At 33.0% G+C, this 144,179-nt stretch overlaps 10 protein-coding genes, 3 long non-coding RNA genes and 5 pseudogenes across 27 annotated transcripts in view; 4 read left to right on the top strand and 14 right to left on the bottom strand.

Annotated features, from left to right (window-relative positions):
- The window catches only part of APS2 (Pseudouridine synthase/archaeosine transglycosylase-like family protein), a 4,758-nt gene extending 2,994 nt beyond the window's left edge, over nt 1-1,764 (bottom strand). Inside the window, exon 1 of the mRNA XM_085716165.1 lies at nt 1,056-1,764. Coding sequence (XP_085572291.1) covers nt 1,056-1,621 — 566 coding nt within the window. The 5' untranslated portion in view covers nt 1,622-1,764. The remainder of the gene's footprint in view (nt 1-1,055) is intronic.
- A 1,994-nt stretch (nt 1,765-3,758) lies between these two features.
- On the bottom strand, nt 3,759-7,154 carry LOC146912828 (uncharacterized). 2 transcript variants are annotated; one of them, XR_015013149.1, is made up of 5 exons: nt 6,846-7,154; nt 6,599-6,702; nt 6,215-6,386; nt 4,406-4,616; nt 3,759-4,161 (listed from the first exon to the last, which is right to left on the bottom strand). It is a non-coding gene; the product is annotated as an uncharacterized LOC146912828 (long non-coding RNA). The 2 variants fall into 2 exon arrangements; XR_015013150.1 differs by lacking the exon at nt 6,215-6,386.
- Nucleotides 7,155-32,186: 25,032 nt separating this feature from the next.
- Nucleotides 32,187-35,798, bottom strand: LOC146912827 (uncharacterized). The gene is made up of 4 exons (XM_085716161.1): nt 35,729-35,798; nt 35,605-35,643; nt 33,664-34,050; nt 32,187-32,971 (listed from the first exon to the last, which is right to left on the bottom strand). Exons 3-4 carry the CDS (start codon nt 34,042-34,044, stop codon nt 32,546-32,548), a joined length of 807 nt encoding a protein of 268 aa, XP_085572287.1. The 5' UTR covers nt 34,045-34,050; nt 35,605-35,643; nt 35,729-35,798; the 3' UTR covers nt 32,187-32,545.
- Nucleotides 35,799-53,019: 17,221 nt separating this feature from the next.
- On the bottom strand, nt 53,020-54,362 carry LOC146912826 (uncharacterized). Its single transcript, XR_015013145.1, has 2 exons — nt 53,756-54,362; nt 53,020-53,553 (listed from the first exon to the last, which is right to left on the bottom strand). It is a non-coding gene; the product is annotated as an uncharacterized LOC146912826 (long non-coding RNA).
- A 2,556-nt stretch (nt 54,363-56,918) lies between these two features.
- Nucleotides 56,919-60,615, bottom strand: LOC146912825 (F-box/kelch-repeat protein At3g23880-like). 3 transcript variants are annotated; one of them, XM_085716154.1, is made up of 3 exons: nt 60,457-60,615; nt 58,083-59,373; nt 56,919-57,383 (listed from the first exon to the last, which is right to left on the bottom strand). In XM_085716154.1, the coding sequence occupies exons 2-3, from the start codon at nt 59,342-59,344 to the stop codon at nt 57,314-57,316; spliced, it is 1,332 nt and encodes a 443-aa protein (XP_085572280.1). In that variant the 5' UTR covers nt 59,345-59,373; nt 60,457-60,615; the 3' UTR covers nt 56,919-57,313. The 3 variants fall into 3 exon arrangements, with proteins under 3 accessions (XP_085572280.1, XP_085572281.1, XP_085572282.1); XM_085716155.1 differs by lacking the exon at nt 56,919-57,383 and adding an exon at nt 57,441-57,812; XM_085716156.1 differs by lacking the exon at nt 56,919-57,383 and adding an exon at nt 57,441-57,795.
- A 1,564-nt stretch (nt 60,616-62,179) lies between these two features.
- LOC146912818 (amino acid transporter AVT6A-like) lies at nt 62,180-99,622 on the bottom strand (annotated as a pseudogene). Its single transcript, XR_015013143.1, has 6 exons — nt 99,214-99,622; nt 98,969-99,142; nt 64,119-64,322; nt 63,391-63,853; nt 63,063-63,094; nt 62,180-62,727 (listed from the first exon to the last, which is right to left on the bottom strand). The product of XR_015013143.1 is annotated as an amino acid transporter AVT6A-like (transcript).
- LOC146912824 (F-box protein CPR1-like) lies at nt 66,256-68,721 on the bottom strand (annotated as a pseudogene). The gene is made up of 3 exons (XR_015014559.1): nt 68,651-68,721; nt 67,411-68,419; nt 66,256-66,604 (listed from the first exon to the last, which is right to left on the bottom strand). The product of XR_015014559.1 is annotated as an F-box protein CPR1-like (transcript).
- On the top strand, nt 68,513-71,983 carry LOC146912822 (uncharacterized). 2 transcript variants are annotated; one of them, XR_015013144.1, is made up of 3 exons: nt 68,513-68,870; nt 71,290-71,503; nt 71,585-71,983. XR_015013144.1 is itself a non-coding variant. In XM_085716159.1 (3 exons), exons 1-2 carry the CDS (start codon nt 70,527-70,529, stop codon nt 71,499-71,501), a joined length of 912 nt encoding a protein of 303 aa, XP_085572285.1. In that variant the 5' UTR covers nt 70,469-70,526; the 3' UTR covers nt 71,502-71,503; nt 71,585-71,977. The 2 variants fall into 2 exon arrangements, 1 of the variants encoding a protein (XP_085572285.1); XM_085716159.1 differs by lacking the exon at nt 68,513-68,870 and adding an exon at nt 70,469-71,226 and having other exon boundaries at nt 71,585-71,977.
- LOC146912823 (uncharacterized) lies at nt 68,877-70,366 on the top strand. Its single transcript, XM_085717748.1, has 2 exons — nt 68,877-70,267; nt 70,363-70,366. Exons 1-2 carry the CDS (start codon nt 68,901-68,903, stop codon nt 70,364-70,366), a joined length of 1,371 nt encoding a protein of 456 aa, XP_085573874.1. The 5' UTR covers nt 68,877-68,900.
- Nucleotides 72,248-74,931, top strand: LOC146912821 (uncharacterized; annotated as a pseudogene).
- Nucleotides 76,197-79,772, bottom strand: LOC146912820 (uncharacterized). 2 transcript variants are annotated; one of them, XM_085716158.1, is made up of 4 exons: nt 79,655-79,772; nt 79,543-79,569; nt 77,342-77,692; nt 76,197-76,895 (listed from the first exon to the last, which is right to left on the bottom strand). In XM_085716158.1, exons 3-4 carry the CDS (start codon nt 77,681-77,683, stop codon nt 76,446-76,448), a joined length of 792 nt encoding a protein of 263 aa, XP_085572284.1. In that variant the 5' UTR covers nt 77,684-77,692; nt 79,543-79,569; nt 79,655-79,772; the 3' UTR covers nt 76,197-76,445. The 2 variants fall into 2 exon arrangements, with proteins under 2 accessions (XP_085572284.1, XP_085572283.1); XM_085716157.1 differs by having other exon boundaries at nt 77,342-77,689.
- On the bottom strand, nt 97,023-98,026 carry LOC146912819 (uncharacterized). The gene is made up of 2 exons (XR_015013146.1): nt 97,759-98,026; nt 97,023-97,556 (listed from the first exon to the last, which is right to left on the bottom strand). It is a non-coding gene; the product is annotated as an uncharacterized LOC146912819 (long non-coding RNA).
- A 3,261-nt stretch (nt 99,623-102,883) lies between the features above and the next one.
- LOC146912816 (F-box/kelch-repeat protein At3g23880-like) lies at nt 102,884-118,321 on the bottom strand. 5 transcript variants are annotated; one of them, XM_085716151.1, is made up of 3 exons: nt 118,191-118,321; nt 103,981-105,271; nt 102,884-103,281 (listed from the first exon to the last, which is right to left on the bottom strand). In XM_085716151.1, exons 2-3 carry the CDS (start codon nt 105,240-105,242, stop codon nt 103,209-103,211), a joined length of 1,335 nt encoding a protein of 444 aa, XP_085572277.1. In that variant the 5' UTR covers nt 105,243-105,271; nt 118,191-118,321; the 3' UTR covers nt 102,884-103,208. The 5 variants fall into 5 exon arrangements, with proteins under 5 accessions (XP_085572277.1, XP_085572274.1, XP_085572279.1 ...); XM_085716148.1 differs by lacking the exon at nt 118,191-118,321 and adding an exon at nt 106,355-106,513; XM_085716153.1 differs by lacking the exon at nt 118,191-118,321 and adding an exon at nt 106,355-106,510 and having other exon boundaries at nt 102,884-103,710; nt 103,981-105,263.
- Nucleotides 108,528-109,922, bottom strand: LOC146912817 (amino acid transporter AVT6A pseudogene; annotated as a pseudogene).
- On the bottom strand, nt 111,819-118,327 carry LOC146912815 (F-box/kelch-repeat protein At3g23880-like). Of its 2 annotated transcripts, XM_085716147.1 has the most exons (4): nt 118,191-118,321; nt 115,697-115,800; nt 112,974-114,256; nt 111,819-112,167 (listed from the first exon to the last, which is right to left on the bottom strand). In XM_085716147.1, the coding sequence occupies exons 3-4, from the start codon at nt 114,233-114,235 to the stop codon at nt 112,062-112,064; spliced, it is 1,368 nt and encodes a 455-aa protein (XP_085572273.1). In that variant the 5' UTR covers nt 114,236-114,256; nt 115,697-115,800; nt 118,191-118,321; the 3' UTR covers nt 111,819-112,061. The 2 variants fall into 2 exon arrangements, with proteins under 2 accessions (XP_085572273.1, XP_085572272.1); XM_085716146.1 differs by lacking the exon at nt 115,697-115,800 and having other exon boundaries at nt 118,191-118,327.
- A 972-nt stretch (nt 118,328-119,299) lies between these two features.
- LOC146912814 (amino acid transporter AVT6A-like) lies at nt 119,300-122,272 on the bottom strand. Its single transcript, XM_085716145.1, has 5 exons — nt 121,808-122,272; nt 121,550-121,702; nt 120,960-121,163; nt 120,019-120,487; nt 119,300-119,919 (listed from the first exon to the last, which is right to left on the bottom strand). Exons 1-5 carry the CDS (start codon nt 122,232-122,234, stop codon nt 119,790-119,792), a joined length of 1,383 nt encoding a protein of 460 aa, XP_085572271.1. The 5' UTR covers nt 122,235-122,272; the 3' UTR covers nt 119,300-119,789.
- A 1,218-nt stretch (nt 122,273-123,490) lies between these two features.
- On the bottom strand, nt 123,491-130,952 carry LOC146912813 (amino acid transporter AVT6B-like; annotated as a pseudogene). Its single transcript, XR_015013142.1, has 7 exons — nt 130,775-130,952; nt 129,659-129,961; nt 128,367-128,877; nt 128,084-128,236; nt 126,972-127,175; nt 126,094-126,562; nt 123,491-124,338 (listed from the first exon to the last, which is right to left on the bottom strand). The product of XR_015013142.1 is annotated as an amino acid transporter AVT6B-like (transcript).
- A 2,902-nt stretch (nt 130,953-133,854) lies between these two features.
- On the top strand, nt 133,855-137,284 carry LOC146912812 (putative serine/threonine-protein kinase WNK4). Of its 2 annotated transcripts, XR_015013141.1 has the most exons (8): nt 133,855-134,010; nt 134,653-134,918; nt 135,005-135,228; nt 135,360-135,517; nt 135,604-135,907; nt 136,032-136,340; nt 136,433-137,029; nt 137,103-137,208. XR_015013141.1 is itself a non-coding variant. In XM_085716144.1 (7 exons), exons 1-7 carry the CDS (start codon nt 133,921-133,923, stop codon nt 136,912-136,914), a joined length of 1,833 nt encoding a protein of 610 aa, XP_085572270.1. In that variant the 5' UTR covers nt 133,855-133,920; the 3' UTR covers nt 136,915-137,284. The 2 variants fall into 2 exon arrangements, 1 of the variants encoding a protein (XP_085572270.1); XM_085716144.1 differs by having other exon boundaries at nt 136,433-137,284.
- The last annotated feature ends 6,895 nt before the right edge of the window (nt 137,285-144,179 follow it).

Here is a 144,179-nt window from a genome sequence, read left to right as displayed (position 1 = left end):
AAAACACAATGATTTCATGAGTTCAAGTTAAAGCAACATATAAAGATTGAATATCGTAGGCATGTAAACAAACATGTGAGATGTGTGAAAAAATAAATCGTGTGATATATGATGAGCCATTATAGTTCATCGAAATGCTTACATTCTCTCCAATTCAGTGTATGTTTGGATTGACCATAAGTTAGGCAAAATCATGGTGTTCCATCCTGATTTTGGCAAAAGCTATACTTTAGGCTTCAACAAAATCACGATATCACCATGGCTTCATCAAACTTACTGCCAATCTAAACATGCACTCAGCCTTTTATCACCTTCCAATTGAGGTTCTTGGACCTATGAATTCGTTGACAAAGTCTTTGTACAGTTCAAACAGACAAATGATAATGCTTTTGTTCAATTTGTATGTTAACAAAGCAGCATGCATTCGAAATTCTTTACATAGCAAATTGGGCATTTTGAATCTACATGTTCAATTTGTCTTCTAATCCCTTATTCCATTATCTTCTAACTCTTTCACAAACATACCCAACATAAGGTAATAGACAGTCATTTTGTTCGCGAACATGTTCAATTTCGCTCAGCATCTATTGTTCTTTACACTTGTAAATAAACTATACAGGGCTATAAAAATTGTCGTGAACTCAATTTGAGCCTCGACATCAAGGTTTTTAATGTCTCCATGACTGCAATTGATGTCATATAATTTGTATTTGACTGCAGTTGTGCACATTACCAAATATCGTGATCTATACAGCACCGACACCTCAGATTGAAGTCATGTACGAGTATCTTAGACACTCGTACAGCAGACACGCGTAGTTTACACTCAATTAACTTACATTTTCTCAATCTATTATGAGAGTATGTGTGTTAGAAAACATCAATTAACCACAAAATGTTAAACCATGATAATAACATTGGAAAAATTAACCAACTAGGAAATACCAATTACCCATAAAATTAATCTAAAATTATGATAATAACAATTGAACAATTAATCAATCAGAAAACACCAATTAACCACAAAATTAATGCCATAAGAACACTATACTAACCTTCTAAGAATCCCAACACAATCACCATCAGGTCCAATCAACCCAACATTAGAAGAAGATCCAATTTTCTCTTTAGTCTCATCATCAATAGACAAAACAATAGGAAGTGACATATTAACAAAAGAACCATCCTTCAACCTAAGTGAATTAAAATGCAAACTTTGAAGATATTCATTTTCCCTCATGAAACCTTTCAAAGGACTAGCCCAACCTTCACCAATCACATGCACCCATTCATAATCAACTTTTGTTAGTTTCACATTAGGAAGTGACTTAGCTTCAAGTACCTTAGATTCTCTTTCATTTTCAGGCACCATAAGATCTACTAATACACCCCCATCTGGTTCTATCAAAGAGCTTTTGATCATGAAATTTCCTTGCATTCTTCTCTTAACTTTATTATTATACCTTTTAGTAACAGTTAATGAATTGTTACCAAAAGTGGGTTTTGGAAGAAACTTTAAAGTGTTACCAAAAGTGTTGTTTTTGTTTTTGATTAATTTGTTTGCATGGTTTTTGTTGATGTTAAGATGAGAAACTAATTGTAACTTAATGGTTAGAGACATTATGGGAAATTGATGGTTATGGTGTTGGAGAGAGAGAAAGATAAGAACGTGGGGGAACAGAACACAATAGTATTAATGTTGTTGAATTGTTTCAATGTGACATAATAATAATAATAACAACCACCTATGACTATGGCGAACATGTTGGATTGGATTCACAAGAAGTGGTTTTCTATGATTATGTTTTTTTGATTGTGTGGATGAGAAAAGTGTGGTAGTGCATGCATGCTTTAAAAGATGCAATAGCAATTTGTATTGGTGGGACCATAATTGGTGCCAAAAAGATGCATCAAAATATGAATTGGGACTGAAAGTGGAGCAGGGTGAGAATATTGGACTGAAAAGGAGGAAAAAATAAAATTTGATTCTTAAAAGGAAAAAATAAAAATAAAAAATAAAAATTACGTACTTTTGATTTTGAAAATTAAGTACTTTTGAAAATGAATCTTTTGATTGCTTTGGAAAATGAACCTTGAGAATATATAAAAATAAAAATTGCTAAAAAATGTCATTAAAGTATAGGGAAAATTACACTAACCTCCCCTGAAGTTTATGTAAATATACTTTACCTCCCCTCTATTTTCTCACAAAGCAGTAACATCCTCTGCCGTCACACCCCATCCACCTTCCGTTAAAATAATAAAAAAAAAAAAACATGAGAATGCTTCTTCTCTTTTTGACTTACACGTTCATATATACACATGAGAGACGACCTCATAAAGTTCAATAATCATAAAACCAACAACTCAAAATACAAACCAATTGGGAAGAAAAAAGACCAAAAGAAAAGAATTCACATATCTTGACTCTTTAATATATTAATTAACAACCTATCTTCTTTACGATGTCTTAAAATTACCACCCATATAGAGAGGTGGCACTTTGGTGACATAATGTCACCGTGACATTAAATCTGGGTCACACAACACACACCTTTGTGTGGCTCAGATTTAATGTCACCATACAACACATCTGAGCCACACAACACAAACCTTTGTGTGACCCAGATTTAATGTCACCGTGACATTATGTCACTGAAGTATATCCGCATATAGAGTCTATGAATAAAAGGAGAGGTACATCACTAACATCAGAAGATAATAGAAAGAAAGGAAAAAAAAAACCATGTAAAGAGAGAGATTTTGCTGATTGTAGAGTCAGTCACCACTTACTTTTCTACTCGTGATAGGTGTGGAGATGGAACATGATGATTTTTTTTCTCTATAAAGTGGTACAAGATGTGGAATTATTACAAACTAGATCCCCTACCCGTACTACCGCACGGGTCATATATATTGGATAATAAAAGAAAGCAGAATATGACATATAATATTTGTAAATGTCATAAACCCTTGCGGTAGCACCTCAAACGTGTTTTTTTTTTTTTGTTTTTTTTTTTTTACAAATTTGTGGAAGCCATACGTATTTTCATTTTCAAGATGGTGATGTGAAACAAATTATTGACATGTGTGTAAGTTATCTGAACCTATGATTGCTGAAAGAAATATTTCAACAGTTATGTATTACATAATTACATAAAAATGAATACATATTAAGGTTTTCTGCAATTGTGGGGAAAAATAACGAAAAAGTTTCAAGGAAAATATTCCGGTCCAAATCTAAAAATAAAACATTATAACCACTGAACCACACTCCAAAAGCTGTTTAATGCTCTGTTTCCATGGTGAGTAATGTTTCTTGTAGACTGTTTTCACCTCTTCCTGTTCTCGCAAAAAAATGATGAAATTAGAAGCCAAGGAAGTATGTATGTTAATCTGTATGGTAATAGAACTTCGCATATATAGCTTTAATAGGGCAGGTGAAGAGAGCCTCATTAATAACATCATAGAACACCAAATTTGCATTAATAAAGATTGAAAAGCCTTACTTTTGGAGAACAAAGTATTAATCTTAATAAGTTGTAAACTTCTCATCTCACAATTAATAGCGAAGAACTCTACTTGGACAAATTTGTAGATAACTAATAGCATACACCAAGTAAGGTAAACTTTATTATGATGCTTAATTTTATGGTATCATGTCTTGTACACTTATGGTAACCATTATTTAATTTTCAAATGCTACATGGTGTATTTAATCAAGTATTATAAAATGCAAAAGTTGAATGACAGATATATAATGGCAAAAGATCCGAACACATTTCATTGATGTCCAAAATAGATAGCATTGGTTCAGGACCATTACACATAACTTGCTGAAACATAAAAGGAACATAACAAAAAAAAATCCTAAGATAGAAACTTCATTCATTAAAACATAACACCAAAACAGGACATAAACTTCGACAGAACCCCGTCAACACATAGACTTCCAGCTTTTGGTGCACCAACAATGACACGTAAGCCCTGACAAAACCTTCTAGCCACCACCACCATCCTCTTCCAACCTCCACCAAGCTTAAAGTTGTTATCTTCATACACCAGTGTGCAAAACCAAAGATTACCATAGTCATCAATCATCTTGATATGTTTTGTATTCTTGTTCAATGCAATTTGACAAAATCCTAAGTTAGCCGGCAGCTGCACACAATGGAAAAATTTAGACGAAAGTATATTTTAACAACCTTTGTGTTTTACTCTATATTAAAAATATAGTAAAAATATCACGGACATCTCTCTTCAATGTGTTTTACTCTATATTGAACAACATTGAACACATGGAATGGCAGAACTTGCTTTTCAACCTCAAATTTCACAGCAGGGGTAAACTTGGGGGAGGGCATTGTTCTACCAAACCTATCTTTAAGGGTTATGGCAAATTTACCATTGCCAACAAACACGATAGTAACCCACGCACCAAGAACAACCCCATAAAAGTCACGCATAGCATGCCAACCCTTAGTTAAGAAGATTGCACCATTGTTTCTCTCAACCATCACCTCAAACTCGTTGTTCTTTGAATCAACCAGCATGGCATACCGGTCTATTTGCTCTCCAAAACCATGTCCAAACATGGTTGGAAGAACAACAGCACCCTACGGTAAAATCAAAAAGTACATATGATTAGTGAAGTAGGAATTTTGATACAACAATATAGGTGATAACAGTTTGCAACAAAATAACATGCTCAACATCAAATTCCACGACGTATGTTCGATATTTGATACACAGCTCATTCACAATTTTGTCCATCTATGTAATGGGGTTGGGATCCAATGGCGCTAATTCATGGAGAGCAAAAAAAATTAAATAAAGAAAAACAGTCAGTGTAAGGCCATGAAAGACTATGGTAGAACAAAAGTTCTTGCACATTGGCGTTGGCCATGATAAAATACCTTAAGTAATATATGTTGGTATGAGAAAAGGCGTGGAAGATTGGGTGTATATATAGATGCAGCAGATTCAGGCAATACTTGTGGTCACACTTAGTTGGGAATACTTGCTAAAAATTTCAAATATAGATGCAGATTCAGGCAATACTTGCGGTCACACTTAGTTGGGAATACTTGCTAAAAATTTCAATACAGATCATGCAATGCAGCTGATCTAAGATTCAAACCGTCTCGTTAAAATGAAATAGAGCTATCTATTGATGCAAGTTATTAATAATGAATACATCCAAATAACTTATTCGGATCAAATCGGATGAATTGATGATGACTCATAATCCTGGAATCATGTAATGAGCAGGTCTTATTCAGTTCTTCCTACTGAAAAATAAAATCTTAACACGGAAAAATCAATTATAAAGGTTATTATCAGAACACATGTCCATGTGTTTGAAACTTAGATCAACTGCATTCATTTCTAAACTCTAAAAAGACACCATTTTTCTATCTAAACTCTTAAAGAACTCTAAAAAGACACCATTTTTCAATCGAAACTCTTAAAGAAGAAAAACACATGATTAGAGACACTTTAAAATAGTGATTGAAACATTGGCCTATAAAAAAGTCTATAACTTCAATTTAAAATTAGAAACTATTTTAGCCAATTTCGATTAACTCTTTGTGATAGCTTATAAAAAAGTCTATAACTTCAATTTAAAATTAGAACAATTTGACCATATTTTCTTTTCAAATATAGAAATAAGTCACATATAAGCTCTTAATTTAACTGTATATCTAAAGTGAAGTGACTCTCATGTGAGCCAATATTCCTCTACCAACCACCAAGAGGCTTACATATGAAAGATGAATAGAACAGTGTAAAGCAAAGGAAATTTTTAAAATGGGAATTCAAAATAGAACAATAGAGATGTAACCACAAACTTATTCATTATTGTATATTTTAGAACAACAATATGAAAGTTGAAGTCACAATGAAATCTTTGTCGTATAGTATAGTGTAAATGGATTCCAATCAAAGCTGCAAATCAACCACCAATGTGAAATGGAAAATTACATTCTCAAGAACAATGAAACAAAGCAACAATTAGAATTTCAATCAAATTTTCATAATATATGATATGTCAATCAAATTAAGCTAATATTTTAAAATAACCAAATCAAATTCCAGCAACCTTTGAAAACTAATTGTCATATTTAAATTCTGAACAATCAAATTTTCATGATATATTGATTTTTTCAAAAACTTAAAAGGTATAAATAGTAAAAAAAAAATTGATTCCTACCATTTTACCAAAGAGATAACGTATCGGTGTCGGGTTGGCTTTATGGTCAAATATTGAAACAGCATCAACACAGACATGAATGAATCTCCTGCACCCATACAATTTTTGAAAAAAGCCCTAGCAATCAAATGCCCCTAATTTGCTTCTTAATCAACTTGTTGTGTTGCAGTAGCTTCATTAAAAAAAAAAGAAAAAGGATTAAATATAAATAAGAACAAAGACTTATTACCTCTTCCATGTCTTAATTGAATAAATAAGAATGAGACCTGTCACGACTAAGTTCTAGTGATCCTTTTATCAAACAGTTAGAATGTAAAGTACCAAATAAGCATAGAATCAAATGAATAAAGATTATTACATCACCAACAATTAAACATAACTCACCATGATGTTCACAATTCAATATTCTACTATGTAACTTAGAACACGGAGAAGCACCAGTTGAAAACATATTTCGATTACAAAGAACACTGACACAAAATTAAAACCTGCAACCCCAAAACATACAAATTAAGATGAATGGGTATACAAAATAAGATCAAAATCAAATTTTTCCTAAACTATCGATGAATCATGACTATCTCCTCAAAAATCCTATAGACAAAATCAAAAAATTAAATTCGAGCTATACCGTGTAGCGTGCGCTCGCGGCGATAATGCAAATCGAAAAATGAAGCAGATGAGAGCGGTGGAGAGAGATGAACGACCGACGGAGTTTGGGTTTGAGAAATAGAGAGTCGATTCAAAAAAAACTGACCACTGTAAATCTCTTCTGTCTCCTTCTTCGATTGTGTGGATATGGGGTTGGAGTTGTGGGGAGGAATCAGAAGGGACATGTCGTTGATGATTTTCGAATCAAAGTGGACGAAGGTGATAATTGGAGAAGAAAGAATGGCAGTAACAGATGATAAGAGGAAGAAGAAGAAAACGCGTATGTTGTGTTTTGTTTCCCTATGCGTGTATCAATTTTCAAGGAGTGAGATTTGATCAAACGGCTGAAGTGCTAACCTCCCCTAATTACAATGATCTAACGGTCTGGATAGATTGGAGCCAAAAAAGTAGGTTTAGGGTTTGGAAATTAGGGTAAACATGTTTGCTAGGATTAGATATAAAGGATGGATAGAAACCCAATTTTTTTTCATGTAAAGATCGAGAGGCTTAATACTGATTGTAGAGGCATGTAATGTTGAAACAAAGACGTTCCCAAATGAAAACAACTTATTATAGTCGTTCTTTCCGATTGACTCGCTATTGTTGACTTGTATTAATAAATTACACTTTCTAATGATGTTATGCTATTGTATCTTTGTAACTCTAAAGCCAAATTCCACATGACAAACCATGGAAGATGTTCTTCGACAAAAAGAAGATGTTTCTAGTTTTAACAGAGAAAACTAACGATGTTAAGTTGTAAGGGATGTGAGTATCTATTTTAAGAGACTGAAGGGAGATTAGTGTCTAATATAAAATTAGAGGGGGTGTTTATGTTATTTAAAAAGACCTCAGGCGAAGTCAATGTAATTTTCCCTAAAGTATATTTAACGTGGAGTCATTTATCTGATATGAATTTCAACCTGAGATATTTTTTTCAATAGGTTGAAATTCATATCAGATAAATAACTCCACATTAAATATTAAATACATAAAATAAAAAACATATTTTACAATAAAAATAAGAATAAATGATAATTCCGCGATCATCTATACAATGATAATTGGAGGCATTTGCCCCACTTACTCTTTTACTCCCTCCAGTCTTAAATATAAAAAAAGATTTTTTTAAGGTTCATTGAATAAATGATGTATTTAGTTTATATTATAGTCTATATACATGAATTATTTAATGAACCTAAAAAAAATTCTTCTCTTATATTTAGGACCGGGGGTTTTAAATTGTTTGAGTAATTGTATGTTTTTATACATGAATTATTTAATGAACCTAAAAAAAATTCTTCTCTTATATTTAGGACCGGAGGTTTTAAGTTGTTTGAGTAATTGTATGTTTTTACCATTAAAAATAAGTTTTATGTCTACAAAATATTGCTAAATAATTCTATTTTTGAAGAAAAAAATACGCAACAGTATAAGAGTTAAATTGTTGAGTAATTGTTTGTACACGTACAAGAAATATATATTCAATAATGTTGAAAATGAAAAAATAAATCATAATTTCAAAACATAAGATCAATGAAGAAATATATTTCATAGATATTTTTGTGTTTTTAATTTTTTTTAGATATAAAATAACATAATTTTCGTAGTCTTTGATTTTTCAATAATAAATATTTTTTATGTAAATATTTATAGTAAATGATTTTACCCGAAAAATTATAGTATGTATATAGCCCCCACTAATCAATATTTTTAGATCCGTCCTTATATGCGTGCGTTGCCTTGTACCAAAGGGTGTGGGGAGGCACTGAACTTGTTGTCTACAAATACATGCTCTAATATAGGCATTATTTACAGACGCGGGTATGACGATAATCATTATAGTACCATATTTAGAGGGCGTCCATTGTCATCCCTAATTGTATTTAAAAAGTACATTTAATATATAATTGGAGTGTTTAAATTTGAGGGTGCTAGTTGCTAGCAAATATTTTCATTATCAGATTCAGACGTTGCAAAAGTTTTAGCTATGCGGAAGGGTTTGGAATTTACGAAAGACATGTCTTTTCTGAATCAGATGCTTCTAAGGTGGTCTTAACGGTGAATGCTTATCAACAATCTCTCATCTATGTCGGCTCTATTATTAGAGATTGTATTAGTTTCAAAATTTGTTTTCATAGTTTAAATTTTTTGCATGTTAGGCATGAAGCCAACGAGGCTGCCCATTATTTATCTAAACATGCTCTTCATAATTTAGATCAAATATGGATCGAAGAAACTCCACCTTATATTTCTGTAGTCTTGACTTTTGATTTATTGTCAGACTTTCGTTAATGAATTTTCTTTAACGTTAAGAAAAAGAATGTTTAAATTTGAGAAAAGAGAATGAGGTTATCATGTGTCCGTAAAAAAAATGAGGTTATTCAGAGTATCGTTTGACGGAGGAGGATTTGAATTGGGCATCACGTGGTTTGATTGGTACGGTGATAGACGGTGCAGCTATACCGCTTATTCAGAGTAGGGTGGAAGATGCGGGCTTTACGGACGTTGATATTATACCACTTGGTGCCGACAAGGTTTTTATTCACTCGTTGTCTGGGGCTGACATTGTTCAAGTTGTTAATAAGGCTAGACAATTCTTCAATTTAATATTTTCCAATTTAGTTTGCTGGAAGAAAATGTTGTTACCTTTTCAAAGGGGAGCATGGATTCGTTTGTATGGCATACCACTTCATGCATGGAATGAAATTTTTTTCAAATTATGTGTAATTGAACGTGGTCGTTACTTACGTTCAGACAATTGTTCCTTAAACAGAGAAAGGTTCGACTATGCTAGAGTGATGATTGCCACTTCGTCGTTGGAAGTGGTGCAAGCGACGGAGAAACTTCTTGTTGATGGTACGATGGTGGAGATAAAATTAATAGAAGAATGGGGTTTTAACTTGGGTGATGATGTTTGTTTATATGACGAAGAGGACAAATCAGTTGCCGATTCGCAGGTTCATGTAGACAACCATGATGTTTTTGACCTTAATAATAATGTGGATACTGTGGCGGACAAAATTATCCAAGATTTGGTGGATGCGGAGGGTGTGAACAGTGACTATATGGCTGCCAAAAAGAAGGAAAATATGGTCATTACTAACTCAAATGAGACACATGCAGTCAAAGCATTCTCAAGCAACTGTACGGACAGCCCTATGGGTGATTTACTACCAGCTGTTGAGGCTGATCAGTCCGGGCAGAACAACAGTTCAGGCGGTTCAGACTTGGGCCAGAAAGGTGCAGTTCCGTTTGCTACATCCAAGAAGGAAACAGATGCGTTAATGGGGCAGCATCAGATTGTGGCAGACCCTATTCATTCAAATGCAGCAGTGGTTAAAAATAAAGAAAGAAGAATTAAAGCATCTATGAGTTTGAAGGGAACAGCAGATGGTGTGTGTTTATATGATGAAGATGATAACTCAGTTGCCGATTCACAGGTTCATGCAGACAACCTTAATGTTTTTGATCTAAATAATAATATGAATATTGTGGCGGACAAAATTATCCAAGATTTGGTGGATGCGGAGGATGTGAACAGCGACGATATGGTTTCCAAAAAGAAGGAAAATACGGTCATTACTAACTCAAATGAGACACATGCAGACAAAGCATTCTCAAGTAACTATACAGACAGCCCTATGGGTGATTTACCACCGGGTGTTGAGGCTGATCAGTCTGGGGAGAACAGTAGTTCAGGCGGTTCAGACTTGGGCCAGAAAGATGCAGTACCGATTGCTACATCCAGGAAGGAAATAGATGCGTTAATGGGGCAACAACATATTGTGGCAGACCCTATACATTCAAATGCAGCAGTGGATAAAATTAAAAAAAGAAGAATTAAAGCATCTATGAGTTCGAAGGGAACAACAGATTCTTTCAATTCAGGTCCTTGGAGTGTGGATTGGCTAGAAAATATGCAACAAGGTGACATAGGGCTCATTTCTTCCAAAAAGAAGCGTCTAAGGAAAGTGGGGAAAGAAATGAATGAAGATGGTGGGAGATTAACGAGAGGTGTTACTAAAATAAAGGCGGGTGGCGTTCTTCGTCATCCGGTGCTCACATTAAAAAAGGTGGCAAGATTACCAAGTAAAGATAGACAAGAGGTCATGAAGGTACTGCATAATTCCAAAATTTTGAAAGTCTTGAAAAAGAATATTCGGAACCGTAAACGTTTAAGGGAGAAAGTGACTAGGTCGTTGGAAGCAACAGATAAAAGTTCTCATAACGAATCATCATCATCAGCTTCGGTGAACAATGATTGGAAGCACTGGGCTGTTTTAAATGGTAGTGAAGAGACAAAGGCGGATGATGTTCAAGATTTTGGAAAAAGTATAGGTGTCTCTTTTAAAAGGAGCTGTCATAACAAATTCGGTGTTCTCTCTCGAATGAAAAAAGTTGAGTTGGGGCCTGTGTTGACGCCTGTGATAGATGGAGGAGCAGAGGATGGTGGGAGATAGTAGGAGAGGTAGAGTGGTGTGGGGAGGTGAGCGTGGTCGGTGTGAATGATGAAATTGGTTTCGTGGAATGTGCGGGGGCTCGGTGGGTTGGAGAAGAGAAAAGAAGTAAGGAAATTGGTGGAGGAAAAAAAACCTTTTATTTTATGCTTACAAGAAACTAAATTATCGGTGTGTGATGACTTTTTATGTATTTCGATGTGGGGTGATACAAATCATGATTTTTCTTTTCGTCCGTCAACGGGGGCTTCCGGAGGACTGTTAACTATGTGGGATTCGAAGGAAGTGGAAGTTTGGTCTTCGTTTAGTCGTGATCACGTGCTTTTAATACATGGCAGATTTATTCGAAATAATGAGGAATTCTATGTGTTTAATATTTATGCTCCTTGTGATCCTCGAGCAAAACATGATTTATGGGTTTCTTTGTTAGATCGTTTGCAGTTGTTAGGGGGTGAAAAGGTGTGTGTCTGTGGGGATTTCAATGCTGTCCGTAATGTGGAGGAAAGAAGGTCGGTTAGGGGTCACGGTTCAGTCCAGGAGTTTCAGCACTTTAATCTTTTTATCGATGAGAATAGGTTAATAGATTTGCCGCTATGTGGTAGACGGTTCACTTGGTATAAGGGGGATGGCACTTCCATGAGCAAGATAGATCGTTTTCTACTTTCAGAGGAATGGTGTCTTCAATGGCCGAATTGTATGCAGATAGCCCTTTTAAGGGGACTCTCTGATCATTGCCCATTGCAGTTGTCTGTGGATGAGGAAAATTGGGGACCCCGGCCGTTTAGAATGTTGAAATGCTGGCAAGAGATGCCGGGTTATAAGCAGTTTGTTCAAGACAAATGGCAATCTTTTCAAGTTGAAGGATGGGGTGGCTATGTTATTCGAGAAAAACTAAAATTGATTAAGCACGCATTGAAGGAGTGGCATATGGTCCATGTTAAAAATATTCCAAGTAAAATTGATGCCTTAAAATCTCGTATTTCTGAGTTAGACATTAAAGGGGAGGATGACGGCTTGTTGGTGGATGAAATTGATGAATTGAGAGGTTTAACGCATGACATTCACTCTTTGTCACGTGTTAGCACGAGTATTAGTTGGCAACAGTCACAGATGCTTTGGTTGAAGGAGGGAGATGCTAATTCCAAGTATTTCCATTCTATTATGACTAGTCGTCGGAGAAGAAATGCTATTGTTTCTCTGATGGTCAATGGAGAGCTTGTGGAAGGTGTGCAGCCAATTCGAAGTACAGTATATGATCATTTTAAGAATCATTTTGCGGATCAGCATGTCATAAGGCCCGAGGTTGGAAATTTGCGGTTTAGAAGCTTGTCTCATGTGGAAGGTAGCGGCCTAATAAAGCCTTTTTCCAAAGAAGAAGTTAAAGTGGCGGTGTGGGATTGCGATAGTTATAAAAGTCCAGGTCCAGATGGTGTGAATTTTGGTTTCATCAAAGAATTTTGGGAGGTGATGAAAGGAGATGTGATGCGCTTCATAACAGATTTTCACCGAAATGGCAAGCTGACTAGAGGTATCAATTCTACTTTCATAGCTCTAATACCAAAAGTTGATAGTCCACAGAGAGTACAGGATTTTCGGCCCATTGCTTTGGTGGGATGTTTGTATAAAATTTTATCGAAAGTGTTGGCAAACAGGTTGAGAATGATTATTGGTCAGGTTGTATCTCAGACTCAGACAGCTTTTGTAAAAGATAGACAGATTTTAGACGGAATCCTAATTGCAAATGAAGTGGTTGATGAGGCAAAAAAGAATAAAAAAGAGTTGATGCTTTTTAAAGTAGATTTCGAAAAAGCTTATGACTCAGTTGATTGGGGGTATCTGGACGCGGTAATGCAAAAGATGGCCTTTCCGGTGTTATGGAGGAAATGGATAAAAGAGTGTGTTACAACCGCAACAGCTTCTATCTTAGTTAACGGAAGTCCAACTAATGAGTTTTCACTGCATAGGGGCTTGCGTCAGGGGGATCCCCTTTCTCCTTTTCTATTTTTATTAGCAGCTGAGGGCCTGAATGTGATGATGCAATCGTTGGTGGAAAATAATTTGTACACGGGCTATGGAGTGGGAACATCAAGGTCGGTTGTGGTATCTCATTTGCAATTTGCTGATGATACACTACTTCTTGGAGAAAAGAGCTGGGCCAATGTCCGAGCATTACGGGCGGTCTTGAATTTATTTGTGGAAATGTCTGGCCTTAAGGTGAACTTTCATAAAAGCTTATTGGTTGGTGTTAATATTGGGGATTCTTGGTTGACAGAAGCAGCATCTATTTTAAATTGCAAGGTGGGCAAAATTCCGTTTGTGTATCTTGGCTTGTCAATTGGAGGTGATCCTCACAGATTAGTTTTTTGGGAACCTGTGCTGTCTAATATTAAGTCTAGACTTTCGGGGTGGCACAGTCGATTCCTGTCTTTTGGGGGCCGATTAGTTCTTCTTAAATCTGTCCTGACCGCGCTTCCTGTCTATGCTCTTTCCTTCTTCAAAGCTCCGTCAGGTATCATTTCTCTCATTAATTCTATTTTTACAAAAAAAATTTGGGGAGGGAGTGAGGATAACAGGAAAATTTCCTGGATTGCTTGGAATTCTATTTGTACAAAAAAAGAGTATGGAGGGTTGGGGGTGAGGCAGTTGGGGGAGTTTAATTTAGCCTTATTAGGCAAATGGTGTTGGAGAATGTTGGTGGATAGAGACGGGTTTTGGTATAGGGTTTTGGTGGCGAGATATGGTGAGGAGGCAGGGAGGTTGGAGGTTGGGGGCCGGAGTGTTTCACCGTGGTGGAAGGAGGTAGCGAAGATTAGGGATGGTATAGGCGAGGCGCATGGGGGCTGGTTTGCTGGGAGGGTCTCGAAGGTGATAGGGGATGGAACGAATACATTTTTTTGGGTGGATAGATGGTTAGGAGATGTTCCTTTGTGTCTGAGATATCCGCGTTTATTTGATCTTGCGACAAATAAGTATTGTACGGTAGCAAATATGTGTTTGCTAGGTTTGGAGGAAGAGGGAGAGGCGTGGAGTTGGAGGAGAAGACTTTGGGCTTGGGAGGAACACTTGTTAGGGGAGTGTAGGGCTTTACTTGATAATGTTGTTGTGCAGTCTAATGTTTTTGACAGGTGGCAATGGGACCCAAATCCCCACGAAGGCTATACAGTGAGAGGTGCATATCAGGTGTTGACATCTATGGAAGTACCCATTGTAGAAGGAGGAGAAGACCTCATATGGCACAAACAGGTTCCGTTGAAGGTTTCCATCCTTGCTTGGCGTTTGTTGAAGGACAGGTTACCAACCAGAAACAATCTTCAAAGGCGCGGCATCCTTGCGGCGTCAGACATCACGTGTTTATCAGGCTGCGGTATGGAGGAAACCGCCTCCCATATCTTTCTCCATTGTGAAGTTTTTGGTTCTCTATGGCAACACATCAGGTCGTGGATTGGCATTTCTGGAGTTCATCCTCAAAATATTAGTGAGCATTTCTTTCAATTTACTCATTCTCTCGGACACTCGAAGGCGCGACGATCTTTTTTACAATTAATATGGCTACTTTGCATTTGGTTGATTTGGAATGAACGTAACAACAGGTTGTTCAAGAATATAGAGACACCAATCATTCAACTATTAGAAAAAGCAAAATATCATTCGTTATGGTGGTTAAAAACAAAAAACACCAATTTTGTGTACGGTTCTCAGAGATGGTGGTCGGACCCTTTACTTTGCTTGGGTATCGACTGAATTTTTACTGTAATTATGTTGTAAACATTTCTTTTCCGGGGTGAGTTCTCTAGTACATCTTGTACTGAGAATTTCCATCGCCGCTGTTAATATATTCCATTTTGATTTCTTCAAAAAAAAAAAAAATGAGGTTATTAAATAAACTTATAAAACAATATGATATCCCGACTCAAAAAAAAAAGAAGATATATTTTTATTAGATGTCGTCGGTGGTGTTGTCAAGATAAATTTAAAAAATTACATTATACTTAGAAAAATTACATACATCCTTCTAACGACATCGCGGTTGTCATTGACCCTGTTTTTCCTCCATCTGACGAAGAGATGGCATTGAGATTCCACACTATTGATACAAACATATGCACAAAATTGACACTATATACAAATATCTTATTTCTTTGTAAATTATATTTGACACATTTATTCCAAAAAAAATTTGTTTTGACACATATACACTTGCCACGTCATCTTCAAATAAAAATTAAGGAAAAAAATATGGATTCCGTATTTATCTCACGATTTCATCTGTACAGTGAACGTACAACAACTTATTTCTTTTTTACTCTTGGACTCTAGGACATAACATGAAGAGAAATCATCTATGTCAATTTTACATTTTTTCCTTTGAAAGATCAAAAATAGTCTACCGAAATTGATATTGAGAAAAATTGAATCTGAGACTTTGAAAGAAACACATTCGTAAGACTTAAATCAATACCAATAAACCAATTCAATGGATTCAATTTTACATCTCTTAATGGTTTGTCATAGGATAAATGTTTTAATAAACTAACCATCAGATTGAAATTTCTGATATAATAATTATCTATATAAATTTTTAAGAAAAAACCAATATCATTGGATATGTCATTGAGTTGCATTAAAACTAACATTTAAGCGTTTTTATTGCATTAAAACTAATATCTAAACGCTTTTATTGAAAGGAAAAAAAAAATAATTTTTTTTGGTCAGGTAGCTAGATTCACCTTATAAGGCGAATAAGTGGGGTGTCCGGGGTTCGAACCCCGACCCCTGCATATAAGAATGCATTGTCCTACCAACTGAAGTCAAATGATTTTAGATTTTATTTAAAATTGACAAAGATATAAAATTTCGATATAACAATGAATTTAGTAAAATATGTGTCTTATACAAAATTATAAAAAAAAAAGTATATAAAAAGAGAGGTTACTTTAAAATACAAAATTATAAAAAAAAAAGTATATAAAAAGAGAGGTTACTTTAAAGATCCAAAATAGTCTACCGAAATTGATATTGAGAAAAATTGAATATGAGACTTTGAAAGAAACACACTCGTAAGACTTAAATCAATACCAATAAACCAATTCAATGGATTCAATTTTACATCTCTTAATGGTTTGTCATAGGATAAATGTTTTAATAAACTAACCATCAGATTGAAATTTCTGATATAATAATTATCTATATAAATTTTTAAGAAAAAACCAATATCATTGGATATGTCATTGAGTTGCATTAAAACTAACATTTAAGCGTTTTTATTGCATTAAAACTAATATCTAAACGCTTTTATTGAAAGGAATTTTTTTTTTTTTGTCAGGTAGCCTAGTGGGCTAGAATTCACCTTATAAGGCGAATAAGTGGGGTGTCCGGGGTTCGAACCCCGACCCCTGCATATAAGAATGCATTGTCCTACCAACTGAAGTCAAATGATTTTAGATTTTCTTTAAAATTGACAAAGATATAAAATTTCGATATAACAATGAATTTAGTAAAATATGTGTCTTATACAAAATTATAAAAAAAAGTATATAAAAAGAGAGGTTACTTTAAAGTATCTCATTGTTGAATCATATACTTTTCACTTCGGGTGCCGAGGATCGAACCTGCAACAACTAATTCTTAGATGACTAGTGTTGCAGTATGATGATGGCGATATTTTTGTGTGAACTATATCTTATAAAGGAACTGAACGATGCCACGTAATCACAAACATTTAAATAAAATATAAATTCATAATAAATGCATTTCATCATAAAAGATATTCTTGTACCAAATTTTTTATAAGAGAATACCAAAAGACTTCATGTTATCTTAATGAGTAAATTACGGTACTTCGATTCTTATTATTAATAATAGAGTAAATTACACTCCCCTATCTTCATAGATGCTTGAATTACACTCCCCTCCACTCTTATGTTAAACACTAATGATAATTTTTTTTTTTTGAAGAATCAAAAATGGAATATATTACCAAGGATAGTGGATCCTCCTTAGCACAAGGTGTACTAAAGAGACCACCCCAAAAAATAACATGTCAGTCATATATACAAGTTCTGATGGTCAAAACCCAAACATAACAACGGGTCCGACCACCATCTCTGAGAGCCATATACAAAAGAGGCATTATTTGCCTTCAACCACCAAAATGAATTATGCTTCACTTTTTCTAAAAGGGCTATAATGGGAGTTTGGATATTTTTGAACAACCTGTTATTGCGCTCATTCCAAACTAACCAAATACACAGAAGCCACAGAAGTTGAAGAAAAGATCGCCTCGCTTTCGAAACACCAAGGTAGTGAGTAAACTGATAAATATGATCGTGAATGTTATGAGGTTCTGCTCCTAAAACGCCAAGCCAAAGCCTGACATGCTGCCACAACGATCCGAAAGTATCACAATGAATAAACAAGTGCTCTGCAGACTCGACATTGCCACATCCAGACATGCACAAGCTCGCCTCAGCCTGAATAATACCGCGATGTAAAAGATTTTCTTTTCTTTTGTTAGCAACCTATTCCGCAGCAACCGCCAAGCCAAACTAGAGACCTTCAATGGGACCAGCTTGTGCCAAATGAGTTCTTCTGTCACGTCAACATTATGTGTAACCTGCGAAGTAAGGAGTTGATACGCTTCACGCACCGTATAACCCCCCACGATGTCAGGTTTCCAAATCCACCTGTCAGAAACATTAGGCTGCAAAACAATATTGTTAAGTAAAAGCCTACACTCCGCTAACAACTCTTCTTTCCACACCCACAGTCGCCGCCTTCAACTCCACGCCTCACCCCCTTCCTCCCAGCCCGGAGCTAACATTGAAGCCACCGTACTAGACTTCTCAACAGCAAGCTCAAACAACCGACTAAACCTCCTACATAACGGAACATCACCTAACCGACTAAAACAGTAATGATAAATAAACACAGTTTTTGTGACAAGAATACGACACCGCCGTATAATATATGGTAATATCCGTTCTTTTTCTCATTCTTTTTCCCTTTCCTCTTCCGCTCCCTCTCCCCTCTTCTGCAACTGCCTCTCTCTTAGTCTTGAATCTCTCTCGGACGGCAGAAGAACCAAACAGATCTAAGACGACATGATCGGATCTCCGTCAGCGTGAAAGAGAAGAGGATGTCGCCGACGTGGCGTAAGATCTAGGTTTGACCGGGTTAATGATGGTGAGGACGATGGTGGTGGTCACCATTGACGACAGTGGTTCTGAGGACGAAGGTGAGGATGACGGTGGTGGGAGGAGGATGGTGGTAGAACAGAGAGAAGTGTTTTATCTTGGTTTTTCGGGTGTCAAACATTGATTACATTTGAACCTTTTTAACCGTTGATATCTCATTTTTTCTTGGGAAGGGAAAAAATAAGCAAAACCCTTGAGAATCGAGGTCCGGGAGTTGTTTTCGCTACGGGAAAGTGTTAGGCACCCATAACGACTATAGTATCCTATAGGAACCGTCTTTACTTTCTACGCGCGTGCTTTATTTTTAAATGCTATTTAAGAAATGATATTTACACCTAAGAGTTTACAAAGTGAAGAATTGGAGAGAGAAGAATGTTTGAATTTTTATTTTATTTGAATTGAAGGAATATTGTTTCCTTGCCTACGTACCATTTTAAGGGATCAAATCCACCGTAGTTCTCTTCCAAAAATGTTTCTTGTTTTCGTTGGTTGATTTTAAATTTGAAAATGGGATTTTGAAGAATAGAAAGAGGCCTCAAGGGCATGAGATTGTGAAAAGAGTGAGGTGGAATTAGTTATTTTGCAAAAAGGTCTAAGTATGGTTTAGGATTCATTAAAGTTTTTGTTTAAGAAAATAAAAGGAAAATCAATGGGATTTTGATCCCAAAGTTTATTTAGAAAACAATTTGAGTGATATTGTTCATATTTTTTGGAAAAAGGATTTTTGCCTAAGTTTCAAAGTTCCTAGACATACATCTAAACATGCATTCCCTAAGCATACATCTAAAGTAACCATGTGATGTGTGTGCATGTGTCGGTGCTCGTGTCGGTGTACATCATTAGAGTCCATTGTCCTTTACATTATTGGCCTAAATACATGCTATGGTCTTGCAAGAATTTAAATTGCATAAAAGAAATTACAAGATTCCTAGATTATACATGCTAAGCCTTGATATGAAAATTAAAGTGCAAGAAATAAAACTAAAACTAAGGGGTGAAAGATGTTTATGGAATGCATGAAAGCATGAAATGAGAGGGTTAGTAGCATAATGCATAATAGAGTAGGAATTGTAAGCAAGAAGAAACACTAAAAAGCTTTGACAAAAGGAAACAAACTTAACATAAAAGTAGCAAAAATATGCCCAAAATTTGCCATAACACTTAAACAAGCATGTGACCTATAATCCCCATGTCATGACAATCTTTAAAGGTTTTTTATTTCAGCCATGACATGAGAATCACAAAGAAGTATCAAGCCAAGAGTTATGACATATTCATAGACATATTCTTACCCTTTATTTCCACAAGCAAAATATTTTTCATGACTTGTAGGACAAGAAGCTAACACCATTCATCACAAACAGCACCAAATACCCTAAACTAAGGGCAAACACATCTCAAAGTTTATTCATCAAGCAATCAATCATTATGGGACAAAGTATTGGAATTAAATCATGCAAAAAACTTCACAAACATTGGCAAAAGACACCCAAATCAACACAAGGAAAGTCACCTATGCTCTTACTCACTCTTGACCATGTAAAACCATCACAAAATGTCACACATACATCAAGGAACACATGGGAATTATTTTTGGCAATTTTCACAAAGTTTTTAATGAAAAATAGAACATATTGTACTAACAAAAGGCCAAAAATATTTCCACCTATTTCTCAAGTCAACATTGACATATAAAAAACATCAAAAACAACTAGAAAAATCAAGAAATACACTGGTAATTTTTTTTTGGATTTTTTTTTGCATAAAAATTAAAAACATAAGGGTCCAGATAGCAAATATATGGGTGCATATAGCAAAAAACACAGGAAGAACGAAGGAAAGAACCCAAGCCCAAAGGAAAATGGATCCTGGATCATCCAAACGTACCAGGGACGTTGGATTGATCCAGTTCCTAAAACCCTAGATCAGACGATGCAAACACAAGGTCCAGGAGTGAACCAGACTGGTTCAGGTGAACCGGTCTGGTTCACACTCCTTTAAATACCTAAGAGGCCGGTCCAAGGCCATTTCCCACTTCTCTTTCTCTCTCTTCTCTCAAACCTAGTGAGAGAAGCTCTCACTTCTCTCTAAGATTCCGTCGTCTTCTCCGACGAGCACAACGGTGCAGGTACGGTGGCCCGCCGGTGGCGCCGCCGCACCTGAGTGTTTTTTCTGAAAATTTTAACACCGTTATGTTCATCTTTGCCTCCTCTTTATGGTTCTAAAACTGATTTTTTTGAAACGAGGTTTTGATAGGAGCAGATCTACGCTTGAATCCTTCGGTTTTAACGTTTTCAAATCTCTTCGAAACTTCTTGAAATGAAACCCTAATCTACACTATTTTCTTCACTGATGATGATTATGAGCCTGGATTTACGAAATAAACGGTGAACCTTTGAAGATTTACCCTTTTAGGGTTTCGTTTCAAAGTTTTTCGAATCTTTTCAAAGTTCTTCTTCGATTCACCGTTTATTTGTGTTTGTGGATCTTCGTTGAGCTTTTGCAATGAAAAACGAAGGAGTTTTGAGGAATACCTGGTTTTAATTCGGAGATTCGAACAAAAGATCCTTGCGAATGCTTCTGGTGAGTTCTTGAACTGAAAATAAATCATTCTTCTTCACTGATGTGATTCTGCTTCGATCTCTCTTCTTCTCACCTCTCTGAACTGTGATCGCACAATTCTTTTGAATTTGTGCTTGGATTGCAGTTCCTCCAGTTCAGTGATGAAGATTCGAACTCGAATCTCTGAGAACTACAACGAATTTGCTTCAATTCGATCCAATTCCTTGTTCTGGAAATTTAGGGTTTGATGAATTGGGGATGAATTTCTGGGTTTCTTTTGTTTTTGATCGCAACTGCCAAGAGAGAGAATGTGTGATTCTGTTTCTGTGATTGTAATGAGTTGGCATTCAATTAATGGTGACTGTGATGATTGGATCCTTTTATAGCTTGACATGTGTATTTGATAGCCAATGGAATGGTGACATGTGTCCTGGACCTTAACTGATTCGGCCTTGACTGATTTTTGGACTTGAGGGCTTTTCTGCAAAAAAATAGAAGTTGTGGACTAAACTGCAAATAATAAAAAGGACTTAAAATTGAAAATAAAAAAGAATTGAGGACGGGACTGAAAATAAAATGGAAAATGGACTATTCTGTAATTTTTAGAAAAAGGACTAAAAAACAAGTTTTAAACAATAAGGACCTGAATGCAATTTTCAAAACTTCGAAGGACTAATAGGCAAAAAGGACTAAAAAGTAAAATTAAAAATGAATTAAAATTGGTAATTGAAAAAAAACTTAAAGTGAAACTAAAATGAACCAACTACTTAAATGAGGTACTTCAAAGTAACCTCTCTCTGTCGAAATTTTGTGTGAAATGACTAAAATGCCCCTAGGGACTAAAATGACTCAGAATGACTCAAATGCAATTTTAAAATGGTTTTTAACAGGGAATTAAAGCAAGAGTTTATACAAACTAAATGAAAAGACTCAGAGACAAGTTTTAGGGATTAAACAGAATTTTAACACAGGAAATGACTAAAATGCCCCTAGGGGCTAAACTGACTCAAAATGACTTCAAATGTAATTTTTGGAATGGGTTTTGACATTGAATTAAAACAAGGACTTATACAAATCAAATGAAAAGACACAAACAATTTTTCAAGGACTAAAATGCGTTTGGATGCAAGAAATGACTAAAATACCCTTTTTCATGAATTTTGCAAGTAATATTGAAATAAGATGCAGAGGAAGGTGCAATTGATCAGAGACAATTCAAATGACTTGAAATGCAAGAAAAGAAGAATTGAGCTAGTATTTTTAGGTCCAAAATTAGGGTATAACAAGAAGCATACACAAAAAGTGAGGAAGAGAATATACGCAGAGAGTGAGGAAGAAGAGAAGTGTGGTGTATTTACAAAAATACCCCTGTTTTAAGGTTGAAAAAGTCCAAATTGCCCATGGTGCGTATTGTGTCAAAAAAATATGTGTTTAGTTATCATTGCTCTATGGTAAAATATACACATCCCTCCCCTCTTATTCAAAATATATTAGAAAATATTTCACGTTCATCCCTTGAGAGAAGCTTGAATTACATTCCTCTCCCCTCTTATGATAAAATCTACGTTTTACTCCCTCAAAAATTATTTTATTTCTAATAATCTAGCAAAAAAAATTAATCTAACACACTTCGAAGAAAAATAATATTGTGAGTCCACTTTAATACAATCAAATTTTGAATACATATTTTTCGCTATTTTTATTCACAACTTCATTAACATATAGTTTTAAACCCTATAATAAAATATGAAACAATCCATAATAAAATTAAAATATGTGAAAAATTACTAAAGTCGATTAAGTATGGTTATTTAAAAGTGAATTTTATACTCCAAATTATATAATCAATAAAAAAAATATTTAAATTTAATTATCATTGACGTTTTTTTGGTGGTGGTTGAATTATCATTGACATTTTTTTGGTGGTGGTTGGGGTTTGAACCCCGGACCTTGCATATTTTATGCATTGTACTTACCAATTGATCTAAGCTCACGATCTCATAAAGGAGGGGAGTATAAATTTTACTTTTCAAGGGATGTATAATGTATGTATATTTTAACATAAGAGAATAGGGGAGTGTAATTCAAGGGGAGTGTAATTTACTCTTAATAATATTAATAATAAGTGCATATATACTTGCCACTTCATCTTCAAATAATAATTAAGAAAAAAAAATACTGACTCTATATTTATTTGACGATTTCATCTATGCAGTGGACGTAAAATTCATTTCTTTTTTACTCTTGGACTTTGGGACATAACATAAAGAAAAACCATCTATGTCAATTTTACATTTTTCTCTTTGAGAAAATGAAACGAGCTACCGAAATTGAGATCAGAGAGAATCAAATATGAGACTTTGAAAGAAACACATTTCAAAGATCCAAATCAATACCAACATGTCAACCTAATGAGTTCAACTTTACATCTCTTAATAACTTCTTATAGGATACATGTTTTAATAAACTCACCATTGGATTGAAATTTGAGATATAATAAATCATCTATATAAATTTTTAAGGAAAAACCAACATCATTAGACATGTCATTGAGTTGCATTAAAACTAACATCTAAGCCACTTTTATTAAAAGAAAACTAATTTTTATAATTCTCAATGTCGTCAAATGATTTTAGATTTTCTTTAAAATTGACACAAGAATTTTAAGAAAACGTTATTCAACCATAAGACTCGTGTGAATGTTTTTAGCTCATTGACTAAAATTGACTATTTTTTCGGAGCCTGATAATGTTTTTAGCCATAAGAGTGTTAGAAAGATAGTGTTTATAACATTTCTCTTTGGTAAATATCCAATATCGTTTGATGCGCCGGTCATCACTAGTCAAGTCAATCCTTTTAATAAGGAGAGTTCTGATGACACTCTGGTGGTGATGTCCAATGACTTGTAAAGTAGCTTGTGTAGACAGCTTGTAAAGTAGTTTTAGGCGTCAATTCTTGATCTATTTTTGTACTCTTACTGAATTGGCAATATAACCACTCATGGAATCATTGTAAGTCCAATGAAGCGCGGATATAGACACAGGTATTGGACACAACACAAATATTGACACATCGACACGGATAATAATTTGAGAAAATCAAGTAATTCAACGTAATTGTGTCCAATACCGAGACACGCCTAATCCAAAAAGAATCCATGCTTCATATTTGTAACTCATATTGAACTGAATGAATTAAGTTTCTTCAGCTGCTTCTAATTACTCATTAAATAGATCAAAAATAGCTTAAAAAATTACTCATTACAGTTGCTTATATAGCTTCAAACATTACTCATTACAGTCGTAGATATAATTAATATAATTAAGGCTCACGGTAACCATATTACATAGAACTCATGCATTACACACAATATCAAATGGTCAAAGAAAACAATAATAACATAAGCACACCAATTCATATGATTGTTCTCGCATGTACAAATCATATTGCCAATCACAAAATACTACAAATTTAAACATCCATGCTAACTTATTCATATGATTGTTCTCGCATGTACAAATCATATTGCCAATCACAAAATACTACAAATTTAAACATCCATGCTAACTTTAACTAGAATATAGGATCAATTAACATTTTGCATGTTTTGCAGCTTAGCCATTACCAAGATTCTTTCTTCAAGTCAACATTACAGGAAAAAGGTTATCCTACTAGATATTAAGGAACCTATAACAAGGACATAAGCATCATCACTACATGAATGAAAACAATGTTAAGTCATCCCACAGTACCCTTTGAATTCTGGAACGACATAACAATGAACGCAAAGACCAGCAATGCCAATGCCAATGTTAAAACATATTTTTGACACATATACACTTGCCACGTTATCTTCAAATAAAAATTAAGGAAAAAAATATTGATTCCATATTTATTTCACGATTTCATCTGTAAAGTGGACCTACAACCAGTGGCGTTGCCAGGACCCAGGGTCAGAGGGTTCAAACTTTTAAATTTTTAATTAATTAATAATTATAATATATATATATATATATATATATATATATATATAATATTCTTATGCCAAAACTAACACCTATAACAGACACAATGCTAAATTCTTAAACAAAAACAAAAAAAACAGACACAATGCTAAATGTTTGCGGCCAAAATCTAAGGTCGATCCTAAGATTTTTTGTGTCCTGATCAATCAATAAAATTGTGTCCTTTTTAATTATTCGAATGTCTTTTTTCTTATTTTTTTTTGTTGCAAAATATTCATTCATGTAATTAATACAATTAAAAAATATATCTATATAATACTAATTACTAAGTAAAAATAATAATTTTGATGTCTTTAAAAAATGGTATCTTAAGTTGCCGCTCTCCCAACCATACTTAGGGAGACCCTGCCAAAACCATATAATATACTTGATGCGGACTACTCACTTGTACTTCATCTTTACATGTGAATTTAGTCGTGAATATATTGATTCTTTTGTTGTAAAAAAAAACTCTATTAACATTATAAATGTTCACATCTAGTTGATAAATTAAATGTTCACTTTCTTTTGTCAAGCTTTTCAACTTTGATTACTAATAAAAATTACACACACTACACACATATATTCTTATAATTATGAATTATTAAATGACATATATTCTACCCATAAAAATGATATATAATTTGCATATGTGAGAGAGAAGTGAACCATTTATCACTTAATATGTACAGTTTGCAAAAAAGTGAAACAAGAACTGCCAAAAAGGTACAAACTCTAGTGAGAGAATGTGTTACAAACTGCTACGATAAGAAAGAAAGAAAGAAGCAATGCAACTGAGTTGTGAGAGTTGGTCAGGAGGTGCAAAGTAAAAAAGTCAGGAGGTGCAGAGTGGAAAAAAAATTAAAATTTTAGGAGTAATTTATAAAAGTCAGGGGATGCAAGTGCATCCTCTCAATGATACGTGGCTCCGCCACTGCCTACAACAACTCATTTCTTTTTGGGAGTTACTTTTCCCACCCTATGGCTTTCCTCGCGCGCCCTATTTTTTTTTTCCAATTTTACCCCTAGTCCGGATTTCGTAATCCGGAACGTATTGTTAGTAATTTTCAGATGTCTCCGGATTATAAAATCCGGATAAGTATTTTAGTAGAACGTTTGCAATTTTAAGCTCTACAATTCGTAAAAGAAAATGCAAATAAACTAAAAAACATAAATAAAAAGACACAAACATAAAAACAATTCATTTTATTAATATATGAACAATACATTACAATAATTTTCAAGCTTTCAAGTTTTTTAAGCTTATTACATAATATCCTAAATCTATTTCTAATCCTATCCTATTACATAAGCTATACCAGTGGCTCCAGCTCTAACTCCAGCCACTGATGAAGAGGAAAGAGGGTGGGAGGAAAGAAGATGGCGGGGAAGAAGAAAATCTGTTGGTGGGGAGACAGAGGGGGCACAGGGGCCTCTAGGGAACAAGAGACCATGATGGTCAACATGACACCCAGACAAACCCACCTCAGATTCAGACTCACCCCTACCCTATTGACCGATCATATGACCCCTGATGGATTTCCAAAGAGGCCTCTTTCTATAAAAGGCCAACGATGGAAACACATCGTTGTAGAAGAGGAGAAGAGAAGAGTGGAGAAGGTGTGAAATTTTTTGAGAAAATGAACCATATTTATAGGGGAGGGGGTTAAAAAACGTGTGGGAGGCCATCAATGCCGGTCAAAAAACGTGTTTTTACACTTGACCACCGCCCAAAACGTTTTTCAAACGTTTTCTTTGTGGTGCAGACCACCGGCCTAAACTTCTGGTGCAGTCCGGAAGATATAATCCGGAATTCACATGCAATCCGGATTACGTATTCCGGAAAAAGACGATAATGGGGTGTCCCAAAGTGAAACTTGGGACGTTGTGTATGGTGAGGGTTGGTTCGGATTGTATAATCCGGATTGCTTCAGCATTGGATTCTTATGTGTGGCCAGCATTGTACCGACAATTTTTGTGGTCCACAACGCCCAAATACCTCTATAAATAGGGGTCCCTGTTTTCATTACAAGTAAACTACACCAAAAAAAAATCATGGAATTCCCTATCCGGGCTGAAAGATGAGCTGGATCAAATCAACCGTCAACTCAACCGCAGAGACACGAGGAGGGTGGTCGGTAGTTGCGTGTTAGTTATGTGTTGTTGAATTAAGTCGTTGCTTTATGTTTTAATTGCGTCTTTGATTGCGTGTTAGTTATGTTTTTATGGTTTTAATTTCATTTAATCGACAAAATAACCAAACATATTTTGTTCGGACTACGTAATCCGGAAAAACATAGGGCGTAAGTGTATTCCGGAAAACGTAATCCGGAATGATTCACCATAGGATTCTTTTGTATGGACCACATTGCACTATGATTTTATGTGGTCCAAAACATCTAAGGACCTCTATAAATACACCCTCTCCGGTTTTGATCTTCAATACCAGCAAAACACACAAACACACCAAACCAAACCATGCAAATTTTTGTCATCAAGCTAAGGATCTTTCTAATGCTGTCGCGAATGGATGAGTTAGCTCTCTATTTGACTGCATTATGAAGATCCTCAACATGGTGTCAAAAATATATAGATAGTCCTTGATGTGTCTTTGATAGATAGATAACTCAAAAATATCAAGAGGTTTCTATGAGTTAGATCTTGCTGCCTGCCAGATAATATGTCATTTGGCAAGGCAGCAGGACCTAACTCAAAGAAATCCTCTTGAAAACACCTTGCCGTTCTTCATTGTGTTGCAGATCTAACTCCAAAGAAGAGGTTCTTATGAACTCGATAATGTCGGCCTGCCGATCGTAACATGTCAGTTGGCAGGCCGACAAGATCGAGTTCAAAAGCTCCTCTTTGAACACCTTCCCAAAAGATTCATCATTTATGTTATTATGGTTTTTTTTAACTGTTTATTTGTCTTATGTTGCTTTTATTTATGTTATGTATCTTTGATCTATTTTTTTCCGTAGCATTCACAACGAAAACGATCCAAATAAAGGGTCTGCTACTGTTCGGACTTTACACTCCAGACAAACTGCATACGTTCCGGATTGTGTAATCCGGAAGCACTCAGTAACATTTAGGCCGGTGACGTTTCACCAAAGGTTGGGCCGGTTAGTGGAGTTTGAATGCATTTTTTTACGGTTTTGAATGTGAAACACGTTTTATTTGACTGTAATTAAGACCTATGACTTATATAAGGCTATAAAAAGGCTTGGATCTTCAAAATTTTCCTTCATTCTTCTTCACCTCCTTTCTTACATTTTCTTCAAAAAATTTAAGATTTTTAGGTAGCTTTTAGGAGTGTTTGTGGTGTCATGGTCATTGTTGACCGCTCATACGACCCTGCAATTGCATTGCAGCTTATGTGGGGGTCGTATAACGGTCAACAGAGACCCTTGACATCAAAGAAAGACACAAATTATACAGATCGTATTTGGCCGGATTTTATATTCCGGAAGTTACTAACAATCTGGTCCGGAAAACATAATCCGGACCAGGGGTATTTTTGGAATTTTTGCAGGGCGCGCGAGAAGGCCATAGGGTGAGAAAAGTAACACTCTTTCTTTTTTACTCTTGGACTCTGGGATATAACATGAAGAGAAATCATCTATCTCAATTTTACATTTTTTTCTTTGAAAGATCCAAAATAGTCTGCCAAAATTGATATTGAAGAAAATTGAATCTGAGACTTTGAGAGAAACAAACTCAAAAGGTTTAAATCAATACCAACAAGTCAATCCAATGGATTCAATTTTAAATCTCTTAATAGTTTCTCATAGGATATATGTTTTAATAAACTAACCATCAAATTGAAATTACTGATATAATAAATTATCTATATAAATTTTTAAGAAAAAACCAATATCATTGGATATGACATTGTGTAATCGATTCGAGGTGGGCATTCTGATGTTTTGACTCTCTGATCATTATCCAGATCTGTTGAGAACTGCAGATGTCAAGGTTAAGGTTTGCCTCCTCTGAACAGCCGCCACCTTAATATCCGTATTGATTTTCATGATTGATTTCAGACTGTTTTAAAATCCTCATCATTTTATCTATATGATGTTGGACTCATGGATTCGAAAGAGTCGTGTAGAACTTGTTGTTGTTTTTGCAGGGAGCTGATGAATTTTGAATTGTTTATGTGTTGGCAGTCGATTCATACGCCAGCTTAAGAACTACCATTCACTTTGTTTGATTGGATTGTGAGGCTCGAATGGGTCGTTTAGCTTGTTGCCATTGTTGTAGGGAGTTGATGGTACATGAATCGCCTCCGTGTTGACCGAAGTTTAATAACAACATCGAAGATCTTTAGTTAGTTTTAGGATTAGAGGTTGATACACTCGTGTTGTTTTTATTTCTGTATCACCCATTTGTGGTCGATTTACACTCTTGTGTGGTTTTTTTTTTTTTTGACAAGTCTCTTGTGTGGTTTTACTGGGTTAGGTTTATGTCCCCCCAATTTTATGCATTTTTTTTTCTCCTTTTTTTAATAAATTTTTTGAGCATTTGACAAAAATTAGAGTAGGATACCAACTTAGTTGGAAGCCTCTCAGTCTCATGTCATTTTGATTTGGGCATATATAAAAAAACTAACATTTAATTGTTTTTATTGCATTAAAACTAATATCTAAACGCTTTTGTTGAAAGGCAAAAAAAAACTAATTTTTATACTTCTCAATGAAGTCTAATGATTTTAGATTTTCTTTAAAATTGACAAGGATATAAAATTTCATTCTAACAATGAATTCAGTAAAATATGTGTGATACAAAGTCATAAAAGGTATATAAAAAGAGAGGTTACTTTAAAGTACCTCATTATTGGATCACATACCTTTTCATTTCAGGTGCCGAGTATCGAACCTGCAACAACTAATTCTTAGATGATTAGTGTTGAGGTAGGATGATGGCGATATTTTTGTCTGAACTATATCTTATAAATGAATTGAACGATGCCATTTTTTTTTACAAGGAATTGAACGACGTCATGTGATCACAAACATTTAAATGAAATATAAATTCAAAATAAATGCATTTCATCATAAAAGATATTCACAATATAATACATTATACAATTGTACCAAAAAAGTTATAAGAGAATACCAAAAGACTTCATGTCATCTTAATGAATAAATTACGGTACTTCGATTCATACTCCATCCGTCTCAAAATGAATGTCGTTTAAGGTTTTTACACACATATTAAGAAATGTATTAATAAAAAAAAAAGATGTTATTTTACTAAATTATCCTAATCAACTATTGTTTGTTTTTCATTAAAGAAAAAATAATACTTTGGAAAAAGTGTATATAGTATTAATTGAAGGGTACAATTGAAAAAAAAAATTATTATTGCATTGGCAACTGAAAGTGAAATTCATTTTGAAGTAATTTTTTATTTTTTACTAAAACGACACTTATTTTAAAACAGATGGAGTATTATTAATAATAATAAGTGCATATATACTTGGCACTTCATCTTCAAATAAAAATTTAGAAGAAAAAAAATATACCGACTCTATATTTATTTAACGATTTCATCTGTGCAGTGGAGGTACAACTCATTTCTTTTTTACTCTTGGACTTTGGGACATAACAAAGAAAAACCATCTATGTCAATTTTACATTTTTTTCTTTGAAAAAAATCAAACGAAGTATCAAAATTGATATCGGAGAGAATCAAATCAGAGACTTTGAAAGAAACATGTTTCAAAAGTCCAAACAATACCAACATGTCAACCCAATGAGTTCAACTTTACATCTCTTAATAACTTCTTATAAGATACATGTTTTAATAAACTCACCATTAGATTGAAATTTGAGATATAATAAATCATCTATGTAAATTTTTAAGAAAAAAACCATTTTTAAGAAAAAACCAACATTATTAGACATGTCATTGAGTTGCATTAAAACTAACATGTAAGCCGCTTTTATTAAAAGAAAACTAATTTCTATAATTCTCAATGTCGTCAAATGATTTTAGATTTTCTTTAAAATTGACACGAGAATTTTAAGAAAAGATAATTCAGCCATAAGACTCGTGTGCTATGTTTTTAGCTCATTAATTAAAATTGACTATTTTTTCGGAGCATGATAATGTTTTTAGCCATAAGACTGTTAGAAAGATAATGTTTATAGCATTTCTCTTTGGTAAATATCCAATATTGTTTGATGCGCCGGTCATCACTAGTCAATCCTTTTAATAAGGGAGAGTTCTAATGTCACTCTCGTGGTGATCTCCAATGACACTCTTATACTTGACATAATATTTCAAGATGAGTTAGTAGTTATATACGGTATATATTCAACACAAAGAATAATAAAATTAGTATTTTATTTAAATTTTATTTAAATGATGTTATATTATTGACAAGCAAAAGGGCCATAATAAAAAGTATTCAAAACATAGTAATTGGTCGAGACCCTTGAAATTGTTGTTGATATTACTACATTGAAATTTCCAATTTTTCATGCACTTACAAATTCCCTTATTAATTATAGCTTGCTTAATTCTCTTGGCAGAATCAGACTGAGAGAAAGAGATTGCCCAATGTATCAGCTCAAAATTGGAATGTGTAGGAGCATATTGCAGAATTTGTTATGAGAACCAGTGTACAGAATTTCAAGCTTATTCAATGTGTTTAGTTTTTTCTAGGACTTGTAAAGTAGCTTGTGTAGACAGCTTATAAAGTAGCTTTAGGCGTTAATACTTGATATATTTTTGCACTCTCTAAATTGGCATGAGAACCACTCATGGAATCATTGTAAGTACTATGAAGCACGGATATAGACACAGGTATTGGACACAACACCGATATTGACATGCCAACACCGATAATAATTTGAGAAAATAACGTAATTCAATGTAATTATGTGTCGGTGTGTGATACCAATGTGTGTCCGACACCAAGACACGCCTAATCCAAAGAGTTCGTGCTTCATATTTGTAACTCATATTGAACTGAATGAATTAAGTTTCTTCAGCTGCTTCTAATTACTCATTTAATAGATCAAAAATAGCTTAAAAAATTACTCATTACAGTTGCTTATATAGCTTCAAACATTACTCATTACAGTCGTAGATATAATTAAGGCTCAGTGGCTCACAGTAACCATATTACATAGAACTCATGCATTACACACAATATCAAATGGTCAAAGAAAACTCTATAATAATACAAATTCACTTAACTTGAATCCTACTCTAAGATTGGAACAAAACATTCAAAACACATAGGCACACCAATTCATACGACTGTTTTAACATGTACAAATCATATTGCCAGTCACAAAATACTACAGATTTAAACATCCATGCTAACTTAAACCATTACTAGGATTCTTTCTTCAAGTCAATATTACAGGCAAAAGGTTATCATACTAGATATTAAGGAACCTATAACAAGAACATAAGCATCATCACTACATGAATAACAATGGTATCTCATCCCACGGTGCCCTTTGAATTCTGGAATGACATAACAATGAACGCAAAGACCAGCAATGCCAATGTCAATAGATAGCTCGTAACATGGCCGCATCTCATATGCAACTTCCTCAAGGTACCTTTTGTGATACCCAATGCAATGATCACAGTAAAAATCAAAACAGATGTGAACGATGTGATGCATGCGAGCACAAGGGTCACCATAAGGAAAGAAGGAGCTTGTTTACGCATACTGAAAGCGAGATAAAATGCGATGCACATAAACATAGTTGCCACCTCCAAATCTGCAAATATCATCCTTCTTTCAAACTCCCAATCTTCCTTCAAAAGCTTCTCATGGTTGTTAGTCAATAACTCATGATGCTTCACATCACACAAGTTTCCAGCTTTGTTGCGCATTGAAGGAAAAATTCTCTCTACCTCCTGTGACAGCGAGTGAACATCAGTTATCAATGATATTAGATTCTAAAGATCATACTCTTAAGCAAGATGACATGAAACAACAGACAAAAAGAATTCACATTCACTCATTATTTTTCATTATCTGTCTGAACTCTGAATAATTCTCAACTCGTACCATCCCACACAAAAGCTTATAGAACTTTATTCCAACAATGCCAAATTGTGTTCCAGAGATATTACAATATCCTATCACCAATCGTACAACTTGGAAACCATAAGAGCACATTTCTATTCTTCAATAACAATTGAACAAAACTGACCAGAGCATTCTTGGAATTGTTGCAAGGAAGCCAAACACAATTCCAAAACATACAAGATTACACAAAAAAATCTACAATATTCTCTAATATACAACTCAATATGCTTTTAACTTCCAATTTTAACATTACAACAATTAGCAAGAGAAGAACAGAACAGTCTTTAAAATTTATTTTGGAATTTGAATGAATGATTATATCAATTTAGGTTTTAGGTTTCAGAAAGCTTACGTTGCAAAACTAAGCCTAAATAAACCCTCACAGATTCTAAATCAAACCCTTAGAAGACCAGAAACAACAAATAAAGTAAAGTCAGATTTTGAAGTGTGTGTATCGATAAACAAATGTTGGATGAATGAGTGAAAAAGAAAGCTAGTGAGACTAATGAGAACTTACAAGGATCTGAAACAGCATAACACTAAGGGGGACCATCCACAAGAAAAGATTTCTCTTCAGTGGTTCCAATGTACTCGTTCGGTTCTGGAACAACATAACACCAAGGGCAACCATTGACAAGAAAAGGCAGAGAATACCAAATTTCCATGATAACCACCTCTTGAAATCTTTGTTGTACTCATAGGGTGATGATACACCAAGGACCTTAAGGGGTGATACAATGATGCCAATAAAGATCAATGCGGCTGACACAGATGTCATGAATGCAATGTAAATTGCGACAGTGTGGCCATTACTGATAGCTGTATCTTGTGCGGTGAACATGATGATGAAGGCAACAAATGAGAGTAAGTTTAAAATCTTGGTGTGTGAACCTGCCATTATAACCTGCTAAAAACATCAAATCCAAATATGAAAAAAAATCAATACAATATAGTGTGGTTAATTTATTTTAATGTGATGGCTAAAGTATGTGGTTTAGCACTAGGAGTTCCATATACAAGTACTTTCCAATGATAGATTCAATGAAAACAATTTTGAAGGTAATAGAATTTTTCTCTTCACTCCCAACAATACTATCTTCAGCAACCATTACAACTTACAAGCATGATATATAAATTTCTTCAGAATTTTAACTACACCCAAATTCTAGTAAAGGGTAAATCTCATTTCATATGTCAAAGTAAGTGAGTAGTTATTTCATATAATTAAACATATAAAGCATGTCAGCCTATATCAATCCAGTTATCAACATTGAAATCAGAATGTTATCAACATTGAATACTATAACTTAATTGTGAGATGAATAAATGCAATAGGCAAATCCGCCTATACATCAGAAACCACTGATAAAGCAATGCAAGCCCAACAATGTTGAGATTGATGTTGCACATGGATTTCTGTCTCTGCTCTCGATTCCTGTCGACTTTGGAAGTCCTAAATATCTCACTCCTCAAACCTTTTAAAGGGTAATGTCTACTTTGGAAGTCTATTTTGGAACTCCTACATTGCTCTCAACTTGTAAGGTTGAAGATAAAATAAAACATATAACCACTATTTAGACCATATTACTATCCAATGTGTGACTCTCTACATCATGTATACTTATAATTTTATAAAATTAGTTCATGTGACTACTGTTCCCTACATAAAAAATGAAATTGTAATCCCACTTCCTAGAAGTAACCACAAAATGCATATTTGAATCAATACAAACAGTTTGAAGAAACATTTCAACAAACAGTTCAAATGTCAAATTCTTTGAATAAAACCTGTTACTAGATTCCAATGGGTTATCAATGGTGAGTGAAAAAACTCCCAAAAACAATGACAACACAGACACACACAAGTTAGCAAGCAATTTCTCACTTACTAAAAGAAGAAATGAAAGGAAAGAAAATCACCAAAGCTTCTAAGGTACTTGCAAAATGTATGAACTAACACCAATGAAGCATGAACACAGACTTGGACACCGAACACAACACGGCCACTGACACATTGACAACGATAATTTGAAAAAAATGACACGGTTCAAAGTAGTCACATGTGTCCGTGCTGTGTTGGTGTTGGATACTGGCATCTGGACACACCTTCAATCAGAAGTGTCGGTGGTTCAGAGACCACCACACTAAAATTCCAAACGATGACAACACAAATACATGCACACATTAGCAAGCAATTTCTCAAAAGAACAAAATAAACTCCCAAAAACAGCGACATCACACATTACACATACACAATGTTAGAACTTGTATTGCAAATAAATGAAGTAAAAGAACACAACAGCTTCAAATACTAAATAACACTTCATAAAAGTTGATTTAAACACATAAAAATCAAAACTTTAAGTTCAACAAAGAACCCATTTTTCATTCAATAAATAAAAAAACAGAGTGAAAAAGAAAAACACTAAAATGAAATAGCTTAACAAAGGTTACTCACTCTTTGAACAAAGAAAATCAGCAAAGGTTGACAAGTTACCTGCAAAATGCATGGAAAAACTATGAAATGAGATTTTGAAGTGATAAATAAGAAATGTTAAAGAAAGGTAGTGATGAGAACTTACTTGATCTGTGAAGAAAATGGAAATGTGAAGAAAGATTAGAGTTTCTTCTTCTTCTTCACGCAGTGTGTGTGTGTGTTGAAGGTATTTATAGAGTGAGGAAGAAAAGAGTGTATGCAACAATTTTTATGATGTGTACGGAAAAAGAGAATAAAGAAAGAAGACAAAATTAAATTTATTTGGACTGGATTATGTATGTTCAAATTAGAAACAACGGTGGTCCTATAAGGGTTTTTTTCGTAATTTTACTCTACATTAATTTATTAAATTAAAATAAATAAATAAATAAATAATGATAAAATTGGATATCTATGATAACTGTTCTAGACCGGCCAAAAGGACCTTTAGCCCATTTACTTAGGCCCAATACAATCCAAAGCCCAAGCACCATGTTTGGCAACGTTACTTGCGACACACCCCCTCCCCGCGAGGGAGGTGCACGGAGCGAGCGAGACCGGTTCAAACAAGTCACAATGTCTCTCTGCACGTTCCCGCAATAAACTCTCTGGCGGTTACACTTCCCACGATTTTGTAACCGCCAGAGCCAGGTGTGCCATTACAACGGCTCTGCAGCCTTCCACCTTTATAAATAGGGGACTCACTGCAGTCCCCAGGTAGAATCTATCTCTCCTTCTAAACCCTCACTCTCTGATCTCTACTGACTTGAGCGTCGGAGTGCCTGCAAGTACAGACCCCCCATTCCCTCCAAGAAGCATTCTGACGTATTCCACCACCGTCTAAACCACCGCATTCAAAGCACCGACAGTCACCTTCTGATCAGGTACGATCAATAACCATTTAATCCTTGGAGAGCTCATTCTCGTTTTTTGTTTGTTACATGAGAAAAAAAGACAAAAAAGAAGAAATAAAGGTGAAAACAAAGACTAAGCATGAGAGTATGAAACTCCCATGACATTCGAAAGAAGGGACAACAGAAGCTCAATTGAAAGATTGTTGATAATCATGAAGTTACTAAAAATTAGCACATGAATTGTAAATGAGAGCATCTACAATGTGGAGTTTTTTACTTAATAAGATTCATATTTGAGGAAGAAAAACATGAATATCTGTTAATTGTCGTATAACTATATAAAAATTCTCTCTCTTTGTTAGTAGTGTCAGTATCAGGGTCCAACACGAAATTTTAAGACTAAAATGTTTTTTTTCCTAGTGGTGCTATTTTATTTTTATATTAACATACAAAAATATTCTCAATAACTCACTTTTTTTTTACTTAATTTACTGATATATATTGTGGTTTAAAACACGTTCAAGTGTGTGTATTATTATGTATCACCCAACAATTAGCGACATAAAATCAACATTTATAGCAATTTAGGTCAAAATAAATGTATATCTAAGCAAAAAATAAAATATAAAAAGGGAGGTTACTTTAAATACCTCATTATTTGATGATTTAAATGGACTAGTGACTTGGGGTGTCGGGAATCGAATTTGCAACAACTAATTCTTACATGATCGGTGTTGAGGTGTGATGATGGTGATTTATTTTTTATGAAGTATATATTTTAAAGAAATCGAACGATACCATATGATCACAAGCATTTATATTTAAATAAAATATAAATTCACAATAAGTCTACATCAAGCTCACCTCTTTCCTTGATGAACTCAACATTATCTATTAATTTAAATTTCCATGTTTTCATTTATGTTTCGTTTTATCTCCATCTTTGTGGTTAAGCTCATCATGAGCTAAACCCTTTCTTGTGGTTTAGACTTGATGAGGTTATGATATTCTTCACTTAATATTTTTAAAGCTATAGCTTTGTGCTTCTTTCAAACAAATTGTTTTAACGTTAAATCTTTAGAAGTAAAACTTGATCACTTTTATTTTTATTGCCAAGTTCCCTAATACTTAATTGAGATGGGAATGTAAAATGTTTGTTTGATAAAATTTACGTCCCTAAGTACCGGTTAAGGTGACAGTAACAAAAGAGACTGTTTAAATGCCAATTAGATCTTGGAGGAGCCGTGAGAAGCATTGAGATATAACTAGGACTCTTGTCATAGGTTAAGGCTCAGCCTCTTTCAAGTTGGAGAGCTATTGATGACCAACCTAGTAATGTTGCATGTTAAGTATTGTGATTGTACCCCGGTGAAGGTGTGTCTTCACATGCTTAACATGATGGCTGAGTCGAAAGACCCCAAAGAGCATCCATGAGGAATTTTATATTGGTTCATCCCACAACACAGGAGTAGTCAAGTCTCCTTGCATTTTCAAGGGATTTCACTATAATCAGTATTGATTACAATTGCTCAAGGACTCTTCCAAGAGACTTCTCAATGATCAAACGCCCTTGCAAGAAACTTCTTTGCCCAAGGTCACTACCAAGGGACTTCCACTTCTCAAGGAAAACTCCAAGAGACTTCTAATGCTCAATCACACAGACAAGAGACTTTTTTTGCTCAAAGGGCTCCCCAAAGAGATTTCTATTGCTCTAGGTTTCACTAAGAGACTTATGATGCTCAAGCTTCGCAAGCAAGAGACTTATATATGTTTACATCAAATATAAACAAACTTGTTCTTACACCGGATTCAACAATTTTTGTGTAAATGGATAAAGGTGAACATACTCTTTACAACTTCTATGATTTCTAAGATTACAACAATAAAAAAAACTAAGTGTTTATGCTCTATTTAATTTGGCAGAGTAATGCTACAGTAAAATTAGCAGAGTCTTGTTAGTCTTCTTCATGGTCTTCAGCTCCTTATATGGACAGGGATTTGAGAGATGTTGGAAAAGAGTGCCAGCGCATAAAGAGTAGTTGAGAAACTTCAAATCAAGGATGTTCAACCATTGCCGGATATGGATGATTCCAATGAATAGTCATTCAAAAATCTTTTGCTCAAATAGAAAGTATATGTTCATTCTTCTTGCCTATGAAGTCACTTGTCTGTTTCTACACGTGGTCGGAATAAGACAAAACTGTGCTCAGATCCTTTGATGTGGACAACTACAAAAGACGACAAATCTGACGTGGAGTCTGGGTCCCTCAGGAGCTTTTGAAGTCTGAAGGTCTTCCAAGTTTGAAGGGGTCTTCTGTGTCCGGATAGGTCTTATGAGTCTGGTGATCTCCACATAGTCTGATGATCTCTTCAGCTTTTGAGAGGCGTCCTTTTTTCTTCTTTTTCTGATCTAGTGTGTTGACTTCTGGTTGACCTTTCTTCAGATCCTCTGCTAAAGTCTTTTGAGCTTCTCTTGTGCTTCTAATACTTTCATACTTGTTCAATACTTGATGGATATATTTTATGATCCTGCACACTTGAACAAATATTAAAATGTCTGTTTGATCTTCAATACTTTGTTATCATCAAAACCTTAGAGGAATTGTACAAGACCCTTCTTGTTCCAATAAATCCATGTGGGACCGATATCTTTATATACTATAACTTGCCCAATGTATATTTGCACTCAGTCATTCTACCCTTAATTATTCATAATGCTTTGGGAGACACCAACACTCCTTTCCTTTTCACAGTTATTACAATTTTATTTATTTACTCTCATGTATTGATTTAAAGTTATTTGATTTTCATTTTAAAGTACGAAAATATTCTCAATAACTCACATCTTTAATATCTCACACACACACACACACACACACACACACACACACACACACACACACACATATATATATATATATATATATATATATATATATATATATATATATATACTCAATTTACTAACATGTATTGATTTAAAAAATGTTTAAATGTTGGTATTTTTATGTATCACACAAATTTTAGTGACATAAAATAAACATTTTAGGTCAAAATAAATGTTTTTTGTTGGAAAAAACATATAAAAGGAGAGGTTACTTTAAAGTACCTTATTAATTTTCTTGGTTACAGTTCAGGGTGCCGAGGATCGAACCTCCAACAACTAGTTCTTACATGACCAGTGCGGAGGTGTGACCGATGGCGATATTTTTGTGTGAGTTATATATTATAAGGAATCGAAGGATGTCATGCAATCACAAGTATTTATAATAAAATATTAACAAATAATAAATGCATTTTATAAATATATTTACAATAAAATACAATATATATATTTCTATCAAAGAAATTATACAAGATTCACCACATAAAAAAATATACGAGAATACTAAAAAACTTCATGTTGTCTGAATGAATAAATTAAAATACTTTTTTTTTATCTAAGAGAATCTCAAATTATGCTCTCTTTTCATATTTTGTTTAAAAATACACTCTCTTGAATCTTGATAAGTAAATACACACTTCGTCACATAATAATTGTCACTTAAGAAATTCACTGAAGTAGTTGAAAATTTCAAGATCTCAGGTTTATAAGATGACGCTTTCAAGCTCAGGTTGTTCCCTTATTCTCTCACTAGAAGGGTCAAATCATTGTTGAACTCTTTGGAGCCTAACTTTGTCAACGCATGGAGAAAACTTGTTGAGAAGTTCTTGGTAATATATATACTTTCCCCGTGTCCTTAATGCAAGAAAGAGGAATGATATTACCTCCTTTAAAGCAGACTAATGAAGAAACTCTTTCTGAAGCTTAGAAAAGGTTGAAGGAGTTATTGAGAAGGTGTGCCCACCTAGGGATACATGTGTGCATATAAATGGAAACTTTTTACAACGGGCTTGTTCCTTCAGCAAGATTGATGTTAGATGCCTCATCTGGAGGTGCAATCTTGAACAAGTCCTACCAAGAATGTTATGATTTGGTAGAGTCTATCGCTGCTAATAGCTACCAGTGGCCAACTGAACACATGCAAGTGCAGGGAAAATCTACAACCAGTTTTCAGTGTGTCTAAAGCAACAACTTTTACTGCTCAAATAGCTCAACTGACACATTATGTCAAGAAACTGTCACCTAAAGATGCAGCGTCATATAACAAAGGTAAAACATAAGAGTCTATCACAGTTGTGCCTATAATAGTCAATGTTATAAATTGTGTGTATTGTAAGGAAGGGCATGTGTACGAAGAATGCCATGAGAACCTAGTTTTTGTTAACTATGCTGATATCGGTTAATAACACGAATATTAACCAAATATGAGGGGATTCGAAGAATATGAGGAGGATATTCGTGAATATTAACTTCACAAAACTCTAAACCTTTATCTCTTATTTTATTTTCTCATATATTGATTTAAAGATACAATGATGAAGATATATGGTTTTGATTTTAAAGAACCAAGATATTCTCAATAACTCACATCTTTAGTCACATATATTTGTTTGACTCAATTTATTGACGTGTATTGATTTAAAAAATGTTTAAATGTTGGTATTTTTATGTATTACACAACAATTTAGTGATATAAAAATAAACATTTTAGGTCAAAATAAATATTTTTAATGGGAAAAAATATATAAAAAGAGAGGTTACTTTGAAGTACCTCATTAATTTGCTTGGTGTTTGTGCTCAGGGGTGCTGAGATCGAACCTCCAACAACTAGTTCTTACATGACCATTGCGGAGGTGTGAAGATGGCGATATTTTTGTGTGAGTTGTAAATTATAAAGGAATCGAAGGATTTCTTGCGATCGCAAGTATTTATAATAAAATATTAACACATAATAAATGCATTTTATAAATTTATTTACAATAAAAATTCATTATATAATTGTATCAAAGAAATTATACAAGATTCACCACCAAAACAAATACAAGAATAACAAAAAACTTCAGTAGCAAACCATCCATTATTGTTATCACGTCAGAAATTTATCAGTTGTTGAAGTTCTCATTATGATTCAAAATTTTTAGAGATTTACATTAGTTGACCAAATGATATTTAGACCTTTATCCTTCTTGCAATTTAAAGAGAAATAATTTGCATGAGCACCACAAACAATTTTTATCATGAAACATAGGATCAAACCTATATAACTTGGTTTTCATTAAAAAAGCAATATCTTGACAATTTTCACGAGGAGCCTTATTATGGCTATGCACAAGGGGTCCTTAACCCTCTACAGTTCCAGGAAAGGACCTTCATGATCCTTAGTTGTCCTTCTTAACAACTTACTTGCTCTGTGTTGAGAAAATGGGAATGTGAAAAAAGATTAGGGTTTCTTCTTCTTCTTCACACAATGTGTGTGTTGAATGTATTTATAGAGGAAGAGAAGAGTATGCAATAATTTTTATGATGTGTACGGAAAAAGCAAATGAGAGAATAAAGAAATCCAACGATGACATACGATAACAAGCATTTAAATAAAATATAATTTTATAATAAATACATTTCATAAAGATATATATTTAGAATACATTATACAATTGTACCAACAAAATTATACAGGAATACCAAAAGAATTCATGTTATCTTAATGAGTACATTTCACGTCTCTTCATGTTATTCATAAGAAGTGCATTTTAATATATTTTATTTTGTTTTAAAAGATTACACTTCCCTTCACTATGAGAAGATTAAATTACGCTCTAAAAAGGATACTTCAGCAAAATCAACCAAACCAAACCACATGCTTTCTTCTTCTTTTTATGATCCCCTACAAAGAAACTCAAGTTACTTTGCAGATACTTCAGTTAATGCTAACAGGAGTTGTAAAGATAAAGAAGGAGATGACTACTTAAGTGAGGAATTAGATAGCTCATATTCAGATGTCTCTGACCATGAGAAATGACATGAATATGAAAAGTCCAGAAATGACTTAAATAATTAAATATTGATTAAACTTGAAGAAATGTTAACATAAAAATACACTCGTTCTCCTTCACACAATTATTTAAATTTTATTTACTTATTTTTATATATTGATTTAAAGATACAATGATGAAGATATATGGTTTTGATTTTAAAGAACCAAAATATTCTTAATAACTCACATCTATAGTCACATATATTTGTTTGACTCAATTTACTGACGTGTATTGATTTAAAAAATGTTTGAATGTTGGTATTTTTATGTATTACACAACAATTTAGTGATATAAAGTAAACATTTTAGGTCAAAATAAATGTTTTTAGTGGGAAAAAATATATAAAAAGAGAGGTTACTTTAAATTACCTCATTAATTTGCTTGGTGTTTAGATTCAGGGTGCCGAGGATCGAACCTCCAACAAATAGTTCTTACATAACCATTGCGGAGGTACGACGATGGCAATATTTTTGTGTGAGTTGTAAATTATAAAGGAATCTAAGGATGTCATGCGATCACGAGTATTTATAAAAAAATATTAACTCATAGTAAATGCATTTTATAAATATATTCACAATAAAATTCATTATATAATTGTATCAAAGAAATTATACAAGATTCACCACAAAAATAAATAAATACAAGAATACCAAAAAAACTTCATGTTGTTTTAATGAATAAATTAAAATACAATTTCTTTTTCACTAAGAGAAGCTCTTTTTTTTTTTTGGATAAGGCCAAGAGAAAGGTTGAGCATCCGGGAGAATCTGAAGCTTCCCAACTAGGTTGGCACCCAACAAAAGTTCCCATCCTATACGGCCTTTCTAATGCGTAAGAGAAGCTCAAATTACGCTCTCTTCTTGTAATGATTATCACTTCAGATCAGAGAGGTTTGGATAACTCAACTAGTTTAAGTTAAGAGACTAAAAGTTGTTGAGGTGTTAAAGGTTTAGAGTTCAATTCATGACAAGGAGAAAAATGCTAACATACAGGGACAGAGCCTTAAAAAATTGTTTGTGGGGGGGGGGGGGGGGGCAATTACCGGTGTACTACTTGTAGAGTCATTTAGTTAATGTCATATAAACTATATTCTTAAAAAACAGAAAACATCATATAAAGTATAAACTTGCATTATTTTTTTAACTTTAAGATTACTTGTAGAGTCGTTTAGGCAATTACCGGTGTACTACTTGTAGAGTCATTTAGTTAATATCATATAAACTATATTCTTAAAAAAAAGAAAACATCATATAAAGTATAAACTTGCATTATTTTTTTTGACTTTAAGATTTAGGGGAAGAGAATTGGTAATCTAGGAATCGGATGGTATGGGTACGAAAAAGTTTGAGTAAATATTTTTTAATCGAACACAGTTACTTCTGATTAATTCGATATTAACTAAAATTCATAGTTATGTGATAATAGTGTGTGTGTGTGTTGACTTCAAGAATAAATCTAGGATGAATTACTATATTTAAGAACTCATTATCAAAAAGACTCCACAATCATGTAAAACGACATGATTAAATCCACAATCCAGAAATTGATTTAAAAAAAACACAGAAATTGATCCACAGCTCCTAATACAAATTAATCCACAATCATGTCAAACAACATGATTAAAAACAAAAGTCGATGAAAAATTGATACAAGATCCTTCAATTATTGTGAAACTCCTTTCAACGGAGAATGCTTCTATAATTCAAGACTTGACCATGGGATGAGCAAAACCACAAATCATTGAATGAAAGATTAGCAAGAGGATCCCTTAGTTGCTCGTTGATTGTCCATGATGGAACACGAACCTTACATCCCAATTTAATAATTTAGGGTTCTTTGCATTCTTCAAATTGTTTGCATTAGATCGTATAAAAAAAACCATTAAGTGGAAACAGGTGAGTGGGCGAGAAATTATAATGTAAGGTGTAGTTTGAAAACTTAAACTCCATTAGAATCATTGATTTAAATCCAAGGACTAATATTTACTCCTCTAATCTCTTCCAATAACTGGTGCTCTCACTTGATATGTCTTAAATAGAATGACAGTTTTGTAACTAGCTTAAGAACATAATTGTTTTTCCTAGTTTTTCAGCGGAATTTCGGTTAGAGTTAGATTAGTTCCGATTAACTTCAATGCATGTTAGGAAGAAAAAGAGAAACATTTAACTTCAATGCATTTGCAAACGTAAAACTTCACATCATTATTTTTTAGGGAAAAACTTCATATCATTAACTAGTAAAAAAAATATATAGTTCATAATTAATGTCCAAAAACTTCAGTTTATTCTTCTAAAAAAAAACCTTCAGTTTATAATTATTAATTAACATAAGGTTCGTAAAAAAGAAACAGAAGTAACTTTTCTTTTATTCAACTAATGTTTTGAATTTCTCTAAAAAAAAATAATGATTTAACTAAAAAGACACGAGAGAAAATTGATTTTTCATAAAATAAAAAAAAAACGTTGTTGCGTTTATTTAGCTTTTATTTCATGTTTACAATTGTTTAATTTTTGAAACATAAAACTAGGTGTAAACAATATGATAAAACTTATAAAAACGAGTGCAAATTCAAGTGGGGTGCTAAAAAATTCATAAAAAAAATTAAAAAGAGAAATTAAAAGTCAGACTCAGAACCCTAATATCTATAATAAGTGTAACAGCCTCCCACTCTCTCAGAGCCTCTCGCCTCTCTCACCTCTCTGCCGCCTCCTCATTTTGTTACTAGCAAGATGTGTTCTTCTCTTTGGTGTTCTGAGTATGTAAGTTTTAAACGACTTTACTTCATTTCCCTTTTATTTCATGTGAAATTTTTTGCATCTTTTGTTTTTCTTGAGAACTGTTTTGTGGGATGGAGGGATTTGAGGTGTTGGGTTTTAGGGCTTTCGATTTTGAAGAGAAATCCCAAATTATTTTATATATAGTTTCTTGCCATGGCTATGTTCTACTTAGTAATGTTGATGATTTTGTGTGGGGTTGTATGTTTAGGGTTAATCCTTTGAAGGTGTTCTGACTTTTAGTTTCTTTCGTTTCTTTTTTAGGGTTTTAGCTTTGACCACATGATTTATCACCATAAATTATATGTAAGTTTGTCATTTTATTGACTTGTTGCAACAGTAATATGTAAGTTTGTTATTTTAGGGTTGATCTTTTGAAGGTGTCATTTTATTGACTAGCAAGATTTGTTTTTCCATTCCATGTCCTGAATATGTAAGTTTTCCTCTTTTCTACTTCATTTCCCTTTTATTTCATGTGAAAAACTTAGCATCTTTTAATTTTCTGGAGATAATCAATTGTTTTGTGGGATGGAGTGATTTGAGGTGTTGGGTTTAGGGTTCAGTTTCTTAGTAATGTTGATGATTTTGATGGGGTTGTTTGTGTACGGTTGATCGTTTTAAGGTGTTGTGATTTTTAGTTTTTTTTTTTAATTAGCATAATATTATTGAAACAATCCCCGACACAAGAAGGAAAATATTATATAGACACCCCTTATTCTCATACAACCTTGTACACCTCATGCATTAGGAAGAGAGAAGAGGAGATGAAAGAGAAAATGTGTTTATGTAGGGTTCACACATGTCAGATTTTTGTGTGGGTGTCAAAGGGTGTATTGTCACCTAATGATGTCTATGTATCATTACTCAAGAAGGAGTGCTAAACCGGAACGTGGCTGGTACATTGGTGCAAGCTGAAAGCAGCAAATCAAAACTGAAAAAAAAAAAAAAAAAAACAATGTAAACCTAACACTAATCAGAAAAAGAAAAAAAAACTCAAAAGCTGATTTTTAATTTCTTTTGTTTCTTTTTTAGGGTCATTTTATTGACTTTTAGCAAGAGTACAGTTCATATTTTCCATCCGTAAGAAGTAAGATATAAACAAGGGTCCCTCAAATTTAGTTGTTACAATCAAAATAACACAGTTTAGCTTTATAGAGCTTGCAATTAGCCATCTTCTTGTTTGTGTTTCCTTGTAGCTTTAATTTTTTTATTTGCAATTTCTTTTCTTATTCTTAGTTCCTTTTTAGTATTTTCAGTATTCATATTTTTTCTTCTTAGATCTCTTTAGTTTCTTTTATTTGGCTAATTTTCTAATGAAATTTTTGTGTAGTTTTTGTCTAAAAATGAATGGTGAAGAAACTCTAACCATTCAAAATGAGATAAATATGCAAAATAAAGATCCGGATGGAAGGCCATGTACAATATTGTGATAAGAAACTTAGTGGTGACATAATATCAGGTACTTAGCATTTACATGACCATCTTAACATATGTATAGTTTACTATAAACGGTTCCAAAACAAGCCTTGTGTTAGAAGTGTCGGAAAATTAAAGGATTGTTTGTCATTGTAAATTACAATTTTAGTCAAATAATTCTAAGAATAAATTTGCAAAGATGATTATACTGCATGGATATATCTCATTTATTGATAGCATTGGATATCATCTAATTCTATTATCTTTTACATCTTTTTATTTTTGTTTATTTATGTGTATTAGTATGTGTCCATATAACGAAACACGAAAAATAAGGGTTAAACAACATCATCAAAACATAATCGACAATCTATGCAGTACATTGTTGCTTAGTAACGTAATCTAATCAAAACATCACTAACAACAATTGTTATATCCTGCATGCTCTTACATATTTAATTTGAAGATGATGATGATCCTTGCAATGCCTTAAATATGGAGGACTCCTTAACTAACTGAAAACGCTCCAGACTCTTCCTTATAAACAACAACAGACTCTAGCTCCTCCTTCTTAGCAGCATTTTCGTTCTTTTCTTCATTGTCTTGTCCCCAAATCATGTGAGAAACGTCAAATATTTTATTCTCAAGAGCAGTATAGAAGATCTTGGAGGAAATTTTTGGGTTTTATTTTTCTTCATGTTCTCAAATTTTTGCTTTAACTTCCAGATTCTGTCTAAGTTGATTTTGTGTGGGTTTAAAGCTAAGAAAATATTTAACGGAGTTATAAAAAGGAGTGTAATCTGTCATTGTATTTTGACCCGTTTCAGATTTGAAATCTAAGAAGCGATTGAGAATAAGGATTTCGTCATTGAGAGTGAAAATTTTCTTACGTGAGTTATATGTTTGCTTTTTTGAGGAAGAAAAGGTTTTCTCATGTTGTTGTTTTGGATTTCTCATTGAGAGTGAAGATCCTCTTCTTCCTCAAAGAAGCAAACATCAAACTCACGTAAGAGAATCTTCACTCTCAATGATGACATCCTTATTCTCAATCGCTTCTTAGATTTCAAATCCGAAACGGGTCAACATAAAATGACAGATTACACTTCTTTTTATAACTTCATTAAGGATTTGTTTAGTTTCGAACCCACACAAAAGCAACTTAGACAATGTATATGGGAGTTAAAGCACAAATCTGAGAACATGAAGAAAGATGAAAACAAAAAATTTCCTCCTAAATCCACTACTAATTTTGAGAATAAAATATTTGACATTTCTCACATGATTTGGGGACAAGACAATGAAGAAAATAAGGAAAATGCTCCTAAGAAGGAGGAGCTAGAGTACGCTGTTGATAAGTGATAAGGGAGAGTTTGTTGGAGCGTTTTCAGTTAGTTAAGCAGTCTGCTGACTCCATATTTAAAACATTGCAAGGATCTTCGTCGTCGTCATCTTAGATATGTAAGAGCATGCATGACATAACAATTGTTGTTAGTGATGATTTGATAAGATTATGTTACTAAGCAAAAATGCACTGCATTGCATAGATTGTGGATTTTTTTTTTTTATAATGTTGTTTAATCCTTATTTACCTGGTTTCCTTATATGCAAGTAATGTTGGAATTGTTATTTTATTTCTTAACTTGGAAATGGATGCTTGCATGTTTAATGCAAAGTTTCTTTTTAAATCTTTATTGATAGGTTGAGTTTAGATGCATGTTTAGTTTAACATCATATTGTGCTATCACGACATGCATATCCTTTCATGGATCAGTTTAAGAATCACTTTGATAGGAATATCTAAGAATCACTTTGATAGGAATATCTAATATTGATAGGAATATTTCCAAGACTTATGAAGTAACAATGGACTAATTAATCAGAATTTTGTTGTGATCTTATTGTACAATTGTTTTAGCGGAACTTGTACTATTAAACTGTTGGGTAGCTATAGCAGAGAAACTGAGTATTTGAATACCACTGAATCTGGCCATATTTTCTCTAGTCCTCTTCGGAAGAAACTATTTGATTTTTCTCACAAGTTTTGGGGTCAAGACAATGAAAATGAAGTAACTACATAATTTTTTTGTAGCAACTACATAATTTGATTGTGTATGGTTTCTTAATCCTTAATTATTGTGTTTCGGAGAAGAAAAAACTAAATTGACATATCAATCTAAATCCTCATTTCCTCAAGTAATACTTACTTGAGTACAAACCCAAATAAAAAAAAATTGGCCACATAAATAAAAAGATTTAAAAGAGAATATAATTAAATGATATGAGTTTGAATGATGAATGCATCGCTAATAATGCACAAAGGTTTGATTCTAATGTAGATTTAATGTTATTGGTTGTGTAGCTATATTTCTGTTGATAGCCACTATGCCCTTCATCTTATTTTAGTTGTTGTTTTTGTATTTTGTGCAATTTTTAGAAAATGACTAGTTGTGTTAATTTCAAAGATAAATTAGTACTCATTTTTATTGTCTCTTTAACATTTTTTTTCTTTATCTTAAAATAATTATCACTTTAGAATATCAATTCAACATTTATTATTATTTTTACTAATATACCCTTATTTATTGAATTTTACTCCACTTCATTACTCCACTAAATATGGAAAGAAATTTAGGAAAAGAGATAGTGGAATTTGGGAAGAAGAAGAACCCATGAATTTTAGTCCACTTAATTACTCCACTTAACCATAATTTCATTAAATTCTACCCTATTTTGCAAAGTGGCCAAATACCCTATTTTGAGTAGAGATATCCAGGGTTAATGGTGTGCCAATGGCACCGGAAATTTCAAACAAGTTCTCTCCTATCAATATTCTTGAGGCAATTCCATTAATCAAATCCAAACCTGCGCATGTGTATGATGTTGTGTATGAATTTTGCTATCCACTCTGCAACCATTCCGAAAATACCTCTGCGCTAGTTAACTAGCGCAGGTGTAAAAAAACGGGACTTAAATTTTACACTTGCGTGACTTAAGTCACGCTGCATGAGTTAACTCACGCAGAAATTAACACTTACGTGAGTTAACTCACGCAGAAATTAATACTTATGTGAGTTAACTCACGCTGTATTGTTTTTCATAACTCACGCAGCATTTCACTGTGATAAGAAAGAATAGTTTCTTTCTGTTTATCTTCAATATCCCTATTCTTTCTGTTAAAAAAGGCAGATTCGAAGTACAAAGCAAAAGAAATCTCAGGATGAAACACATGAATCTTATGATTTAAAACTGAATGTATGAATTTATAAAGCACATTTAAGTAAAAACCTTAAGTAAAAACCAAATTAGGATAAAGGGACATGAATAGAGTACGTAAATATCTCCCTTTGGTTAGTTTAATTTGTAAAACTAAAGCAATCTAACCAATGAATTTTGAGTTGCTGCTGCGATGAAATAAGGAAAATAAGAAATAACAATAATCTGGGTCGTGTTGTTGTTGTGTTGTTTTTTAATGAATTTCTAAGATCTTTTAATATAAAAAATTCTGAGTTTGGGATGAATACAATGTACAAATTGATTAACAAGATGATGAATTTGTGTTGTGTTGTTGTTTTTATGGTGTGTTGTACTTGAGGAATAGAGAAGAGGAATAGAGAAGAAGACGATTCTAATTTTTATGAAAAACAATACAGCGTGAGTTAACTCACGTAAGTATTAATTTCTGTGTGAGTTAACTCACGTGAGTGTTAATTTCTGCGGGAGTTAACTCATGCAGCGTGACTTAAATCACGTAAGTGTAAAATTTAAGTCCCGTTTTTTTACACTTGCGCTAGTTAACTAGCGCATGGGTATTTTCGGAATGGTTGCAGGGCGCGAGCGAAAAGTGCAGGGTGGAGAGCAAAATTCGTTGTGTATATGGATTAAAGTCTTTTGTCCACTTAAAGATACGGAGGACTCCAGGCTTTAGAATGATCGATCATGCTGACCCGATAACTCTCAAATCTTCAGCATTGCTAAATTGAAATTCAAAAAAATATTCATCAACACACCTCCTTCTTTTTCACACAATTGTTACAATTTTATTTACTTATTATTTAAAGATACAATGATGGAGATATTTGATTTTAATTTTAAAGTACGAAAATATTTTAAATATTCACATTTTTTTTTATTTTGTCAAGTAGACTAGTGGCTAGATTTCACCTTTTTGAAGGTGTACGGTGGGGTGTCCGGTGTTCAAACTCCGACCTCTGCATATTACAATGCATGTCCCTGCCAACTGAGCTGTGCTCACGAGGACAATAACTCACACCTTTACTCATATCTTTTTTTACTCAATTTATTGACATAAAATAAACATTACACAACAACTTAGTGACAAAATAAACATTTACGACAATTTAGGTAAAAATAAATGTATTTCGTAGAAGAAAAAAAATCATAAAAAGAGAGGTTACTTTAAAGTACCTCATTAGTTATGATGATTTTGAGTCGGTTTGGATTTGTGATGCCGAGGATCGAACCTGCAACAACTAGTTTTAACATGACCAGTGTTGAGGTGCGATGGTGGCGATATTTTTAGTGGGAAAAAATATATAAAAAGAGTTTTAGTGGGAAAAAATATATAAAAAGAGAGGTTACTTTAAAGTACCTCATTAATTTGATTTGCTTGGAGTTTGCGTTCAGGGTGTCGAGGATCGAACCTGCAACAACTAGTTCTTACATGACCAGCTGTTGAGGTACAATGGTGGCGATATTTTTGTGCGAATTGTAATTTATAAAGGAATCAAATAATGCCATACGATCACAAGCATTTATAATAAAATATTCATAATAAATGCATTTTATAAATATATTCACAGTTGTGTCAAAAAAATAAATATATTCACAGTAAAATACATTATACTATTGTATCAAAGAATTCATGCAACACTCACCAAAAAAGGTTATACAAGAATACAAAAAAAAAAAAAACTTCTTGTCTTAATGAAATGAAATAAAATACAATTTTTTTACTAAGAGAAGCTTAAATTAATCTCTCCTTTGATCATGTTTAAATTTACGCTCTTTTATTTTTGACAAAAGTATACGTTATTTTTTTTTTGGACTAAAAGTATATGATATTCATTCATTAAAATGGATATTGAATCGATCCAATATAAATTCACTACAAACAAAAATAATGAATTTACGAACAAACTCGTGACATCCATGTTAATAGCATAAATTGACAAAGTACATAAGCCTATAAATTTAACTATATTCAAGTCTCCGGAATAGTCAGGCATCCATATCTGCAACATTGGGGGACTCCAAAGTCGTTGATTGGATGTGCTCTGGATTAAAGTTAGTCCGACAATTTGAACCGAACAAACAGCTGAACAAGACAAGAAAGACAAACAACATCGCACAAAGACAACAAACAAAACAACGTCGTAGTACGATAAACAAAATATATGCTCTCTTTTTTTGAAAGAAAATATATGCTCTCTTGATAGGTAAATACTCCCTCCGTAGCATAATAATTGTCACTTATTTTTTATTTTTTTTCCTTCTCTCAACATAACTTCACTTCAGAATGGGGATTAATTTGATGTCAATGATAATTAAATTTAGATATATGATATTTACATTATTATTTTAGAATATAAAATTCAATTTTGAATAACCTTATGTATCAACTTTAATAAATTTTTCCAATACATTTATTTTTGGATGTATAGCTTCATAATTTATAGTAGAGTTTAAAATATTCGTCAATAATATTGTGAATAAGAAATAGATAAAAATAAAATGTATTAGAAGTTTAAACTATATACTTCTTTTTTACTAAAGTTTAAACTATACTTTAATGACTAATGAGTTTTTTTGGATAAAAAAAATCAGAGAAATACACATTGTTCACTGTTTTCAAGTTTAGTATATATTATTTAGTATGTTATTCGTATTTTGTTTGATAAACTTGCAATGCTTCTTGTGATGCATCATGAGTTTGAGGGTAGGCGTTAGATAATAAAGTAATGAGCTATGCTATTTGTATTCAATGAAACCATAGACGTCTTTGTTAATATCTTCGTTTTTGGTATTCAATGAAACCCTAGCCGTCTTTGTTAATCCTTTGTTTTTCTATATGATTATCTATATTGTTAACAAGAATAACCACACAAGTAAGTTTTGACATCATATCTTCACAAAATCCTCAAGATATTAAGTATATGGGTCCCTTAACTTATATTGCTCAATATCTACTTCTTCATCTACTCTAATGTATGACTTCTAATTCACACTTATCACTAGTGACATGCGAACAAGTTATCCAAGCTATGAAATCCTCTGGAAAAATGGAAGATGATCACTATAGGAAATGGCTATTATCACTTTGGTTTTGGTCACCAGATTTTTATCGGTCCTGTAGCAAGTAATAATGCATACAAATGGCAACAAATACCTCCCTTATAATTATGAAGGATATGAAGTCTGGGAAATGGAGGCACATTCAATAAGAATCTTCAGATTTACCACATCTAAAAGAATATTACAATAGAATTAAATATTGGCAACAAATATGTTGTCGGACACCGTATAAATATACAATTTCGTGTTTTTATTTATTTTTTCCTCTTTCAATCATGTCGACAGTTGAGCATGTTTTTATACCACATCAATATGACGACGGATTTGTTATGTTTAAATAACAATACTCTATTACAAACAAGGTTGAACATGTTGCAGGCCTTCACATACTTTTCAAGAACATTTGTACAGATGGTTGCTTTGTTTATATGATAATCAAACCGTCGGACCCTAGAAATTATGCTCCTATCATCTGAAACTATGGAAATACCTGTAATCTGAGCTATCAAATCGAGAAATAACTCACATTAAGTTCAATTCTTGTTGATCAAAGCATAAACATACTGTATATAGCCACAACATTTGAGAAGACTGCCAACACTATCATAAGGACAGACAAAATCATGTCGGTTTTAGTTGCTATGTTGTATCGATCCCTGACGGAAAAGAAAATGCTTAATAGTTATTTTTTCGTTAATTAATCATCAGCAAAAGCATGAACATAAAACCTTTTATAAAACTACTTAAGGGAAAGATAAGTATATTAGAACTCTGATACCATTACAAACAATAAAAGTAAAACCATACTATAAAGAAAAATTCATTACAGAACTAAATGAATTTTGTGACCAAACTCACCTCAGAGTGATTGCAGCTGGAAATACGAATGCTACAGAAACAGCCCCTGTTGCTCCAGTGAACTGGAAAATAACCCAAATGATTGGTATGAAATTTGCTCCGAGGAAGATAGTGCCAACAAGAGCAATACTAATTGATGCAAATCTGAAGTTATCTCCACCGACACTTTTCCGTATTTCCCAAAGGCATCCCCCATAAGATTTCCATAGGAAGAAAGATTCCCTGCCCTCGAAAACCTGATCACGAACTCAATTGACTTCTCTGTTAGTAATGCTGTTAGGATTATGGCAAGAAGACCAGGCACCATCCCCAACTTTTTGACACAAGCAGGCAAGCCCATGATCCCGACACCAATGACTGTGATTGACAAATTGAAAACAGCTTCCATTAAATTCATGAAAATCATCAACATTTCTTTCTTGTGCATTAGGTAACAAAGGTGCATTTCCATCAAAAACTTCCTTCTTCTTCCTTGTTTTCCTATTCTCTACAAGAGTTTCAATTGTCATTTTTAGCCTTCAAGTTTTTTTTTCTCTCTCTTCCTTCAAAAGAAAGTCTTCTCTCTCTCTAAATTTCAAATTAGCCTTTTGACATTCTTTCAAAAACTTTATTGGATCATAATTCAAGAAATCTTACAAAAATGCAACCGAAAAACAAAACAAAGGCATGATAATTTGAAGCAAGAGAAAGATGGAGACAAATATGTTTCAATAATCATTTATTAAAGTGATATTATAATATTACTAAATTCCTTATGTTGAGTCAATTATCTATGATTGTGTTTAATATCAACCCTACTTTTATTGCAACCTTATTCTCATTCTTCTATGCATTCTTGTTAGCATAACCCTAACTGCAGAAAAAGGTGCATATAGTCCCCGAAGAATTTAATGACATTCACATTTTCAATGTCTACTCCCTCTACATATATACTTTAATTTTGAAATTTGATAACCGTCCTCCACTTCTATCCGTTCAAGAGATGAGATATTTATACATGTTGAGATATATGTAGAGATTACGGGTATAGCACTTGGGTGACATTGTGGTTGGTGACATTGGCCAACCACATTGTCACCCAAGTGCCGGTTACCACGTATAAATAGAAAACTTCTAGACAGTTTTCACAAACACAACACCCACTTTTGAAATCCAAAACACACACACAAGTAACCGAAACTTCAAAAAACAAAAACCTTTGTGTCAGTCAAAAAATGTCTGAATTGGTTTTGAAAGCAAAACTCAAAGAACTTGAATCAATTCTCACTGAAGGAATACTACGAGATCCACATTCACAAGAAGAAATAGAACAAAAATTTGCATTCATGTCAAACCTTATACATGCTGAATTTGAATCATCTGACCCATCATCAAATCCACATTTGAACCAATGTTACCAAAGGTTCAAATCATTGAAGAATTCTTTTAATGTTAGAGACAAGGATTCTATTTCACATTTCACAACATTTTCGAATCCGGAATTCGACAAAGATTCTATATCCAATTCTAATTCTACATCTTCTTTCAATGAGTTTAGTTTGAATGATGAGACACTTGATGAGAATGGTATGATTGTTTTAAATAAACCGGATAAGCTTTTCCCTGAATTTGTTGGTGAGAAGGCTATTGAGAAATTATTTAGAGGAAATGGGGTGGGGAAAATTGGTGAAAAGAGCAATGTTGGTGGTGGGAAAAATGGAACATTTTATTTTCAAGATGCTGAGGATTCTTTTGAAGATTTTGGTATGGAAAAGGAAGTTGTGGAAATTGAACCTTGTTTAAAAGAAAAGGAAAATAAGTATAGGATATTGAAAAGAGAAGGAAGAGGAAAAAGTGGATTTGGGAAGAATTGTTGTGCATTGGTTAGTGGAGTTTGCATTGGCATGATTTTTAAGAATAATAGAATGAACTGATCTAAACCCAAATTACAAATCAAATCATATAACTACAACAAGAAATGCAAAAATCATAGAAGTAAATAAAAACTATACAAATGATATTGAAATGCAAAGTTAACCAATACTTTCCTCCTATGTTGGAATAAGAAAACTTGTTTGTTCCCCATATTCAAAACAACCAGAAAGATTCATCATAATAAGGTGAGAGGTTACATTTGGGTGACTTTCCTAATTCCTAACTAAAAATTTCTCCCATCGTCATTTATGACACTCTCATCTAAAAACATATTAAATCACCAAATCTCTCAAAGTCACTGATTATTTTCCTTAAGTAAAGGGATGGCTCGAGATGGTAGTGTTGTGGCTCTAGATGGTAGCGTTGTGAAGAAGAAGACACAGTCTATTATACAGTGAATTCTCACCAAAATGTAACGAAAAACACAATTTTATTCACCATCACCAATCAACAAATTCACATATTGAAAGAAAAGCTAATTAACCTCATCAGCAGTGATAATCGCCTTGATATGCTGAAATACAAAATCATAACAACAAAATAAGAAACACAAACAAAACCTAAAAAAAAAAATCATTATGAATTAGGTTTTGTTTGTGTTTCTTATTTTGTTGTTATGATTTTGTATTTCAGCATATCAAGGTGATTATCACCGCTGATGAGGTTAGTTAGCTTTTCTTTCAATGTGTGAATTTGTTGATTGGTGATGGTGAATAAAATTGTGTTTTTCTTGACATTTTGGTGAGAATTCAGTGTATAATAGACTGTGTCTTCTTCTTCACAACGCTACCATCTAGAGCCACAACACTACCATCTCGAGCCATCCCTTTACTTACGGAAAATAATCAGTGACTTTGAGAGATTTGGTGATTTAATATGTTTTTAGATGAGAGTGTCATAAATGACGATGGGAGAAATTTTTAGTTAGGAATTAGTAAAGTCACCCAAATGTAACCTCTCACCTTATTATGGTGAATCTTTCTGGTTGTTTTGAATATGGGGAACAAACAAGTTTTCTTATTCCAACATAGGAGGAAAGTATTGGTTAACTTTGCATTTCAATATCTATTGTATAGTTTTTATTTACTTCTATGATTTTTGCATTTCTTGTTGTAGTTATATGATTTGATTTGTAATTTGGGTTTAGATCAGTTCATTCTATTATTTGAATTTAAAATTAAAGTATATGTATAAATAATGTGTGAAAATTGAAAGTCCATACATATTCAAGATTCAAGAATGGTTCAACTGGAAGAACAAAAGCTGAGTTGCATACCATAGGAAAATTATTAAAACTGCGAAGCAACTGTGAGTTCAGCTTACAGAAACAATTCATTGGATTCACTAAATACATCTTCGAAACAAAAATATTAGCATTTTTGAGTCAAACAAGTGAACAACAATTTGTATAAGCTAATATGTAACTAGAGATCCAAGTCATATATCAAAATGAAAACACAAGTGCGCCGGCTTTACAAAGTTCATGTTTTCAAACCCTAAAAAAAACCCAGATGACAATGAAGATTACTATTTCATACTTCATTCCTATTATCTTTTTTTATCGTAGTACATAATCATAATCTAGTACATATCATCCACTCCATCAACCCAAAGAGTAATGTCACTTGGTTGATCCTCGTCCTTTCATAATGAATGCCCTTCCTCCTCCTCCTCCTCCTCCTCTTCATCTTCCTCTTCCTCTATATCTCCTGACCTATAATTTAAAAATATCAATTAGACTAGAAGTGAACCAACAATACACAACATAAAATAAAAACACAAACGGAAAAAATGAATGCATAATGATAATGGAAAGTCCATCCATATTCGTAAGTAAACAAAGAAAGAAATTAGCTTCAACCATGAAGCCACAAATCAAAGCCTGTACCAATGGGCACAACTATATGGCTTAAAAGACACAGATAGTTGAGCCCTAAACATCGTTTTAGGATCACTTCATCTACTCAACTTAAATGATTTTTCTTGTTCTGATCTATCTACTGAACAACATGTGCAATGAACCTGTATAAGTCTCCGACTTGCTCATCAACCTCTTTCTAGGATCCCACCTTCAACTTTGTTTTATGATAAAGGATTTTTTAAGTCTAAATCAATGTGAGTTTCACCTGTGTTCAACTTTTTTCTGTAAAATGCAGACAAGAGTTTTGAATAAATTCGTTTTTGAGAATCATCTTCTAGCCTATATTTATTATAGAATCAAAATAAATTCATTTAATCAAGTAGATTTCCAAACCGATAACAATGATCAATAAATAATCATTCTCCAGTATAATCAACCCAAGCTATCATATGAAATATTTACACATGTTATTATAACATGCCAAAGATTTTAAAATAACATACAAGAATTACCATAGATTCATACAATTGAAAATGATAGAAGAGAACTTACTTAAAATGAGTCGAAACCAAGCTTTCAATGTAATCAATGGCGGAGAACCAACTTATTTTGTTGGAAATTCCAATTCTCTCTACTCTCTTATCTCTCCGATTATAGATAATTACTCTTTTGTCTTTATCATTTGTCAATATCAATGTATCTCCATTCTTCGAAAGGTACAAAGGTAACAATGGAGTAACACATGTCATGTATCCAAGTAAATCCCAGTCGTCTTTGATCGGAATGTTATGCATTTGAAGATTAACATATTCAAATCTAAATAACTGAGTCCAAGACTCTTGGACTCCAAACTCCTTCATCTGCCATACAACAAATTCGGTTCTCTTGAAATCATGCGAAAAGCAAAGACAATCTATTAGAACCCGAAGAGATGGCTCAACGCATGGCACCTCATTAAAATCCTTTGGAAGCAAAAGCCGGCTGTATGTCTCCGTTGAAAGATCAAGAGAAGCAATCACAAATTGCTCAACGTGAGGAATTGAAGCTTGAACTATATCTCCATCAGAAAGTCCAACATAGTCACCATGAATAGCTAGCCAGTTAACCGTTCCACTCAAATGCACACCATCATTCCCGATAAGAGGAACCAAAGGAAAACTTTGAATCTCTCTCCAACAAAAATCACCCAAACTGAAAACCCTCACCTTGCTTCTCCATAAACCTTCGGTCTCGGTCTCTTTCTCTTCATTACTTTCTGTATTAAGTGCCACTACCTTGTATGTTCCAGTTAAATAATCACAACCGAAACTGAACTTGAAAGGGCCCAATAAAGACTTATAGTCCCAAAACAAACCTAATTCGTTAGACATTGTCCTCGTTGCAGGATTCCATAAACAGAACCAGTACTTTGTGTGTATGCCAAAGATAGAATCGAAAAGCAAACAGAGCAATCCGTTGCAGGAGCCAACGACCTGCCAACTTTCTTCTTTCGAATTGTGGCAAGTGTCACCGGCAATAGTGACTGACACATTCTCGAGTAAACGATGCACAGGTAAGGATACGACATGCTTTACAGGGTGATTCCGAGTTGATGTGAGTATGAAGTGAGGGTTTTGTGACGACTTCTTAAGGTGCATTTCAGTGAAAGTTGGATTGGAGATGAGAGTGTTCCATGACTTGTTCACGCACTTGAATCGTGCGATGGTTTTCACGCTAAGGAACAATAGGATTTCGACGATGAGTTCGTCAGGAATCAACACCGGCGTGAATGGCAGGTTGGACTGACATTGATTCTTAATCGGACGGATATCCATCGGAGCAATGATGTTGAAAACCTGAAACCCTAACACCAAGAGAGAATCTAAAATGAGGGTAAAGTTGAAGTTATGCAAATAAATTGTGTGGTTAATAATGACAGTGAAGAATTGTGCTATTAAACCACTAGCATGAATCAGGGCATCAAAATTGAAGAAAAAAAATAAAGTAATTGAAACAAAACAGTTGGTAGAAAAATGGTTGATACTTGTTAAGATAGTGATTTTGATATACATATCAATCAAATATGGGGAGTGAAAAACACTTGGGCAAATCACATAAACATCACTTCAAAATTAAAATTTATGCTCAAACAAAACAATATCATGATCAATAGTGATGGGGAAGACCCTAAACAAATACAAACAGTTCAATAGTATAAAGCATGAATTGGCATAAAGGATGCAATGTAAAATTGTAATTGAAAACAAAATTAGTTGTTTGTTAACATCGCATAAGAAAACCGCTGGTTAATGATGTCCATTACCAGTTACCACAATTTGCGCCGCGACATCAGAGTTTATGATGTCTATTACCATTTACGACAATTGAGGCTCAATCATAATAGAAACCTAAAAGAACAGATTCATAACAGAAAATAAGAGAAAGAGAGACCGATTCTCATATTCTTGTATTTATACCTAGAGTAATATAACTGATTTTGGAATCAGTTAGCGACTGCACAACAGATTAAGTTAGTCACTATGTGTTCGACACCAAAAATGACACTTGTAATTACATTGAATCATGTCATTTTCTTAAAATTTGATCAGTGTCGATGTGTCCGTGCATGTGCTTCATAGATTACTGCTATATTAATAAATGAGTCACATTTAACCACCATTTTCTGGAGTATAAACAATAGTGAAGTTAACGTAATTTATGGCCTGTTTAGATTGACTTATTTGAGCTTATCTTCCAGTAAAAGCATCTGTGACATTGTTTGAGAGCACAAATAAAAACAAGGCCTCTCACTCTCAGTATCACGTTTTTTAAATTAAGCTGTAAATAAAGGTGATTATCCAAACAAGGCCTTAAAAATATTTGCGAAAGTTGAAAGTAGATTTGATAAGCACTAATGTAACAAATAAATAAGAAAAACAAAACTCACAATGATTCAATCCACGAAATCTGCAAGGAGAAGGAGAATGAAGCGAATCTGAACATCAATCTGAGGAGAAGAAATCTCGTCGCGGCGTTTTCAATGTATCGTCACTTTATTAAAGTTCAAAACCCATTTCGTGAATACCCCAAAACCCATCTCTTTGAGTTTATGTTTATAGTTATTTTATCTTTGTTTGATTAAAAAATTTGTTTAAAATTCTACCAAAAAATAAATAAATATCATGATCAAATAAAAATTTGCCTTATAATGTTTCTAGGTTAAATATCTTTATAAATATATCAACTTTTCGTTTTAATCTCTCTAAAATTTTCCTTCAATTTTTAGTTTTCTATAAAATTTTCAATTCTCACTTTCGGTCTCCATTTTTAAGACAAATCACGTGTAGTCATTGTATTTTTCAATAAAAGTGTGTAGAAATGTGTATAATATTGTAAAAATATTTCTAAAAAAATTAGAATTTTTTAACCAAAAATTAATTAAATATGAATATTTAAGCGCAAAAAATATAAAAATTCATATTTAATTCAAGTTTTTGTAAAAAAATCAAATTTTTGGAGAGATTCTTATAATATTATAAAAAAATTGTAAATTTTTATTCAAAAATATGAATTTTACATATGAGTATACTTAAAGGAGGTAAAATATGAATTTTACATGAGTTTACTTAAAGGAGGGACCAAAAGTGAAGATGAATTTTTTTGGGGACTAAGAGGTGAAGAAATTTTTAAGAGGGACTAAAACAAAAAATTGGTATATTTATAATCTTATAATATTATAAAAAAATTGTAAATTTTTATTCAAAAATATGAATTTTACATATGAGTATACTTAAAGGAGGTAAAATATGAATTTTACATGAGTTTACTTAAAGGAGGGACCAAAAGTGAAGATGAATTTTTTTGGGGACTAAGAGGTGAAGAAATTTTTAAGAGGGACTAAAACAAAAAATTGGTATATTTATAAGGATGAAAAACATATTTAACTCATTTTCTATCGTAATAGAGTTTCTAACCTTCATGTGATTAAATTAAATTAAATTAAGTGGCATTCTGATGTAAATGGACGATGCTAGAGTTTCAAACTGAATCCTTGTGCAAGTGGACGATGGGATTGAACGACTTGAATTAGTCGGCCCATAGGTTAGATATCGAGCTTTAATATATATGATACATCAAGACATTTGTTCAAGTAACATTTCTCTTTGGTGTATGGGTCCTTTAACTTGTATGCTGCTCAATATTTGCATTTTAATCCAATGTAAGACTTCAAATTCACACTCACATCAGCGAATGCAATAATCCAATGTAAGACTTCAAATTCACACTCACATCAGCGATTGCAATCAAGATTTTTGAAGAAGAATAGGTATTAAAGTATTAAAAAATAAGAAAACTCATGCCATATTGATCTCCAAAGGAGATTTAACTATAAAAAATAGTGACTTGCGAGATAAGTTATCCAAACTATGAAATCCTCTGGAACAATGGAAGATGATCACTATAGGAAATGGCTATTATGAATTTAGTCTTGTATCTATAGAGGATTTGAGGCGTGTCTGGGCTGGGTTGTTGATTTGTTGAAAAAGTAAACTTGTGCATTCTTTGGCTGTCACTTTGGTTTTGGTCAACAGATTTTATCCCTAACAAACCATTAACAAGTCATACATTTTCAAATCCATTATTCAATTTCTTTTTGTGAAACATAAAAATTCATGAACTTAACCATTCTTTCAGTCCTTTAGCAAGTAATAATGCTTACAAATGCCAACAAATACCTCCCTTACAGTTATAAAGGATAAGAAGGAGGCACATTCAATAAGAACCTCCACATGTACAACATCAAAGATCATATTACAAGAGAATTAAATATTGACAACAAATATGTTGTCGGACACTGTACAAATATACAATTTGGTATTTTTATTTCTTTCGCTCAGTCATGTCGGCAGTTGAGTTGAGCGTGTTTATATACCACATCCATATACGGCGTCAGACTTGCGATGTCCATATAACCCTACTCTATTATAAACAAGGTTGAACATGTTGCAGGCCTTCGCACACTTTTGAAGAATATTTGTACACATGGTAGCTATGTTCCTTTAATCTGAAAGTTTGGAAATATATGTACCGTAAGCTATCAAATCAAGAAATCACTCACATTATGATTTCTTCTCGTTGATCAAAGCATAAGCATCACTGTATATCGCCACGGCATTTGACAAAACTGCCAGCACTATCATAAGGACAGCCAGAATCCAGGGCCGTCTTAACAAATTCATAGGCCCGGTTTTAATTTTATAAGGGATGCAAAAAAAATTAAATTCCGGGCCCCAAAAAAAATAAATAAGCCATTTTAAAAAAAAATTATAAATCACACTTTGGTGGGTCTTGAACACATGACCTCACACTCAACAAAAAGTGGCCACACCACTAAAGCAAGCTGTACAAACTGAAATAATTTGCTTTTAATATATATATAACCATTATTTTTGTGTCTTACATATTAAAAAATATATTTTGGGCCCCAAAAAATTGGAGGCCCGGTGTCGTCGCCCAGCCTCGACGGGCTATGGGCCGGCCCTGCCAGAATCATATCTATTTTAGTTGCTATGTTGTAACGATCCCTGTAGGAAAAGAAAATGATTAATGATAACTGCTGAGTTGATTAATCATATGCAAAAGCATCATTCGTTATATAAGATTCCCGTCCTTTATGACAGGAATGAGAAAGGGGGAAATATGAACAAAAGCAATTCCTAGGAATCCATCATTCGCGGAAATATTTATCAGCAGTATCTTAGGATACAGGCAAGTCGTGTTTTGATTTGATACGAAAATAGATCCAATCAACACGAATCTTTATTGTATATCTATATTGGACATGAATCTCAGAACTAAATGAATTCATGACCAAACTCACCTCAAAGTGATTGCAGCTGGAAATATGAATGCTATACAAACAGCACCTGTTGCTCCAGTGAACTGGAAAATAACCCAAATGTTCGGTATGAAATTTGCTCCGAGGAAGATAATGACAACATGCCCAATAGTAACTGATGCAAATCTGAAGTTATCAACAACCAAAGGCCTTATTGATGAGGAAAATATCAGACCATCTACGTTGAGTCTCAATGCGTAGAAAATTACAGGAAATACAAGCACAAGATGCGCAGCATAGCTCAAACGAACAGCATCATTGAGCACAGAACCGAAAGGAATTCCAAGATCAGTATCAAAATTGGCAAGCACGTCATCAAGAGTTCCTTCACCAAATAGAAGGAACCCAAAGAAGCTTGTCAGTAAGTACACCGAAGAGCATAGAGTAGGGGAAGTACGCACGACCCCAAGTATCCGTGAGGAATCCTCAAGCAACCAAGTGTAAACTACAAAATGTATATTATTATTCATCATGTTGTTGTATATTATTGGATTTTGGATTAAAAAAATGTAGCACCGACACTTCTAATTGAAGGCATTTCCGGTGTCCAATATGCATGTCATTACATTTAATTTTGTTATTTCTAAAATTATTACCAGCGTGTCAGTGTTGTGTCTAGTGTCTGTCTCAATGCTTTATAGATCATGACTAATAAAAACATTAAAACAGCGCAACCAGGTTCGAAGGAAACATTTCAAAGATTTTCTTACCATTGAAGTGACAGATGTAGGCAGTCATCAGCACAGGAGCTACAGTGAATAGATCAAAAACAGAATCTACATCAGTAATGATTGGGAAGAGTCTGGGAATCCCAATGCCCCCGCTAATAATCTTGATAATTGAGATCCCCACAGCTATGATAAGGAAAACAACTGCTAATCCAACTGACAATGCAGATGTGAATCTCAATGAATCTGCAACAACCACAGAGAATGCAGCTAAATTTGTCATAGAAATGTTGCATGGACACAGTCGAGCACCGGTACAAAAACATAAACAGTCGGTTTAAAATCAACAACAGAAACCAAGCCTTATCCCACTGGATGGGGTCGGCTACGTGGATAGAATTACACTATAATGTTCTATCGTAAACCATATTTCGATCTAATTCATTAATATAAAAAAATTTCTAACCCGGTGGAGTTAAAATGAGAAAAGGGGTGAAGTAGCAAGCACTCTATTTCATTTAGTAACAAACCAAACAACTTAGCTACAAAAACTTTTCCATAGATAGACCAATTTGTTCAATTTACAAACAATGAAATGGAAACTTTTATCCATACCATTACCATCAAGCGTTTGAGTCATCTTCCTAACATTGACGTCAAATCTTTGGCCGTTTCAGTAATATTTTTAAAAAAAAGGTGACTCCTATCTACATGTTTCGATTTTCAACCAATTAATCCAAGAAAAGCAAAATTACTAAAAGTATGGATTGAAATGGAAACTTTCATCCATACCATTACCATCAAGCAGAGTGCATTATGGATTGAAATTGAAAGTCATGAAGAATAAAAAAAATTGGGTGGTATAGTCTAATATTCACCAAAGATTTGCGTGAATAATAATATAATATCCATCACGTTTCAAGTTTAATTATTAAAAGGGTTAATTATGTTTTTAGTCCCTACAAAATTGCGACCTTGTAAGTTTAGTCCTTACTTAATTTTAATAGCATTTTTAATCCCTTCAAAAAAAAATTTACTTATAATTTTAGTCCCTGCTAAAATAAATTTTGTTTAATTATCCTTAAACTCTTAAATTTTTTAACGATTCTTTTTATACAAGTTTAGAACACTATGAAAGGTTCATTTACTAAAATATATAATTTTTTAACATGAAATAAATTAAATATGAATTTTTTAAAACTACAAAAGTTTAAGATATAAGTAACAAAAATATGGACGTAGAAATCAAATTTTTGCGATATTTTTTTCGGAGGAACTTTTAATAACGTTCTTAACACGCCTGTAAAAAATTGTTGAAAAACTTAAGAGTTTAAGCATAAATTAAACAAATTTGGATTGAGTAAGGACTAATATTGAGTGTAGAAATTTTTTGTAGGGATTAAAAATGCTATTAAAATTAAGTAAGGACTAAACTTACAAGGTCGCAATTTTGTAGGGACCAAAAACATAATTAACCCTTATTAAAATGTAAGTCATTTCAAGGATTTGATTGCAAAGTCAACAAGATGCAACTATAATTAAAAATTAAAAATGTTGAAGAATAGAAGCATTTTAATAAATACTCCCTCTTCCCCTTTTTATAAGAGTGTTTTACAATAATCACGTATTAAAAACAATTGTTGGAACAATAAATTTGTTTGAAATGTGTCTGACTATTACTAAATTACTCATGTTGAGTCGATGTACCTATGATTGTTTAATATCAACCCTACTTTTATTGCAACCGTATTATGATTCTTCTATGCAAACTTGTTAGCATAACCCTACTTGCAGAAAAAGGTGCATATAGTCCCTGAAGAATTTAACGACATTCACATTTTCCATCTCCAATCAGGCAGATAAGAGTTCATGAAGACCACTTGGCTTCAGTCATCGATAAATAATATGTGAAAATTAAGAGTCCATACATATTCAAGAATGGTTCAACTGGAAGAACAAAAGCTGAATTGCATACCATAGGAAAATTATTAAAACTGCGAAGCAACTGAGAGTTCAGCTTACAAAAACAATTCATTGGATTCACTACATACATCTTCGAAACAAAAATATTAGCATTCTTGAGTCAAACAAGTGAACAATAATTTGTCCTTCAAAAAAAAAAAAGTGAACAATAATTTGTATAAGCTAGATATGAAAGTGATAAAAAAAAAAAAAACAATTCGATTAAGCAAATATATATAACTAGAGATCCAAGTCATATATCGAAATGAAAATGCAAAAGTACGCTGGCTGTTCAAAGTTCATGTTTTCAAACCCAAAAAAAACCAAGATGACAGTAAAGATTACTATTTCCTACTTCATTCCTATTTTATTTTTGTCATAATACATAATCATAATCTAAGCACAAATCATCCACTCCATCAACCCCAAGATTAATGTCACTTGGTTGATCGTCGTCCTTTCATAATAAATGCCCTTCCTCCTCCTCCTCCTCCTCCTCCTCCTCCTCCTCTACATCTTCCTCTTCATTCCCCTCTTCATCTTCCTCTTCATCCATATCTCCTGACCTATAATTTAAAAAAATATCCATTAGCTTAGAAGTGAACCAACAATACACAAAACATAAAATAAAAACACAAACAGAAATGAATGCATAATTATAATAGAAAGTCCATCCATATTCATTACAAAGAAAGAAATTAGCTTCAACCATGATGCCATGAATCAAAGCATGTATCACAAGCTTTACCGAGGTTGCGTAATTATTACAATATCAATTATAACTAGGTATATAGATAAAATAATTCTCACATATAAATTAGCATGGGTGTGCATTGGGGGGGAAATGAAATTAGATCAAGAAGAATATAGCTTAAAAGACATAGATAGTTGAGCCCGAAACATTGTTTTAGGATTACTTTGTCTATTCAACTTAAATGGTTTTTCTTGTTCTGATCTATCTACTGAACAACAGGTGCAATGAACCTGTATAAGTCTCCCACTTGCTCACCAACCTCTTTCTAGGATCCTACCTTCAACTTTGTTTTAATAAGGGTTTTTTAACTCCAAATCAGTGGGAGTTTCACCTGTGTTAACTTTTTTCTGTAAAATGCAGGCAAGAGTTTTGAACAAATTCTTTCGTGAGAATCATCTTCTAGCTTATATTTAATATAAAATCAAAACAAATTCATTTAATCCAGTAGATTTCCAAACCGATAACAATGATCAATAAATAATCATTCTCCAGTATAATCAACCCAAGCTATCATATGAAATATTTACACATGTTCTTATAACATGCCAAAGATTTTAAAATAACATACATGAATTAACCATAGATTCAAACAATTGTAAATGGTAGAAGAGAACTTACTTCCAATGAGTCGAAACCAAGCTTTCAACATAATCAATGGCGGAGAACCAATTTATTTTGTTGGAAATTCCAATTCTCTCTACTCTCTTATCTCTCCGATTATAGATAATTACTCTTTTGTCTTCATCATTTGTCAATATCAATGTATCTCCATTCTTCGAAAGGTACAAAGGTAACAATGGAGTATCACATGTCATGTATCCAAGTAAATCCCAGTCGTCATAGATCGGAAGATTATGCATTTGAAGATTAACATATTCAAATCTAAATAACTGAGTCCAAGACTCTTGGATTCCAAACTCCTTCATCTGCCATATAACGAATTCGGTTCTCTTGAAATCGTGCGAAAAGCAAAGGCAATCCATCAAAACCCGAAGAGATGGCTCAACGCATGGTACCTCATTAAAACCCTTTGGAAGCAAAAGCCGGTTGTATGTCTCTGTTGAAAGATCAAGAGAAGCAATCACAAATTGCTCAACATGAGGAATTGAGGCTTGAACTATTTCTCCATCAGAAATTGCATCATAGTCACCGTGAATAGCTAGCCAGTTAACCGTTCCACTCAAATGCACACCATCATTCCAGATAAGAGGAACCAAAGGAAAACTTTGAATCTTTCTCCAACAAACATCACCCAAACTGAAAACCTTCACCTTGCTTCTCCATAAACCTTCGTTCTCGATCTCTTTCTCTTTATTTCTTTCTGTATAAAGTGCCACTACCTTGTATGTTCCAGTTAAATAATCACAACCAAAACTGAACTTGAAATGGCCCACTAAAGACCTATAGTCCCAAAAAACCCCCTATTTCGTCAGACATTGTCCTTGTTGTGGGATTCCATAAACAGAACCGGTACCTTGTGTGTTCTCTTAAGAAAGAATTGAAAAGCAAACAGAGCAATCCGTTGCAGGAGCCAACGACCTGCCAACTTTCCTTTTTCAAATTGTGGCAAGTATCACCGGCAACAATGACTGACTCATTCTCGAGTAAACGATCACCAGGGGCGTCCCTGAGGGGGTGCAAACAGCTCAAACGAGCTGGGCCACCCCCAAGGATGGGCCTCAAAAAAATTTTTTTTACCTAGTACTATACTATCCCCCAATAAAAAAAAAAATTAAAAGGGTTGTTCAACGCGTTTTACAAATCAAAGTCACAGACCAATTCCTCAAACTCTTTCACGAATCAAAATCACAAATCACCTATTCCTCAAACTCTTTCACGAATCAAAATCACAAATCACCGATTCCTCAAATTCTCGCTGCTCTGCTCATCAGTCATCACCGATTCACAAATCAAAGTCACTGATTCCATCGCTGCTCATCAGTCATCACGTCACCGATTCCATCATCATCAGTCATCGCTGCTCATCACCAATTCCATCATCAGTCATCACCGATTCCATCGCTGCTCATCACCGATTCCATCACTGATCAAAATCATCAACTGATCAAAATCTTCAGGTTCTTTATTTTTTTAATCTTCCTCTATCTATGCCTCCTAAATTGGCTCCTCCTAGATTGCCGCCTAGGATTAGAAAGTTTGAGTCTGGCGCTGAGAAGCGTAGGAAAAAGAAAAAAATTGCTGAGTTAATTGAATCCCAAACAGGAGCTCTTGATAAATTTATTGTAAAAGAAACACAAATTCCTATTGATGATAGTCCTGTTGATACCATTCCTGTTGATGCTATTCCTGTTGATGCTATTCCCGTTGATGTTGATAATGTTGATGCTATGCCTATTCCTATTGATGACATTCCTGTCGATGATAATGTTGCTGTGGATGTTGATGTTGAAAATCTTAATGATAATGAAGATGATAATCAAAATGTTGATAATGTTAATGACATTCACATTAGTGTAGATATATTTGATCCAAGAAATTGGGATTCTCTCGAGTCTAAAATGATTGAGTTGTTAGCTACAAAAGGCCCTATAAGAGATTTAAGTATTGTGAAGGGTCCTAGAGATAAATCTCGTAGACGCTTTACGGCTAATTTGTATACTAGAACTTTATCAAATGGAGAGAAGTGTGATAGAGATTGGCTTGTTTATTCAAAAGAGCTTGATAGATTATTTTGTTTTTGCTGTAAAGTTTTTAAAAGAGGGAATGGTAGAGGTCAATTAGCAAATGAGGGTTTTAGTGATTGGTCACATGTTTTTGTTAGACTTAAAGAGCATGAGGCAAGCTTGGAACACATTAAGAGCATGACTAATTGGTATGAGTTGCGTCAAAGGATGAATAGTTTTCAAACTATTGATAAAACAACTCAAAAATTGATTGAGAAAGAAAAGGATCATTGGAAAAGTGTTTTAAAAAGAATCATTGCAATAGTGAAATTCCTTGCTAAACGTAATTTGGCCTTCCGTGGTTCTGTAGACAAATTGGATGAAGATGGGAATGGGAACTTTTTGGGCTTAATTGAAATGTTAAATGAATTTGATCCATGTGTCCAAGAACATGTTAGACGTGTTACTGTTGATAATCTTCATGTTCACTATCTTGGGCCTAGAATCCAAAATGAGTTAATACTTTTGCTTGCTTCTAAAATTAAAAATCTAATCATTGAAAAAATAAAGCAAGCAAAGTATTTCTCAGTGATACTTGATTGTACTCCTGATATTAGTCACCAAGAACAAATGTCTTTGATAATACGATATGTAGATGTTTCTTCAAATTCTGTTAGCATTGAGGAGTCTTTTTTAGGATTTTTGAATGTGAATGATACAACTGGGCAAGGGCTTTTTGATGTTTTACAAGATGAATTGAAAAATCTTGATCTTGACATCTTTGATGTGCGAGGACAAGGTTATGATAATGGGTCAAATATGAAAGGAAAACATCGAGGTGTACAAAAGAGGTTTTCAGATATAAATCCAAGAGCCTTTTATACTCCTTGTAGTTGCCATAGTCTTAACTTGACATTGTGTGATATGGCTAACTCATGTGGTAAAGCTAAAGATTTTTTTGGAGTTGTTCAACTCATTTATACTATTTTTGCCAACTCTACTAAGAGATGGACAATTTTGAAAGATAATTTAAAAGGGTTGACTCCAAAATCATTGTCATCCACTCGTTGGGAGAGTCATGTAGAAAGTGTCAAAGCTATAAGAACGGGAATGTCCGATTTTATTGAAGCTTTACTTGAAGTGTCAGATAAGGATGATGATTCTAAAATAAGAAGTGAAGCTAAATCTTTAGCAACACATGAACTTGGTGATTTTGAGTTTATAGTATCTATAATTATATGGTTTGACATATTATCTGCAATTAATTTGGTTAGCAAACTCTTACAGTCAGATGATATGCTTATTGATGTTGCTATGTCAAAAATAGAAGAGTTACTTTCTTTTTTTAAGGAATATAGAGAAACTGGTTTTAAGAAGGCCTTGGATGATGCTACAGAAGTTGCCATTGAATTGAATATTGACCCGGTATTTCCTCAAAGGCGCATAATTCGAAGAAAAAGGCAGTTTGATGAGGATTTGAATACCCCGTCAGTCGCGCAATCTGAAGAAGAATCTTTTAGAGTTAATTACTTTCTTTGCCTTGTTGATCAAGCTATTGTATCTCTTAATAAGAGATTTGAACAATTCCAACAATATGAAGCTGTTTTTGGTTTTTTATTTACTTCTGACAAGTTAAAATCATTGGATAATGCGACTTTGGAGTCTTGTTGTGGTAAATTTGAACAAGCATTGAAACATAATGAGGAATCTGATATTGATGGGAGAGAACTATATGTGGAGTTAAGGTCACTAAAAGATATCTTGCCTGAAGGAAAAATGGGACCTATTGAGATTTTAAGATTTTTGAAAGGCATGAGTTATTTTTCTAATACAATTGTTGCATATAGAATTTTATTGACTATTCCCGTGACAGTTGCCTCCGCAGAAAGAAGTTTTTCAAAGTTGAAGTTGTTGAAGTCTTACATGCGGTCTACCATGCTACAAGAAAGACTTAATGGCTTAGCAATGATAGCAATTGAGAATCCTATGTTGCGAAATATACAATACGAAGAGTTGATTGATGAATTTGCTGCAGTAAATGTGCGTAGGAAGTCTCGTTTTGGTGTGAATGAAGACTCGTTTTGAAGGTATTTGCCTAAACTTGTTTTATATTATTTATTATATTATTTATTTCTTATGTTTACGGACTTCATTTTTAATTTAAACAGGGCTGCGATTTTTTTGCTGTTGCTGTGACTGCTTGGCTTCTGTGCTGCCAGCTTTGTGGGTTTTTTGTTGTTGTTGTGACTGCTTGGTTGTTGTGCTGCCAGCTTTGTGCGCTTTTGGCTTTTGGTGATTTTGTGCAGGTTTCATTTTCTGTCCTCTTGTTTTAGCCTTTTAGGCCTATTAGAATTAGTTCCTCTTGCTTTTGGTGTTAGGTGGGGGTTCCTCATGTATACGGTAGTCTTTTCCACCTATGGGTGTACCGCATATATACGGCACCTTGTATTTATCTTTTAAAATATATAAATAGAACATTGCTCTTTTAAAAAAAATACGTTTTGATTTTATCAGTGGCCTCTTTTCATTCCCTGAGCCGAGCCTCCGAATTCTCAGGGACGGCCCTGAAAATCACAAATCACCGATTCCTCAAATTCTCGCTGCTCTGCTCATCAGTCATCACCGATTCACAAATCAAAGTCACTGATTCCATCGCTGTCATCAGTCATCACGTCACCGATTCCATCATCATCAGTCATCGCTGCTCATCACCAATTCCATCATCAGTCATCACCGATTCCATCGCTGCTCATCACCGATTCCATCACTGATCAAAATCATCAACTGATCAAAATCTTCAGGTTCTTTATTTTTTTAATCTTCCTCTATCTATGCCTCCTAAATTGGCTCCTCCTAGATTGCCGCCTAGGATTAGAAAGTTTGAGTCTGGCGCTGAGAAGCGTAGGAAAAAGAAAAAAATTGCTGAGTTAATTGAATCCCAAACAGGAGCTCTTGATAAATTTATTGTAAAAGAAACACAAATTCCTATTGATGATAGTCCTGTTGATACCATTCCTGTTGATGCTATTCCTGTTGATGCTATTCCCGTTGATGTTGATAATGTTGATGTTATGCCTATTCCTATTGATGACATTCCTGTCGATGATAATGTTGCTGTGGATGTTGATGTTGAAAATCTTAATGATAATGAAGATGATAATCAAAATGTTGATAATGTTAATGACATTCACATTAGTGTAGATATATTTTATCCAAGAAATTGGGATTCTCTCGAGTCTAAAATGATTGAGTTGTTAGCTACAAAAGGCCCTATAAGAGATTTAAGTATTGTGAAGGGTCCTAGAGATAAATCTCGTAGACGCTTTACGGCTAATTTGTATACTAGAACTTTATCAAATGGAGAGAAGTGTGATAGAGATTGGCTTGTTTATTCAAAAGAGCTTGATAGATTATTTTGTTTTTACTGTAAAGTTTTTAAAAGAGGGAATGGTAGAGGTCAATTAGCAAATGAGGGTTTTAGTGATTGGTCACATGTTTTTGTTAGACTTAAAGAGCATGAGGCAAGCTTGGAACACATTAAGAGCATGACTAATTGGTATGAGTTGCGTCAAAGGATGAATAGTTTTCAAACTATTGATAAAACAACTCAAAAATTGATTGAGAAAGAAAAGGATCATTGGAAAAGTGTTTTAAAAAGAATCATTGCAATAGTGAAATTCCTTGCTAAACGTAATTTGGCCTTCCGTGGTTCTGTAGACAAATTGGATGAAGATGGGAATGGGAACTTTTTGGGCTTAATTGAAATGTTAAATGAATTTGATCCATGTGTCCAAGAACATGTTAGACGTGTTACTGTTGATAATCTTCATGTTCACTATCTTGGGCCTAGAATCCAAAATGAGTTAATACTTTTGCTTGCTTCTAAAATTAAAAATCTAATCATTGAAAAAATCAAGCAAGCAAAGTATTTCTCAGTGATACTTGATTGTACTCCTGATATTAGTCACCAAGAACAAATGTCTTTGATAATACGATATGTAGATGTTTCTTCAAATTCTGTTAGCATTGAGGAGTCTTTTTTAGGATTTTTGAATTTGAATGATACAACTGGGCAAGGGCTTTTTGATGTTTTACAAGATGAATTGAAAAATCTTGATCTTGACATCTTTGATGTGCGAGGACAAGGTTATGATAATGGGTCAAATATGAAAGGAAAACATCGAGGTGTACAAAAGAGGTTTTTAGATATAAATCCAAGAGCCTTTTATACTCCTTGTAGTTGCCATAGTCTTAACTTGACATTGTGTGATATGGCTAACTCATGTGGTAAAGCTAAAGATTTTTTTGGAGTTGTTCAACGCATTTATACTATTTTTGCCAACTCTACTAAGAGATGGACAATTTTGAAAGATAATTTAAAAGGGTTGACTCCAAAATCATTGTCATCCACTCGTTGGGAGAGTCATGTAGAAAGTGTCAAAGCTATAAGAACGGGAATGTCCGATTTTATTGAAGCTTTACTTGAAGTGTCAGATAAGGATGATGATTCTAAAATAAGAAGTGAAGCTAAATCTTTAGCAACACATGAACTTGGTGATTTTGAGTTTATAGTATCTATAATTATATGGTTGACATATTATCTGCAATTAATTTGGTTAGCAAACTCTTACAGTCAGATGATATGCTTATTGATGTTGCTATGTCAAAAATAGAAGAGTTACTTTCTTTTTTTAAGGAATATAGAGAAACTGGTTTTAAGAAGGCCTTGGATGATGCTACAGAAGTTGCCATTGAATTGAATATTGACCCGGTATTTCCTCAAAGGCGCATAATTCGAAGAAAAAGGCAGTTTGATGAGGATTTGAATACCCCGTCAGTCGCGCAATCTGAAGAAGAATCTTTTAGAGTTAATTACTTTCTTTGCCTTGTTGATCAAGCTATTGTATCTCTTAATAAGAGATTTGAACAATTCCAACAATATGAAGCTGTTTTTGGTTTTTTGTTTACTTCTGACAAGTTAAAATCATTGGATAATGCGACTTTGGAGTCTTGTTGTGGTAAATTTGAACAAGCATTGAAACATAATGAGGAATCTGATATTGATGGGAGAGAACTATATGTGGAGTTAAGGTCACTAAAAGATATCTTGCCTGAAGGAAAAATGGGACCTATTGAGATTTTAAGATTTTTGAAAGGCATGAGCTATTTTTCTAATACAATTGTTGCATATAGAATTTTATTGACTATTCCCGTGACAGTTGCCTCCGCAGAAAGAAGTTTTTCAAAGTTGAAGTTGTTGAAGTCTTACATGCGGTCTACCATGCTACAAGAAAGACTTAATGGCTTAGCAATGATAGCAATTGAGAATCCTATGTTGCGAAATATACAATACGAAGAGTTGATTGATGAATTTGCTGCAGTAAATGTGCGTAGGAAGTCTCGTTTTGGTGTGAATGAAGACTCGTTTTGAAGGTATTTGCCTAAACTTGTTTTATATTATTTATTATATTATTTATTTCTTATGTTTACGGACTTCATTTTTAATTTAAACAGGGCTGCGATTTCTTTGCTGTTGCTGTGACTGCTTGGCTTCTGTGCTGCCAGCTTTGTGGGTTTTTTGTTGTTGTTGTGACTGCTTGGTTGTTGTGCTGCCAGCTTTGTGCGCTTTTGGCTTTTGGTGATTTTGTGCAGGTTTCATTTTCTGTCCTCTTGTTTTAGCCTTTTAGGCCTATTAGAATTAGTTCCTCTTGCTTTTGGTGTTAGGTGGGGGTTCCTCATGTATACGGTAGTCTTTTCCACCTATGGGTGTACCGCATATATACGGCACCTTGTATTTATCTTTTAAAATATATAAATAGAACATTGCTCTTTTAAAAAAAATACGTTTTGATTTTATCAGTGGCCTCTTTTCATTCCCTGAGCCGAGCCTCCGAATTCTCAGGGACGGCCCTGGTTAGTAGTATATTATATACGGTGTATATATTCTGAAAGAAGAATACAAGTTGTATTATTGACAAGCAAAAGGACCATAATAAAAAGTATTCAAAACTTAATCATCTTTTCAATCTCCTTCAAGTTGAATGGAGCTTAACCGTGATCTCCAATCCCCTCAAAACATAGTAATTGGTCGAGACCCTTGAAATTGCTGTTGATATTACTACATTGAAATTTCCAATTTTTCATGCACTTATAATAAGCCCTTGTTAATCACAGCTTGCTTAATTCTCTTGGAAAATATTACAAGGAATGTGTAGGAGCATATTGCATAATTTGTCATGTTATGACAACCAGTGTACATAATTTCAAGCTAGTTCTATGTGTTTGGTTTTTTCTAGGACTTGTAAAGTAGCTTGTGTAGACAGCTTGTAAAGTAGTTTTAGGCATCAATACTTCATATATTTTTGTACTCTTACTGAATTGGCATGAGAACCACTCATGAAATCATTTATAAGTCGTAGTATGTATAGATTCGGACACATACACTATAACGCTGACACCAAAAATAATTTGAGAAAATCACATAATCTTAATATAATTATATATGTCAGTGTCTGACACCAATGTGTGTCCAAAACCGGAACACGCCTAATTAAATGAGTGATTGTGCTTCATATTTGTAACTCATAGTGAACTAAATGAATTGTGTTTCTTTCATTCATTACATCTACTTCTAATTACTCACTAAATAGATCAAAAATAGCTTAAAAAATTACTTATTGCATTTGCTTATATAGCTTCAAACATTACTCATTACAGTTGTAGATATAGTTAAGGCTCACAGTAACCATATTACATAGAACTCATGCATTACACACAATATCAAATGGTCAAAGAAAACTCAATAATAACATAGGCACACCAATTCATATTGCCAGTCACAAAATACTACAAATTTAAACATCCATGCTAACTTTAACTAGAATATAGGATCAATTTACATTTTGCAAGTTTTGAAGCTTAGCCATTACCCATTACCAAGATTCTTTCTTCAAGTCAATATTATATTACAGGCAAAAGGTTATCGAACTATATATTAAGGAACCTATATCAAGAACATAAGCATCATCACTACATGAATAAAAACGATGGTATGTCCCACAGTGCCCTTCCAATTCTGGAACGACGCAACGCAACAATGTTCGCAAAGCTCAGCAATGCCAATGTCACAAAGATCATAACATGGCCACATCTCATCGGCAACTTCCTGAAGGTACCTTTCGTGACACCCAATGCAATGATCACACTAAAAATCAAAACAGATGTAAACGAGGTGATGAATGCGAGCACAAGGGTCCCCATCAGTAAAGAAGGTGCTTCTTTACGCATCCTGAAAGTGAGATAAAATGCGAGGCTCATAAACATAGTGGCCACCTCCAAATCTGTAAATATCATCCTTCTTTCAAACTCACAATCTTCCTTCAAAAGCTTCTCATGGTTGTTGGTCAATAACTCATGATGCTTCACAGCACGCGAGTTTCCAGCTTTGTTTCGCATTTGTGGAAAAATATTCTCTGCCTCCTGTGGCAGCAAGTGATGTCAGTTATGGGTTATATTAGAATATAAAGTGCATCTTTCATCAAACAGACATGCATACTCTTTATATCAAGATGACATGAAGAAACAACATACAAAATTAATTCAGATTCATTCATCATTTTTCATTATCTTTCTGAATAATTCTCAACTCATACCATCCCACCCAAAAGCAATTAAGAACTCTCGTTGTTCTTTTAACAAATTTCAAATTCTCATTCACTGTAGTTTTGAAGTCCTAACTAAATAAACTCACACACACACATGTTAGCAAGCAATATCTTAAACACAATCAGTTTGTTACAAATACACAAACTAGCACACTCAAATCAAACAAAGTAAAGTGGGATTTTGAAGTGCATCTATCGATAAACAACAAATGTTGGATGAATGAGTGATAAAGAAAGCTAGTGAGACAAATGAGAACTTACCAGTATCTGGAACAACATAACACTAAGGGGGGCCATAAACAAGAAAAGACTTTTCTTCAGTGGGTCCAATGTGCCCATTTGGTTCTGGAACACCGTAACACTAAGGGCAACCATCGACGAGAAAAGACAGAGAATACTAAATTTCCATGACAACCACCTCTTGTTGTCATAGGGTGATAAAATGATGCCCAAAAAGGTCAAAGCAGCTGTCGAAGATGTCATGACTGTTATGTTATTTGTTGCGGTGTGGCCGTTACTGATAGCTATATCTTGGGCAGTGAACATGATCATTAAGGCAACAGTTTGTACTAAGATTAAAATCTTGGTGGGTGAGGCTGCCATTATAACCTGCTAAAAACAAAAAATCCAAAAAGGAAAAAGGAATCAATACAATATACCAATATTATTATGATTTCATTGAACATATGAGACAACCCAACTCTTATCTATACTCTTTTTAAAAAGAAAATGAAGAGAAAAAAAATCTTTTTTAAAAAGAAAATGATTTCATTGAACATATGAGACAACCCAACTCAAGATTTTAACTCCTAAATCAAAGAGTTTTAATGTCTCTATGGCTTTCTTGCTTAACATAGATTCAATTCAATGAAAACAATATTGAAAGTAATAGAATTTTAGGAAAAGATTGAGATCACAAATTTGGTTCAACTTAGGCACCTTAAACAAGTATAACATATATTTAAACACTAATCCCCTTTTACGTTTGAAATCTTTTTTAAGTGTCTTTGTGTCACAAAGTTGTTAATTAAAACTCAAGTGTCTTGAAGAGCAAAAGATCGTAAAAAGAACACGAAGTAGCAATCAAACATATATAAAATAACAGGTCATAATATAGTGAAAGAGTTGAAATTCCAACTTTGAAAAATACAAGATGAATCAAAACAAAGCAAACCAATAACTCTAGTTATTCTTTTAAGAAATTTGAAATTCTTATTCACCGTTGTTTTGAAGTCCTAACTAATTAAACTCACAAGATACAACATCCACAGAGTAAGGTTACAAAAGAAAATCCAAATCAACAAGGCAACAACAAAACTACAGTTTCTATGACCACAAAAAGAAAACCAAAATAAAATCAGCAAAACTTCTCAGTTACTTGCAAATGCATGAAAAAACACACTCAAAACAACAACAACTAAACTAAACCACACTTTCTATTATTACATGCAGTTTCCTTTTCCTATTCAATGTTGGTATTGGACTCATTCTAAATTAAATCATCATGAAAAAAAAAATACATAGTAAAAACTCATAATATATGGTTAAAAGCCAGAAAGAGTGAATATCTCAAATTTAATACAAGTTGATTAGGAATAGTTTATGTCAAAACCAAAATGTATACATAACAAAGAAAAGAAAAGAAAATTAATGAAAACAAAGTACCAAAATAGGATTAATAATAACCAAAAATGGTCAGAATCAATGGTTGGGTAGCCATGGTTCTCTACCAAAATAGTTTATGCCAAAATCAAAATGTATACATAGCACAAACTCATAATGGCATAATACACACACGCACAATGTAATCACACACACACGACACAGACGCTGACACATCGACATCGATAATAAAAAAAGGGCAACCCGGTGCACTAGAGCTCCCGCATATGCAGGGTCCGGGAAGGGGTCCTACCATTTGGTGTATTGTACGCAGTCTTACCCTGTTTTACACAAGAGGCTGTTTCCAGGACTTGAACCCGTGACCTTTCAGTCACATGACAACAACTTTACCAGTTGCGCCAAGGTTACCCCTCGACATCGATAATAATTTGAAGAAAAAAAAAATTACATAACTCAATGTAATCAAATGTGTCGGTGCTGTGTCGATGTCAGACACTAACACAGGTCATAACGCGTGTCACACACTAGACACTCCTTCAATCAGAAACACAGGTACACAAACACATGTTAGCAAGCAATTTCTCAAAAGTTCAAAAAAAATTCCCAACAACAACGACACCACACATACACAATGTTAGAAGAACTTGCATATACATGAAGTACAAGAACATAACAATATCAAATACTAAATAATACTTCATAAAAGTTGATTTAAACACATAAAAATCAAAACTATAAGTTCAACAAAGATACCCATTTTTCATTCTATAAAAAAAAAAAAGAAAAACAGAGTGAAAAAGAAAAACAGTAAAATGAAAGAACTTAACAAAGGTACTCACTTTTTGAACAACGAAAATCAGCGTTACCTGCAAAATGCATGAAAAAACAATGAAATGAGATTTTGAAGTGATAAATAAGAAATGTTGAAGAAAGGTAGTGATGAGCACTTACTTGATCAGTGAAGAAGATGGGAATGTGAAGAAAGATTAGGGTTTCTTCTTCTTCACACAATGTGGTGTTGAAGATATTTATAGAGGAAGAAAAGAGGGTATGCAACAATTTTTATGATGTGTACGGAAAAAGAGAATAAAGAAAGAAGACAAAATTAAATTTATATGGATTTGGATTTGGATTATGTATGTTCACATTAGAAACAACGGTGGCGGGTGGTCCTATAAGGGTTATTTTCGTAATTTTACTCTACCTTAATTTATTAAATAAAATAAATAATAAATAATGATAAAATTGGATATCTATGATAACCATTTAATCCTTGGAGAGCTCATTCTCGATTTTTGTTTCTCTCGAAGTCCTAGCTTAACTGGTGAATGTCGAAATTGCAAGGCCGGACGTTGTGACCTGGATTCAAACTCAGGACCTCACAGTTGTGTGTGACTTGAATTTCAGTGGATTACCACTTCATCTAAGACAAACAAAAAAAAAAGACAAAAAAGAAGAAAGAAAGGTGAAAAGAAAGACTAAGCATGAGAGTATGAAACTCCCATGGCATTCGCAAGAAGGGATAACAGAAGCTCAATTGAAAGATTGTTGATAATCATCAAGTTACTAAATTTTAAGCCTAAAATGTTGTTTTCTAGTGGTGCTATTTCGTTTTTGAGAAATGATATTTGTACAACAATTTTATGACAACTTTTAGACAACTTTCTCTCTCATATTCACATTATATTTCTGAGAAATGATATTTTGACAACCACTTTTGACAACTTTTGGACAACTTTCTCTCTCATACTCACATGATGTTGTTATCCTCTCTCTTCCTTTTTCTCTCTCCATTGTTTTTGACCAATAAGAAGTGAGAAAAACAAGGTTGTCAACAAAGTTGTCATCAAATGGATGTCAAAATATCATTACTCTATATTTTTACCCTCTCTTCCTTTTTAGCTCTCAATTGTTTTTGACCAATGAAAAGAGAGAAAAGGAAGGTTGTCCCAAATGGCTGTTCAAATATCATTGCTCTTCATTTTTATATTAACATACGAAAATATTCTCAATAACTCACTTTTTTTTTTTACTTAATTTACTAATATATATTGTGGTTTACTTAATTTACTGATATATATTGTGGTTTAAAACACGTTCAAGTGTTTGTATTATTATGTATTACCCAATAATTAGCGACATAAAATCAACATTTATAGCAATTTAGGTCAAAATAAATGTATATCTAAGCAGAAAATAAAATATAAAAAGAGAGGTTACTTTAAATACCTCATTATTTGATGATTTAAATGGGCTAGTGACTTGGGGTGTCGGGAATCGAACTTGCAACAACTAATTCTTACATGATCGGTGTTGAGGTGTGATGATGGTGATATTTGTTTGTGAAGTATATATTTTAAAGAAATAGAACGATACCATGTGATCACAAGCATTTATATTTAAATAAAATATAAATTCACAATAAGTCTACATCAAGCTCACCTCTTTTCATGTTTTCATTTATGTTTCGTTTTATCTCCATCTTTGTGGTTAAGCTCATCATGAACTAAACCCCTTCTTGTGGTTTAGACTTGATGAGGTTATGATATTCTTCACTTAATATTTTTAAAGCTATAGTTTCGTGCTTCTTTCAAACAAATTGTTTTAACGTTAAATCTTTAGAAGTATATCTTGGGAATGTAAAATGTTTGTTTGATAAAATTTACGTCCCTAAGTACCGGTTAAGGTGACAGTAACAAAAGAGACTGTTTAAATGACAATTAGATCTTGGAGGAGCCGTGAGAAGCATTGAGATATAACTAGGACTCTTGTCATAGGTTAAGGCTCAGCCTCTTTCAAGTTGGAGAGCTATTGATGACCAACCTAGTAATGTTGCATGTTAAGTATTGTGATTGTACCCCAGTGAAGGTGTGTCTTCACATGCTTAACATGATGGCTGAGTCGAAAGACCCCAAAGGCCACCACGTTGTCTAGAAGCCATAGAAAGCAGTAGCTCTATAGATTATAGTTAAGTTATGGCATAATTGATTCTTTGTTTAAACCACACTTTCATTGTTGAAAACTTTTATGTCTTCTTACCTGTTTTCCCAACCTTTTATCTTTATTTTATTGTTGTGAAAAAAATGAATTATTGTCGTGACAAAAACTTTTATGTCTTCTTAACTTAACTACTGAATTGTGTTGGCTTTTTCTGGTCTCTTTTTCTGAGTGTTTGGTATTGGCCATATTCTAACGGTTCAGAGTTTGACTCAAAATCTGAGTGCAGCGGATTAAAAACAGAAACACAAAGATAAAGGAGAGATAGAGATAAAGGGCATACATGAGGAATTTTATATTGGTTCCTCCCACAACACAGGAGTAGTCAAGTCCCCTTGCACTTTCAAGGGATTTCACTATAATCAGTACTGATTACCATTGCTTAAGGACTCTTCCAAGAGACTTCTCATTGATCAAACACCCTTGCAAGAAACTTCTTTGCCCAAGGTCACTACCAAGGGACTTCCACTGCTCAAAGACAACTCCAAGAGACTTCTAATGCTCAAGCACACAGGCAAGAGACTTCTTTTGTTCAAAGGGCTCCCTAAATAGATTTATATTGCTCTAGGTTTCACTAAGAGACTTATGATGCTCAAGCTTCGCAAGCAAGAGACTTATATCTATTTACATCAAATATAAACAAACTTGTTCTTACACCGGATTCAACAATTTTGGTGTAAACGGAACAAGGTGAACATACTCTTTACAACTTCTACGATTTATAAGATTACAACAATAAAAAAAATCCTAAGTGTTTATGCTCTATTTAATTTGGCAGAGTAATGATACAGTAAAAATAGCAGAGTCTTGTTAGTCTTCTTCATGGTCTTCAGCTCCTTATATGGACAGAGATTTGAGAGACGTTGGAGAAGAGTGCCAGCACATAAAGAGTAATTGAGAAGATTCAAAGCAAGGATGTTCAACCATTGCCGGATATGGATGATTCCATTAAATAGTCATTCGAAAATCGTTTGCTCAAATAGAAAGTATATGTTCATTCTTCTTGCCTATGGAGAGTCATTTGTCTGTTTCTACACATGGTCGGAATAAGACAAAGCTGTGCTCAGATCCTTTGATGTGGACAACTACAAAAGACGACAAATCTGGCGTGGAGTCTGGGTCCCTCAGGTGCTTTTGAAGTCTGAAGGTCTTCCAAGTTTGAAGGGGTCTTCTGTGTCCGGATAGGTCTTATGAGTCTGGTGATCTCCACATAGTCTGATGATCTCTTCAGATTTTGAGAGGCGTCCTTTTTTCTGATCTAGTGTGTTGACTTCTGGTTGACCTTTCTTCTGATCATACTTGTTCAATACTTGATGGATATATTTTATGATCCTACACACTTGAACAAATATTAAAATGTTTGTTTGTTCTTCAATACTTTGTTATCATCAAAACCTTATAGGAATTGTACAAGACCCTTCTTGTTCCAACAAATCCATGTGGGACCGATATCTTTATATACTATAACTTGCACAATGTATATTTGCACTCGGTCATTCCACCCTTAATTACTCATAATGCTTTGGGAGACACCAACACTCCTTTCCTTTTCACAATTATTACAATTTTATTTATTTACTCTCATATATTGATTTAAAGATATAATGATGAAGATATTTGATTTTCATTTTAAAGTACGAAAATATTCTCAATAACTCACATCTTTAATCACATATATATATTTTTACTCAATTTACTGACATGTATTGATTTAAACAATGTTTAAATGTTGGCATTTTTCTCTATTGCACAAATTTTAGTGACATAAAATAAACATTTTAGGTCAAAATAAATGTTTTTAGTGGGAAAAACATATAAAAGGAGAGGTTACTTTAAAGTACCTCATTACTTTGCTTGGTTCAGGGTGCCGAGGATCAAACATCCAACAACTAGTTCTTACATGACCAGTGCAGAGGTGTGACCGATGACAATATTTTTGTGAGTTATAAATTATAAAGGAATCGAAGGATGTCATGCGATCAGAAGTATTTACAATAAAATATTAACACATAATAAATGCATTTTATAAATATATTTACAATAAAATACAATATATTTTTTTTTGAGGGATAAAATACAATATATATATATATATATATATATATATATATATATATATATTTCTATCAAAGAAATTATACAAGATTCACCACACAAAAAAATATACAAGAATACTAAAAAACTTCATGTTGTCTGAATGAATAAATTAAAATACTTTTTTTTCTTCTCTAAGAGAATCTCAAATTATGCTCTCTTTTCATATTTTGTTTAAAAATACACTCTCTTGATAAGTAAATACACACTTCGTCACATAATAATTGTCACTTAAGAAATTCACAGAGGTAGTTGAAAATTTCAAGATCTCAGGTGTATAAGATGACGCTTTCAAGCTCAGGTTGTTCCCTTATTCTCTCACAAGAAGGGTTAAATCATTGTTGAACTCTTTGGAGCCTAACTTTGTCAACGCATGGAGAGAATTGGTTGAGAAGTTCTTGGTAATACATATACTTTCCCCGTGTCCTTAATGCAAGAAAGAGGAATGATATTACCTCCTTTAAAGCAGACTAATGAAGAAACTCTTTTTGAAGCTTAGAAAAGGTTGAAGGAGTTATTGAGAAGGTGTGCCCACCTAGGGATACATGTGAGCATATAAATGGAAACTTTTTACAACGGGCTTGTTCCTTCAACAAGATTGATGTTAGATGCCTCATCTGGAGGTGCAATCTTGAACAAGTCCTACTAAGAATGTTATGATCTGGTAGAGTCTATAGCTGCTAATAGCTATGAGTGGCCAACTGAACACATGCAAGTGCAGGGAAAATCTACAACCAGTTTTCAGTGTGTCTAAAGCAACAACTTTTACTGCTCAAATTGCTCAACAGACACACTATGTCAAGAAACTGTCAACTAAAGATGCAGCGTCATATAACAAAGGTAAAACATAAGAGTCTATCACAGTTGTGCCTATAATAGTCAATGTTATAAATTGTGTGTATTGTAAGGGAGGGCATGTGTACGAAGAATGCCATGAGAACCCAGTTTTTGTTAACTATGTTGATATCGGTTAATAACACGAATATTAACCAAATATGAGGGGATTCGAAGAATATGAGGAGGATATTCGTGATATTAACTTCACAAAACTCTAAACCCTTATCTCTTAATTTATTTTCTCATATATTGATTTAAAGATACAATGATGAAGATATATGGTTTTGATTTTAAAGAACCAAGATATTCTCAATAACTCACATCTTTAGTCACATATATTTGTTTGACTCGATTTATTGACGTGTATTGATTTAAAAAATGTTTAAATGTTGGTATTTTTATGTATTACACAACAATTTAGTGATATAAAAATAAACATTTTAGGTCAAAATAAATATTTTTAATGGGAAAAAATATATAAAAAGAGAGGTTACTTTGAAGTACCTCATTAATTTGCTTGGTGTTTGTGCTCAGGGGTCCTGAGATCGAACCTCCAACAACTAGTTCTTACATGACCATTGCGGAGGTGTGAAGATGGCGATATTTTTGTGTGAGTTGTAAATTATAAAGGAATTGAAGGATTTCTTGCGATCGCAAGTATTTATAATAAAATATTAACACATAATAAATGCATTTTATAAATTTATTTACAATAAAAATTCATTATATAATTGTATCAAAGAAATTATACAAGATTCACCACCAAAACAAATACAAGAATACCAAAAAACTTCAGTAGCAAACCATCCATTATTGTTATCACGTCAGAAATTTATCAGTTGTTGAAGTTCTCATTATGATTCAAAATTTTTAGAGATTTACATTAGTTGACCAAATGATATTTAGACCTTTATCCTTCTTGCAATTTAAAGAGAAATAATTTGCATGAGCACCACAAACAATTTTTATCATGAAACATAGGATCAAACCTATATAACTTGGTTTTCATTAAAAAAGCAATATCTTGACAATTTTCACGAGGAGCCTTATTATGGCTATGCACAAGGGGTCCTTAACCTTCTACAGTTCCAGGAAAGGACCTTCATGATCCTTAGTTGTCCTTCTTAACAACTTACTTGCTCTGTGTTGAGAAAATGGGAATGTGAAAAAAGATTAGGGTTTCTTCTTCTTCTTCACACAATGTGTGTGTTGAATGTATTTATAGAGGAAGAGAAGAGTATGCAATAATTTTTATGATGTGTACGGAAAAAGCAAATGAGAGAATAAAGAAATCCAACGATGACATACGATAACAAGCATTTAAATAAAATATAATTTCATAATAAATACATTTCATAAAGATATATATTTAGAATACATTATACAATTGTACCAACAAAATTATACAGGAATACCAAAAGAATTCATGTTATCTTAATGAGTACATTTCACGTCTCTTCATGTTATTCATAAGAAGTGCATTTTAATATATTTTATTTTGTTTTAAAAGATTACACTTCCCTTCACTATGAGAAGATTAAATTACGCTCTAAAAAGGATACTTCAGCAAAATCAACCAAACCAAACCACATGCTTTCTTCTTCTTTTTATGATCCCCTACAAAGAAACTCAAGTTACTTTGCAGATACTTCAGTTAATGCTAACAGGAGTTGTAAAGATAAAGAAGGAGATGACTACTTAAGTGAGGAATTAGATAGCTCATATTCAGATGTCTCTGACCATGAGAAATGACATGAATATGAAAAGTCCAGAAATGACTTAAATAATTAAATATTGATTAAACTTGAAGAAATGTTAACATAAAAATACACTCGTTCTCCTTCACACAATTATTTAAATTTTATTTACTTATTTTTATATATTGATTTAAAGATACAATGATGAAGATATATGGTTTTGATTTTAAAGAACCAAAATATTCTTAATAACTCACATCTATAGTCACATATATTTGTTTGACTCAATTTACTGACGTGTATTGATTTAAAAAATGTTTGAATGTTGGTATTTTTATGTATTACACAACAATTTAGTGATATAAAGTAAACATTTTAGGTCAAAATAAATGTTTTTAGTGGGAAAAAATATATAAAAAGAGAGGTTACTTTAAAGTACCTCATTAATTTGCTTGATGTTTAGATTCAGGGTGCCGAGGATCGAACCTCCAACAAATAGTTCTTACATAACCATTGCGGAGGTACGACGATGGCGATATTTTTGTGTGAGTTGTAAATTATAAAGGAATCTAAGGATGTCATGCGATCACGAGTATTTATAAAAAAATATTAACTCATAGTAAATGCATTTTATAAATATATTCACAATAAAATTCATTATATAATTGTATCAAAGAAATTATACAAGATTCACCACAAAAATAAATAAATTCAAGAATACCAAAAAAACTTCATGTTGTTTTAATGAATAAATTAAAATACAATTTCTTTTTCACTAAGAGAAGCTCTTTTTTTTTTTTGGATAAGGCCAAGAGAAAGGTTGAGCATCCGGGAGAATCTGAAGCTTCCCAACTAGGTTGGCACCCAACAAAAGTTCCCATCCTATACGGCCTTTCTAATACGTAAGAGAAGCTCAAATTACACTCTCTTCTTGTAATGATTATCACTTCAGATCAGAGAGGTTTGGATAACTCAACTAGTTTAAGTTAAGAGACTAAAATTAGTTGAGGTGTTAAAGGTTTAGAGTTCAATTCATGACAAGGAGAAAAATGCTAACATACAGGGACGGAGCCTTAAAAAATTGTTTTGGGGGGGGGGGAGGCAATTACCGGTGTACTACTTGTAGAGTCATTTAGTTAATATCATATAAACTATATTCTTAAAAAACAGAAAACATCATATAAAGTATAAACTTGCATTATTTTTTTAACTTTAAGATTACTTGTAGAGTCATTTAGGCAATTACCGGTGTACTACTTGTAGAGTCATTTAGTTAATATCATATAAACCATATTCTTAAAAAAAAGAAAACATCATATAAAGTATAAACTTGCATTATTTTTTTTAACTTTAAGATTTAGGGGAAGAGAATTGGTAATCTAGGAATCGGATGGTATGGGTACGAAAAAGTTTGAGTAAATATTTTTTAATCGAACACAGTTACTTCTGATTAATTCGATATTAACTAAAATTCATAGTTATGTGATAATAGTGTGTGTGTGTTGACTTCAAGAATAAATCTAGGATGAATTACTATATTTAAGAACTCATTATCAAAAAGACTCCACAATCATGTAAAACGACATGATTAAATCCACAATCCAGAAATTGATTTAAAAAAACATAGAAATTGATCCACAGCTCCTAATACAAATTAATCCACAATCATGTCAAACAACATGATTAAAAACAAAAGTCGATGAAAAATTGATACAAGATCCTTCAATTATTGTGAAACTCCTTTCAACGGAGAATGCTTCTATAATTCAAGACTTGACCAAGGGATGAGCAAAACCACAAATCATTGAATGAAAGATTAGCAAGAGGATCCCTTAGTTGCTCGTTGATTGTCCATGATGGAACACGAACCTTACATCCCAATTTAATAATTTAGGGTTCTTTGCATTCTTCAAATTGTTTGCATTAGATCGTATAAAAAAAACCATTAAGTGGAAACAGGTGAGTGGGCGAGAAATTATAATGTAAGGTGTAGTTTGAAAACTTAAACTCCATTAGAATCATTGATTTAAATCCAAGGACTAATATTTACTCCTCTAATCTCTTCCAATAACTGGTGCTCTCACTTGATATGTCTTAAATAGAATGACAATTTTGTAACTAGCTTAAGAACATAATTGTTTTTCCTAGTTTTTCAGCGGAATTTCGGTCAGAGTTCGATTAGTTCCGATTAACTTCAATGCATGTTAGGAAGAAAAAGAGAAACATTTAACTTCAATGCATTTGCAAACGTAAAACTTCACATCATTATTTTTTAAGGAAAAACTTCATACCATTAACTAGTAAAAAAAAATATATAGTTCATAATTAATGTCCAAAAACTTCAGTTTATTCTTCTAAAAAAAAACCTTCGGTTTATAATTATTAATTAACATAAGGTTCGTAAAAAAGAAACAGAAGTAACTTTTCTTTTATTCAACTAATGTTTTGAATTTCTCTAAAAAAAAATAATGATTTAACTAAAAAGACACGAGAGAAAATTGATTTTTCATAAAATAAAATAAAAACGTTGTTGCGTTTATTTAGCTTTTATTTCATGTTTACAATTGTTTAATTTTTGAAACATAAAAGTAGGTGTAAACAATATGATAAAACTTATAAAAACGAGTGCAAATTCAAGTGGGATGTAAGTTGCTAGTTTACACCTCAATGATTTTAGGTGGATGTAACTTGCTAATTTACATTTCACTGGATGTAAATTAACAGCCCTATATAATTTTATAGTGTTTTCCTTTTGTCTTTACATATATTTAAAAAAATAAACTAAAAAATTCATAAAAAAAATTAAAAAGAGAAATTAAAAGTCAGACTCAGAACCTAATATCTATAATAAGTGTAACAGCCTCCCACTCTCTCAGAGCCTCTCGCCTCTCTCACCTCTCTGCCGCCTCCTCATTTTGTTACTAGCAAGATGTGTTCTTCTCTTTGGTGTTCTGAGTATGTAAGTTTTAAACGACTTTACTTCATTTCCCTTTTATTTCATGTGAAATTTTTTGCATCTTTTGTTTTTCTTGAGAACTGTTTTGTGGGATGGAGGGATTTGAGGTGTTGGGTTTTAGGGCTTTCGATTTTGAAGAGAAATCCCAAATTATTTTATATATAGTTTCTTGCCATGGCTATGTTCTACTTAGTAATGTTGATGATTTTGTGTGGGGTTGTATGTTTAGGGTTAATCCTTTGAAGGTGTTCTGACTTTTAGTTTCTTTCGTTTCTTTTTTAGGGTTTTAGCTTTGACCACATGATTTATCACCATAAATTATATGTAAGTTTGTCATTTTATTGACTTGTTGCAACAGTAATATGTAAGTTTGTTATTTTAGGGTTGATCTTTTGAAGGTGTCATTTTATTGACTAGCAAGATTTGTTTTTCCATTCCATGTCCTGAATATGTAAGTTTTCCTCTTTTCTACTTCATTTCCCTTTTATTTCATGTGAAAAACTTAGCATCTTTTAATTTTCTGGAGATAATCAATTGTTTTGTGGGATGGAGTGATTTGAGGTGTTGGGTTTAGGGTTCAGTTTCTTAGTAATGTTGATGATTTTGATGGGGTTGTTTGTGTACGGTTGATCGTTTTAAGGTGTTGTGATTTTTAGTTTTTTTTTTTTAATTAGCATAATATTATTGAAACAATCCCCGACACAAGAAGGAAAATATTATATAGACACCCCTTATTCTCATACAACCTTGTACACCTCATGCATTAGGAAGAGAGAAGAGGAGATGAAAGAGAAAATGTGTTTATGTAGGGTTCACACATGTCAGATTTTTGTGTGGGCGTCAAAGGGTGTATTGCCACCTAATGATGTCTATGTATCATTACTCAAGAAGGAGTGCTAAACCGGAACGTGGCTGGTACATTGGTGCAAGCTGAAAGCAGCAAATCAAAACTGAAAAGAAAAAAAAAACAATGTAAACCCTAACACTAATCAGAAAAAGAAAAAAAAAACTCAAAAGCTGATTTTTAATTTCTTTTGTTTCTTTTTTAGGGTCATTTTATTGACTTTTAGCAAGAGTACAGTTCATATTTTCCATCCGTAAGAAGTAAGATATAAACAAGGGTCCCTCAAATTTAGTTGTTACAATCAAAATAACACAGTTTAGCTTTATAGAGCTTGCAATTAGCCATCTTCTTGTTTGTGTTTCCTTGTAGCTTTAATTTTTTTATTTGCAATTTCTTTTCTTATTCTTAGTTCCTTTTTAGTATTTTCAGTATTCATATTTTTTCTTCTTAGATCTCTTTAGTTTCTTTTATTTGGCTAATTTTCTAATGAAATTTTTGTGTAGTTTTTGTCTAAAAATGAATGGTGAAGAAACTCTAACCATTCAAAATGAGATAAATATGCAAAATAAAGATCCGGATGGAAGGCCATGTACAAATATTGTGATAAGAAACTTGGTGGTGACATAATATCAGGTACTTAGCATTTACATGACCATCTTAACATATGTATAGTTTACTATAAACGGTTCCAAAACAAGCCTTGTGTTAGAAGTGTCGGAAAATTAAAGGATTGTTTGTCATTGTAAATTACAATTTTAGTCAAATAATTCTAAGAATAAATTTGCAAAGATGATTATACTGCATGGATATATCTCATTTATTGATAGCATTGGATATCATCTAATTCTATTATCTTTTACATCTTTTTATTTTTGTTTATTTATGTGTATTAGTATGTGTCCATATAACGAAACACGAAAAATAAGGGTTAAACAACATCATCAAAACATAATCGACAATCTATGCAGTACATTGTTGCTTAGTAACGTAATCTAATCAAAACATCACTAACAACAATTGTTATATCCTGCATGCTCTTACATATTTAATTTGAAGATGATGATGATCCTTGCAATGCCTTAAATATGGAGGACTCCTTAACTAACTGAAAACGCTCCAGACTCTTCCTTATAAACAACAACAGACTCTAGCTCCTCCTTCTTAGCAGCATTTTCGTTCTTTTCTTCATTGTCTTGTCCCCAAATCATGTGAGAAACGTCAAATATTTTATTCTCAAGAGCAGTATAGAAGATCTTGGAGGAAATTTTTGGGTTTTATTTTTCTTCATGTTCTCAAATTTTTGCTTTAACTTCCAGATTCTTTGTCTAAGTTGATTTTGTGTGGGTTTAAAGCTAAGAAAATATTTAACGGAGTTATAAAAAGGAGTGTAATCTGTCATTGTATTTTGACCCGTTTCAGATTTGAAATCTAAGAAGCGATTGAGAATAAGGATTTCGTCATTGAGAGTGAAAATTTTCTTACGTGAGTTATATGTTTGCTTTTTTGAGGAAGAAAAGGTTTTCTCATGTTGTTGTTTTGGATTTCTCATTGAGAGTGAAAATCCTCTTCTTCCTCAAAGAAGCAAACATCAAACTCACGTAAGAGAATCTTCACTCTCAATGATGACATCCTTATTCTCAATCTCTTATTAGATTTCATATCCGAAACAGGTCAACATAAAATGACAGATTACACTTCTTTTTATAACTTCATTAAGGATTTGTTTAGTTTCGAACCCACACAAAAGCAACTTAGACAATGTATATGGGAGTTAAAGCACAAATCTGAGAACATGAAGAAAGATGAAAACAAAAAATTTCCTCCTAAATCCACTACTAATTTTGAGAATAAAATATTTGACATTTCTCACATGATTTGGGGACAAGACAATGAAGAAAATAAGGAAAATGCTCCTAAGAAGGAGGAGCTAGAGTACGCTGTTGATAAGTGATAAGGGAGAGTTTGTTGGAGCGTTTTCAGTTAGTTAAGCAGTCTGTTGACTCCATATTTAAAACATTGCATAGATTGTGGATTTTTTTTTTATAATGTTGTTTAATCCTTATTTACCTGGTTTCCTTATATGCAAGCAATGTTGGAATTGTTATTTTATTTCTTAACTTGGAAATGGATGCTTGCATGTTTAATGCAAAGTTTCTTTTTAAATCTTTATTGATAGGTTGAGTTTAGATGCATGTTTAGTTTAACATCATATTGTGCTATCACGACATGCATATCCTTTCATGGATCAGTTTAAGAATCACTTTGATAGGAATATCTAATATTGATAGGAATATTTCCAAGACTTATGAAGTAACAATGGACTAATTAATCAGAATTTTGTTGTGATCTTATTGTACAATTGTTTTAGAGGAACTTGTACTATTGAACTGTTGGGTAGCTATAGCAGAGAAACTGAGTATTTGAATACCACTGAATCTGGCCATATTTTCTCTAGTCCTCTTCGGAAGAAACTATTTGATTTTTCTCACAAGTTTTGGGGTCAAGACAATGAAAATGAAGTAACTACATAATTTTTTTGTAGCAACTACATAATTTGATTGTGTATGGTTTCTTAATCCTTAATTATTGTGTTTCGGAGAAGAAAAAACTAAATTGACATATCAATCTAAATCCTCATTTCCTCAAGTAATACTTACTTGAGTACAAACCCAAATAAAAAAAAATTGGCCACATAAATAAAAAGATTTAAAAGAGAATATAATTAAATGATATGAGTTGATATGACTAAATTATCTTTGTTTATTTATTTATTTTATTTTACACACAGTGCCCAAATATTTTGGAATTGTGGTTGTGGCCATAGGGATTTGCTACATTTCTTTGCTTTGCAACTATGTTTTTTTAAAAATAAAGTTTGAATGATGAATGCATCGCTAATAATGCACAAAGGTTTGATTCTAATGTAGATTTAATGTTATTGGTTGTGGAGCTATATTTCTGTTGATAGCCACTATGCCCTTCATCTTATTTTAGTTGTTGTTTTTGTATTTTGTGCAATTTTTAGAAAATGATTAGTTGTGTTAATTTCAAAGATAAATTAGTACTCATTTTTATTGTCTCTTTAACATTTTTTTTCTTTATCTTAAAATAACTATCACTTTAGAATATCAATTCAACATTTATTATTATTTTTACTAATATACCCTTATTTATTGAATTTTACTCCACTTCATTACTCCACTAAATATGGAAAGAAATTTAGGAAAAGAGATAGTGGAATTTGGGAAGAAGAAGAACCCATGAATTTTAGTCCACTCAATTACTCCACTTAACCATAATTTCATTAAATTCTACCCTATTTTGCAAAGTGGCCAAATACCCTATTTTGAGTAGAGATATCCAGGGTTAATGGTGTGCCAATGGCACCGGAAATTTCAAACAAGTTCTCTCCTATCAATATTCTTGAGGCAATTCCATTAATCAAATCCAAACCTGCGCATGTGTATGATGTTGTGTATGAATTTTGCTATCCACCCTGCACTTTTCCACCCTGCAACCATTCCGAAAATACCCCTGCGCTAGTTAACTAGCGCAGGTGTAAAAAAACGGGACTTAAATTTTACACTTGTGTGACTTAAGTCACGCTGCATGAGTTAACTCACGCAGAAATTAACACTTACGTGAGTTAACTCACGCAGAAATTAATACTTATGTGAGTTAACTCACGCTGTATTGTTTTTCATAACTCACGCAGCCTTTCACTGTGATGAGAAAGAATAGTTTCTTTCTGTTTATCTTCAATATCCCTATTCTTTCTGTTAAAAAAGGCAGACTCGAAGTACAAAGCAAAAGAAATCTCAGGATGAAACACATGAATCTTATGATTTAAAACTTAATGTATGAATTTATAAAGCACATTTAAGTAAAAACCAAATTAGGATAAAGGGAGATGAAGAGAGTACGTAAATATCTCCCTTTGGTTAGTTTAATACGTAAATATCTAACCAATGAATTTTGAGTTGCTGCTGCGATGAAATAAGGAAAATAAGAAATAACAATAATCTGGGTCGTGTTGTTGTTGTGTTGTTTTTTAATGAATTTCTAAGATCTTTTAATATAAAAAATTCTGAGTTTGGGATGAATACAATGTACAAATTGATTAACAAGATGATGAATTTGTGTTGTGTTGTTGTTTTTATGGTGTGTTGTACTTGAGGAACAGAGAAGAGGAATAGAGAAGAAGGCGATTCTAATTTTTATGAAAAACAATACAGCGTGAGTTAACTCACGTAAGTGTTAATTTTTGTTTGAGTTAACTCATGCAGCGTGACTTAAGTCACGCAAGTGTAAAATTTAAGTCCCGTTTTTTTACACTTGCGCTAGTTAACTAGCGCAGAAGTATTTTCGGAATGCTAAATTGAAATTCAAAAAAATATTCATCAACACACCTCCTTCTTTTTCACACAATTGTTACAATTTTATTTACTTATTATTTAAAGATACAATGATGGAGATATTTGATTTTAATTTTAAAGTACGAAAATATTTTAAATATTCACATCTTTTTTTTTATTTTGTCAAGTAAACTAGTGGCTAGATTTCACCTTTTTGAAGGTGTACGGTGGGGTGTCCGGGGTTCAAACTCCGACCTCTGCATATTACAATGCATGTCCCTGCCAACTGAGCTGTGCTCACGAGGACAATAACTCACATCTTTACTCATATCTTTTTTACTCAATTTATTGACATAAAATAAACATTTATAACAATTTAGATCAAAATTGATTTTAAAAAATGTTCAAATGTTGGTATTCTTATCCATTACACAACAACTTAGTGACAAAATAAACATTTACGACAATTTAGGTAAAAATAAATGTATTTCGTAGAAGAAAAAAAATCATAAAAAGAGAGGTTACTTTAAAGTACCTCATTAGTTATGATGATTTTGAGTCGGTTTGGATTTGTGATGCCGAGGATCAAACCTGCAACAACTAGTTTTAACATGACCAGTGTTGAGGTGCGATGGTGGCAATATTTTTAGTGGGAAAAAATATATAAAAAGAGTTTTAGTGGGAAAAAATATATAAAAAGAGAGGTTACTTTAAAGTACCTCATAATTAATTTGCTTGGAGTTTGCGCTCAGGGTGCCGAGGATCGAACCTGCAACAACTAGTTCTTACATGACCAGCTGTTGAGGTACAATGGTGGCGATATTTTCGTGCGAATTGTAATTTATAAAGGAATCAAACAATGCCATACGATCACAAGCATTTATAATAAAATATTCATAATAAATGCATTTTATAAATATATTCACGGTTGTGTCAAAAAAATAAATATATTCACAGTAAAATACATTATACTATTGTATCAAAGAATTCATGCAACACTCACCAAAAAAGGTTATACAAGAATACACAAAAAAAAACTTCTTGTCTTAATGAAATGAAATAAAATACAATTTTTTTACTAAGAGAAGCTTAAATTAATCTCTCCTTTGATCATGTTTAAATTTACGCTCTTTTATTTTTGACAAAAGTATACGTTATTTTTTTTTTGGACTAAAAGTATATGATATTCATTCATTAAAATGGATATTGAATCGATCCGATATAAATTCACTACAAACAAAAATGATGAATTTACGAACAAACTCGTGACATCCATGTTAATAGCATAAAATGACAAAGTACATAAGCCTATAAATTTAACTATATTCAAGTCTCCGGAATAGTCAGGCATCCAGATCTGCAACATTGGGGGACTCCAAAGTCGTTGATTGGATGTGCTCTGGATTAAAGTTAGTCCGACAATTTGAACCGAACAAACAGCTAAACAAGACAAGAAAGACAAACAACATCGCACAAAGACAACAAACAAAACAACGTCGTACTACGATAAACAAATATCTGCTCTCTTTTTTTGAAAGAAAATATATGCTCTCTTGATAGGTAAATACTCCCTCCGTAGCATAATAATTGTCACTTATTATTTTATTTCTTTTCCTTCTCTCAACATAACTTCACTTCAGAATGGGGATTAATTTGATGTCAATGATAATTAAATTTAGATATATGATATTTACATTATTATTTTAGAATATAAAATTCAATTTTGAATAACCTTATGTATCAACTTTAATAAATTTTTCCAATACATTTATTTTTGGATATATAGCTTCATAATTTATAGTAGAGTTTAAAATATTCGTCAATAATATTGTGAATAAGAAATAGATAAAAATAAAATGTATTAGAAGTTTAAACTATATACTTCTTTTTTACTAAAGTTTAAACTATACTTTAATGACTAATGAGTTTTTTTGGATAAAAAAAATCAGAGAAATACACATTGTTCACTGTTTTCAAGTTTAGTATATATTATTTAGTATGTTATTCGTATTTTGTTTGATAAACTTGCAATGCTTCTTGTGATGCATCATGAGTTTGAGGGTAGGCGTTAGATAATAAAGTAATGAGCTATGCTATTTGTATTCAATGAAACCATAGACGTCTTTGTTAATATCTTCGTTTTTGGTATTCAATGAAACCCTAGCCGTCTTTGTTAATCCTTTGTTTTTCTATATGATTATCTATATTGTTAACAAGAATAACCACACAAGTAAGTTTTGACATCATATCTTCACAAAATCCTCAAGATATTAAGTATATGGGTCCCTTAACTTATATTGCTCAATATCTACTTCTTCATCTACTCTAATGTATGACTTCTAATTCACACTTATCACTAGTGACATGCGAACAAGTTATCCAAGCTATGAAATCCTCTGGAAAAATGGAAGATGATCACTATAGGAAATGGCTATTATCACTTTGGTTTTGGTCACCAGATTTTTATCGGTCCTGTAGCAAGTAATAATGCATACAAATGGCAACAAATACCTCCCTTATAATTATGAAGGATATGAAGTCTGGGAAATGGAGGCACATTCAATAAGAATCTTCAGATTTACCACATCTAAAAGAATATTACAATAGAATTAAATATTGGCAACAAATATGTTGTCGGACACCGTATAAATATACAATTTCGTGTTTTTATTTATTTTTTCCTCTTTCAATCATGTCGACAGTTGAGCATGTTTTTATACCACATCAATATGACGACGGATTTGTTATGTTTAAATAACAATACTCTATTACAAACAAGGTTGAACATGTTGCAGGCCTTCACATACTTTTCAAGAACATTTGTACAGATGGTTGCTTTGTTTATATGATAATCAAACCGTCGGACCCTAGAAATTATGCTCCTATCATCTGAAACTATGGAAATACCTGTAATCTGAGCTATCAAATCGAGAAATAACTCACATTAAGTTCAATTCTTGTTGATCAAAGCATAAACATACTGTATATAGCCACAACATTTGAGAAGACTGCCAACACTATCATAAGGACAGACAAAATCATGTCGGTTTTAGTTGCTATGTTGTATCGATCCCTGACGGAAAAGAAAATGCTTAATAGTTATTTTTTCGTTAATTAATCATCAGCAAAAGCATGAACATAAAACCTTTTATAAAACTACTTAAGGGAAAGATAAGTATATTAGAACTCTGATACCATTACAAACAATAAAAGTAAAACCATACTATAAAGAAAAATTCATTACAGAACTAAATGAATTTTGTGACCAAACTCACCTCAGAGTGATTGCAGCTGGAAATACGAATGCTACAGAAACAGCCCCTGTTGCTCCAGTGAACTGGAAAAATAACCCAAATGCTAGGTATGAAATTTGCTCCGAGGAAGATAATGACAACAAGGGCAATAGTAATTGATGCAAATCGGAAGTTATCAACAACCAAAGGCCTTCTTGATGAGGAAAATATCAGACCATCTACGTTGAGCCTCAACGCATAGAAAATTACAGGAAATACAAGCACAAGATGTACAGCATAGCTCAAACGAACAGCATCATTGAGCGCAGAACCAAAGGGAATTCCAAGATCAGTAACCAAAATATTCTGGATTTCAATTTCTTTAGCTCATCGAAAATTGAGACTCATGGTTTATTTTCAAATAAGTTGGACTTGGAATATGGCTATGCTTATGGACTAAGTAGTCAAAAGACCTTAACCTTTTTCATGCAAATACATAACCAACTTATAATTACACAGGTCTATTATGAACTTTTTAGCACCGACACTTCTAATTAAAGGCGTTTCCGATGTCCGATATGCATGTGATTACATTAATTTTGTTATTTCTAATATTATAACCGGCGTGTCAGTGTTGTATCCGGTGTCTGTCTCAATGCTTCATAGATCACGAGTAATAAAAACATTAAAGCAGCGCAACCAGGTTCTAAGGAAAGGTTTCAAAGATTTTCTTACCATTGAAATGACAGATGTAAGTAGTCATCAGCACAGGAGCTACAGTGAATAGATCAAAAACAGAATCTACATCAGTAATGATTGGGAAGAGTCTGGGAATTTCAACGCCTCCAGAGCAATTATAAGGAAAACTACCGCTAATCCAACTGACAGTGCAGATGTGAATCTCAGTAAATCTGCAACAACCAGAGAATGCAGCTAAATTTGTCGAAGAAGAGTTGCATGGACACAGTTGAGCACCGGTACAAAAACATAAACAGTCGGTTTAAAATCAACAACAACAGAAACCAAGCCTTATCCCACTGAGTGGGGTCGGCTACGTGGATCAAATTAGACTAATGTTCTTTCATCAACCATGTTTCGATATCATTACCGTCCAGCGTCTGAGTCATCTTCCTAACATTGTTGTCAATTCTATGGCCGTTTCAGTAATAATTTGTTAAATAAGTGACTCCTAACTATATGTTTCGATTTTCAACCGACAACCAATTAATACAAGAAAAGCAAAATTACTTACCAATCCGCTTAAAGCTCACCAAAGGTGCAAACACAGCAAGTGTTGCAAAAACAAGAACAAATGTACGTCCGGTCCACCAATGGACACCAAACCATCCTTCAAGTATACCAGGATGGTGAATTCCACTTATAGTTGTTCCTGAAATCACATCACCTACAACATTGAACAAAACAAAACAGAATAAGACAAAACCAAACCGGATGATAACAGTAAAAGTCCATCCATATAATTTTAAAACGCTAGAATCAGCATACCAGTGTTACCGATTACAATACATATCTCCACCGACACTTTTCCGTATTTCCCAAAGGCATCCCCCATAAGACTTCCATAGGAAGAAAGATTCCCTGCCCTCGAAAACCTGATCACGAACTCAATTGACTTCTCTGTTAGTAATTCTGCGAGGATTATATATGGCAAGAAGACCAGACACCATCCCCAACTTTTTGATACAAGCAGGCAAGCCCATGATCCCTGCACCAATGACTGTGGTTGACAAATTGAAAACAGCTCCAGAAAATGAAGCTCCATTAAATTCATGAAAATCAACATTTGTTTCTTGTGCCTTAGGTAACAAAGGTGCATTTCCATTCCATCAACAACTTCCTTATTCTTCCTTGTTTTGCTATTATCTACAAGAGTTTCAATTGTCATTTTCAGTTTTCAAGTTTCTCCTTCTCTCTCTTCCTTCAAAAAAAAAGACTTCTCCCTCTCTAAATTTCAGATTAGCATTTTGACATTCTGTCAAAGACTATATTGAATCATAATTCAAGAAATCTTACAAAAATGCAACCGAAAAACAAAACAAAGGCATGAAAATTTGAAGCAAGAGAAAGATGGAGACAAATATGTTTCAATAATCATTTATTAATGATCATTTTAAAAAAATCTTTCATCGGTTATAAGGTCAAACTCTTACCATTACCACTGAGTTGACACCTCATGGACGACAAATACTAATCACAAATATTATTGCAATTCTCTTCTTTTTGATGGTTCGTACGACCTATCTAAATTTGAAATGCCGATGTTGTTAAGTTGGACACCTTCATTCGAGTTCTACTTTAAAACCTTACAGTTGTGTGCGAGTTTGTTTGCCATTTCATCTATTTAAAAAAGCAGAGTGCATACTAAAAGTATGGATTGAAATTGAAAGTCATGAAGAATAAAAAAATTGGGTGCATATTATAATATTCACCAAAGATTTGCGTCAATAATATAATATTCATCACGTTTCAAGTTTAATCATTAAAATGTAGGTCATTTTCAAGGATTTGATTGCAAAGTCAACAAGATGCAACTACAATTAAAAATTTAAAATGTTGAAGAATAGAAGCATTTTAATAAGAGTAATGATATTTTGACATGACAACTTTGTTGACAACCTTGTTTTTCTCACTTCTTATTGGTCAAAAACAATGGTGAGAGAAAAAGGAAGAGAGATGATAACAACATCATGTGAGTATGAGAGAGAAAGTTGTCTAAAAGTTGTCAAAAAGTAGTTGTCAAAATATCATTTCTCTTTTAATAAATACTCCCTCTGCCCCTTTTTATAAGAAGAGTGTTTTACAAGAAATACGTATTAAAAACAATTGTTGGAACAATAAATTTGTTTGAAATGTGTCTGACTATTACTATTATGTTGAGTCGATTACCTATGATTGTGTTTAATATCGACCCTACTTTTATTGCAACCTTGTTATGATTCTTCTATGCATATTTTTTTTTTTTTTGAGGGAATGCATGCTTGTAGAGATTACGGTTACCATGTATAAATAGAAAACTTCTAGACCATTTTCACAAACACAACACCCACTTTTGAAATTCAAAACACACACACAAGTAACCGAAACTTCAAAAAACAAAAAGCCTTTGTGTCACTCAAAAAATGTCTGAATTGGTTTTGAAAGCAAAACTCAAAGAACTCGAATCAATTCTCACAGAAGGAATACTACGTGATCCACATTCACAAGAAGAAATAGAACAAAAATTTGCATTCATGTCAAACCTTATACATGCTGAATTTGAATCATCTGACCCATCATCAAATCCACATTTGAACCAATGTTACCAAAGGTTCAAATCATTGAAGAATTCTTTTAATGATAGAGACAAGGATTCTATTTCACATTTCACAACATTTTCAAATCCGGAATTCGACAAAGATTCTATATCCAATTCTAATTCTAATTCTACATCTTCTTTCAATGAGTCTTGTTTGAATGATGAGACACTTGATGAGAATGGTATGATTGTTTTCGATAAACCGGATAAGCTTTTCCCTGAATTTGTTGGTGAGAAGGCTATTGAGAAATTATTTAGAAGAAATGGGGTGGGGAAAATTGAGGAAAAGAGCAATGTTGGCGGTGGTGGGAAAAATGGAACATTTTATTTTCAAGATGCTGAGGATTCTTTTGAAGATTTTGGTATGGAAAAGGAAGTTGTGGAAATTGAATCTTGTTTAAAAGAAAAGGAAAATAAGTATAGGAAATTGAAAAGAGAAGGAAGAGGAAAAAGTGGATTTGGGAAGAATTGTTGTGCATTGGTTAGTGGAGTTTGCATTGGCATGATTTTTAAGAATAATAGAATGAACTGATCTAAACCCAAATTACAAATCAAATCATATAACTACAACAAGAAATGCAAAAATCATAGAAGTAAATAAAAACTATACAAATGATATTGAAATGCAAAGTTAACCAATACTTTCCTCCTATGTTGGAATAAGAAAACTTGTTTGTTCCCCATATTCAAAACAAACAGAAAGATTCATCATAATAAGGTGAGAGGTTACATTTGGGTGACTTTCCTAATTCCTAACTAAAAATTTCTCCCATCGTCATTTATGACACTCTCATCTAAAAACATATTAAATCACCAAATCTCTCAAAGTCACTGATTATTTTCCGTAAGTAAAGGGATGGCTCGAGATGGTAGTGTTGTGGCTCTAGATGGTAGCGTTGTGAAGAAGAAGACACAGTCTATTATACAGTGAATTCTCACCAAAATGTAACGAAAAACACAATTTTATTCACCATCACCAATCAACAAATTCACATATTGAAAGAAAAGCTAATTAACCTCATCAGCAGTGATAATCGCCTTGATATGCTGAAATACAAAATCATAACAACAAAATAAGAAACACAAACAAAACCTAAAAAAAAAATCATTATGAATTAGGTTTTGTTTGTGTTTCTTATTTTGTTGTTATGATTTTGTATTTCAGCATATCAAGGCGATTATCACCGCTGATGAGGTTAGTTAGCTTTTCTTTCAATGTGTGAATTTGTTGATTGGTGATGGTGAATAAAATTGTGTTTTTCTTGACATTTTGGTGAGAATTCAGTGTATAATAGACTGTGTCTTCTTCTTCACAACGCTACCATCTAGAGCCACAACACTACCATCTCGAGCCATCCCTTTACTTACGGAAAATAATCAGTAACTTTGAGAGATTTGGTGATTTAATATGTTTTTAGATGAGAGTGTCATAAATGACGATGGGAGAAATTTTTAGTTAGGAATTAGGAAAGTCACCCAAATGTAACCTCTCACCTTATTATGGTGAATCTTTCTGGTTGTTTTGAATATGGGGAACAAACAAGTTTTCTTATTCCAACATAGGAGGAAAGTATTGGTTAACTTTGCATTTCAATATCTATTGTATAGTTTTTATTTACTTCTATGATTTTTGCATTTCTTGTTGTAGTTATATGATTTGATTTGTAATTTGGGTTTAGATCAGTTCATTCTATTATTTGAATTTAAAATTAAAGTATATGTATAAATAATGTGTGAAAATTGAAAGTCCATACATATTCAAGATTCAAGAATGGTTCAACTGGAAGAACAAAAGCTGAGTTGCATACCATAGGAAAATTATTAAAACTGCGAAGCAACTGTGAGTTCAGCTTACAGAAACAATTCATTGGATTCACTAAATACATCTTCGAAACAAAAATATTAGCATTTTTGAGTCAAACAAGTGAACAACAATTTGTATAAGCTAATATGTAACTAGAGATCCAAGTCATATATCAAAATGAAAACACAAGTGCGCCGGCTTTACAAAGTTCATGTTTTCAAACCCTAAAAAAAACCCAGATGACAATGAAGATTACTATTTCATACTTCATTCCTATTATCTTTTTTTATCGTAGTACATAATCATAATCTAGTACATATCATCCACTCCATCAACCCAAAGAGTAATGTCACTTGGTTGATCCTCGTCCTTTCATAATGAATGCCCTTCCTCCTCCTCCTCCTCCTCCTCCTCTTCATCTTCCTCTTCCTCTATATCTCCTGACCTATAATTTAAAAATATCAATTAGACTAGAAGTGAACCAACAATACACAACATAAAATAAAAACACAAACGGAAAAAATGAATGCATAATGATAATGGAAAGTCCATCCATATTCGTAAGTAAACAAAGAAAGAAATTAGCTTCAACCATGAAGCCACAAATCAAAGCCTGTACCAATGGGCACAACTATATGGCTTAAAAGACAAAGATAGTTGAGCCCTAAACATCGTTTTAGGATCACTTCATCTACTCAACTTAAATGATTTTTCTTGTTCTGATCTATCTACTGAACAACATGTGCAATGAACCTGTATAAGTCTCCGACTTGCTCATCAACCTCTTTCTAGGATCCCACCTTCAACTTTGTTTTATGATAAAGGATTTTTTAAGTCTAAATCAATGTGAGTTTCACCTGTGTTCAACTTTTTTCTGTAAAATGCAGACAAGAGTTTTGAATAAATTCGTTTTTGAGAATCATCTTCTAGCCTATATTTATTATAGAATCAAAATAAATTCATTTAATCAAGTAGATTTCCAAACCGATAACAATGATCAATAAATAATCATTCTCCAGTATAATCAACCCAAGCTATCATATGAAATATTTACACATGTTATTATAACATGCCAAAGATTTTAAAATAACATACAAGAATTACCATAGATTCATACAATTGAAAATGATAGAAGAGAACTTACTTAAAATGAGTCGAAACCAAGCTTTCAATGTAATCAATGGCGGAGAACCAACTTATTTTGTTGGAAATTCCAATTCTCTCTACTCTCTTATCTCTCCGATTATAGATAATTACTCTTTTGTCTTTATCATTTGTCAATATCAATGTATCTCCATTCTTCGAAAGGTACAAAGGTAACAATGGAGTAACACATGTCATGTATCCAAGTAAATCCCAGTCGTCTTTGATCGGAATGTTATGCATTTGAAGATTAACATATTCAAATCTAAATAACTGAGTCCAAGACTCTTGGACTCCAAACTCCTTCATCTGCCATACAACAAATTCGGTTCTCTTGAAATCATGCGAAAAGCAAAGACAATCTATCAGAACCCGAAGAGATGGCTCAACGCATGGCACCTCATTAAAATCCTTTGGAAGCAAAAGCCGGCTGTATGTCTCCGTTGAAAGATCAAGAGAAGCAATCACAAATTGCTCAACGTGAGGAATTGAAGCTTGAACTATATCTCCATCAGAAAGTCCAACATAGTCACCATGAATAGCTAGCCAGTTAACCGTTCCACTCAAATGCACACCATCATTCCCGATAAGAGGAACCAAAGGAAAACTTTGAATCTCTCTCCAACAAAAATCACCCAAACTGAAAACCCTCACCTTGCTTCTCCATAAACCTTCGGTCTCGGTCTCTTTCTCTTCATTACTTTCTGTATTAAGTGCCACTACCTTGTATGTTCCAGTTAAATAATCACAACCGAAACTGAACTTGAAAGGGCCCAATAAAGACTTATAGTCCCAAAACAAACCTAATTCGTTAGACATTGTCCTCGTTGCAGGATTCCATAAACAGAACCAGTACTTTGTGTGTATGCCAAAGATAGAATCGAAAAGCAAACAGAGCAATCCGTTGCAGGAGCCAACGACCTGCCAACTTTCTTCTTTCGAATTGTGGCAAGTGTCACCGGCAATAGTGACTGACACATTCTCGAGTAAACGATGCACAGGTAAGGATACGACATGCTTTACAGGGTGATTCCGAGTTGATGTGAGTATGAAGTGAGGGTTTTGTGACGACTTCTTAAGGTGCATTTCAGTGAAAGTTGGATTGGAGATGAGAGTGTTCCATGACTTGTTCACGCACTTGAATCGTGCGATGGTTTTCACGCTAAGGAACAATAGGATTTCGACGATGAGTTCGTCAGGAATCAACACCGGCGTGAATGGCAGGTTGGACTGACATTGATTCTTAATCGGACGGATATCCATCGGAGCAATGATGTTGAAAACCTGAAACCCTAACACCAAGAGAGAATCTAAAATGAGGGTAAAGTTGAAGTTATGCAAATAAATTGTGTGGTTAATAATGACAGTGAAGAATTGTGCTATTAAACCACTAGCATGAATCAGGGCATCAAAATTGAAGAAAAAAAATAAAGTAATTGAAACAAAACAGTTGGTAGAAAAATGGTTGATACTTGTTAAGATAGTGATTTTGATATACATATCAATCAAATATGGGGAGTGAAAAACACTTGGGCAAATCACATAAACATCACTTCAAAATTAAAATTTATGCTCAAACAAAACAATATCATGATCAATAGTGATGGGGAAGACCCTAAACAAATACAAACAGTTCAATAGTATAAAGCATGAATTGGCATAAAGGATGCAATGTAAAATTGTAATTGAAAACAAAATTAGTTGTTTGTTAACATCGCATAAGAAAACCGCTGGTTAATGATGTCCATTACCAGTTACCACAATTTGCGCCGCGACATCAGAGTTTATGATGTCTATTACCATTTACGACAATTGAGGCTCAATCATAATAGAAACCTAAAAGAACAGATTCATAACAGAAAATAAGAGAAAGAGAGACCGATTCTCATATTCTTGTATTTATACCTAGAGTAATATAACTGATTTTGGAATCAGTTAGCGACTGCACAACAGATTAAGTTAGTCACTATGTGTTCGACACCAAAAATGACACTTGTAATTACATTGAATCATGTCATTTTCTTAAAATTTGATCAGTGTCGATGTGTCCGTGCATGTGCTTCATAGATTACTGCTATATTAATAAATGAGTCACATTTAACCACCATTTTCTGGAGTATAAACAATAGTGAAGTTAACGTAATTTATGGCCTGTTTAGATTGACTTATTTGAGCTTATCTTCCAGTAAAAGCATCTGTGACATTGTTTGAGAGCACAAATAAAAACAAGGCCTCTCACTCTCAGTATCACGTTTTTTAAATTAAGCTGTAAATAAAGGTGATTATCCAAACAAGGCCTTAAAAATATTTGCGAAAGTTGAAAGTAGATTTGATAAGCACTAATGTAACAAATAAATAAGAAAAACAAAACTCACAATGATTCAATCCACGAAATCTGCAAGGAGAAGGAGAATGAAGCGAATCTGAACATCAATCTGAGGAGAAGAAATCTCGTCGCGGCGTTTTCAATGTATCGTCACTTTATTAAAGTTCAAAACCCATTTCGTGAATACCCCAAAACCCATCTCTTTGAGTTTATGTTTATAGTTATTTTATCTTTGTTTGATTAAAAAATTTGTTTAAAATTCTACCAAAAAATAAATAAATATCATGATCAAATAAAAATTTGCCTTATAATGTTTCTAGGTTAAATATCTTTATAAATATATCAACTTTTCGTTTTAATCTCTCTAAAATTTTCCTTCAATTTTTAGTTTTCTATAAAATTTTCAATTCTCACTTTCGGTCTCCATTTTTAAGACAAATCACGTGTAGTCATTGTATTTTTCAATAAAAGTGTGTAGAAATGTGTATAATATTGTAAAAATATTTCTAAAAAAATTAGAATTTTTTAACCAAAAATTAATTAAATATGAATATTTAAGCGCAAAAAATATAAAAATTCATATTTAATTCAAGTTTTTGTAAAAAAATCAAATTTTTGGAGAGATTCTTATAATATTATAAAAAAATTGTAAATTTTTATTCAAAAATATGAATTTTACATATGAGTATACTTAAAGGAGGTAAAATATGAATTTTACATGAGTTTACTTAAAGGAGGGACCAAAAGTGAAGATGAATTTTTTTGGGGACTAAGAGGTGAAGAAATTTTTAAGAGGGACTAAAACAAAAAATTGGTATATTTATAATCTTATAATATTATAAAAAAATTGTAAATTTTTATTCAAAAATATGAATTTTACATATGAGTATACTTAAAGGAGGTAAAATATGAATTTTACATGAGTTTACTTAAAGGAGGGACCAAAAGTGAAGATGAATTTTTTTGGGGACTAAGAGGTGAAGAAATTTTTAAGAGGGACTAAAACAAAAAATTGGTATATTTATAAGGATGAAAAACATATTTAACTCATTTTCTATCGTAATAGAGTTTCTAACCTTCATGTGATTAAATTAAATTAAATTAAGTGGCATTCTGATGTAAATGGACGATGCTAGAGTTTCAAACTGAATCCTTGTGCAAGTGGACGATGGGATTGAACGACTTGAATTAGTCGGCCCATAGGTTAGATATCGAGCTTTAATATATATGATACATCAAGACATTTGTTCAAGTAACATTTCTCTTTGGTGTATGGGTCCTTTAACTTGTATGCTGCTCAATATTTGCATTTTAATCCAATGTAAGACTTCAAATTCACACTCACATCAGCGAATGCAATAATCCAATGTAAGACTTCAAATTCACACTCACATCAGCGATTGCAATCAAGATTTTTGAAGAAGAATAGGTATTAAAGTATTAAAAAATAAGTAAACTCATGCCATATTGATCTCCAAAGGAGATTTAACTATAAAAAATAGTGACTTGCGAGATAAGTTATCCAAACTATGAAATCCTCTGGAACAATGGAAGATGATCACTATAGGAAATGGCTATTATGAATTTAGTCTTGTATCTATAGAGGATTTGAGGCGTGTCTGGGCTGGGTTGTTGATTTGTTGAAAAAGTAAACTTGTGCATTCTTTGGCTGTCACTTTGGTTTTGGTCAACAGATTTTATCCCTAACAAACCATTAACAAGTCATACATTTTCAAATCCATTATTCAATTTCTTTTTGTGAAACATAAAAATTCATGAACTTAACCATTCTTTCAGTCCTTTAGCAAGTAATAATGCTTACAAATGCCAACAAATACCTCCCTTACAGTTATAAAGGATAAGAAGGAGGCACATTCAATAAGAACCTCCACATGTACAACATCAAAGATCATATTACAAGAGAATTAAATATTGACAACAAATATGTTGTCGGACACTGTACAAATATACAATTTGGTATTTTTATTTCTTTCGCTCAGTCATGTCGGCAGTTGAGTTGAGCGTGTTTATATACCACATCCATATACGGCGTCAGACTTGCGATGTCCATATAACCCTACTCTATTATAAACAAGGTTGAACATGTTGCAGGCCTTCGCACACTTTTGAAGAATATTTGTACACATGGTAGCTATGTTCCTTTAATCTGAAAGTTTGGAAATATATGTACCGTAAGCTATCAAATCAAGAAATCACTCACATTATGATTTCTTCTCGTTGATCAAAGCATAAGCATCACTGTATATCGCCACGGCATTTGACAAAACTGCCAGCACTATCATAAGGACAGCCAGAATCATATCTATTTTAGTTGCTATGTTGTAACGATCCCTGTAGGAAAAGAAAATGATTAATGATAACTGCTGAGTTGATTAATCATATGCAAAAGCATCATTCGTTATATAAGATTCCCGTCCTTTATGACAGGAATGAGAAAGGGGGAAATATGAACAAAAGCAATTCCTAGGAATCCATCATTCGCGGAAATATTTATCAGCAGTATCTTAGGATACAGGCAAGTCGTGTTTTGATTTGATACGAAAATAGATCCAATCAACACGAATCTTTATTGTATATCTATATTGGACATGAATCTCAGAACTAAATGAATTCATGACCAAACTCACCTCAAAGTGATTGCAGCTGGAAATATGAATGCTATACAAACAGCACCTGTTGCTCCAGTGAACTGGAAAATAACCCAAATGTTCGGTATGAAATTTGCTCCGAGGAAGATAATGACAACATGCCCAATAGTAACTGATGCAAATCTGAAGTTATCAACAACCAAAGGCCTTATTGATGAGGAAAATATCAGACCATCTACGTTGAGTCTCAATGCGTAGAAAATTACAGGAAATACAAGCACAAGATGCGCAGCATAGCTCAAACGAACAGCATCATTGAGCACAGAACCGAAAGGAATTCCAAGATCAGTATCAAAATTGGCAAGCACGTCATCAAGAGTTCCTTCACCAAATAGAAGGAACCCAAAGAAGCTTGTCAGTAAGTACACCGAAGAGCATAGAGTAGGGGAAGTACGCACGACCCCAAGTATCCGTGAGGAATCCTCAAGCAACCAAGTGTAAACTACAAAATGTATATTATTATTCATCATGTTGTTGTATATTATTGGATTTTGGATTAAAAAAATGTAGCACCGACACTTCTAATTGAAGGCATTTCCGGTGTCCAATATGCATGTCATTACATTTAATTTTGTTATTTCTAAAATTATTACCAGCGTGTCAGTGTTGTGTCTAGTGTCTGTCTCAATGCTTTATAGATCATGACTAATAAAAACATTAAAACAGCGCAACCAGGTTCGAAGGAAACATTTCAAAGATTTTCTTACCATTGAAGTGACAGATGTAGGCAGTCATCAGCACAGGAGCTACAGTGAATAGATCAAAAACAGAATCTACATCAGTAATGATTGGGAAGAGTCTGGGAATCCCAATGCCCCCGCTAATAATCTTGATAATTGAGATCCCCACAGCTATGATAAGGAAAACAACTGCTAATCCAACTGACAATGCAGATGTGAATCTCAATGAATCTGCAACAACCACAGAGAATGCAGCTAAATTTGTCATAGAAATGTTGCATGGACACAGTCGAGCACCGGTACAAAAACATAAACAGTCGGTTTAAAATCAACAACAGAAACCAAGCCTTATCCCACTGGATGGGGTCGGCTACGTGGATAGAATTACACTATAATGTTCTATCGTAAACCATATTTCGATCTAATTCATTAATATAAAAAAATTTCTAACCCGGTGGAGTTAAAATGAGAAAAGGGGTGAAGTAGCAAGCACTCTATTTCATTTAGTAACAAACCAAACAACTTAGCTACAAAAACTTTTTCATAGATAGACCAATTTGTTCAATTTACAAACAATGAAATGGAAACTTTTATCCATACCATTACCATCAAGCGTTTGAGTCATCTTCCTAACATTGACGTCAAATCTTTGGCCGTTTCAGTAATATTTTTAAAAAAAAGGTGACTCCTATCTACATGTTTCGATTTTCAACCAATTAATCCAAGAAAAGCAAAATTACTAAAAGTATGGATTGAAATGGAAACTTTCATCCATACCATTACCATCAAGCAGAGTGCATTATGGATTGAAATTGAAAGTCATGAAGAATAAAAAAAATTGGGTGGTATAGTCTAATATTCACCAAAGATTTGCGTGAATAATAATATAATATCCATCACGTTTCAAGTTTAATTATTAAAAGGGTTAATTATGTTTTTAGTCCCTACAAAATTGCGACCTTGTAAGTTTAGTCCTTACTTAATTTTAATAGCATTTTTAATCCCTACAAAAAAAAATTTACTTATAATTTTAGTCCCTGCTAAAATAAATTTTGTTTAATTATCCTTAAACTCTTAAATTTTTTAACGATTCTTTTTATACAAGTTTAGAACACTATGAAAGGTTCATTTACTAAAATTTATAATTTTTTAACATGAAATAAATTAAATATGAATTTTTTAAAACTACAAAAGTTTAAGATATAAGTAACAAAAATATGGACGTAGAAATCAAATTTTTGCGATATTTTTTTCGGAGGAACTTTTAATAACGTTCTTAACACGCCTGTAAAAAATTGTTGAAAAACTTAAGAGTTTAAGCATAAATTAAACAAATTTGGATTGAGTAAGGACTAATATTGAGTGTAGAAATTTTTTGTAGGGATTAAAAATGCTATTAAAATTAAGTAAGGACTAAACTTACAAGGTCGCAATTTTGTAGGGACCAAAAACATAATTAACCCTTATTAAAATGTAAGTCATTTCAAGGATTTGATTGCAAAGTCAACAAGATGCAACTATAATTAAAAATTAAAAATGTTGAAGAATAGAAGCATTTTAATAAATACTCCCTCTTCCCCTTTTTATAAGAGTGTTTTACAATAATCACGTATTAAAAACAATTGTTGGAACAATAAATTTGTTTGAAATGTGTCTGACTATTACTAAATTACTCATGTTGAGTCGATGTACCTATGATTGTTTAATATCAACCCTACTTTTATTGCAACCGTATTATGATTCTTCTATGCAAACTTGTTAGCATAACCCTACTTGCAGAAAAAGGTGCATATAGTCCCTGAAGAATTTAACGACATTCACATTTTCCATCTCCAATCAGGCAGATAAGAGTTCATGAAGACCACTTGGCTTCAGTCATCGATAAATAATATGTGAAAATTAAGAGTCCATACATATTCAAGAATGGTTCAACTGGAAGAACAAAAGCTGAATTGCATACCATAGGAAAATTATTAAAACTGCGAAGCAACTGAGAGTTCAGCTTACAAAAACAATTCATTGGATTCACTACATACATCTTCGAAACAAAAATATTAGCATTCTTGAGTCAAACAAGTGAACAATAATTTGTCCTTCAAAAAAAAAAAAGTGAACAATAATTTGTATAAGCTAGATATGAAAGTGATAAAAAAAAAAAAAACAATTCGATTAAGCAAATATATATAACTAGAGATCCAAGTCATATATCGAAATGAAAATGCAAAAGTACGCTGGCTGTTCAAAGTTCATGTTTTCAAACCCAAAAAAAACCAAGATGACAGTAAAGATTACTATTTCCTACTTCATTCCTATTTTATTTTTGTCATAATACATAATCATAATCTAAGCACAAATCATCCACTCCATCAACCCCAAGATTAATGTCACTTGGTTGATCGTCGTCCTTTCATAATAAATGCCCTTCCTCCTCCTCCTCCTCCTCCTCCTCCTCCTCCTCTACATCTTCCTCTTCATTCCCCTCTTCATCTTCCTCTTCATCCATATCTCCTGACCTATAATTTAAAAAAATATCCATTAGCTTAGAAGTGAACCAACAATACACAAAACATAAAATAAAAACACAAACAGAAATGAATGCATAATTATAATAGAAAGTCCATCCATATTCATTACAAAGAAAGAAATTAGCTTCAACCATGATGCCATGAATCAAAGCATGTATCACAAGCTTTACCGAGGTTGCGTAATTATTACAATATCAATTATAACTAGGTATATAGATAAAATAATTCTCACATATAAATTAGCATGGGTGTGCATTGGGGGGGAAATGAAATTAGATCAAGAAGAATATAGCTTAAAAGACATAGATAGTTGAGCCCGAAACATTGTTTTAGGATTACTTTGTCTATTCAACTTAAATGGTTTTTCTTGTTCTGATCTATCTACTGAACAACAGGTGCAATGAACCTGTATAAGTCTCCCACTTGCTCACCAACCTCTTTCTAGGATCCTACCTTCAACTTTGTTTTAATAAGGGTTTTTTAACTCCAAATCAGTGGGAGTTTCACCTGTGTTAACTTTTTTCTGTAAAATGCAGGCAAGAGTTTTGAACAAATTCTTTCGTGAGAATCATCTTCTAGCTTATATTTAATATAAAATCAAAACAAATTCATTTAATCCAGTAGATTTCCAAACCGATAACAATGATCAATAAATAATCATTCTCCAGTATAATCAACCCAAGCTATCATATGAAATATTTACACATGTTATTATAACATGCCAAAGATTTTAAAATAACATACATGAATTAACCATAGATTCAAACAATTGTAAATGGTAGAAGAGAACTTACTTCCAATGAGTCGAAACCAAGCTTTCAACATAATCAATGGCGGAGAACCAATTTATTTTGTTGGAAATTCCAATTCTCTCTACTCTCTTATCTCTCCGATTATAGATAATTACTCTTTTGTCTTCATCATTTGTCAATATCAATGTATCTCCATTCTTCGAAAGGTACAAAGGTAACAATGGAGTATCACATGTCATGTATCCAAGTAAATCCCAGTCGTCATAGATCGGAAGATTATGCATTTGAAGATTAACATATTCAAATCTAAATAACTGAGTCCAAGACTCTTGGATTCCAAACTCCTTCATCTGCCATATAACGAATTCGGTTCTCTTGAAATCGTGCGAAAAGCAAAGGCAATCCATCAAAACCCGAAGAGATGGCTCAACGCATGGTACCTCATTAAAACCCTTTGGAAGCAAAAGCCGGTTGTATGTCTCTGTTGAAAGATCAAGAGAAGCAATCACAAATTGCTCAACATGAGGAATTGAGGCTTGAACTATTTCTCCATCAGAAATTGCATCATAGTCACCGTGAATAGCTAGCCAGTTAACCGTTCCACTCAAATGCACACCATCATTCCAGATAAGAGGAACCAAAGGAAAACTTTGAATCTTTCTCCAACAAACATCACCCAAACTGAAAACCTTCACCTTGCTTCTCCATAAACCTTCGTTCTCGATCTCTTTCTCTTTATTTCTTTCTGTATAAAGTGCCACTACCTTGTATGTTCCAGTTAAATAATCACAACCAAAACTGAACTTGAAATGGCCCACTAAAGACCTATAGTCCCAAAAACCCCCTATTTCGTCAGACATTGTCCTTGTTGTGGGATTCCATAAACAGAACCGGTACCTTGTGTGTTCTCTTAAGAAAGAATTGAAAAGCAAACAGAGCAATCCGTTGCAGGAGCCAACGACCTGCCAACTTTCCTTTTTCAAATTGTGGCAAGTATCACCGGCAACAATGACTGACTCATTCTCGAGTAAACGATGCACAGGTAAGGATATGACATGCTTTACAGGGTGATTCCAAGTTGAAGTGAGTATGAAGTGAGGGTTTTGTAGCGACTTCTTAAGGTGCATTTGGGTGAAAGTTGGATTGGAGATGAGATTGTTCCATGACTTGTTCACGCACTTGAATCGCGCGATGGTTTTCACGCTAAGGAACGATAGGATTTCGGCGATGAGTTCGTCAGGAATCAACACCGGCGTGAATGGCGGATTGGACTGACATTGATTCTTAATCGGATGGATATCCATCGTAGCAATGATGTTGAAAACCTGAAACCCCAACAACAAGAGAGAATCTAAAATGAGTGTAAAGTTGATAGCGAAGAAGTGTGGTATTAAACCATTAGCATGAATCAGGGCATCAAAATTGAAGAAAAAGAATAAAGTAATTGAAACATAACAGTTGGTAGCAAAATGGTTGATACTTGTTAAGATAGTGATTTTGATTTATAAATCAATCAAGTACGGGGTTGGGCAAATCACATAAATATCACTTCAAAATTAAAATTTATGCTCAAACAAAATAGTATCATGATGAATAGTGATAGCGAAGACCCTAAACAAATACAAACAGTTCAATAGTAGAAAGCATGAATCTTGGCATCAAAGATGCAAAGTAAAATTGAAATTGAAAACAAAATTAGTTGTTTGTCAACATGGCATAAGCAAACTGCGCTGGTTAATGATGTCCATTATCAGTTACCACAATTTGGGGCGCGACATCAGAGTTTATAATGTCTATTACCATTTACCACAATTGAGGGTCAATCATAATGGAAACCTAAAAGAACAAACTCATTACAGAAAATATGAGAGAGACCAATTCTCAATCTCGAACAATGAATATCTAAGTTAGTGAATGCCAAAATTTCTCTTTTAACTTGTACTATTTTTTAGTAAGTTTTCAAAAAAATAATTTTTAAAAATACAAAGAAAAAGTCTTTATTTTTTTTTTTAAAAAATTTGTAACAAACTGACCCCAAGTTAGTCACTATGTGCTAGAGAAGCCATATTAGTCTTCTATATTAAATGAGTCACAGTTAAGCATCATTCTGCACAATATAAAAAATTGTGAAGTCATCGTGATTTAGGGTTTGTTTGGATTGACTTATGTGAGCTTATCTATTAGCATAAGCACTTGTAAAATTGTTTTAGAGCACTTATGAAAACAAGGCCTCTGAGTTCCACATTTTTCAAGTTAAGCTTTATCAAATGAACAATTTGACTTTGGCTCTTTGGTAAAAAATAGTAGATAAATATTAAGCTAGCTTATAGCGGACGAACTTATAGCAAATGACTTATAGGCTAGTTTATACCTAATAACAAATAAGCTAGCTCATTGAATTTGTAGCGTTTGGTAAAATTAACAGTTGAGGTAGCTTATGAATATGAAAACATAAAAAAAATGTATTTTTATTTTTTTCAATTAAGACTACAGGGGTAAAATTGAGATAAAAAGTAATAAATATAAGCTACTCGAATTAGCTTATCAAAAATCGCTATAAACTCATGAAAATAAGCTATAAGTTTGTGTAAAAATGACAGTTATCAAACCCGTCTTTTTTAGTCATACAAGTTTATAAGCTATAAGCAATAGACTCAACCAAACAGACTCTTTATAAGCTGCAAATTAAGGTGATTATCCAAATAATTTGAAAGTAGATTTCGTAAGCACTAATGTAACAAACAAATAATAAAAACAAAACTCACAATGATTCAATCCACGAAAGCTGCAAGGAGAATGAAGCGAATCTGAATATGAAAGTGTGAAATCTGAGGAGAAGAAGTCTCTTCGCGTTTTCAATGTATCGTTACTTTAAAGTTCAAAACCCATTTCGTGAATACACAAAAATCGATTCTCTTTATAAAGAATCAAATTATAAAGAGATGAAGGCAGGGTTTGAGAAGTACTATAACAGTACGGCTAGGGTTGAAATTGAACTAACAGAAGAAAATAAGACAAAAATGAATTTGAGCTTTTATCTTATTTGATTTGATTATCTATTTTCTAATATCTCAATTATAAAGATTTACATTATAATGTTTCTTTTTTGTGGTAAATAATGATAGTGAAGAACTGTGATATTAAACCATTAGCATGAATCAGAGCATCAAAATTGAAGAAAAAAAATAAAGTAATTGAAAGAAAATAGTGTTAGCGGCCAACACTCGAGGTGATTTAGTCCCACATCGGATAGATAGGATTCTTGAGAAAAGTTTATAAAGAGGAGACACTCCTCACCGTACAAGTATTATAAGGATGAGTTAGGCCTCGATTTTCATTACATGGTATCAGAGCCTATCGGGTCCTCGGGTCCATCGTTGGGCTTGCATTGTCCATCCACGCTTCAGGCCCATTGGGCCAGGCTGAAGCGTGAGGGGGTGTGTTAGCTTAGCGGCCAACACTCGAGGGGATTTAGTCCCACATTAGTAAGTAGAAAGCATGAATCTTGGCATCAACGCTTCAGGCACATTGGGCCAGGCTGAAGCGTGAGGGGGTGTGTTAGCTTAGCGGCCAACACTCGAGGGGATTTAGTCCCACACGCTTCAGGCACATTGGGCCAGGCTGAAGCGTGAGGGGGTGTGTTAGCTTAGCGGCCAACACTCGAGGGGATTTAGTCCCACCCCACATTAGTAAGTATTGGCATCAACGCTTCAGGCCCATTGGGCCAGGCTGAAGCGTGAGCGGGTGTGTTAGCTTAGCGGCCAACACTCGAGGGGATTTAGTCCCACCCCACATTAGTAAGTAGAAACGCTTCAGGCCCATTGGGCCAGGCTGAAGCGTGAGGGGGTGTGTTAGCTTAGCGGCCAACACTCGAGGGGATTTAGTCCCACATTAGTAAGTAGAAAGCATGACTCTTGGCATCAACGCTTCAGGCCCATTGGGCCAGGCTGAAGCGTGAGGGGGTGTGTTAGCTTAGCGGCCAACACTCGAGGGGATTTAGTCCCACCCCACATTAGTAAGTAGAAACGCTTCAGGCCCATTGGGCCAGGCTGAAGCGTGAGGGGGTGTGTTAGCTTAGCGGCCAACACTCGAGGGGATTTAGTCCCACATTAGTAGAAAGCATGAATCTTGGCATCAAAGATGTAAATGGCATCAAAGATGTAAAGTAAAAAATGTAATTGAATGGCATCAAAGATGTAAAGTAAAAAATGTAATTGAAAACAAAATTTCGAAGAATGAATATGGAATTTTTATCATTTAAAATCTCGAACAATGAATATTTAAGTTAGTGAATGCCAAAATATCTCTTTTAATTTATAACAAGTAAGTTTGAAATAACATACTAATATTTAGTAAGTTTTAAAATAAAAAAAAACATTTTGTAATTGAAAACAAAATTTCGAAGAATGAATATGGAATTTTTATCATTTAAAATCTCGAACAATGAATATTTAAGTTAGTGAATGCCAAAATATCTCTTTTAATTTATAACAAGTAAGTTTGAAATAACATACTAATATTTAGTAAGTTTTAAAATAAAAAAAACATTTTTAGAAATACAAAGAAAAAGTCTTTTTTTTTTTTATAAATATATAACAAACAGACCCTTCTTTCAAAAAAAAAAAAAAAACGGACCCTAAGTTAGTTACTATGTGCTAGAGAAGCCCTCTTAGACTACTACAATATTAAATGAGTCAAATTTAAGCATCATTCTCCTCAATATCAAAAATTGTGAAGACAACATGATTTAGGGTCTAGTATTTAGATTGACTTATTTGAGCTTATCTACTAGCATAAGCATTTGTGACTTTGTTTGAGAGCACTTATGAAAACAAGGCCTCTCAGTTCCACAATTTTCAAGTTAAGCTTTATCAAATAATCAATTTGACTTTGGCTCTATTGGGTAAAAAATAGTAGATAACTGATAAGCTAGCTTACAGAGGATGAAATCATAGCAAATGACAAATAGCTTATTGAGATAAATAGTGATAAGCAATAAACTACTCGAATTACCTTATAAAAAAACTGCTATAAACTCAAGCTCGTGTAAAAATGATAGTTATCAAACGTGTCTTTTTTTAATCATACAAGCTTATAAGCTATAAGCCATAGACTCAAATTTATGTCTTACCAAACAGACTCTTTATAAGCTGTAAATTAAGGGGATTATACAAACAAGGTCTTAAAACTATTTGTGTAATTTGAAAGTAGATTTCATAAGCACTAATGTAACAATGAAATAACAAAAACAAAACTCACAATGATTGAATCCACGAAATCTGCAAGGAGAATGAAGCGAATCTGAATATGAAAGGGTGAATACAAAATCGCTTCTCTTTATGATCAATTCTCACCAACAACAACAACCGAAGAAGAATGTGAAAAACGAGACGAAGGCAGGGTTTGAGAAGAAGAAAATAAGACAAAAATGCTTTTATCTTATTTGGTCCCTAAAATGAATTCAAGTAAAAATTAACATTTTAAATTCATTTGCTATTAATTGAATGAATGTAAGATATTAATTTTTGGTTATAATAGTGATCAGACGTAACGATTAGTTATGATTGTTCATTTTTTAATCAAAATAAAATATCGCGTCAAAATGTTTAATTAATATTGTTATATGAGTCTAACATGCTTATCATTGTTGTATCAATCTCTATAAATACTTACTTATTGTGATATCAATCCCTGTAATACAAAAGTTATTGTCAACATTATTGAGGGATTATTTTAACGTCATGAGTTATTTGGACTAATAGAGTGCAAATCATCAACTTTTTTGAAATTTTGATATATTGAAGGATTATGGTAGCTATTAATTACACGGACCAAAATGACAACTACTCATTTACTGTTTATCGTTATTTTTAACTTATTATAAGTTTGTCATTCACGTGTTTGATGAAATGTCCTTCATTTGTCATCGAAGCAAGAGGTTTATTGTGATTATCATCAAATTCAACATTCTCGGATAAAAAATAATAATATCAAATTCGACATTCTCTCAGAATTACAAAAGATTCGTCAACATTTGTTAAAACGATATTTTAAAGACCAACTATAATCAAAATATGCGAACAAAGAAATTTTTTTTTTTCTTCCAGAGGATTGATGTAATTAAAGACTGATTCTTTCACCGTTCTTAATCATTGACCATATGGGAAGTTCTCTTACTTCAACTAGATGTGACAAAATATTTCATGTCGAGAGAATGTAACAAGTTAGCATTTCCCATAACTTATTTGTATAGGACATGTGTGAAAGGTTAGGTAAAGTATAATTTAGATTATATTTTGATTGCATAAGTATAATTTAGAAAACTGCACTAAAAGTTCAATTTCAAGGAAAATTTAGAAAGCAAACCATTAACAACAAGTCATTCATTTTCATATCCATTACTCAATTTCCTTTTCTGATGAAACCCAACAAATAATAATGTATACAAGTGCCAGCAAATACCTCACTTGCAGTAATAAAGGATAACAAGTCTGGGAAATGGAGCACATTCAATAAGAACCTCCACATTTACAACATTAAAGATCATATAACAAAAGAATTAAATATTGACAACAAATATGTTGTCGGACACCGTATAAATATACAATTTGGTATTTTTATTTATTTTCTCTCGCTCAGTCATGTCGGCATGAGTTGAGCGTTTTTTATACCACATTCATATACGGCATCAGACTTGCGATGTTCAAATAACCCAACTCTGTTATAAACAAGGTTGAACATGTTGCAGGCCTTCACACACTTTTGAAGAATATTTGTACACATGGTAGCTATGTTCCTTTAATCTGAAAGTTTGGAAATATATGTACTGTAATCTATCAAATCAAGAAATCACTCACATTATGCTTTCTTCTCGTTGATCAAAGCATAAGCATCACTGTATATCGCCACAGCATTTGACAAAACCGCCAGCACTATCATAAGGACAGCCAGAATCGTATCTGTTTTAGTTGCTATGTTGTATCGATCTCTGTAGGAAAAGAAAATGCTTAATGATAACTGTTGAGTAGATTAATCATATGCAAAAGCATGTAAAGAATCCTTGTATGAATTCAGTGACCGAACTCACCTTAGAGCGATTGCAGCTGGAAATATGAATGCTATACAAACAGCACCTGTTGCTCCAGTGAATTGGAAAATAACCCAAATGTTAGGTATGAAATTTGCTCCGAGGAAGATAATGACAACAAGGGCAATAGTAACTGATGCAAATCTGAAGTTATCAACAACCAAAGGCCTTCTTGATGAGGAAAATATCAGACCATCTACGTTGAACCTCAATGCATAGAAAATTACAGGAAATACAAGCACAAGATGCGCAGCATAGCTCAAACGAACAGCATCATTGAGCGCAGAACCGAAGGGAATTCCAAGATCAGTATCAAAATTGGCAAGCACATCATCAAGAGTTCCTTCACCAAATAGAAGGAACCCAAAGAAGCTTGTCAGTAAGTACACCGAAGAGCATAGAGTAAGGGAAGTACGCACAACCCCACGTATCCGTGAGGAATCCTCCAGTTCATTCTCTATGCTTTGAACTGAAAACAAAGAGCACACAATGTAATCACCATATAATAAATCTATGAAGCAAACAAGTGGATCTATATAGCTAATTTTTGCAATAGTTGCCGATGTTTATTAGTACGTGGAATCAGCTTGTGGATTATACAACCACATCAAGCAACCAGGCCTAAACCACAAAATGTATACTATTAATCGTCGTGTTGGTAACATAGAATGAACAACCAAGTATATAAAAACACTTCATTAGTGTTCCGTGTTTTGACTAATGATGCACAACCAGGAATTAACCAAAATAATCTGAAAATCAATTTTTTAGCTCGTAAAAAATTGACTGACATGGTTTATTTACAGATTAGTTAATGCTTATGGAATAAGTAGTCAGAAGACCTTGATCTTCTTCATGCAAATCCATAACCAACTTATAATTAGACAAGTCTATTGAGAGTAATAAAAACATTAAGAGAAAGGTTTCAAACCATTCGATACCATTGTAGTGACATACGTAGGCTGTCATCAGCACAGGAACTACAGTGAATAGATCGAAAACTGAAGCTGCATCAGTAATGACCGGGAAGAGTCTGGGCATCCCAATGCCGCCACTAATAATCTTGATAATTGAGATCCCTACGGCAATGATAAGGAAAACAACTGCTAATCCAACTGACAATGCAGACGTGAATCTCAATGAATCTGCAATAACCACAGAGAATGCAGCTAAATTTGTCATAGAAGTGTTACATGGACACAAACCAAATAACTTGCAACAAAACTTGATTTCATAGATAGACCAATTTGTACTCGAGTGAAAAAAGTGAGTATTGGCCAAATAATCTTGTGTACCAAATAAGCATCAATTCCAAATAACCATGTGTACTAACTAGTTGTTTATTGATCTTGTTTACCATTTTTCTTAATTTACAAACGATGAAATGGAAACTTTCATCCATACCATTACCGTCCAGCGTTTGAGTCATCTTCCTAACATGGTCGTCTAATCTATAGCCGTTTCGGTAAATGATACGACTATATGTTTCTATATTCAAACCAATTAATACAAGAAAAGAAAAATCACTCACCAATCCGCTTAAAGCTGACCAAAGGTGCAACCACAGCAAATGTTGCCAAAGTAAGAACAAATGTACGCCCAGTCCACCAATGGACACCAAACCATCCTTCAAGGACACCAACATGGTGAATTCCACTTGAAGTTGTTCCAGAAATCACATCACCTATAAATACGAACAAAAACAAAATTGAATTATACAACCTTAAGTTCAACTAAAACCAAAACTAATGATAACAGTAAACGTCTAGACTTAAGAATATGGTCTCACCAATAATGATCATGTACATGATCAGACTACCGATGGTACTTAAAACACATATCTCCAACGACGCTTTTCCGTATTTCCCATAGGCATCTCCCATAAGATTTCCATAGGAAGAAAGTTTCCCTGCCCTAGAAAACCTGATTATGAAATCAATTGACTTCTCTGTCAATAAAGCTGTTAGGACTATGACAATAAGACCAGGCACCATTCCTAACTTTTTCACACATACAGGCAATCCCATAATTCCAGCACCAATAATTGTGGTTGATAAATTGAAAACAGCACCAGAAAATGAAGCTCCATTAAACTCATCAAGCTTAACATCACTTTCTTGTGTCTTAGGTAACAAAGGTGCATTTTCATGAATAATTGTCTTGTTCCTTCTTGATTTTTTCTTCTCTGCATTAGGTACATGAATTCCACTAGTCATTTTCACTTTTCATGCACTATCCTTTTTTATTTTTTGAAAATTTCAAATCAACTTAACAACTCCATCAAAAACAAAATAAACCCGTTTTTCAGCTTGAAAAATATATTCAAAACTTTGGAGCAACCTTTGGTACATATTAAGGGTCAATAAAACCAAATACTGTATTAGAAGCCAATGAAACCAGATATTATATTAGAAGCAAGAGAAAATGAGTGGTGGTGATGAAAGAAGACAAAAGACAATAATTTGTAGTTATCATTGGTCGGTTTGTGAGTCAATTATTTGGTAGTGAAAGTAGACAAAAAAAAGTTTTTTATTGCGTAAAGCATGTATCATCTACACACAACTACCCAGACTAGTCGCTTGAATCAGGTAGAACCGTAATAAATGATAAAATTTAGTTAAAAGACAGCGGTTTGGGTGGTTGCATTTTTTATTTTCATTGAATTTTGAATTAGAAAGTAAATAATATAAATAAAGTATATAAAAAAAATTTATACAACGATGTAGCTTATGCTTATCTAGTTTAATGTAGAGAAATATATTTGACTTTTTTAATAATTCTAAAACACAAGGGTCATAATCACATGTCACACCGGTTGTTTATACTTCATTATATGAAAGATTATATAAAGGAAATATTATGTGGTCCTTTGAGCATATTTCAATTGATATGGATGTTGTTGTATACAGTGGTTGAAGGTTTGAACTCAGAATTCACTACTTATTTATTTTAAAGAGTAAATTTCTAACTGCTATGCTATTTGATCATGCAAATTACTTTGTTATCCAAACCATCAATTATCACCACGTGATGAAAAATTAGAAAATGAAATACATTACTTTTTATCGAGAAAAATACATACTTATTTTATATAAAAGTGAATTATAAGATAAAAGTTGTTTTTTTTTAAAATTAACTTAACTTACCAAACTATTCAAAGTGAATTAATTAAGTAATATAAAATAATTATATGTTGATTGTTTAATTAAGGACACTTAAGTCTTTTCAACTATAATTACAATTTTCTCGTCACTTTTTTTAGATAGACAAAATGACAACAACCACCGAAAACTCATACAGATAAGGAGAGGTCGGAGTTCAAACCTCGGTAACGGTGTTCAACCTATCAATTTCAACATTTTTGCAAACTCTCTTCTTACTTCTATTTCTTCTCTCCTCTGTCTCTTATACCATACTTTATGTCAAAATTACTACATTCTCACATATTACTCTCCTGTCTCTTATACCACACTTTATGTCAAAATTACTACATTTTCACATATTTCTGTTTTCTCAAAGCCTCTTCTTACAACCAATCAATGAAAACATATATAATTGTGCCATACTATGAAGTGCATCAAAAGTTCAATTACAGGGAAAATTTAGAAAACAAGCTATTAACAAGCCACACATGTTCAAATCCATACTTCAATTCAATTTATTTGTATTTCCCAAAACTGCTTGAACTTGACCATTCTTTCACAACCAACAGCACGTCCCTTGAGTCCTTTAGCCAGCAATAATGAATAAAATTGCCAACAAATGTCTCTCTTACATTTAAGAGGGAGATGAGACCCAGAATATAGGATTCTTTTGCATGTTACAAAAGAAATATGATATTTTGGCAACAAATATGTAGCCGGACTCAGATAATATACCATTGTGTTTTTCATTTATTTTTAATCATGTCGAAAGTTGAGTTGAATGTGTTTTCATACCATGTCCATATACAGCTTCGGATTTGTGATGTTCAAATAACTCTACTCTGTTATAAACAAGGTTGAACATGTTGCAGGCCTTCATACAGTTTTGAAGAATATATGCACACATGGTAGCTTTGTTTATATTGATCAACCTATGAGACCCTCTCAAAAAAATAATTATATACAACCATCAGAAATTATGTTCCTTTCATCTGAAAGTATGGAAATACTTGTACTGTGAGCTATCAAATCAAGTAATCACTCACATTAAGTTTCCTTCTTGTTGATCAAAGCAGAAGCATCACTGTATATAGCCACAGCATTTGACAAAACCGCCATCACTATCATAAGGACAGACAGAATCTTGTCTTTTTTAGTTGCTATGTTGTATCGATCCCTGTAGCAAAACAAAATGTTTAATGATAACTGTTGAGTTGATTAATCATGTACATAAGCATAAACAAAAAGCTGTCTATAAAACTACTTAAGAGAAGAGAAAAAGGGCTCTGATAGGGTTTTGCCTTAGGGCTTTCTCTCTGCCTTTTATGCTGCTACCATATGTCAATGGCCATCTCAATGTCGGAGAAAATTTCGTCTAAGGGGTATGCATGGTATTAATCAATGTTGCGGCTGATGTGTAACATTGTACAAGGCAACTATCACCATTTTCTGCAGTTTTTCTATATAATGGATTCTGATAATTAGAAATCCAGTTAGTATTTACCAAATAAAGTAGGTTAATGCCGTTTTTCATGGGTGCTAATTTAGGTATTTCGTCTCCATGCAAGTTAAAGAACAAAATCCTATAATGAAGTATATCAATCAGCGGCGAAGTGCATAAATTTCACGTAAGGGCCAAATTTAAAGAAAAAATAAAATATTTTTTTTGAATAAAATATTTATAAAACCAACATATTAAATTTAAAGATAAAATATTAACTTTAGTCTAATAAATTATAACTTTTTAGGTTTAGTCACTAAAAAAAAAATTATCCAATTTTGTCGCAAATTTTTACAATTCAAGAGTGCTCTTAGTCATGCATTTAATTTCGATAACAACAAATTAGGGATTAACATTAAACAAAACCTTAGGAACTTAACTTAAAAATTGTGAGTGTTCCAGAGATTAAATCCAAATTTAATCTTAAACTTAACCAACATGTTAACAAAAATTCAAAATAATTTGCACTTACATGAAATGTAAGTTAAAGCAATGACAAAGAAAATAAAAATTGATAAGCTATTTAGAAAAGTTGGGCACAACATGTTTCAAAAAGTCAATTTTATTTATAATTGATTGTATATAAAATAGACTAATAATGTCTTTTCAATGTAAACAAATAAGTTATTTGCAAGAAACTCGTTATATGTTTAATTTGTTTTTGACTATTGTTTAGCAAATTTTTGTTCTTAAAAAAGTTTTCTCTATATTTGTTGTTGAGACTGAAGTGTCAAATTAATACAAATAATCTATCAATCGTGTAATAATATTTCTTATTTATGCTAATTTTCAACAATTAAATTTGTTTGGGGTAGCTAAACATAAAAACATACATAACCATTCAAGAATAATATTTATTTTGGGGTAGCCATGGCTACCTCATGTTAGTGAAGGGCTACGCCCCTGATATCAATCAAATTTTTATTTTTATTCAGAGTCGTATTTTGATTTGATACAAAACTAAATCCATTCGATACAAATCTTTCTTGTATATTTATATCGATATTGGACATGAATTTCATCTCGAGTCTGATTCACTATGATGAATCCCGATTCATTAGAATGAATCACTACTTAAACTCAGAATAACCAGCCACTTCTTTTCTGTCAACTTTGTATAAACAGCCACTTTTTTATCATTGGATTTATGAGTTCAATCTTATTTTGAGATTAGTAGATGAAATATTAGTTTATAGGTTTGTTATGTTGCTTGTATTTACTTAAAATGTCATATTTTTATCAGTAATGTATCTTATGATTCATAATAAGATTCTATACATGATTCAGAAAATACGTCTTCCGTGTGAATATCGATTATATAACCATGTTTCAATTTATTTTTTACTTCTCTTCCACTAAGTATCAAAAGCAAACAGTAAAACCACCAAAAAATCCATTACAGAACTAAATGAATTCAGTGACCAGACTCACCTCAAAGTGATTGCAGCTGGAAATATGAATGCTATACAAACAGCACCTGTTGCGCCAGAGAACTGGAAAATAACCCAAATGCTGGGTATGAAATTTGCCCCGAGGAAGATAGTGCCAACAAGGGCAATAGTAATTGATGCAAATCTGAAGTTATCAACAATCAAAGGCCTTCTTGATGAGGAAAATATCAGACCATCTATGTTGACCCTCAATGCATAGAAAACTACAGGAAATACAAGCACAAGATGCGCAACATAGCTAAAACGAACAGCATCATTAAGAGCAGAACCAAAAGGAATTCCAAAATCAGTATCAAAATTGGCAAGCACATCATCAAGAGTTCCTTCACCAAATAGAAGGAACCCAAAGAAGCTTGTCAGTACGTATACTGAAGAGCATAGAGTAAGGGAAGTACGCACAACCCCACGCATCCGTGAGGAATCCTCCAGTTCATTATCAATGTTATGAACTGCAAATAAAGAATGCACAAAAATCAATGCAAACCACCAGACAATACATCCATGAAGTAAACAAATTTTAGTCTTCCCAGTTCCGACTAATGGTGCACAGCCAGAAATTAACTAAAATAATCTGAATTTCTATTGTTTTAGGTCATAAAATTATTTATTTTTTGATTAAAGACTAATGCAGTGCAAAGCATCAATATCATTATAGCTTATAAAAAGTTGACATGCATGGTTTCTTTTCAAATTAGTTGGAAATGGAATGAAGTGATGGTTGTGGAATACGTAGTCATAAGACCTCAACCTTCTTCATGGAAATCCATAACAAACTTAGAATTTCACAAATCTATTCCGAGCAAAAACATTAAAACAAGGGAACCGGTTTTTAAGCAAAAGTTTCAAACAATTTCATACCATTGTAGTGACAGATATAAGCTGTCATCAGCACAGGAACTACGGTGAATAGATCAAAAACAGAATCTACATCAGTAATGATAGGGAAGAGTCTGGGCATCCCAATGCTTCCACTAATAATCTTGATAATTGAGATCCCCCCAGCAATGACAAGGAAAAGAACTGCTAATCCAATTGATAATGCAGATGTGAATCTCAACGAATCTGCATCAACCACAGATAATGCAGCTGAATTTGTTAAATAAGTGTCGCATGGACATAGTTGAGCACTGATATTGATAAAGGCAATGTACAGGTGTACCACAAAACATGTAAAACCAAGGTACAAAAACATAAAAAGTAAGTATTAAAATATAATATAAATCTAATGTTCTAATCTACTTGGGTAAAAATATGAAAGGGGGAGAAGTAGTATTTTGTTTCATTCAGTAACAAACCAAACAACTTAGCAACAAAACTTGATTTTATACTAGACCAATTTGCACTTGAGTGATGACTGATGAGTATTGGGCACATAACCATGTTTACCCAATAAGAATCACCCCCAAATATATAATAAGTATAGGTACAACAACTACTTCGATAGTTTAGAGTACTCATGCAACATAGATTTTAGAGGATGAGCCTAACTATATCAGTAGTTAGGCAACTACCGTCCTCCTATCACATAACTTGAACATAACATTACATAATCGATTGTTGGTGTCAAAATGCAACATGTATGAAGTTTCAAAGCAATAGAATGTTGAATACTGAGTATATACATTTTGAATTTCCATTATTTATTTTTTTTTAATTTGTCGGTATCGAATTGCCACATGTATGAAGTTTCAAAGTAATAGGTTGTCAAACTTGTTATTGTTTGATCATAAAACTTAAGATGGAATGGAACTGAATAAAATCTCTTCCATATGATATCTCTATTTTTCTTCGCCCAGTTTAGGACGGATGGAATCAACAAATTGTTTATTGATCATGTGACCATTTTTTTCAATTTACAAATAATGAAATGGAAACTTTCATCCATACTATCTAGTGTTTGAGTCATCTTCCTAACATTGTCATCTAATATATGGTCATTGCTTTAACACAAGAAAAGTACACTCACTCACCAATTCGCTTTAAGCTGACCAAAGGTCCAAACACAGCAAGTGTTGTAAAAACAACAACAAATGTGCGCCCAGTCCACCAATGGACACCAAACCATCCTTCAAGGATACCAGGATGATGTATTCCACCTGAAGTTGTTCCAGAAATCACATCACCTACAATACAAACAAAACCAAACTGAATCATGCAACCTTAAGTTCTCGTCTAAACAGATCAATGAGTGAGTAATCAACTAAAACAGAAACTGGTCATTTTTCAGTGCTATACTTAAGAATAAGGTCTCACCAATAATGATCATGTAAACAATCAGAATACCAACGTTAGTGATTATAACACATATTTCTACCAGTGCTTTTCCGTATTTCCCAAAGGTATCTCCCATAAGACTTCCATAGGAAGAAAGATTCCCTGCCCTCGAAAACCTGATCATGAATTCAATTGCCTTCTCTGTCAATAATGCTGTTAGGATTATGGCAAGAAGACCAGGTACCATTCCCAACTTTTTGACGCAAGCAGGCAAGCCCATGATCCCAGCACCAATAACTGTGGTGGACAAATTGAAAACAGCCCCAGGAAATGAAGCTCCATTAAATTCATGAAAATCACCATCTGTTTCTTGACACTTAGGTAACAAAGGTGCATTTTCATCAACAACTTCCTTTTTCTTCCTTGTTTTTGCATTAGCTACAAGAGCATCAGGTGCAGGAGCTACAATTGTCATTTTCAGCTTTCAAATCTCTCTCTCTCTCTCTCTCTCTCTCTCTCTCTCTAAATTTCAAATCAGCTTCTTGATACTCTGTCAAACACTGTATTGGATCATAATTCAGAACCAAAATATCAATAGCAAAATAAGCACTTAAACAAATCTAGAGGTATTGAGTTCAAGAAATCTTACAAAAATGCAACCAAAACACAAATTGAAGCTAATACAATTATATCTCTTGAGAAAGTTGGTGGCAAATGTTTTTTTATTATTAATTAAACTGATACTAATGACAACTATATCTCTTGAGGTTATAAAATCAAGCTCCTCCACGAAGCTACACCTCCTAAACGGAGAATATCGATTAAGGATATTATTACGATTTTCTTCTTTCTTTTTTGATAAGCAGATTGTCATTAATGTGTACAAGGGGTGCTCTATAGTTTGGAGTTATAAAGCTAGACAATCCAACCAAGACAAACTAGAGGGTTATTACACCAGTCTACAAAATTGAAACCCAACCTTCCTGCACTGTGAGCAACCAACCAACTCCAAGACACCATTATAGTATGATTCAATAATTCTAGAACATCTGTCATTCCTCTTTTGAAACTAATTTTATTTCGTCTCTCCCATATGCACCAAATCGTCGTGCTACATTAAGAAACTTTTCTTCTTCAGCTTTTTCTTATCATTGCTCTGAACTACATAAAGTGCATTAAGGTGAGTGTTGAATACGCCCATGAACACCCAACAAATTAAAATTCCAGTCATAGACTACAAGATAAGGAACACTCAAAAAATAGGTGCTGTGAGGTTTTGTCATGTCGAAAACAAAAAACACAACGGCTTTCCCTCGTTTGATGTAGCAAACCTCTTTGCACCAGAGTGATTCTTGTAGGTAATGTCAATATGTAGCCGCCACACGAAGGTGGATCTTCTATGGAACATCGCTACTCCAGATTCGCCTCAAAGCCTTACTAAGATCATTGTAAATTGCTGCATTTTGGACACACTTCTGCTGCAGAAAGTATCCCGTCCTGACAGTGTGTCGTTCAACCGCCATTATGTATAAGTCTGCTCTTCTCAATTGAACATAGGTCGGCACCATGACAGTTCCCAGCTCTAAATGTCACCAGACAAGCACCAGCTTCAGCCACAGGTCAATCTTTATCTCCTGCCAATGTGTACAAGTGCAGAAAAATCTGCATAAGCGGCTTCGGGCATAATCAAGAATTGCTCGAAACATTAACTATCGACTCATTCCACATTCTTAGCTTTACACCGGTCGCAAACCAATCCGGTTGATTGTTAAACAAGCACCCCAAAGACAATATTACAACTTTCTTCTTTAAATTGGTGTACACAAAGAGACCGAGAGAAACATGCATATATATAGTTTTGATGGAAATTGAAAATTGATGTAACGTAAACTACTCACCAAGAATAAAAAATTGAGTGAATAATACAATGTATACATGCACTTTGGTACTTAAATGTGTTTGGCGCTGTCACTATAGTCCCATAATGTATTGAAATTGCAAACACATCCCCGAATGTCTCTTTTACTAGTCATTTTGGTCCTCGAATATATTTTTAGGTAGTCAATTTAGTCTTCGAATGTGTTTTCCGGTGTTTTCCGTTGGTAAATTTAGTCAGTAAAATTACAAACCAAGGAGATAATAGGGATGTCTTTCCAATTTCGATACATTTAACGACTATAGTGGTTGTTGAATCGAATGATTTAGTCCGTAGAATTTGTAGCTTTTGGTTTCTACAATTGATTTTAGCCTTAAATTTATTGTTAAATCCGTTTTTACACAAATACATGCAAACATAAATTTATTGTTAAATCCGTTTTATCCAGAATCAATTTTACATAATCAATTCATTCAAAATCAATTTTTCTTTGTGCATAACCAAACATACATATATACAGATGAAAATGAATCAATCAAATTGAATGGAATTGGTGGGATAATGAAGAAACCTGTATGGCGCGAAACAGTTGAAGAATAGAGGAAGCACGAATTGAGTTGTTCGTTAGAAAGTATATTAATAGTGTTGTTGAGTTGAACAAGAAGAGTAAATTAGAACCATTTTCATCGTTGAAAATTGAAATTGTAAGATGCAATCTTCAAATAACTCAATTTTGGGTGGAACCAGGTATGTGTGGTGAAGAGATCAATGCCATATAAGCTATTTTGGGGCACTCCCACGTGTACTTCAAGTTAAGTTAGTTAATACATAACTTCACTTTACTTTCTTTCATGTTCCTTCAAATCATACCATATATGCAATGCAAAAAAAAAAAAATTCAACTTAAAAAAAAAAATACAAAAAAAATAAAGAACTATTGTTTTAGAAAAAGAAAAAACCGGATATCCGATCAAAATGATCGACTATTCTAAAAGGTTAGTCCATTGAAATAAGCATAAGACGAATCAAACTTTAGATTTGGAGAGAAGTATATCTTCTAGGTTTTAAATCAACATCATAATACCAACTTAAGTGGGTTAAATAAATAAATAACTATGGATAATGAATATATCAAATTTTTATTTAATTAGGATTTTAAAAGTTTTTTCTATAATATAAAAGTTTCTTCAAGCATCCATCAAGAAATTTGTTGAATTTAAAATTATAATCTAAGGGTCTGTTTGGATTAGAATATGTTTGAACTTATGAAAAACAACTTATTGAAATAAATAAGTTTTTATATATTACCTCCGTCCCTAAATATAGGAGCCTTTTGCCAAAATTGCGAAGATTAAGAAAGTTGGTTGTAGTATTAAATTTGTATATAATTACTATTGTTTTTACAATTTTATCCTTAAGAGAGAGAGTTAATTTATGCTTTCAATATAATATTTATTGTTGATTGAAGAAAAAAATGCAAAATAAATAAGGGTATGTTGGTAAAGAAATAATTAATGTACTTGGAAATATCAAAGGGGTTTTATAAAAAGGGACAAATTATTTTTTCAAAATGGTCTTATAATTAAGGACGGAGGTAGTATTATTTATACGCTTGTCAAAGTGTTTTATGAAAAAACAATTTATAAAGATATATTTTCGTTATTATGAACTTGTAAATTAAAATAAAAGCATAATATTAACATAAATAATTTTTCATAGTCTCATAAATAAGTCAATTCAAACGGGCACCAAGACAAACTACAAATAGGCTTGTTAGATATTCCTTCATCTAAACCTTGTGGTGAAATTCTTTTTCCTCTCATGTCTCGCACACTCTCTTAAATAAAAGTTTGTCCAGATACTAAGTAGCTCGACATAATTTATTTTTATTCGTGTTATGCCCCTTTCTCATAAATCAATATGCATCAAAGGTACTGTATCCTATGATTTGGATAAGCATTGGAAATTATCAAACAGATATTAATATTTAGAATATTATTATCTAAACTAGTATATGCGACAACAAAGCGTGACAAAATAAAAAACATGGATGCAATTTCAATCTGAAAGCCATAGAATCATAAGAGCTCGAACCTACTACTAGTCCTCAAAGTCAAACTTGTCGTCCTTTGACTTTCTCAACCAAATGATACAATCACAAGCTCTCAAATGCTGCCACCTCACTCACAATGTGGTCAATGATTACCAACGTGCGTTATAGATTCGTTGTATTGTGTAGTTTACTGCACAGTCGTTAAATGGATTAGAATTTGGTTTTAGATCATATGAACAAAAATATCATTTAGTAATCCATTCGAGTGTTGACTTACAACTTTGAAGTGTGCTCCTCTCAAAATTTTAGATAAAAGACTGTGAATTCCTATATCTAAACTTGCAATTTAGATGTACGGGTTATGTCGATCCAATAATAAGGTTATTAGAATTCTTGTTTTAGGTACCCTAATAAAAATATATTTTTCATTAGCTTAAATAAACAAAAGTTCCACATATATAGATAAAAAGATGACTCATGTATTAAACCTTGTTTTAATGTTACGAAACATGAAAATCATGAAAAATTGAGCAAAAGCTATAAAAATTTTGTATTGTTAGTAGTGAACAATCTTAAAAATTAAAAAATTAAGGATAATTTGACTAGCTCAAACATATTTATACGCAAAGTAACTAACCTAACTAACATATATATCTAATACTTCCTATCAAAATTATTGCGCTAATCTGATCGTATTTTTGTCCATTTACCGCAATATAAATCTTCACGCAATTGCGACTACAATTTAAAACCATATTCGATTTCCCTATCATATTCTACGATTCGTGTATACAAAAGAGCTTGAAATTAAACCTTCCAAATTTGGAGAAAAAATAAATAAATAAAACTAGCTACCATCCAAAGGTATTTTTTAATATAATCTTGCAATTTGCTATATAAGTTCAGATTTTTTTGTTTTTTTTTTTGAGAGAATATAAGTTCAGTTTTTTATTTTCACTTAAAATGTTTATAATAAAGCCTCCCCACCTACAATATTCTTCAAGTTACGTGCACTACTTCTAGATCTCTCCGGATCTACAGTAACAATCACTGACTTGTGCATTGTAATGTGAATGTCCAAAACTAACCCTGCTCAGAGTTTAAGCATGCATGCAATGTAAAGGGTAGTTAGGGAAAAATGTCACTTTCATAGCAAAATAATTATCCGCCGTTCTTGCCTTGTCCTTGTCAAATCTTACACCTTCCACTTTGGCACTTTCCCACCAATTTTGTGATATGATGCAAAAAAAAAAAAAATCTTATATAATGTACAAATTAATTTTTATTATTTTGAGGAAAAATATCTTATTAATTAATTGATAGAAAAATTACTTGTGTATGTTGCAAAATCATTTTTCATATGCATGGGATAATAATGCAAATACATAAACTCTTTCTTATATGACAAATAAATCTCTATATATAGTTTTCGTTTTCAAAAAGAACAAGAAAAAACAAAAACAAAAACAAAAAGCAAATGGTTCCTAACAAGGATTATGCTTGGTTACTAGTCAACACACGTGGTTATTGTTGTAAAGAAGAAGATGAGTATGATAATAATGCATGTATATAAACTCTTTCTGTTTTAGGTGAATATCATATATTTAAACTCTTTCTATTTTTAATCATATTGTTGTATATATAGTTAAGATCAAGAATCCAACATGTATTATTGTAATCATAAAAAGGACAACAACGATGGTAGAGCTGAGCATAGTTACATGGAAACTGACCCAACTGGTCGCTATGCTAAGGTAAGTGCTAAATCACCATCTTATGTTTTCTTCTTGATACGTTGAGATGATTGTTATTTCATTTGACTTTGGGTTATTGAAGGTAGTTTAGTTTTAGTTTTTTCTTTTTTCATTTGTGGGGTTGGGAGTTTTGAGTTAAGAATCACATACACATATATGAATACTAGACACAACATTGATACTGATACGTCAGATTATTGATGTTAATTTTAGAAAATGAATGATTTGAATGTAAACACATGTTTGTGTCGGTGTCTGACACCTACACATGTCAAACAATGGACACACCTTTAAATCATAAGTGTCAATAATGCTACATAGATTTTGAATCAGAATTGGATACAATTTTTAACTCTTTTGTGAGGCTCGTGAGCTATGAAGCATAGAGGCAAACACCAAATATGACACTGACATATGGACATCGATAACAATTTTAGAAAATAGAATGCAATCACATGTCTTAATGTTGTTTTAGTATAGTAACATAGTGGATATAGAATTACCAAAAAGCATGGATAAGGGGCAATATTTGGATAAGCATGGATATAAAAATTTAATTTTTTTTTCTTTCCATATTTGCTGTGATGGTTGAAATGCTGGGACTATATGATATTGGTTGTGACAATGATACTGATTTAATAGGTTGGAGATATTCTTGGAAAAGGGGCAATGAAAACAGTGTATAAAGCAATTGATAAGGTCCTTGGAATAGAGGTAGCATGGAACCAAGTCAAGCTCAATGAAGCACTTCGTACGCCAGAGGACTTGGAAAGGCTTTATTTAGAGGTTCATCTCCTCAGTAACCTCAAACACCAATCCATCATGCAATTCTACACCTCTTGGATTGATGTCGACAACCGGACTTTCAACTTCATTACAGAAATGTTCACTTCTGGAACACTTAGAGAGTAACGACATTAACATAATCTCTATTTCACTTTTTTTGACTAGTTTTGTGTTTAATCAGTAATTGATAAGTTTTTGGATTTTGCAGATATAGGAAGAAATATAAGCATGTAGGAATGCAAGCAATAAAGAGTTGGACTCGCCAAATCTTACACGGTCTTGTTTATCTACATGAGCATGATCCTCCGGTAATTCATAGGGACCTCAAATGCGATAACATATTTGTCAATGGCCATCTTGGACAAGTGAAAATTGGTGACCTGGGTCTAGCAGCAATTCTTCGTGGTTCGCAGCCGGCACACAGTGTTATAGGTACTTATTTTGATGTTGCAGGTTTTTTTATATCCTTCGGTATACCAACTCATATTATTAGGCTACATCTTCTGTTGCAAGTAGTGAGTCGCCCTAATTATTGTGCGTTAATATACTCTCTTTTGTTGCAGGAACTCCGGAGTTCATGGCACCAGAGTTGTACGAAGAAGAATACAATGAACTAGTTGATGTGTACTCATTTGGCATGTGTGTTTTGGAAATTATGACATCAGAATATCCATATAGTGAGTGTACTAACCCGGCACAGATATACAAGAAAGTGACATCGGTAAATTAAGAACTTGGTTTAAAGTTTAATGATACTAGTAAAGTCGAAATAATATATCAGTACTTTTTCTATCTTTCAATGTTCAGGGTAAGCTACCAGCAACACTTTTCCGGATTGAAGATGCAGAAGCACGAGAGTTTATTGGAAAATGCATAGTAAATGCAGAAAGGAGACCATCGGCAAAAGAACTGTTGCATGATCCATTTCTTGTGTCTGATGATGAATCATCGATAACAGTTATTGGGATGCAGGGTCCATTTTTAAACTACACTGAAATGGATAAACTTCAATTGAGGGGCGATTCAGCCAGGACTTCAATGTCAATAACTGGGAAGCGTAATCCTGATGATGATGCTATCTTTCTCAAAGTGCAGATTGTTGACAAGAACGGTACCTGATGTTTTCTTATTACTCAAAGCCATATCTGGTTCATTGTAGAGAAAATTTTGTTTTAAATCTCTAACACTACATGCTTCGTCCTATTTAACCGCATCCTATTCTTCCTTTCGTGCAGGTTCTGCTAGGAATGTATATTTTCCCTTTGAAATTTTCACTGACACCCCAATTGATGTTGCAAAGGAGATGGTGAAGGAGTTGGACATCACAGATTGGGATCCTTCTGAAATTGCTTCTATGATTGAAGCAGAGATATCCATGCTATTTCCGGAGAGGACAAACACTTATAAGAATGATGAGAATGATGAAGGTCCTCATCAATATCATCATTATCCCTCTGTCTCTTCTTGTTCATCGTCACAGGAATCATTGTCGGGTGCAGTCAATAGAGCTGATGATGTATCAAATGGATATCGCTGGCACCATGGTACGTCTTCTTTTTCCCGTCACCAGCTGCGTTGTGGATGTCCTATTTCATTAATGCCCTGAAATGATTGACCTGATAAACTGTTACTACAGATGATATGTTCGACGATGCCAGCTCGCAATGCTCTTCACACGGGACATATTCCGACTTGAATTTTTCTTCTGCGGACGATCAGTATCATAACATGGCTTCTACAAGAAACGATAAACATCCCATCATGAGTCACAAGTGCACAAGGTTTTCACATGGTGAAGATCAACTCACTTTGAACCGGTGCAAAATTTTAGCTAAACCACAAGAACCTTCTACAAGTGAATGTGAGAGGATGATAGAGAATCGTATATTAACAAGGAACAAGTCACTAATTGATATGAGGAGCCAATTACTTCACCGATCACTCGTTGAAGAGGTTAACAAAAGACGGTTATTCAAGACAGTTGGAGCTGTGGAAGATATTGGATATCAAACACCTTATAAGATTACAAGCAAAAAGTCACAGCCAGTATGTAGTAATTTCGACATTAGCTCTTCAAGGAGTGACAAGGAAGTTAACTTGACAAGTAAAAAGATTTAGAAACAACTATATGTTGATGTTCTTTGCTGTTTTCAGACTTTCAAGGAATAATGGATGTGATTTGAAGGAAAATTCATCTGTTGGCCACTTGGATGCATAAACGATTGTTATTAAGGTGAAAGGTTCAAATGAATGTAAATATATGTAGATGGAGTCTTCTGAACTTAATTTTTTTTTCTTTTTTTCAGGAGATGATTCAAGTCTTTCCATAAAATATGGATTATCTTGCCTACTATTTCTCTAGATTTCATGATGAAAGGATAATAGAATTGTGGCATAATGAATTCTAGACCATTATCTTTGCAGTCATGTTGGTTCTCAATTAATTTTTCATGTATATCTACTGAAATGATCAATTGCAGTTACGAAATAGCATGACCATAACAGACTTTATAGCAATAGGGTCCAAATATCAAAATGTATTATATCAAATGGCTTAACAGCTTTATTAAAACTTCTGTCAAAAGGTAACTTTCTATGCTAAGCAAAATGACATACTCCCTCCGTCCCATATTACTTGACCTAGTTGACTCCGTCACGTATGCCAATGCACAATTTTAAACTTAAATTTCTTTAATAATCTAGTAGAAAAAATTACGAAAATTTGATATTTTGAAAATATTAATCGAGACGAATCTAACATCTTATATGCTACATTTTGTTTTTATATATTAGTAGAAAAATAGAGTCAAAGCATGTTATATGAATAGTGCAAATATTCTAAATAGTAGGCATTGAATGAAAGGAAACATTGAATGAAGAGAAAGCATCCTAGAAAAAGAAAGATGACCTAGTCTAAAGTGCCATAAGGCACTGTCTGGTAAAGTAGAACTAGAATTTGAACTAGTATCCTTCCTTGAAGAACACACAACCTTATTTGAGAGAGCTAAGTAGTACAACTTTTCCAATTTATCACCAGAACCAAGCATCTTCTGTGTGTTCTTGTCCTGAATGAAACATTTGAAATCATTAAATGTCACTGTGAAAGCCTAATGCAATACACAACATTGAAACTGAAATCAAACTAAGTGAAAAATTTAGGCACATATAACACATAAGAAATGACAAAATCAGAAGAAAATTTAATTGTTCTAGCATGTTTTGTTATTGCATAATGGCCAATAGGCATTCTAACATTTATGAGAGTGATTTCATTGGAAGAAGGAAACCACTTTAGAAAGCCGAAAAGATGATTACTAGAGCCTAGAGTAAAATTATGACAAGATTAGGAATCGGTGAAACTAGTACCTTGTATACGATTCAATTAATGACCAACTGAACTAGAAGAATAAACCTGATTAGAAGAGTCATAAGCTTCTCATATTGTTTGAGTAATGGTTGGAAAACCTGCTTTGATGTCAGCACATTGTGAAGAATCATCCACAAGATTATCATCACTGCTTGAAGATGCAACATTATTTGCAGTAGAATTGAAATTCCTTTGAAGATGTGGAGGATAACCATGCTTCATGTTGACAACATCAACAGATTGCCAGACTTAGAATCAACGCTTTTGATTTATCAGGAGGAGTGAAATTGCCTTTCCTCCCATGTTACAAAATTATAGGGAAAAATCTTGTTCATAGGTGGAAGAGGATCCATTAACAAAAATTGAGACTTAACCAAATCACCTTGTGCGAAGCATTCCTTTAGATTGATCCAAACATCCATTGCATTTTCCATAAACAAAATAAATTTTGCAATTGAAGGAGAAACAAAATTGAGGATCATTGAATGAACGAACATGTTGCAGAGATTCCATACTTGAAACGAAGGATCAAACGGATCAGCAAAAGGAGGGGATTGTACCATCAATGAATTCAAACTTCATTTTAACTCAAAGAGAACGAAACATAGATTGCGCCCAAGAGTGATAATTGGAACCAATGAGAGCAGGAGTAACATAAACTGATTAAAGTCCATCACTATGATGAACGAAATATAAATTAGATTGATCCAAAAGAGGATCAGAAAGTGGCAGCGGTGCGAGGAGCCATGAACGCACAAGAAGCACTCTTAGATCGAGAGACTCATGATACCATATTCAAAAAGTGAAAATGAGAGAAAACTTGATGTAAAAGTGATAGAGCTTACAAGTATTTATACCAAGATAACTAGAGTCTATGCTTAGCTAATGTGTGTACAAGCTCATAGGATCATAAATAACTATCCTAGAAAACTGGAAGTTAGTTATAACTGCATTTTGAACTAGCGAGACTAGTTGACGTGTGCTGCAAGAAACTGTGGTGTATCTTGTTCTTCCTCCATCTGATCAATCAACTTATTTCCAATGTCTTCTGTTTATTTTTATATTTTATCATTCAACAATTACAATTATCTTTTAATATCTATGCTTTCTTTCTAATGGACTCATTCTTACCAAATGTACTAATTCTAAAATGAAAAATGTTTGGTGTATGGGTGTAGACATTTTGAGAGAAAGAGATAAAAAAAAAAAGTGATAAATGTAAGATGTTTGGGGATGTGATAGGAAGAGATATAGATGAAATGAGATGTTGGATAAGTGTTTGAAAAATTAAAAGTGTACATGTTATAAAACTGTGATAGGAAATATGGCATCCATGGATGAAGGAGAGAAAAGCTATGAAATTATTATATTGATGGTAAAGAGTGATATTACAAATGAGTGAATTAACCCACTAATGGGGTGGTTACCACTATATATACTACTATAGGACTAATAATACTACTTGAAGCTAAACTATATCTCTAATAAATTGCATATTATAGCCAAATAAGTATAACATTTGTTTATATATTTTAATCTATGTTATAGGTACAAATTATCCAAAATATGTGCTGACACAACATACCTAAATTGGAAAAATCTGAGACTTAAATCAACATGAATTTTTTTCCAATCATAAAACTTAATTAAACTTGATTAAAGAAAAAGAAACTAACTTTACATATATTTAAGATTTTGGAGGACGTAAATACTTTTCATTCTTTTAGAGACCAATATACTTCTATATGTTTCTTCTTATTTAACTAATTTAAACTTACAAATAGGTTGGTTGAATTTATGGTTGGAATGTGATTTCATGATCATTGATAAGGCCTTTGATAAATTTTCGTTGGTGCCCTGACAAATTTAGAACCGATAGTTAAATTGTTTGAATTTCATCAAAAGGTTTTGCTTTAGAGTTTCTCACATGAGTAAAGCCGATAAATAATGAGTTTCTCAATGCAATGGTTTTATTTGGTCGGACTTTGCTCCTCATTGCATTAGGGATGACTTTTCTGTAACACGAATGAGCTTTCTTTCTTTGGATTTCGTTGAGTGTTACCATTGTCTTATCCCTTCAAATTTTTATGATAGTGTTTTTAAGGAGACAATTGTTGTTGTTTCTATTGATATCTTGAGTTTTGATTTAGTCCCCCAAATTTTATTTATCATACTCTTTTATATTAATAATATTAATTAGGGTGTTAGTTGCATTCTAATTTACAACTAATTTCTAATATTGTCTACTTCAAAAAAAAAAAAATATCCTAACGTTTGTTAAAAAAACCAAATTTAAACTTACTTTTATTTACATAAAAAATGTAAATAAAATTTAAAACATACAAAATCAGAGAAGGTAAGTGTACTAATACCTGCTGCTCTCTACTTTATTACTACTTTGATATTTGACCAAAACTTACTTTTTGTTAGGTATTTTTAATTTTCTATTTTGTGCAAGCAAACTGCAAAGTGTAAACACTTGACAAAAGAATCGACCACTTTTCACCAATGGTGCATTTTGTACTAATAATCACACAATGCTTCACTCCCACCATTGGATTTGCATTGTTCTCATGCTACTCAATCTCAGCCATTCAACAAAAGCACTATGCATGCCTAGCCAATCATAAATTAACAAACTCTTGTTATAAATTCTTAGCATTGGTTGTTATATCTTCAAGCAAAAAATGCTACTGGTTCCATAAGTGAGGACTCTTCCTCTTTCAACTCTTTTCTAGAGATCAACTCAATTTCTTTACCTTCACCAATTATATATTTGAACAAGAGAGAGGTGTCTTTTGAACCTACTACTGCTCACCTCCCTTTCTCATTTGAGTTTATTGCTTTTGGAAGCATGAGCTTCTTCTATGTATTCTTATTTCCTTCGTTTTGCATTTCTTTTAAATTTATTTATTTGTCTTAATTGCACTATATATTCCCTTATTTCCATTATTTTGTAAAACCGGTCTCCCTTTTTTAAAATTTGACACTTTTAATCTTTAAATGAAGATTAATAAGATTATACCTAAACTAAAACCAGTAACAAATTCATCAAGAACAACCTTTAGATGGAGACTAGGTGACCATAACTTTTTTTACTTCTCCCAATTTTTCCTTCTCCAACCTTTTGCTTCTGGATATGGATTTGTCAGGTCGCTAAAATCCCGCAGTTGCTACATTCACTCAAATTGATCCCTTCTATTCATCTAAAGCTCAAAAAAAAAAAAAATTGTGTACAAGGCAAAACAAAATATATTTAAACTAAGAACTCCTATTTAACACAAGATGTGCTAGGAAAAGATTCACGAAGTATCTGGAACTCCACATTTTAACACGTTCTAAAAAAAAACCCACACCCACCCTTTGATATACACAATTTTCTTCTTGGTCGCACAATATTGTATCTTCTCCCTATTATGTTTCATGTTTTTTTTTTTTTGCAAATCCAACTTATCTATTTCATTTTAAAGCCTAAAATTTTAAAACCTTGCAAAAATTATAAGACTCTCATCTCAAAAGACCTGTAGCAACATACATTCGTACTAGAAATTGTTGGTTTCACCCCTTCAGAGTTAGACTCAAGTAAAAATGTTACATACAGACCAATAACTTGCAAAAAAATTACATACAGCTTAAAATGAAAGAGATAAGCTATACTTATAAAGAAGGGAGGTGGGTCCACCGGTTTAAACTAAAGGTTTAAGGAGTTGGAAGTGATCTAATAACATTGACCTTTTCAAACCATGAAAAATGAACAAGCCATCAAAAATATGAGAGAACATAGAATATTGTGTGAGGAAAAAGAAAAACTTGTATGTGTTGTTTATTTTTGAGATCATATGGAGCTTTGAATGAATTGCACTAACTCATTTGGATAACGGCAACAAGAAGAATTCATCGACTGTAGCAAATACATATATGAAAGGAAGTGATATGAATTTGCAACAATCACAAAAGTTCTTCTGTTGCGATTGTCCATGTCAGTCTATACAATTAATTCAAAGTCCACAAATTCTCAAACATCCAACGCTCTGAAATACGAGTTTTTTTTCCTCACACAATATTCTCTTTCTTATTTTTTATGGTTTGATTTTTTCTTTCTTTTCAAATCTAACTTATCTCTTTCATTTTAAGCCCTGTGTAATTTTTTTGCAAGTTACTGGTCCATTTTATAGCATTTTTATAGCATCTAAACTTATCTATTATGGCTTGCTTTTTGTAGCATTTTTTTTTTTATCTGAATAGAGTTTTGAAGGGGCAAACTAGTTTCCATTACAAATTGATGTTACTGTAGTTCTTTTGAGATGGAAATTATGTACAAAAAAATTAGGTTGTGTTGTTTTAGGCTTCAAAATGAAAGAGATAAATTGGATTAGCAAAAAACAAAATCATGAAGATATGAGGGAGATTATTGAATATCGTTTGAGGAAGGAGAAAAGAAATATTTGCATGCGTGGGCATGGATTGTTTTTGAGATGACGTGCTAAAGTGTGGATCTTTGGATGAATTAGATGGCCAAATTTTTTAGAAACTTTTCTTTCAATTTCATTGAAGCATATCTTTTCTCTTCACCATATTATATATATACCATATCATCTAAAATATATCATATCTTAGTTTTTTGTTCAAAAATATTATTGAATGATCGAAACTGTCAGGTTTTGAAATAGAAGGCTAAATCTACAAAAATGACGATGATAAAGGAAAAAATTACAAATAACCCTATTTATTTTTGTTTGTTTTTGTTGTTATCCCAGTTAACAGTAGTGAGTTGAATAAAGATTAGCAAGATTATACTTAGCCTATGTTTGGTATCATGGTGCATAAGTCAGAATCACGGTGACCACCGCCATTCTGACATACCCATTGTAATATCAAACATAAACTTAAACTAAAACCAATAACGAATTCATCAACAACAACCTAAGCAAATTTTCTCTAAAAAAAGAACAATGTACTTAGAGAGATTCTTGAGAAAGGAAGAGGAACAAAAAAATAACAAAACGAGATGTTAACCTTTTTTTTTCCCTATCTCCCCAACCTCTTCCTTTTGGGAAATAGGTTTATATGGTTGTCACTGAAGTCATGCATTAGTCACACTTACTCATACTATTCGTTTAATTCATCTAAAACTCTATTTGAATATGTCATTTCAAAAACAACCCACCATTTGAATTAGGGTTAAATATGTTTTTGGTCCCTATAAATATGTCAACTTTTCATTTTAGTCCCTCTAAAATTTTCCTTCAACTTTTAGTCCTTATAAAATTTTCAATCACTACTTTTGGTCCCTATTTTTAATTTAATTTTTGTATTTTTTAATGAAATTGTGCAGAAATGTATAAAATATTCTAAAAAAAATTCCTAAAAAAAATTAGAATTTTTTAACAAAACACAAATTAAATATGAATTTTTAACCTTAAACATATAAAAATTCATATTAAATTCATGTTTTGTTAAAAAATTCTGAATTTTTTTTGGAGTGATTCTTATAATATTTTGAATTTTTCTGAAAAATTTTATTAAATAATATGAATTCTACATATGAGTTTACTTTAAAAGAGGGACCAAAAGTGAAGATTGAAAATTTTATAGGGACTAAAAGTTGAAGGAAAATTTTAGAGGGACTAAAACGAAAAGTTGACATTTTAGAGGGACCATAAACTGTTACTACAGATGATATGTTCGACGATGCCAGCTCGCAATGCTCTTCACACGGGACATATTCCGACTTGAATTTTTCTTCTGCGGACGATCAGTATCATAACATGGCTTCTACAAGAAACGATAAACATCCCATCACAAGACACAAATATTCAAAGTTTTCACATGGTGAAGATCAACTCACCTTGAACCGGTGCAAAATGTTAGCCAGACCACAAGAACCTTCTACAAGTGAATGTGAGAAGATGATAGAGAATCGTATATTAACGAGGAACAAGTCCCTAATTGATATGAGGAGCCAATTACTTCACCGATCACTCGTTGAAGAGGTAAACAAAAGACGGTTATTCAA

Source organism: Medicago sativa, chromosome 6 (genome assembly GCF_051527215.1).
Source record: "Medicago sativa cultivar Bolivia chromosome 6, Bolivia_mono, whole genome shotgun sequence".
Lineage (NCBI taxonomy): Eukaryota > Viridiplantae > Streptophyta > Magnoliopsida > Fabales > Fabaceae > Medicago > Medicago sativa.
The sequence above is the reverse complement of the archived record's forward strand: the minus strand, read 5'-3'. Positions and strand labels throughout refer to the sequence as shown.

Excerpts from the sequence above, each read along its gene's own strand:
- LOC146912827 (XM_085716161.1), bottom strand. The coding sequence starts at position 34,044 with ATGGCAGGTTCACACACCAAGATTTTAAACTTACTCTCATTTGTTGCC. Across the intron at positions 32,972-33,663 it reads TTATGCTGTTTCAGATCCTT|GAGGTAGAGAGAATTTTTCC; the intron begins GTAAGTTCTCAT and ends TCGCTGTCACAG.
- LOC146912825 (XM_085716154.1), bottom strand. The coding sequence starts at position 59,344 with ATGGATATCCGTCCGATTAAGAATCAATGTCAGTCCAACCTGCCATTC. Across the intron at positions 57,384-58,082 it reads TTGGTTTCGACTCATTTTAA|GTCAGGAGATATAGAGGAAG; the intron begins GTAAGTTCTCTT and ends TTTAAATTATAG.
- LOC146912823 (XM_085717748.1), top strand. The coding sequence starts at position 68,901 with ATGCCTCCTAAATTGGCTCCTCCTAGATTGCCGCCTAGGATTAGAAAG.
- LOC146912822 (XM_085716159.1), top strand. The coding sequence starts at position 70,527 with ATGTCCGATTTTATTGAAGCTTTACTTGAAGTGTCAGATAAGGATGAT. Across the intron at positions 71,227-71,289 it reads GATTTTAAGATTTTTGAAAG|TTGCCTCCGCAGAAAGAAGT; the intron begins GCATGAGTTATT and ends TTCCCGTGACAG.
- LOC146912820 (XM_085716158.1), bottom strand. The coding sequence starts at position 77,683 with ATGGCAGCCTCACCCACCAAGATTTTAATCTTAGTACAAACTGTTGCC. Across the intron at positions 76,896-77,341 it reads TTATGTTGTTCCAGATACTG|GAGGCAGAGAATATTTTTCC; the intron begins GTAAGTTCTCAT and ends TTGCTGCCACAG.
- LOC146912816 (XM_085716151.1), bottom strand. The coding sequence starts at position 105,242 with ATGGATATCCGTCCGATTAAGAATCAATGTCAGTCCAACCTGCCATTC. Across the intron at positions 103,282-103,980 it reads TTGGTTTCGACTCATTTTAA|GTCAGGAGATATAGAGGAAG; the intron begins GTAAGTTCTCTT and ends TTTAAATTATAG.
- LOC146912815 (XM_085716146.1), bottom strand. The coding sequence starts at position 114,235 with ATGGATATCCATCCGATTAAGAATCAATGTCAGTCCAATCCGCCATTC. Across the intron at positions 112,168-112,973 it reads TTGGTTTCGACTCATTGGAA|GTCAGGAGATATGGATGAAG; the intron begins GTAAGTTCTCTT and ends TTTAAATTATAG.
- LOC146912814 (XM_085716145.1), bottom strand. The coding sequence starts at position 122,234 with ATGACTAGTGGAATTCATGTACCTAATGCAGAGAAGAAAAAATCAAGA. Across the intron at positions 121,164-121,549 it reads GGTCAGCTTTAAGCGGATTG|ATTCATTGAGATTCACGTCT; the intron begins GTGAGTGATTTT and ends TGGTTATTGCAG. Across the intron at positions 119,920-120,018 it reads CCAGCTGCAATCGCTCTAAG|AGATCGATACAACATAGCAA; the intron begins GTGAGTTCGGTC and ends CTTTTCCTACAG.
- LOC146912812 (XM_085716144.1), top strand. The coding sequence starts at position 133,921 with ATGTATTATTGTAATCATAAAAAGGACAACAACGATGGTAGAGCTGAG. Across the intron at positions 135,229-135,359 it reads GCCGGCACACAGTGTTATAG|GAACTCCGGAGTTCATGGCA; the intron begins GTACTTATTTTG and ends CTTTTGTTGCAG. Across the intron at positions 135,518-135,603 it reads TATACAAGAAAGTGACATCG|GGTAAGCTACCAGCAACACT; the intron begins GTAAATTAAGAA and ends TTCAATGTTCAG.